Source organism: Harpegnathos saltator, unplaced genomic scaffold, assembly GCF_003227715.2.
Source record: "Harpegnathos saltator strain DR-91 unplaced genomic scaffold, Hsal_v8.6 scaffold573, whole genome shotgun sequence".
NCBI lineage: Eukaryota > Metazoa > Arthropoda > Insecta > Hymenoptera > Formicidae > Harpegnathos > Harpegnathos saltator.
This window is the reverse complement of record NW_020230397.1, coordinates 329,332-435,000: the sequence shown is the minus strand read 5'-3', so window position 1 is coordinate 435,000 and position 105,669 is coordinate 329,332. Positions and strand designations below refer to the sequence as shown.

At 36.7% G+C, this 105,669-nt stretch overlaps 10 protein-coding genes, 1 long non-coding RNA gene and 1 other non-coding gene across 24 annotated transcripts in view; 6 read left to right on the top strand and 6 right to left on the bottom strand.

Annotated features, from left to right (window-relative positions):
* The window catches only part of unk (RING finger protein unk), a 13,946-nt gene extending 12,453 nt beyond the window's left edge, over nt 1-1,493 (top strand). For 4 of the 5 annotated variants that reach the window (XM_011143265.3, XM_011143264.3, XM_011143267.3 and 1 more), the window contains one exon: nt 1,203-1,492. In XM_011143265.3, the coding sequence (XP_011141567.1) occupies nt 1,203-1,361 (159 nt within the window). In that variant the 3' untranslated portion in view covers nt 1,362-1,492. Of the gene's footprint in view, nt 1-1,202 lie in introns of all 5 variants that reach the window. The other variant, XM_011143263.3, reaches the window with a different exon arrangement.
* A 17,747-nt stretch (nt 1,494-19,240) lies between these two features.
* RpL3 (ribosomal protein L3) lies at nt 19,241-22,991 on the top strand. The gene is made up of 8 exons (XM_011143262.3): nt 19,241-19,295; nt 20,044-20,236; nt 20,698-20,866; nt 21,182-21,317; nt 21,402-21,588; nt 21,907-22,109; nt 22,361-22,516; nt 22,711-22,991. The coding sequence occupies exons 1-8, from the start codon at nt 19,293-19,295 to the stop codon at nt 22,909-22,911; spliced, it is 1,248 nt and encodes a 415-aa protein (XP_011141564.1). The 5' UTR covers nt 19,241-19,292; the 3' UTR covers nt 22,912-22,991.
* LOC112589662 (small nucleolar RNA U43) lies at nt 19,896-19,974 on the top strand. Its single transcript, XR_003113690.1, has one exon. It is a non-coding gene; the product is annotated as a small nucleolar RNA U43 (small nucleolar RNA).
* Nucleotides 22,992-23,186: 195 nt separating the features above from the next.
* LOC105184447 (uncharacterized) lies at nt 23,187-25,045 on the bottom strand. Of its 2 annotated transcripts, none has more exons than XR_003113689.1 (3): nt 24,555-25,045; nt 24,143-24,261; nt 23,187-23,951 (listed from the first exon to the last, which is right to left on the bottom strand). It is a non-coding gene; the product is annotated as an uncharacterized LOC105184447 (long non-coding RNA). The 2 variants fall into 2 exon arrangements; XR_002162815.2 differs by having other exon boundaries at nt 24,607-25,045.
* Nucleotides 25,046-27,305: 2,260 nt separating this feature from the next.
* On the top strand, nt 27,306-38,807 carry nudE (Nuclear distribution protein nudE). Of its 5 annotated transcripts, none has more exons than XM_025303773.1 (8): nt 27,306-27,903; nt 28,272-28,479; nt 28,705-28,995; nt 31,707-31,843; nt 31,917-32,096; nt 32,471-32,592; nt 35,218-35,288; nt 38,004-38,807. In XM_025303773.1, the coding sequence occupies exons 2-8, from the start codon at nt 28,394-28,396 to the stop codon at nt 38,059-38,061; spliced, it is 945 nt and encodes a 314-aa protein (XP_025159558.1). In that variant the 5' UTR covers nt 27,306-27,903; nt 28,272-28,393; the 3' UTR covers nt 38,062-38,807. The 5 variants fall into 5 exon arrangements, with proteins under 5 accessions (XP_025159558.1, XP_011141560.1, XP_011141559.1 ...); XM_011143258.3 differs by lacking the exon at nt 38,004-38,807 and adding an exon at nt 34,597-34,807; XM_011143257.3 differs by lacking the exons at nt 27,306-27,903; nt 38,004-38,807 and adding exons at nt 27,920-28,092; nt 34,597-34,807.
* Nucleotides 38,808-42,519: 3,712 nt separating this feature from the next.
* On the bottom strand, nt 42,520-45,268 carry LOC105184446 (histone H3.3). Its single transcript, XM_011143256.3, has 3 exons — nt 45,084-45,268; nt 44,203-44,338; nt 42,520-43,646 (listed from the first exon to the last, which is right to left on the bottom strand). Exons 2-3 carry the CDS (start codon nt 44,328-44,330, stop codon nt 43,364-43,366), a joined length of 411 nt encoding a protein of 136 aa, XP_011141558.1. The 5' UTR covers nt 44,331-44,338; nt 45,084-45,268; the 3' UTR covers nt 42,520-43,363.
* A 4,321-nt stretch (nt 45,269-49,589) lies between these two features.
* On the bottom strand, nt 49,590-52,249 carry LOC105184445 (histone H3.3). 2 transcript variants are annotated; one of them, XM_011143254.3, is made up of 3 exons: nt 52,060-52,249; nt 51,457-51,586; nt 49,590-51,056 (listed from the first exon to the last, which is right to left on the bottom strand). In XM_011143254.3, the coding sequence occupies exons 2-3, from the start codon at nt 51,582-51,584 to the stop codon at nt 50,774-50,776; spliced, it is 411 nt and encodes a 136-aa protein (XP_011141556.1). In that variant the 5' UTR covers nt 51,585-51,586; nt 52,060-52,249; the 3' UTR covers nt 49,590-50,773. The 2 variants fall into 2 exon arrangements, with proteins under 2 accessions (XP_011141556.1, XP_011141557.1); XM_011143255.3 differs by having other exon boundaries at nt 51,457-51,604; nt 52,060-52,235.
* A 1,159-nt stretch (nt 52,250-53,408) lies between these two features.
* Nucleotides 53,409-55,644, top strand: ND-PDSW (NADH dehydrogenase (ubiquinone) PDSW subunit). Of its 2 annotated transcripts, XR_849867.2 has the most exons (5): nt 53,409-53,629; nt 53,709-53,844; nt 54,029-54,168; nt 54,266-54,487; nt 54,559-55,644. XR_849867.2 is itself a non-coding variant. In XM_011143253.3 (4 exons), exons 1-4 carry the CDS (start codon nt 53,551-53,553, stop codon nt 54,388-54,390), a joined length of 480 nt encoding a protein of 159 aa, XP_011141555.1. In that variant the 5' UTR covers nt 53,409-53,550; the 3' UTR covers nt 54,391-54,535. The 2 variants fall into 2 exon arrangements, 1 of the variants encoding a protein (XP_011141555.1); XM_011143253.3 differs by lacking the exon at nt 54,559-55,644 and having other exon boundaries at nt 54,266-54,535.
* Nucleotides 55,119-73,537, bottom strand: Marf1 (meiosis regulator and mRNA stability factor 1-like protein). Of its 2 annotated transcripts, XM_011143250.3 has the most exons (25): nt 73,007-73,537; nt 72,268-72,628; nt 71,995-72,138; nt 71,640-71,924; nt 71,117-71,283; nt 70,210-70,301; nt 69,925-70,123; nt 69,526-69,688; nt 69,108-69,297; nt 68,943-69,025; nt 68,669-68,800; nt 68,430-68,582; nt 67,430-67,822; nt 67,001-67,179; nt 65,146-65,318; nt 64,842-65,053; nt 64,304-64,454; nt 64,066-64,241; nt 62,805-63,188; nt 60,912-61,115; nt 60,563-60,833; nt 60,087-60,460; nt 59,917-60,009; nt 58,040-58,370; nt 55,119-57,886 (listed from the first exon to the last, which is right to left on the bottom strand). In XM_011143250.3, exons 2-25 carry the CDS (start codon nt 72,595-72,597, stop codon nt 57,831-57,833), a joined length of 4,935 nt encoding a protein of 1,644 aa, XP_011141552.1. In that variant the 5' UTR covers nt 72,598-72,628; nt 73,007-73,537; the 3' UTR covers nt 55,119-57,830. The 2 variants fall into 2 exon arrangements, with proteins under 2 accessions (XP_011141552.1, XP_011141554.1); XM_011143252.3 differs by lacking the exons at nt 71,117-71,283; nt 71,640-71,924; nt 71,995-72,138; nt 72,268-72,628; nt 73,007-73,537 and adding an exon at nt 70,624-70,703.
* A 3,791-nt stretch (nt 73,538-77,328) lies between these two features.
* Nucleotides 77,329-94,415, bottom strand: LOC105184442 (fatty-acid amide hydrolase 2). Its single transcript, XM_011143248.3, has 10 exons — nt 94,289-94,415; nt 90,125-90,268; nt 89,460-89,630; nt 88,135-88,354; nt 87,382-87,599; nt 79,254-79,365; nt 78,522-78,820; nt 78,342-78,440; nt 77,893-78,243; nt 77,329-77,542 (listed from the first exon to the last, which is right to left on the bottom strand). Exons 3-10 carry the CDS (start codon nt 89,628-89,630, stop codon nt 77,438-77,440), a joined length of 1,575 nt encoding a protein of 524 aa, XP_011141550.1. The 5' UTR covers nt 90,125-90,268; nt 94,289-94,415; the 3' UTR covers nt 77,329-77,437.
* A 4,365-nt stretch (nt 94,416-98,780) lies between these two features.
* Nucleotides 98,781-102,719, bottom strand: LOC112589660 (uncharacterized). The gene is made up of 2 exons (XM_025303776.1): nt 102,206-102,719; nt 98,781-100,306 (listed from the first exon to the last, which is right to left on the bottom strand). The coding sequence occupies exons 1-2, from the start codon at nt 102,717-102,719 to the stop codon at nt 100,266-100,268; spliced, it is 555 nt and encodes a 184-aa protein (XP_025159561.1). The 3' UTR covers nt 98,781-100,265.
* A 1,484-nt stretch (nt 102,720-104,203) lies between these two features.
* On the top strand, nt 104,204-105,454 carry LOC105184441 (U3 small nucleolar ribonucleoprotein protein IMP4). The gene has a single exon (XM_011143247.3). It carries the CDS (start codon nt 104,428-104,430, stop codon nt 105,355-105,357), a length of 930 nt encoding a protein of 309 aa, XP_011141549.1. The 5' UTR covers nt 104,204-104,427; the 3' UTR covers nt 105,358-105,454.
* Nucleotides 105,455-105,669: the final 215 nt, after the last annotated feature.

Below are 105,669 nucleotides of genomic sequence, written 5' to 3'. Positions count from 1 at the left end.
TTGTATGATTTCAAAAAGGACGCGAAACATATATATCGTTTGCATCATTTATATATCATCTATATCATTTTGTTTACAGATGACACCACTTTCGAGATAATCACTTTTCAGATCATTACTTTTCTCAAATAGAAACCCCAATTTTTTATTATATTATCTTTTTCTACCAATTAATTTGAACAACTTTTGTCTGAAATATTTTTTTATTTGCCTAATATGTTTTTAAGGAAAACTTGACAGCTTTTTCAATATTTAACTCGATTTCTTCTCGTGGTTTGTCAGAAAAAAAGTAGTACTAGATTCTTTTATTCTATTTGGTCTCAAGAATATATATCGTTACAATAGCGCCCTGATTTTTGTTAATTTGATGATTTTGAAATTTCCAAAAGCCGATAAGTTAACGAAAGTTGGAGCACTATTTTAACAATATATTCTCGAGACTAAATAGAGTAAAAGAGTCTAGTACTATTTTTTCTTTTGACGTAGTTAGCGAAATATCGTAAATTGAATGTTGAAAAAGTTGCCAAGCTTCCCTTAAAGATGTCAGAAAATATTAGGCAAATAAAAAAATGTTTTAGACAAAAGTTGTTCACATTAATTGATAGAAAAAGATGACGTAATAAGAAATTGCTAATTCCTTTTAAGAAAAGTAATGATCAGTAAGTATCTCGAAAGTGGCGTCATCTGTAAACAAAATGATAGTTATTTCATGTCCCTCTTGAAACCTCTTTTGTCTAAAATGTTTCCTAGTATCTTTCATATTTTTCGAAATTTTTGCCTGGCTCATATTAACACGTTGACTGCCACGGAATTTTTCACGATTCCGGTCTAAAGAGCCAATTTGATTTAATCATGTTATATTATTAAAAACTTTAATAATAGTACATAGTAATAATCAAAAAGCTAGTAATAATAGTACATAGTAATAATCAAAAAGCTTAAAAATATTTTTTTATTTTTTTTAAACATTTTTTATTCTCTTTCCTAAGGCCATCTATTCATATTTACACTGTTATGCTACGAGTTTCCTCGTAGCTGTACAAATATGGCAAGTAATGAAGGGACGAGATAACTCGTAGTTAGGCGTCCTGGGCAAGTAAACAACCTACGAGATATCTCGTAGTTGGCAGTCAACGTGTTAAATAGGGCACCCTGTATTTCGTCAATAACGTCAATTTCACATTGTTCCGTTCGTTTTTCAGGTGCTGTATAGGGAAACAGCCACAAAATGTATGGTTTGCGAAGAACAGAATCGTACGGTTACCCTATCACCGTGTAATCATTATGTAGTCTGCTCGACGTGCGCTCCAAATCAACGCGAGTGCCCGTACTGCCAGACACCAGTCGTCTCGACAAGTTAGGTCCGAATTTTTTCTCTTAGAATCCCGTTACATTTCCGCTTCTTTCGTCATTTTAAAAGGGCAGTCTCTAAAAATATCATGTGAGTAGTATCACACAATTTCGCAAAGACATATATATATATATATATATATATATATATATATATATTTAGTATATTCTAAAAACCGAACATTTCTCTTATTACCGCGATTACATAAACTCAAATAAATCTTAAGAGTACGATTGAATGATCGCCAAAGTACGGAGTACGGAGTAGGAATTCAAGCGTAATCTCTCATTACGCGTCGTATATTACGTTGACATTTCCCTTCTAATATACACCGTTGTGTGTGTGAGTGACGTCACACTTTTTTAATCTAAATACGAGAAGCGAGTTATTGATCCTAAAAAAACAAGAAGATATTTTATTTTATACACGATTCGAAGGACACATTTAGCAAGGTGTTAACTATGGTACGGTTAGCATTTGAAACGCTCACGCGGTACGCGCGTGTTGCAGGACATTTAGCGCGGAAACAATATAATCGCAGTTGTGGACAAAGTTTTGGGACCTCGAGAATTATATAATTGTTTAAAGAAATTATACTAATAATATTAATAAACGCAACATAAGTCTCCCAATTTGCATTAATAGACACGGGAGCGTCATTTCTCGATGGTGAGCTGTGAAACGTATGTCACAGAAGATATTTCTATTTGTATTTAAATCTTATATATTTAATAGGATTTTCCAATTGATTCGCGCACGCTCGCGTACTAAATGTAATAATATAATAAGTATTAACAAATTTTATATTTTTCGTTGAAAACCTAATATTGAGGATATAGATATTATATATAAGAGTCATGTATATGTGTGTATATATAGGACATATATACATACATATATATATATATACACATATATAATTCTAGGTTTTTATATCAAATAACAAAGATTTCTCATAATTATATGTACACATATATATAAATATATGAACAAATATTAAATGTGTGTGTGTGTGTGTGTGTGTGTGTGTGTGTGTGTGTGTGTGTGTGTGTGTGCGCGTGTGTGTGAGTGTGTGTGAGTGTGTGTGTGTGTGTATGCGCGCGCGCGTGCGCGTGCGCGTATATACATACATATATATACATATGTCTATGCATATATATATATGTGTATATATATATATATATATATATATACACACAACACGCACGCACACACATAAATATAACAACGTACCATGGGAGTATGTAAAACAACCGAAATAAGTAGTACTAAATAATTTTATTACGTGAAAGGTATTATGTATATGAATATATACATTATTTATTTTTTACTCGCCCGCGTTACTACCGCGTATTTCCTTTCTATCTTTTGTTTCCGTTTCCTTACTCTTTGTCATTTTGGCTGAGTACAATAACGTTAGGATTGATTAGAATTTACAATTCGGATGCTTTGAAATTCTAGCAACGACAACAATAACAATATTAAACATTTTTAACGGTATTTATATAAATACACTCTTTCTCTCTCATTCTGTAACGCCGCTTTTGCTGCACATCCGTTCTAATACCTTTTGTGAGACAATTCACTTTTAGATTTTAAATATGCTTAATTGTGTGTATTAGTACTTGCGATGGAGTTATTAGACATTCAATTAAATAGCGTGTGATAGTAATAAAAAAAAAGATTAATCTTCAAACAATTATTCAATTAGATTACTAAACCAGTTATTCCCATTTCGTGTTGTCTTTTACAATTTAGATGTAAGGGATGTTAGAGATATTTAGGATTTTTCAATTTAATCAAAAAAAAAAAGGAGAAAGAATAACTCATGTATACACACGCATTCACGAATGTGTGGATGTGGATATGTGTATGTATGTGTATGCGTATATACATATGTATATGTATATAAATGAGGCAAGTCAAACGTGACATACGTGTTACAGTTCAACGCATGCTCGACAAGTGGTATGCGTACTTTTCCGACAAAGACGTCTAAGACACGTCTATATACCGGCTCTACGCGCATATTCATTTTAAAGATGTAGTTGTTAAATCTATGATAAAAAATGACTATATACTTACGGTGTGAGAAAATTATATATACACACACACACATACACACACACACACACACACACACACACACACACACACACACATATATACACGTATGCATATATATGCGCATGTATGTATGCATACATACATGTGTAAATATATATGTATGTATATACGTGTGTGTGTGTGTGTGTGTGTGTGTGTGTGTGTGTGTGTGTGTGTGTGTGTGTGTGTATTGCCTAAGATATATAAACGATTATAGGATAGATAGGACAGCTATCAAATTTTTTCCTTATAAGAAAATGAAATGTTACAATAATCAATTTAAAAGAAGGTTCGATTATTTAATATATATATATTTGCAATTATGGAGTTTAAATTCGAGTTTGATACCCCGCACAAAAGGGAAACGTGTCACAGCACTTTTACACGACACTCAAAGCCGTTTACTAGAGTTCGTAGAATTCAATAATCGGATAATCAATGGAGTTTCCTTTCGAATTGTGTTTTAACGCGTAAATTCTCTCCGATACGACGGGGTATTGTGTCAGACATCACTGTGCGGATTTTTTGTACGTACACAACAGACCTAGTTGTTATTCTTGGTTTGTCGCTTTTCTCCTTTCTCTCTCTCTCTCTCTCTCTCTCTCTCTCTCTCTCTCTCTCTCTCTCTCTCTCTCTCTCTCTCCCCCTCCCCCCCTTAATTACCTTCATAGTTTAGTGTCAAAAAGTGAGGCCAAAAAAGAAGCAAATGTTTTTATTACATCAGTTTTTTATATTACAGATTATTAAAATATTAAAATATAATAGATGTTATTGCAAAAGAAAAAAATTACGATTTCTCTATTATGGTATATATGGTCTAAAGATACCGTTTTAAAAAGACTAATGCTAAAGTAATAGGATAACGATTATTGAAATGTGACTTTCTTTAGCACATGCTTTGTACCGTTAATTACATTAATTGAGACATAAGAAGCGAACATAAAGACAAGGTCACTTTGATGATTACTTGCATCTTCTTCGACATTTCAATATAAAAGTCAAAAATGTATTCTTTGTTCATCCCTTCTCTTTCCCCCGTGGCCGTCTTCTTTTCCGATCGGCGCAAGATCTCGGTACACTTTAGATCGATGTTTTAATTTTCTCATAGAGGCCGCATATACCATAACATCATTTTTGAAGTACTATTTAGAACTTAAGAGATTGAAACATTATGATGAAGCATTTTTTGCGTTTATGCAGAGAGCATTCTTTATAAGTACGAGAAAATGTTCATTTCGCCAGCCGGCGCTCTTCCTGAATTGCAAATTTTTTCGTTACGCGTGTGATAAGCATTATCAGATTTGCCTTTTGTGAACAAAGAAAAAAAAAGGAAACTAGGACGCCACAAAAGCCAGTCAGGATCATACACTTCTCGACTCACCGAGTTGACGCGCGACAAGTGATAGAAGAAATTTTCGATTAGTATACAAAATTACAATAAACGACGAGACAAAGAGATCCTCGGAAAGGAGTACTTATAAAGAATGCGAATTTTCATGATATTCCGCGATCGAAATTTCTTCCTCGCATTTGTATCTGTAAGAGAACAAAACGTTCCAAACAATGGGATCATATCCGAAACGTAAACAAAGACGCTTATAACTCCTTTGTACCGTTATTATGGGAAAAAATCCGCGAGACGAAAAATTGCGTTTTCTAAAAATGATCGGAAGGAAGTTGCGATCGCGAAATTAGTTTAGAGGACGGGAGTTTAGAGATGATATTCCTCAATATAATAGGGTTATACGAATATTACAAACAATTATAATATTGTACTATTTTACTTCTAACAATAACACACACACACAATTAAAATATATATATTAAGAATATAAATTATTGTGAAAGCAACAAATTTAGCTACAAAATAGGATAATAGGAGAGTAACAAAATGAATGATTAGCTAATATTATATATCGTGTAACAGAGGGGAAAAAAGCATACAGTTAAATATTTATATACTGCTACCCGGTTGTTGGTTTCGATCGATATCTATGTCTGCTATACTTTCGAGAACAATTGAAGATATACGGACGCGTTAATGTGCGCTAATTAATTATTGTATGTGTAAAAGTCGAGTCGAGTACCGAGTCGATTTCTTTATGATCGCGCGCGCGCGGTGCGACATGTTAGTTTTTATTATAAATGCAAATTACTAAAGATGGATGTATTGTGTCGATATAAATGTATCTGTAGAACAACGTTATTCGAGCTCTATGCTGTTATTGATGTCTCGAGCGGGTACCGTAATAATGCTTTCCGATTAGTTTTATGAAATTGTAAAGGTCTCGTTGACAGTTATCGTGTACGCTTGCGAACGTGATTTCGGCTCTCGGCACACGTTCGACGCTTTCGTTTCCATTGTACAAAGAGAACCAACAATAGGGCGGATTAAATTGAACACTATATTTTTGACAAGTTACAATATATAATACGAATACAAACGTTACATGTTCTGTCTTGTGCGAATGATTCTTCCTCTCTTCTTCTTTTCTTCTTTTTCCTCCCCCTCCTTCTCTTCTGCTTTGCGATTTGTCACGGCCGAGAAGGTCGCGTCTCGATTTCGTTCGTTTACGCACTAGTTGAGAGATAATTGTCCGTTGTCGTTAATTTTCGTGACGTGCGCGGGAGGCGAGAGGGGAAACAGCAGTCTCGCGGATTTCGTAATTTGCCGAGGAAGAATTATCAGCACAACCGAAACATAAGAAAAAGCATACACATAATCACTAGAATATTGTATAATAACGAATTGCGTAAAATTGTAATATGTAACATCTAAACGAAATTTGCTGAACATTTATATCACGATTTATAACTAAAGATACTTGCTATAAACCTGTGTCGTCTTTAATCATTCGTAATTTTTTATATATATATAACGGTCGCTGCATTTGTTTTCATTTTCATTGTGACATGACTGAGATTGATCCTCGTTGTAACTTAAGTATCGCAAAATGACTTTGTCGTACGTTCGTAGCGAGACACATGTGTGTTATTGATTTGCAAAGACACTTGCTCAATGTTCGCAAAAAGGAAAAAAGAGAGCCCGGAACATTTCCTTCTCTCTTAATTTTCTTCTCTATTCTGCAACAACGTACACGTCTTACCTGTAAATACGGGTAAATACGGAATATTCGCTCTGTGACTTGCACTAATTGTGTAATTATTACACAAGATGTCCCACTTTAAATGGGCCAGCCAAGGATCTCGAAAAAATATGAAAGATGCTAGGAAACGTTTCAGACAAAAGTTATATGGTTTCAAAGGGGACATAAAACAACTGTATCATTTTGTTTACTTTCGCCACTTCCGAGATATTCACTGATCATTACTTAGAGAAAAACCCCATTTTTTTATCATATCATTTTTTTCTACCAATTTGAACAACTTTTGTTTGAAACATTTTTTCATTCACCAAATATCTTTTAAGATATTTAAGAAAAACTTGATAACTTTTTCAATATTTAACTTATGATGTCTCGCTAATTATTTGTCGGAAGAAAAAGTGGTACTAGACTTTTTTATTCTACTAGGTCTCAAGAATATATTGTTACAATAGTCCCCTGACTTTTGTTAATTTGATGATTTCGAAATTTGCAAAGGTCGAAATGTTAACAAAAGTTACAACACTTGTAACAATATATTCTTGAGACTAAGTAGAGTAAAAACATCTGGTGCGATTTTTTTCTTTCGACAATTAGTTGGCGAGATATCGCAAGTTAAATATTGAAAAAGTTATAATCTTTTGTTATAAACCAAGTTGAATATCTCAAAGAATATTAGGCAAATAAAAAAATGTTTCAGACAAAAATTGTCCAAATTATTTAATAGAAAAAGATTATATAAAAAAAATTATACTTTCCCATAAAATAATAATAAAACATTGGGATTTCCCATAAAATAATAATAAAAATTGGCATTCAAGAAAAGTAATGATCAGTGAATATCTCGAAAGTAGTGCCATCTATAAATGATATAGTTGTTTTGATCTCGCATCCCCCATATAGCGCAGGAAGTTGTTTTATGTCCTCTTTGAAACCATACAACTTTTGCCTGAAACGTTTCGTAGTATCTTTCATTTTTTTCAAGATTTTTGCCTGGCTTATTTAAAATAGAATACCCTGTATTACTTATCCTCAAAAAGTTACCGCTAAGATTGCGTTGTACTACCCGTCGAAAGTATCTCATGATTTTGCCGAGATCATAGCTCGTATTTCGCCATTATTTAAACTAAATTAGGCCATTTAGTCAATTGTGAAATATTATACTTGCGTACGATGTTACATTTGTTATAACCTGTCCATTGATGCGTAACACGATTAACGTCGATCGATCAGTGCGACCTTGTGGCTTACACGATCCGAGTTTGAGTACCTTTGTGATGAATGCGAGGTAACAAATGGATGTACGACGCCGTATTATTATAATTATACGCGATAACGCATTATCGCGCGCATTAGTACGTCATTCACTCATTTTTATTCGCATAATTTGCTTAGTGTTGAATTGAATGAATAGTTAATTCCGCGAATGAAAAAAACGTTTCTACGACATGTCGAGTCACATTAAAAGCAAGCTGTAGACGCAACAAAAATGCACACTCACAATCTTGCCGGTGAGAGTTTAAATCGGAAATTCTCCTGTGACTTTGAAACGTTGACGCATACGAAGCGATGTTTATTAATATTTTATAATACCGCAGATATTTGTACCTTATATTTAATCACGAATCATTCTCTGCAACGGAAAACAGCCGGAAGCGGTCGAGTCGCAAAAATTCGCCGATGTCTCGTCTCAGTCTGCAAATTGAGCCCTTTGCAGCAGGTGTGTGTCGTTTTGCGCATTAATTAACACACGACAAAATTTCGCGATAGGCGAGAGATACGTCATAGGATTCGCACGAAGGAGACGACGTGCACAGGCGGTACCATTTCCGACAGGACAGGTTTACGAAAGTAACAAAGCTGCGCTTTGCGAGAGGGAATGTGCGTGATCCGTTAATATGTCGCCGCTATCTATTAATTTTAATTAATTTCGTACTCTCGAACAATCTGCCGCACGCGGAAGTTCACATTCTCCTCTTCGACCCAAGAACTCGCGATCTCGCTTACGAGATTACACACAAGCAGGAGCATTCGCAAATCTCGCATACAGCGCAGAAAGTTGCAGCAACATTGCCGCAACGTGCAACAATGTTGCAATGTTGCAGAAATGTTGCCGCAATTTTCGTCCCATACAGCACACAAAGTTGCGGCAATGTTGCAACAATGTTGCAATATTGCAGCGATGTCGCAGCAATGTTGCTGCAACTTTCATCCCATACACCATACAACAGAAAGTTGCAGCAATATTGCCGCAACGTGCAACAATTCGTTGCAATATTTCAGCGATGTTGCTGCAACTTTTGGGGTCATATGGGGGATAGTCCTCGATAGTGCGGAATTGTATAGAAAAATGTTGTACACACACGTCTCCTCGATATATTTCACTATTTTTGCAATTTTGCAATATCGCGGTGGGAGCATCGTCTTCCGACACGATATAACCGTTTAAGCGTGAACCAAAATGCGGTGCGGAAAACAATTGGCGGTGGCGGCGGCGGCGGCGACGGCGCAAAAGCGATTTAACACAAACGCGTTTGAAAGGAAAAGAAAAAAAATTGTCACACGTAAGCTTCACACACACACACACATAGTACTGCTCTCTCTTTCTCTTTCCTTCGTTACTCTCCCCGCACCCTGCCTCCCCTCTCACACACGCGCACAATTCGGCGGAACAAGTACACACAGATACACGCTCTATGCAGAAATGATATCCGATATATTCGTATGTTGTGTAGCTTCTGATGTTAACGCGAGCGGTGTACTTATACGTTAAACGATTAAGGTACTAAGTATCTTGCGAGCCGCTGCGTGAAGGAATCGTGTAACATTCGGCACGCTCGAGTTGTGTTCGAAGGGCGTTCCTATACAGCACAGAAGTTGCAGCAACGTTTTTTTAACTTTGCGTGCCGTATGGGTTGTGACGCTGGAAGCTGTATGGAAAAAAAAGAAGGAAGGAAGAAGAAAACGATTGAAGATTCGTTCGCGCAGTGCAGCCGTTGCTTTCACAGGATGATGTTATTGACACGCGCCGCGTGGCGGTTTCTTTCTTCATCATGTACGCGAATTACAAACTCCTTACTGTGACGGAGAAAAATTGTATCACCGCGTTGTTTTGCCAAGAAGTCGCGGAGGAACGTTAAACGAGAAGCGGTAGAACGATATCGCGCAAGACTGCCGTATAATTTTATTGTGTTAAGTGTAGTCTCGAAAGTCTGATGGCCAAATTGCGATGGCACAAAAAAATTGTTCTCGCTATTGCTCCTTACGATCCTATTCGCTTCGAGGCGTGCGTAGAAAGTTGTGACGATATTCTCCGATTTTAACCGAATTATTTTAACAAAACAGTTGAGGGCTACTTCAACAATTGTTTTTGTTTCGTGCGGTCTTGTCAAAGCAGATAACGTTCACGATAAATAAATTCAGATTGGTATACTACATTTATATATATATGTGTGTGTGTGTGTGTGTGTATGCATGTGTGTGTGTGTGTGTGTGTGTGTGTGTGTGTGTGTGTGTGTGTGTGTGTGTGTGTGTGTGTGTGTGTGTGTGCATGTGTGTGTGTGTGTGTGTGTGTGTGTGTGTGTGTGTGCATGTGTGTGTGTGTGTGTGTGTGTGTGTGTGTGTGTGTGTGTGTGTGTGTGTAGGGTGTGTAAAAAGTACCGGGACGGCGAAATATCTCGAAAACTAAGCATTTTAGAAAGAAACAAATGTATGGTTTCAAAGGGGACATAAAAAACAACTGTATGATTTTATTCACAGATGCCACTTTCGAGATATTTATTGATCGTTGCTTTTCTTAAATGGAAACTCCAAGTTTCTATTATGTCATCTTTTTCTACCAATTAATTTGAACAACTTTTGTCTGAAATATTTTTTTATTTGTCTTATATTTTTTAAGGTAAACTTAATAGCTTCTTTAATATTTAACTTACGACATATCTCACTAACTATTTGTTGGGAGGAAAAGTGGTACTAGACTTTTTAACTCTGTTACTTTTTTGGACTCAAAAATATATTGTTACAACAGCGCTCTGACTTTTATTAATTTGATGATTTGGAAACTTCCTAAGTCGATTGGCAAAAGTTGGGGCACTATTGTAACAATATATTCTTGAGATCAAATAGAGTAAAAAAGTCTAGGACTATTTTTTCTTTCGACTAATATAGCGAATAAGCGAAATATCGTAAATTAAATGTTGAAAAATTTATCAAGTTTTCCTTAAATATTTCAAAAGATATTAGGCAAGTAAAAAAATGTTTCAGACAAAAATTATTAAAATTAATTGGTAGAAAGAGATGATATGATAAAAAATTGGGATTACCATTTAAGAACAGTAATGATGATCGGTGAATATCTCGAAAGAGGCGCCATCTGTAAACAAAATGATATAGTTGTTTTATCGCTCTTGTGAAACCATACAATTTTTGTCTGAAACATATTTTCCCAAAATGTTTAACTTTCGAGATATTTCACCGTTCCGATACTTTTGTACACCTTGTATATATATTGGCGCACATATATGCAGGGTTTTTAAAAAAAGGGACTCAGGATTTTAAAGGTAGATAGTATTCACAAAATGGAGGAAAAAATCTTAATAAACATGGGTTGGAAAATTAATATTGTTCAAGTTGTGAACAATTGTTCATTTTAATTAAGGCGAATGACTTTCTCTGATGCTTATAAAATTTACGGAAGATTCTCTATACGTCCCCTCCTATTTCTACACACGTTGCGGAGTGTTTTTCAAAAATTTTCGGCTCTGTTCTATTTGACATTTTGTATTCTTTCATGCAATTCGTCCGACGATTTCACAAGTTCTTCGGTGAAAAATGGGGTGGACGGGATGGACCAGTCTCATGGCTGCTTTCCTGATTAAAATCCCGTGGATTTTCTTATGGGGATTTGTTAAGAGCATAGCGTATTCTTCACTGATAATGGACGAATTATATCAGAGAATACAAAATGCCTGTCAAATAGTTTGAACGAAGCCGGAAATTTTTTAAAGAGTTCGCAATTCTGTGGTAAAAATAGGAGGAGGACATGTAGAAAATCTTTTGCAAACTTTGTAAGCGCGAGAAGCGAGTAGATCGTTTGCTTTAATTAAAACAAATAATTGTTTATAACTTGGACAATATTAATTTTTCGACCCATGTTTATTAAGACTTTTCCTCCACCTTGTGAATGGCATCTGCCCTTCACAAGTCCTGAAACTTTTTTCTTGAACACCATATACATATATGTATACATTTTTAATATATTGAGATTCCTTTCAAAAGTATACAACAAGACGTATACGAACTTCTTGCAAAGAGAAAAAGATATTTCTTGAAGACTCAGCAGTATATTTTAGCGAACAAAAGTCTTAGATGCTCGTAGTTGTCACTCGCGATCGTCCTGTGAAAGGAAACAATAGGTATCTAATTGTAAGTACTGCGAAATGCGATAAGGATAAAAGTAATAACGACTACAATAATAGATTACAAAATTGAGAATTTCCACGGTGGTGGCTGCCGTGGTTGCTTCTATGCATGTATGGCGCACTTTGCAGAACAATTCTCGATTGCCGATTTCTCATATCCCGCACTGATTTTCCCGTAGAATGTGGATTTTGTACGTTTTTTAAAAATTTCTCGCGCAAATATAACCGTCTCCGATATGTCGAGTACACATGCGTTCACAATATGAGGGATGATATTTTTGTCACAGAGATCTATTCCGCGAAAAGAATACGTCGCAACGCGAAAGGTAAACGGATCAAAGCGAAACTCAAACTTAACGTTAAGGCACGGCGATTACGCAGCAACGTCGGGCAAGGAATTTCTCCATGTGTGGGATCGTGTAAACGTAGCTGTCTCTAAATTCACATTCCAGGTCTGTTTATTGTGCGAACGTGTGAGGAAGAAAGTAACAAGAGGCGGGTAGATTAAAAGACATCGATACGCGTCTGTAAAATTGAATCTCTTTCATTTTCGCAGATTTCGCCATTATCGGTTTCTCTTAATTTGCCCGTTCCTCTTGCGAAGGATTTTGCGTGAAGGCTGTTTAAGACGCAAAATTTATTATTCGCTTGAATATCAGATATTAATGATACTACGGAAACTGCAGCAAGGTCATTTTCTTACTGTTAAATGTATCTCTCTCTCTCTCTCTCTGTCTCTGTCTCTGTCTCTGTCTCTGCCTCTGTCTCTGTAGCAAATTCTAATGGATATCAGTACAAATCTACAACCTGAATAAGAATTAATGAGGGGGATGCATCGCTCGGATGGACAAAAAAAAATTACAATATCGACGACACGTATTTTTGGCAATACAGATTTAAAGGATACCGAGTAGTCATAGTAGTAAAAATAGTTAGAGAACCAATAATAAAATAAATTTTGTTCGAATATTTTTTTGATGACTGAAAGTTTATATACTAAAAATGGGATATTAATAACAACAATAATAATTATTATTATGGTGTACGTAATTCGTAGGATGGATATTCGTTATTGCTTCTTATGCTATATTATTATAAATATAAGTAGTGTATTATAACAAAATAAATATTGTAATTCAATAAATTGAATCAATTTTATCTACTGTGTTCGCATCATTACCACGCTCTTGTTATTGCCTGTGGGACGTGCTATGCGCGTCAATATTCATTTGATTCGCGTGCGAAGTGAACTGTATATTTGCATATGCAAATATCGCTCGCGGGGGCTTGTTGAAGTAAAACTAAAAATATGATTGAAATAAATTTTTACAAAGTCACAATTGGTCATTGAGGCTCTTCGTATTTTTTCGTCACCAACTTATGATGTCAAACGGAAAACTGACACGCTGAAAATTCTTGTATCATTTTAAAATAAAAAAAATTATTTAAAAAATACTTTATACAAGGTGTCCCATCTTAAATGAATCGAGGAAAGATCTCGAAAAATATGAAAGATATGAAAGACTTTGTTAACTTATCGACCTTTGGAAATTTCAAAATCATCAAATTAACAAAAGTCAGGATGCTATTGTAACAATATATTCTTGAGTGTAAATAAAGTAAAAAAGTTTAGTACTATTTTTTTTCTTTCGGCTAAAGTAGCGAGATATCATAAATTAAATATTGAAAAAGTTACCAAGTTCCTCTTAAATATCTCAAAAAATATTAGGCAAATAAGTGTTCAGACAAAAGTCGTTAAAATTAATTGCTGGGAAAATATGATATAATAAAAAATTAGGATTTCCATTTATATTTCCAAAGTAATGATCAGTGAGTATCTCGAAAATAGTGCCATTTGTAAACAAAATGATATAGTTGTTTCGTGGTCCTTTTGGAACCATACCAACTTTTGTCTAAAACGTTTCTTAGTATCTCATATTTTTCGAGATTTTTGCCTGACTCGTTTAAAATAAGACACCCTATATATATCACTCGAGAGCATACTTATAAAACTGTTCTGGCTTTTTTATAGTCAATTTGTGACTGTTGATTGATGACTATCAAGAGAACAGAATAGTTTTCAAGTATTCTCTCATACAAATATATTTCTGGCGTTGCAATGCCATGTAAGAATTTTCAATGTGTCATTTCCCGTCTCTGATGTCATAATTTAATGATATGACTGCGGCGAATGCGCAGGAGCCTTGAGATGTGATATGTTTATTGATGAGCCGATTCAAACGCATAATAATCAAGAATTTCAATTATCGCGGTAAGTTACTTTTTCCTCAATTAACATCATTATTCTAATAAACATATTTTTATGCTATATGCCCTTATGAAAAAAAAACCCTCAATTTTGGGTGTAAACACTGAAATTTGGGTGTTTACCATGATAGTTGAGTGTTAATCGTCAACATTCGGTGTTAGTTGAATGTTGAGCATCAATGTTAAGTGTCGGTTGAGTATGACTATTAAATTTTCGATGTAACTTTGACGTAGATTCTCAATATTGAGTGTCAATTGGGTTTGACCATTAATATTCGTTATTATCTTAGTGTAGACACACAATATTGGATGTCGGTTGGGTGTAACCATCAATATTCGGTATATTATTAGTGTAGACACTGAATATTGAATGGTTAAGCATTGGGCATCAGTATTGGGTGTCGTCGGGTTAAATACGACCATTAATATTCGGTGTTAGTTTGATGTAGATATTTAATAATGTGTGTCAGTTAGAGCATCAATGGTGCAATAGTGCGCGCGTGCCAGTAGTTAAGAAACCTATATTTTGAATAAAATATAATGTTGAGTAATTGGTCTTTTATTCTTCATTTTTCAGAATATTTCAAGTTTGCAGTGGACGACAATATATACAAATGAAAGTATGTTTTCGTGAAACCCTTGCTTATTCATTGTATTCTCATTTAATAACTTGTAAATGAGGTATTAATTGAATAACTAAATAGGCTAAATATACTTTCATTTGACTGTTGCACATTCATTTTGATGGTGTTCCAACAATAACACCAACTGGGTGTAATACTCGAATAAAGATATATATATACTCACTATGCAAATAGTAAAAACGTTAGGTATTAAATACATAACATATATGTTTAATGTCGTAGTTTTTGAGTAGGACATTAAACATATATATTTAATACCTAATGTTTACTATTTGCACAATGGATGTGTATACCGAGTGTTTCAGACTACTCGGGTCATCCGATTTTCTCGTTAACGCGACATTTTAGAGAAAAATATTTCAGACAAAAATTGTAGGACTTCAAAGGATCTATTTACTGACGTTATGAATTTGACCTTGGAATAATCTTGAAAAGTCCAGTCAAGATCAATATAAAAATCTTAAACGGATATCCCAATTGTTTATTACATCATCTTTTTTTAACAATTAATTTGAACAACTTTTGTCTAAAATATTTTTTTATTTACCTAATATTTTTTGAAATATTTAAGGAAAACTTGGTATTTCTTCAATATTTAACTCACGATATCTCGCTAACTGTTTATCAGAAGAAAAAGTAGTACTAGACTTTTTTGCTCTATTTAGTCTCAAGAATGTATTGTTACAATAGTACACTGAATTTGGTTAATTTGATAATTTTGAAATTTCAGCAAGTTAACAAAAGTCAGGGCGCTATTGGAACAATATATTCTTGAGATTAAATGGAGCAAAAAAGTCTAGTACCATTTTTTTTCCTGACAAATAGCGAGATATATCGTGAGTTAAATATTGAAAAAGTTATCAAGTTTTCCTTAAATATCTCAAAACATATTAGGTAAATGAAAAAAGTTTCAGACAAAAGTGTTCAAATTAATTGCTAGAAATAGATGATGTAATAAAAAATTGGGGTACCCATTTAAGATTTTTATATTGATATTGACTGGGCTTTTCAAGGTTATCCCAAGGTCAAATTCACAGCGTCAGTAAATAGCCTTTGAAGCCCTACAACTTGTCTGAAATATTTTTCTCCAAAATGTCGCGTTAACGAAAAAATCCGGTGACTCGGGATCGGGTGATCTGAAACACCCGGTATATATCCTCATTCAAGTATTACATTTAATGGTTAACTCTACAATTATACTGAAAACAAACACCATCAAAATGGATATGATACAATTAAATAAAAGTATATTTAGCCTATTTATTTATTCGATCAATGGTTTTTTTTAAGTTCTTAAGTGAAAACAACAAATAAACAAAGATTTCACGAACATATGCTTTCATTTGTGTGTATTACAAAATTTGGGTGCATTTAATTCCAGGGTTTCCTTTTCAGGGTTTTATTTGGGTGTTATTTTGAGAGTTTTCGTTGAGCGTTAACCCTCATTTGAGTGTAACCTTCAATTGACAATCCGAAATCATATTCACTTTGAGTGTTTTTTCGGTGTATAACACCCAAAATTGAGCGTTTATTCGATGTATAATACTCAAAGTTGAGTATTTTTTTATCGGTGTTTAACACCCAAAGTTAAGCGCTTTTTTAGTGTTAACACTTAAAATTGAAGGTTCTTTTTCATAAGTGTGTAATAAACTATTGCGATTACTTTTTCATATACGTTAATTTGCTTGAATGTATATTCAATATTATAAACTGTACTATATAGATGAATTATGAATAAAATTATAACAGATAAAGCGTGACAGATAATTCAATCTTAATGATAATTTATTATAATCAATATTATTCAATTATAATTTAATGTTTAAATTACTGAGAAATATCTAACGATAATGCAAACATTGCAGATTTCAGTAATGTATTTACGTTACAATAATTATGATGTCGTTGTGTCTCTCACGGAAGATACATAGAAAATATTATAAAAAAAATTATGGACATTATGTACAAAGTTAACATTAAAGTTTAATTTATTATATCAGCATCTGTTGTAAGGATAAGGGAAAGTACAAAAAACTCCTTATTCCAACAGATTCTAACAGATATGAAATAATGCAAAATATTTTTCAATAAATAGATGTATAAAACTTCTTTTTAACATCTTTTCAACATATCTTTTCCCATGATTTTATCGCGTTAACTTTATAATTGTTTATTGGTTGTTAAGGCAAAATGTTCGCGCCATTTTAAAGATCTGCTCAAATCAATCGATTGATTACAAATGTTATTTTATGAATCTATTTTTCCATTGCATTTTATCTTGCAGAAATTTTGAATGTGCATTTTCTCTCATTAGACACCATCAATCAAAATATCCGTGACTAGTACAGTCAAGAGCTTTAAAACGTTAAAAAGATTCTAAAGATTTTCCGAAATCAGTTTCGGAAATTTTGATTTTAATTATAAGATTAGTAGGTTTTAAACTGACTCAGGTACATAATTGACTAGCTGATTAAGTTTAAACGTTTACAATCATGTACTATTTCTGTTTATTAACTTCATTTTAACTATTATAATTTTGTAATATTAGAAAAATGGATAGATCTTTTATTATATATACTTAATGACCGCATTCAAAGCAGAAAAGCTGCTTACTAAAAACCATCACACACACGTTTCATAACAATAAAGTTTCGATCAAGTACATTGCTTGATTCGGCCATCCATAACCGTAATCATTTGAAATGAGCAATGCGATTGATTGAAATTGTTAAGCCCCTTACACAATCCCAGGCAACAGGCAATAAGAATAAAAATAGTCCAATCACAATAGATTATTCTTGTAATAGTCGATTGTGATTGGTCTATTTTTATTCTTATTGCCTGTTGCTTGGCATTGTGCAAGGGGCCTTACGCCTTACCAAAAGGTGTGTGATGGCTTTAAGCGCTTAGTGGTTCTCGCTTCTGATTGGTTTGTTCTCCTAGATCCATTAAAGATTTAAAAAATACTCCAATCATAAATAATAATAATCATTAAGCGCTTAATACACAGCTTTTTCTAAACGCGGTCATTATCTATATAATTGATTGAATTATCAATTACGAAACATATCTAAGTTAGTTTAAGGCCTTAAGGCCTACCAACCGTATAACTAAAACCAAATTTTCCGAAACCGATTTCGAAACAGACCTATAGTATTTATTTAATGCTAAATTTAGTGAGATCCAATATACTAGAAACGCTTCATTCTGTGGTCTGTTCTTTTTAGCTGCACTACTGAAGTGGTGCAATAAGTTAAAGTGAGAAAAAATATAGTTGTCTCATTTTAACTTATTGCACTAGTTCCGCAGTGCAGCTAAAAAGAACAGACCACTAATTGACCTATTTCTAGAGTATTATTGGATCTCACTAGACTAAAACTAGACCAGCTCGAAACAAGCACCGTATGCCGTTGGCTTTAATTAGATATACTGATTGTTTTTCAGAAAAAGACAAAGTTGTCTCATTCGCTAAGTATTATCTTATGATTATCTATAAATATTATGCAGCCAACTAGAAGACTATATGTCTTATTAGAAAACGACTATTATTATTTATACATTATCGAAATTACCGAAATTAAAATAAGTTAATAAAAAATTTTTAGTTGACACTTGTATTAGGCTAATTTTTCATTTGTCGTACGATAAGTATCATCGGCTATATCAATTAGCTGTTCGATAGAATATTTTAACGTCCTTATATATAATATTTTTTTAGAGTACTCTAGAAATCGTTTATCCGACAGCCAATCAAAACATTCAACAAATTCATTGCACGACAAATAAAATCTTAGGCCGCGTTCCGTTTCATGCATATGCGCGCATTTATATATAGTTCATGTTACGTATACTGTAGAAAATGCGCGCATAATGCGTGAAACGGAACGCAGTCATAGACTAATGAAAGATTCACACCTGGCAAGGTACATATGATATTCTTTATCCAATGAGAGAACATTTTTTCGATGGAAAATTAAATCCTCCATCGGAAAGCTGTTCTTTCATTGGATGTCGGACGTCGTATGTCGAATGCTTTGCTTAGTGTGGGAGTCGAAGCTGCGTTCCGAAATTCACTACTATTGAAAATAACATAGTTTGTGTCACGTATATTATAAATTTTCAGTGCTGCCAATAGATCTCGAAATGCAGCCATTACACACGTCGTACGATAAATTTGTCGGACATTCCGATTGGCTGAATTTCTAAGCACCCTAGAAATTCTTTATTTAACAGCCAATCGAAATGTCCGACAAACTTACTGTACGATGCATGTAATATTAGCCTTAAACGATCAACATAAACTAGGTCTAGAAATCTTAAATCTCGATAGTTCATGCCAAGTGGGTATATAAGGAAGGCCTCTCAGCATCGTGCCCTCCATTTTCTTCGAAACAGCGTAATGGTGAGTGATCTTATGGTTCTTGTTTTGTAATCCGTTAATATCTACGGCATTTCTTGGCATCGCATTTTGTCTCGGTATAATTAAGATCTTTGATATTTCTTTTTATATATTTAAACTAATATTATCCGTTGAAGCCTTAATCAGTGCCGATATTTTATTTACGAATAAGGAGACGATTTTACATTAATTCACGTGGTAACTAATGGCCGCTCATACTTTACGATTTTACAATAAACATATAAACATGATGATTTAGATTGATAAAAATTTATAATTTTCAACTGAATAACCGTGAAGATATTCTAGGGCGGTCAATATCGATATTTTATTTGTGAGTAAAGAAATGATTTTACATTCATTCACGTGGTGACTCCAATGGCCGCTCATACTTTACGATTTTACAATAAACATATGAACATGATTTAGATTGATAAAAGTTTATAGTTTTCGACTGAATAACCGCGAAGATATTCTAAGGCGGTCAGTACCGATATTTTATTTGTGAATAAGGAAACGATTTTACATCATTCGTTCACGTGGTGACTAATGGCCGTTCGTTCGTACGCCATTTTACGATTCTGCGTTAAATATATTACGAACATGATGATTTAGATCAATAAAAGTTTATGGTTATAAACTGAATAACCGTGAAGATATTATTCTAGGGCGGTCTGATTTTTTTTTGTTGAAAGAAACTATCGAGATACACTTTTGCCACGTGGCTAATATTCCTTTTGTTACGGTACAGTCGCACAGGAAATTTAGCGCCCCTCGACATGGGTCGATGGGATTCTACCCGAAAAAGAGATCCCAAAGACACCGGGGAAAAGTAAAGGCTTTCCCCAAAGACGATCCTAGCAAACCAGTGCACTTAACTGCTTTTATTGGTTATAAAGCTGGTATGACGCACATCGTGAGGGAAGCTGATCGTCAAGGGTCAAGTGAGTAATTATATTATTGATTGTTTGATAAAAAAAACATCAGTAAATGATATAGCGACTCGAACGAGATATTTTGTGAGATTTAATTAGAATTTTCTTCAAAATTTTCTATTACAATTCATTAATGATGCATGAACTTGCGAAGTGTATATCCAGGGGTTGATCAATGCATTAGTGTGTTGATCCTCCTGGATTGCAGTAAGAAAGCTGCCCTCAATGCAGTATGTTCTCAACTGCCACATCGAAAAGCAACATCGTGCTCTGTGTTACACAGATTGCATGAAAGCAAGGTATATTCCATAAACTCGTTGTAGTCCATTGGGCAGTGACCACTGAGACAAGCCATACCTAGTACAATTCCCCCCAATTGTGCATCATTAAGATTCAGTGCATTACTCACTGTTTCATCATTCAAGTTTCGTACAAGCTGCTTTCATAATTATTGCTTATTTGCATTTTAGAGATAAATAAAAAGGAAATTGTGGAGGCAGTTACTATCCTTGAAACACCACCAATGATTGTGGTTGGCATCGTTGGATACATTGAAACTCCACATGGACTTAGAGCGCTTTCTACTGTCTGGGCGGAACATTTGTCAGAGGATTGCCGCAGACGTTTCTACAAGAACTGGTTAGTTGAGAAATAGTTATATGAATTTACAATGTAAATTTATAAAATAGAATGGATCGATACACACATTACAGGTTTATTTTTACATTAGAATTATGCTATTCTTATACACCTGATACTAAAATCAATATTACTTTAGCTCTCCGCTTGCACGATGAGAGTTTTCATTTGGATGTGGCCATTAAAGCCTTGAGTTTTAATATGGCTGGTCCAAGAAGTGTTCAGTCTTCGCTCATTACGATGAGACTGGCACGTTACAGGGTGCAATAAAGGGGATAGGATATATAGATGGACACTGCGATTGATTTTCTTTAGGTACAAGAGCAAAAAGAAGGCGTTCACCAAAGCATCGAAGAAATGGCAGGACGACATCGGTCGCAAGTCCATCGAAGCGGATCTGAAGAAGATCAAAAAGTACTGCAGCGTTGTTCGCATTATCACTCATACTCAGGTAATTGGACGGTACACTTAGTTATATTAATAGATATCTTCAAGTGGTAAAACAGTTTAATTGTATCCACGTGTTATTCATCAGATGAAGCTGCTGAGACAACGTCAGAAGAAAGCCCACATCATGGAAGTCCAGCTGAACGGCGGCACCATCGAGGACAAGGTGCAGTGGGCTCGTGAACACTTGGAAAAGCCTGTGCCTGTTAGCAGCGTGTTCGCTCGCGACGAGATGATCGACGTGATCGGAGTCACCAAGGGTAAAGGCTACAAAGGTACGTTTTCCCATTCTACATATGTTGGTGTGTGCTGCTCGAGACCCCCCTTTGTCATGGTACTGCGCTTGCGACCACTCTTTTACCCCCTCTCCCTACAGAGAAGCATGCTTCTAGGAAACTATACTTAGGACTGTATGATGAAACTAGCATGACGTGCAATTATCTGATTATCTTGAAGATAGTATCATGCTGCCTTCCTACTGAAGTCCTTAACCAGAGAAGACTAACGTGTTGAGATGAAGTTTAATCTGCTTTCCGTTCACCAGCATGCGCAATTGTTCGTTTCAAAAAATTGATATTCTTCCGCTCTTGCAGGTGTGACTTCCAGGTGGCACACGAAGAAATTGCCTCGCAAAACACACAAGGGTCTGCGTAAGGTAGCTTGTATCGGTGCGTGGCATCCGAGCCGTGTGTCGTTCACTGTCGCGCGTGCTGGTCAGAAAGGGTATCACCACCGTACTGAGATGAACAAGAAGATCTACAGGATCGGCCAAGGCATCCACACCAAGGACGGCAAGGTTGGTTGTCGCTGTAAATTCGAGTGACTCTTGCTCGTGCCTCTTTCCCCAATTCAATCTTTCCGAATGCGCATGAAGGTTGATTTGAAATCTCGACAAAGAGGCAGATCAAACTGACTTGTCCATAGTACCTAAAAAAGTGTAACTCCGGCTTTTTAGGCCTCTAAAGCAAGTTACAAAGTCAAATATCGCGAAGTCTTCTAAGTTACGTTCGTCATCGTTGTTATTCTTCATGTTATGATCTCTTCTAGATCGTGAAGAACAACGCCTCAACAGAGTACGATCTCACCGAGAAGACCATCACGCCCATGGGCGGTTTTCCGCACTATGGTGAAGTGAACAATGACTTCATCATGATCAAAGGATGCTGCATGGGTCCAAAGAAACGCGTGATTACGCTGAGAAAGGTAAGGACAGACGCACAATACATAAGAACTCGACTCTCTCCATACGTCGCTGTGTTTCTGTGATGAGATTACAACAGAGCCAAATAATATATTGATTACGATGATAATAATTATGATAGGCCTGATTTTATATATTCTATGTTGTAATGTTCACGAGCAACCAACGTTACATAACTTGAAAACGTCTTATACAGTCCTTGCTGGTGCACACCAAGAGGTCCGCCTTGGAGAAGATCAACCTGAAGTTCATCGACACCAGCTCCAAGTTCGGACACGGTCGCTTCCAGACCGCCGCGGACAAGGCCTCCTTCATGGGACAGCTCAAGAAGGATCGCATCCGCGAGGAACAAGCGCAAGCCTCCAGCTCCGCGCCGAGCGCTGCCGCGACTCAATAGGATCGTTCTATTCTGTATTCTGCACGATCTCTGAGAGAACAATAAATTTGAAAAGTTAACTTTTTCAAATATTTATTATACGTATTCGTGATTATAATTCGTGTCAAATATTTAATCTCACGTGCGAGTGACGACAACGGTATATCGTTGAGAAGCTTCTAGGTTAAATTACTGCACTATTGTACATAAATCTGTATATATATACATAAAGTTTGAGAGATGTGTAAATTCTCCAAAAATGTAAATAATTTAAAGGTAAAAAGTTCTGAGTCGTATTATTTATAAACCAACTCTCTGGTTTATTGGATGATTTATTGAATTCCATTTTTCCATCGAAGATAACAAGTTGTGATATAAGTAATTACGTTTCTTTCATTATATACAGAAAGTGGTTGAAAAAAGCGAATTTTGATCCACGCAATATATAAAGCATATTGTGAATAATTATTTGTTGCACCAGATAGAGATGAAAGAGAAGCATGAAAGAAATATGCAAGCAGCGGTTGTTCGTTGCGTTCATCCTAAACTGATCGTTGCCAAGAGACAATCGCACGGTCAGCCATTTTCTACGCAGTTAGCTGAAGCCTTCATATTGAAAATTTCTACGGATCACGTCGAAGTAAAAAGATATATCCATAAAGTAACGCATTCGATTGAACACATTTCCAAGCTGCTCGGGAAACTTTTCTCTTGTTCTGACAATCAGGCCAACGTGACAAAATCACGAGAAAAAGTGGTTAAAAAGGACAATGTGTGTGTGTCTGTGTGTATGTGTATATATATATATATCATCAGTTTCACGGTTATTGATTGTTGGAACGGAAGGAAAGTTTCTGGAGCAGTTTAGAAGTATGTGCAATCGATTGCGAGCGTCATTTCGCGAATGTCTTTTTATCTTGACGTAGTCCATAGGAATTTTTAACGTGAATTTCTTCGCTTCTGATGTCATCATCCAAGATGGCCGCGATGAGGAAACGAAAACCTTAAACCCATATCAGACTAGCCGTACTGCTTTCGTATTTTTCCAAATTGTTTTCAGCCTGTAAGAGAATAATAGTTACGATTACTGTTTTTCTACATTTTTTTACATTCTTTCTCTTCTAATTCTTTGGTCTTACGATTTTTAATAGAAAATCAAACTTATTTCTCTCGACATTCTGCACAAAAAAAGGACATCCATTTCTTTTTTAATTATATAATGATGAAATCTATGGCTTGAACCATTAATTACCTTAATTATTAATTTAACTAGGGTATTCTTTAAATCCTCCATCTAGAAGGAAAGTTACGACATTGTCAACATAATTTTTTACCGACCCTCCTGCTCCTCTTTCTTGTTCTGCCATTAATCTAACAATATTTAAAATATCTCCATCATTTGAAGATAAATTTTGGCAATACCCAATCAGCAGACAATATCTTTTTAACATTTTTCAAATATTTATTTTATATTTTTTTTACATTTCTTCCATTCATTGTACAAAAAGATTTAACGTTTATTTTACATTAATTCTTTATTTAAAATAATGATTGAGAACAAATATTTAACATTTAAATATGTTTTTTTAATATTTTTAAAAACATCTTTTTAATATTTTTTTTCTGATTGTAGTTTTCAATAAAATGTTCAATATTTTGCGTACCAATTACAATTGTGATTGACTTTTCCATTATTTTAATATCGCTTTTACATACCCTCTTTTTTTAAATAAGTTAGATTGCTCTTCTTCATGATCGTCGCTGATGTTACATTGCCACATTGTCTGTAATACTGCGTGATATTGCAAATGCATTCCAATGTTCATTGTTGCAACAATTTACTGATAATTTCGGAGCGACGGAAATACGCTGATTTCATCAGCAGCTCTGTCAGAATATTTTCAGTGAATTTCAAAAAATAACCGTTGTAGACCGGGCCTTAGTGCAGCGTGTAACGCACATACACCAATAGCAGAGCTGGCCACGATCTGCACATTTCGGGCGAAATTCAGTAGGTGACGCCTACCGTCCCCCTCGCACCGCTCCGCGCCGGGGCCGCTTAGCGGCCGGGGTGACGATCGCGGTACACTCAGGCCCGTCGCTATATAAGAAATCAGCTGAGGCGTCACATTATCATTAAAATTGTTTCCTCGTTTAATAATTAAAATCCTCGTTAAAATATATATGCTTACATGTTTAATACATACATATATATATATATATATATATATATACACGCATACATACATACATATATAACGCATAAATATATATATTTTAACGTGATTATTAAACACGAGGAAACAATTTTAATGATAATATGACGCCTCAGCTGATTTCTTATACAGCGACGGGCCTGAATGTACCGCGATCGTCACCCAGGCCGCTAAGCGCGGAGCGGTGCGAGGGGGACGGTAGGCGTCACTTACTGAATTTCGCCCGAAATGTGCAGATCGTGTCCAGCTCTGCCATATAGCAACGGTTCTCAACGTGGGGTACGCGGTAAAATTTTGGGGGTACACTTGTGCCTTGGCGGTACAATATTTGTTGACCTTTGGAGATTTTAGTCAAGTTAACAAAAGTTAGGGCACTATTTAGGGTAACAGCATATTTTTGAGGCCAAATAGAGTTAAAAGAGTCTAATATAGCTTCCACTTCCGACAAATAGTTACCGAGATATCGCTAAATATTGAGGTTAGCAAGAATCTCGAAAAATATTAAGCAAATAAAAAATGTTTCAAACAAAAATCGTTCAAATTAATTGGTAGAGAAAGATGATGTGATAAAAAATGGAGGTTTCGATTCAAAAAAATTCAAAGTATTCTTTCCGTAACTTTGATGACGTTCAAGGTCATACTGGTATTCCTGCATGATGCGTCACTTAGAACTCTAAAACTTGTGTATTTAACAATTTTTTTCTATCTTGCATATTTTCAAAGTTATCCAGGTGGCCTGTTTTAGATGCCTCACCTTATATATAATTATATATTTAATTTTATCTTTAATTATACAGAGTGCCTGGGATCTTTTGAAGAAGAAAATTTGTGAAGATTAATCAAATCAAACTGAGAAGAAAAGTCATGTACCATTTTGCAAAAACCGCAATAGTTACTAAGTTATTAATGATTGAAAATGACCACATTTATATAAAGGTTCTTTTAATTGATAACTTAAAAATCTGCATAGTTGTTTGCAAAACAGAAAAGGACTTTTTTGTTCAGAATGACCTAATCTACATTATATGGATTGTATATTGTGTATATTATATTTATATGGCTATTGTATCTAGCGATTGATTTTGAGAAGATTAGCAAAGACTTCTACACAAAGTTTGGCACAAATAAATTACTTAAATTGCAAACCTTGCGTAGGGGTCTTTGCTATTCTTTTCAGAATCTGTTATTTTAATATATCATAGACTCATTAATTTAATAAGGTGAAAGATTTAATTGCCAAACCTTGTGTAGGAGTCTTTACTAATCATTTCAGAATCTATAATTTTTATATATGGTAAATTCATCAATTTAGAAAGTGAAAAAAGTACCAAAACTTATGTATATAAAAACAAATGTATTGATAATTTGCTTTGATGGTTCTGAATACCATTCAAAAAATTTAAATTGGCAGTCATTGTTTATTACAAACAGTGAATACAAATTACGTTCATTTTGTTGAACTTCATTTTTGATAACTTTTTAACAAACGAGCACTGCTTGAAACCTTTTGCACATTACTCAAGGTGATGATCTTGACAACATATGTCAAAATCAAAGTCATTGAAGATGCATCCTCTATACTGCATAATTACCTATTGTATTGTAGTATTATTATACCACCACAACTATAGTATTTTAATCTATCTACACAAAAGGTGCACCAGTTAGAGCAGGTTGTTCCAATTCCTTGGTAAGTTAACTGACAATTAAATCATATGTCTGTCTTTGTCCAAGTTGAAGGAAAGACAAAGACAAATATATAATTTAACTACCAGTTAACTTACCAAGTTGGAACAACCGACCCTTACATACACATTTCCAGGGGATACGTGAAACGCAAAAGGTTGAGAACCACCGCCATGTAGGGAGCTGTAGTTTGCATTCCCGCTGCACGAGGCCGCCAGAGTCGAATCTTGATTCGACTCTCTTGGCTCCTGTAAACCCTCAAACCGCCAACTTTTAGCTGCAAATGCAGCGTTTATTCCATGTATGCATTTCAACATGAAGGACAGACCCGTTCTCCTCTGAGAGAATACAACTCAACGGCAGGTAGACGGATCCTTCATCTTCCAACAGCACGACCGAATAGCGGCTCCAATCTTGCGCTCGTATCCACCTCAAGATGATAGATATCTCCTCGATCGAACCTGTTGAATCACGTCACTGACGGACAGACGTTTTTAACGAAACTAACTTGAATGCTTCGACGTTCCTCAACAGCCCGCTCATATTTTCACTCCCGACGTCACGTTCCTCCTCCCGCGAGAACAACACTCGCCGGAAAGTCCGCGGCCGACTGCGTGAGTGAAACAAAAGCCGCTCTGCTGCGCGTCGTAAGTCGCAAGTCGCAATTTCGCGCGACGGGCCGCGCAGATTTTCGGAAACGCTCAACGACGCGACGCTTATCGCCGCGTCGCCGTCAAGTCGTCTCGTGCGCACGTCTCGTCCGTGCGCCTTCCAGCTGCTGCTCTCGCGAGGTGCTCGCAGTCGTGGTATGTCGTCGTGTAGCCTCGCTCCCTCTTCCGAACTCGCCGCCTTCAGCCACCATTTTGCACGATCGACACAGCCGTGAAAATCCGCGAGTGGCCGCCGATTCGCATGATCGGCTGTGATTCCTGGCAGCGACGACAAAATCCTGCCCGCCGCGAGTGCTCTGTCGGGGACTCTGCGATCCTGCTCATCTCGCGGAAGCCTACCTGCATCTACACCCACCGCCGCCAGCCACGGCGATTTGTTGCGCACTTGCCGCACTCGCCTCCTCGTCGCCTCGCCAGCCAGTGTGACTCATAATAAGACGGTAATGACATTTGCATTACGCGCGCGCGACAGAGAGAGAGACTACGTTCGCCTCGGCAGCAAGCGACGCTCGCCTCAAGGTCGACATCTGTCCGGGTCGTGTCGGAAGCACGTTCACGGCAAGCGCGCTTCGTACCTGCGACGACGAGATTCCCTTCTGTCCGCTTGCGACGCTCTCATTACGGATGAGGTATACAGTGAGATATGAATGTCCCTCACGTGCTCGAGAGTAACGTTCTATGCCGCGAGATACGTCATAGTGTTGGAAATACCTCGGATCACCCACGACGAAGCGTCTGTGCCTTTTTGTGTACGCCCCGACTTGTACCTTGCTACCTCGCCAGACTCCGTCACGTTTGTCTTTTGCAGGACTGCAGTGCGCAACACGTGAGAGACGGGGATTGGGACTTTTTTTTCGTAACTCACCCCTTTGGAAGGAAGATCGAAAATTAGCAAGATTGCATATATTTCTGTAACAGTCCACGAGTGCAATGATGGACGTAGATCCGCCGGAATTTCTGTCGAAGGATGACGAGATTCAGTATTGGATGGATCTGGCTCACCAGTTGCATCAGAGGTTAGTCGTGTGTCAAACTGCGCTTGTGTGAAACACAAGCAGTATCTAAGGTTTGTTCTCCTTCGAATGGCTTCCTGTGGTAAGTTGGAGTGAGACATGCTTTCTTTCACTGTCTGACAACTCGCCACACCAATGTGCACCAGTTGAAGAAGTTGCTCGAAGAAGAACAGACTGTTATATATTGAGGACAAGAAAACTGTAATCTCCCTCGTGCTGTTGCTGTAGGAAAGATGATGTGGAGCACGAGCTAGAAGAGTTCCAGGAAAATTCACAGATGTTGGAGAAAGAACTGGAGACTTCGTTGGAGCAAGCGGAAAAGACAAACAGAGAACTGAGACAGAGAAACACGAGACTAGCTACAGAGATTGAGCAGTTGAGGACACGATTGGATCAGCAGTCTACAGATTGCGCTATGTTTCAAGGGAAGGCGCAAGATCTACAGTTACAACACGAACATTTACTAAAGTACATTAGAGAACTTGAACAAAAAAATGACGACTTGGAAAGAGCACACAGGTATTTAATATCTCTGATTTTCAAATTGATAATTGTTGGCAATCAATAGTTAAGGAATGGATATCTAAGTGGGTGTTAAATTCCAAAAATATTGATAATGCAGACGATCATCAAAGCCATCTCAGATAAGCACTAATACAATCATGCTACTCTTTCTGTATCGTACACATATATATCCTACATAAATACATGCTGTTCTATTTTACCATATTTTAATGGAGAACATAACCGTGCACACACAAAAATCTTGCCGCAAACATCTCGTATATTTCTAAACTTGTAAATTCAGTTGTAAATGTACAGTAATGTTCTTCAAAATTTTATTTAGTGGAACTAACAGGCGTTTGATACATACAAACTACAGAACTTTATATTAGGCAAATACCTTAATTAACAGCTCAATATGTCAATTTCAAAACTTTTTTTATTTTTGTTACATATTGAACAATGTTGCTTCTCTATTGTTTTCTGCTTTCACTGTGTAAAAGCTTCTGTATAATCAGTACGATGCAAACTTAGCAAAAAAAAGTGCTTTGTTGGTAAAGCTTTCATTATGGCACTTTTTTAATGCAATAAATAATATAAGCGGTGATACACGTACACATATGTTTTATTTTATTGTGTATACAGAATGCCCGGAATCTTTTGGAAATGAAAAATTGTGAAGATCAATCAGATCAAATTGAGAAGAAAAGTTATGTACCATTTTTGTAAAATCACAATAATTATTAATGATTGGAAATGACCAAGAAACTCTTTTAATCGATAACTTGAAAATTTACGTAAAATTGCTTATTTGCAAAATGGTAAAGGACTTTTGTTCAGAATGACCTAACAATTATATGACAGCTATTATGTCTAACGATAGATATGAGTATATTGAACTTTGAACCTTGAATCTGTTGCTAGGCTCAATAAGCATCATATAATTGTAAATTAGGTCATTCTGAAGAAAAAAGTTTTTTTGTAAATAAGTACGTAAATTTTCAAGTTATCAATTAAAAGATGTGATAATTTTCAACCATTAATATCTTAATTAGTATTGTAACTTTTGCAAAATGGTACGTGACTTTTCTTCTCAATTTGATCTGATTAGTCTTCACAATTTTTCCTTTCCAAAAAATCCGGACACCCTGTATATATAAATATAAGATGGCCTCTGTAAATTTTTATAGCTTAATATCCCGAGGATTATGCAATCAATTTTAACCGTTTTAGTTTTATACTTTGCAGGTCCTAAAGGTCTTTAAATTTATGTTAAGTCTGGTCTCCATTTGTCCTCTCTTGGGAGTAAAACAGGAGAAACTTCAAAATTTCAAACGAGTATCTATATAAGATTAATTTTGTCTATAATCTACGTTAGAAAACAAATTTTTTGTGGAGCATTTTTCTCTTCAGATCATTTTGAAAATTGCAAACATTTAACATTTGAGCTGGCGAATAATTTGATTACAAGTCAGATTTATTCGAAGATAAAAGTAAAACGCAAGATAACGTATAATTCAATTTATTAAATGCTCATATGTTACTTTGTTTTTACATGTCCATTTATTTTCACATTTTTCATTTAATAATATAAGTTTTATTGTTATATAATACAGTAGAACTTTGTCTTGTTCACATCTCTCTTGTACAACGCATCTTTCACCAGCATTGTACATCAGGATGCAATTCATTTTTTAATTTATTGAGAATTACCCTAATAATTAGTTGCAATATGCTTTTTTATAGACAATTCCTTAAAAACAATACAATTCAATCACAAAACCAGCAATGATTCAACAATAAATGTTCAATGACTGTCGACACTAGTGGAAAGATATAAATCATATCCAATATGGATCTTCCAATAGTCAGTAATAAAAAATATAATGTAACCATTTACTTGCCCAGTGTTTGTAAATATAGCTTCGTCAAGGAAGCGAATTTTAGACAAAAATTAATTATTTCCTGTGGCAACATACATCCATTGATAAAATATTACATGATGCAATTATATATTTGATATTTCAAAAAACTCGTTAAATCGAAGAATGACTAAGAACTAATATCTAAAGTTTTGTTAGTTCACAGTATTATTGTCTTTTATTGAATTTACTTTTTGACAAATTTTCTCACGCGATTCACCATACTCGATTTCCTAAATTAAAAAAGGCGATTTTTTAATGTCAACGTCCGGAAGTCGTTAGTGATGCACATCGATCATTTTTTTTACCCTCATTCAAAATTAACAATATATATTCATGTCTTCATCAAAACAGGTTTCGAAAACGTTATTATCATAAACGCTAGCTGTAAACTAAATTTTGTATCAGACCTCATATTCATGAATTTATTTTTAAACACAACAAAATATGTTAAACGAATTAATAAGAACCTACGACGAGTGTTTGATCCAACAAATTCTTGAACAAGTCGAAAATTCAAATTCTTTGAAGAAGAAAAATTTCATACAAAAAGTAGTTTGTTTTTTAACGTGGAAATAATTGATTTCATATGGATACTCGTTTGAAGTTTTTAAGGCCCTCTGTTTTTTCTGCGGAAGAGACGAATGTGGGGGTCAATATTAACGTAGATTTAAAGACCCTTGGGAGTTATAAAGCATGAAACTAAAACGATTTGATCGCATAGTTCCCGCAGGACTGTAAAGACTTATATTGGCTGCCATAATTTGCGTGCACATGCATTATGTATGTATGTATGTATTGCAGAATAAATAGAGTCACAGAAGAGGAAATAGAAGCTAAGTTTAATTTAGCTATAGAAAAAAATGCCTTGCTTGAGTCGGAACTCGACGAGAAGGAAGGCCTGAAAGTTATAGTGCAAAGACTAATGGACGAAGTCAGAGGTTGGTGAGACTCTTACTCGACGCACAACGTGTATCTCGTGAGTACGATAGCCATTACCTCGCAATGTTTCAGATCTAAAACAGGAGATACAAGTGCACGAGAGGCATCATGCGGATAATAACAAGCCTTCTGACAGAGTTCGCAGCATCGTCGACAGCAATAAGCTGCAGGCCGAATTGGAGTCGAATTCACCTGCTGGCCAAATAGCCCCGCAAACCATACCTCCGAGTAATACAACTTCGCCGCTGAAAAGTAAGATACTTTCCCTGAAGCGAAGCGCATTCTTTTATTTCGGATTCGAGAAAAACGGCCAACAAATTGCGGACGGGGTGAAAATTGTTCAAAGTGGTTGAAAGAAAGACCGCCACGCACACAGACGATTGGGTTGTTTAAGACCCAATTGGGATGCATCAAGACGAAAAGGAAGCGAGGAATTGCTTGCAATATTATCGTGAAATCATTTCGCTAACAGTTTCTTTTCACCTCGTCGCTTTGAGCAATTTTTCACGCAATATTAAAACTGAGTCTGACAATACAGTTATTGAATTTACATCATTTATCGAGTAATCTTATCCACTCACGAGTGATATTATTGATGCATCACACCGATTCTTCTTTTATCCTAGTTGGACACGGGATGGTAGGGGGTGTAATCGGAAACAACAATAACAATATGAGCCAACCATTGCCACCCTGCACCAGAATACTGGCAATGAACATGATCGGTGACCTAATGCGGAAAGTAGGGGTAAGCATAGCAGCGAAACCATTCTCTTCCGTTACACACCCGTAATCTTGTAAGCTTCAGGCATGGCTTGTGTGTCTCCCCCTATTTTCGTACACAGCGGAAAGTTACATAGCTGCTGATACATGTACGTGCGTCTGATAGCACCGAGCTATCAGACGCACTACGTGCATCGACGTAAATTCCCCTGTTCGAGTTGTTTCTCTGTACGACATCTTTGACTGTATTTGCGGCCAAACATCGCCCATGAACCTGTTCATTTAGGGGCACTATATTAAATAAGCTGAAGAATGTAACTCTACGCGTGTCGTACAATATACGACAACACTGCAAATATCTAGAATTACTTTATACAGGGTAGACCATTTTATTTAATATACGCGAATGTCTCGGAAGGGACAAGTTTTTAAAAAAAAAATGTTTCAGACAAAAGTTTGGTGGCTCCGAGGGAGAAAGATATTATTAATTTTATCGTAGATGGCGCCACTTTAGAGATTTCATTATGGCGGCCATTTTTTTTAATGGAAGTCGATTTTTTCAAAATAAAAATTGTAGCTGACAATGGAACGAGTACAACGTTTTTCGTTGTTGTTCTTATCCGTTATCTGAGTTGATTTTGTTTGATAGCATACGCACACACAGAAAGGGAGTAGAGGGCGGGATAAATATACATAAAAGATAACACCTCCGATTTTTTCATCTTGGAATATGTTATAAAGAATCAAAAAGTTCTGAGTAACTTTTCGTAATACAATTATATGTTTTCATCACTTATAGTATTCAATATATATGACTTTGAAGTTTTAAAAGGTAAATATGTATAAATGATTACTCATCAATTTTGTTGAAATTGAATATACAGGGTGTCCAATTTTAATCTATCACCCCTCGTAACTTTACAGGGAGCAGTCGTAGAGAAAAATGTTTCAGACAAAAGTTATATGATTTACATAAAACAACTATATCATTTTGTTTACAGATGGCGCCAGTTTCGAGATAATCACTAATTATTTTACTTGAATGAAAATCCCAATTTTTTGTTATATCATCTTTTTCTACCAATTAATTTTACAACTTTTGTCTGAAACATTTTTCTCTACGACCGCTTCCTGCAAAGTTACGAGGGGTAATAGATTAAAATTGGATACCCTGTATCCATTATAGGAGTGATAGAAATTATTTGCAAAAAAACCTAACTTAATTCTACCTATATTAAAAATGAAAATTTTACGAAAATTAGCAAAGACTCCTACAATTACTTTAGCTAACTTTGCAGAAGTCTTTTCCAATCTGTGTAAAATTTCCATTTTTAGCTATACAGTAGACTCATCAATTTAGTAAAGTGAAAGATTTGTGCTAGTGTAAATCGTAAATATTTAGGACAAGATTATTTCACATTTGTAGTGCGATAAATTTCTACAAATAATTGCATTCAACATACAATTTTATAACCTTAAAGTCATATATCTCGAGAACTATAAGTGACCCTCATATAATTGTATTAAGGAAAATTACTCAGAATTTCATTCTTTGTGAGATATTTCAAGATGAAAGAAATCGGAGAGGTATTACCCTTTATGCATTATTTTACGAAGGTGGTTTGGAGTCACAAAACTCATACCTACACTATATGGAGGTGAAAGCTTTCTACTTAAATGATAAACTTTGGAACGCTGTAATTCATTGAAGAATGATCCAATTTCAAGAAACAGAAAACCGTTGAACTCGTTCCACTCAGCAACTTTTATTTCGAGAAGAAAATCGACTTTTATTTATAAAGATGTCCTCCACCACGATGAAATCTCTAAAAATGGCGCCATCTGCAATTAAATTGACAATATCATTATCTTTCCCCCTCAAAGCCATGAGACTTTCGTTTGAAACGTTTTTTTGAAAAACTTGTCTTTTTCAGGACGTTCACGTGTATTGAATAAAATGGCCTACCCTGTACAAGCGATTTTTATTCTGACGTTGGTAGTTAGTATCATGCGGTTGATGTTTTGGTAGCTTGACAGATGGGTCTGCGTAGGCTGTAGAAGAATAAAATGCGCTTGTCCGAGCGGACAAAAATCGAATGCCACGCCGTCTAACGATTTACCGACGGTCCAGACACACACATCTGTTCAGTGTATAAGGCAGCAACCTAGGCCGACCACGTGCCGATCTTCGTCATGACCTCTCGCCGTTAAATTATTTTGCACAACCCCCTAGGAAGCAGGTCTTTATTTGGTTCTCTCAGTTCTCGCAGCGCACGCATCCGCTTTTAGTCACCTGCGCACTCATCACGCCGAAATTTTGTTCCATCCGCATATCTATCTATTGGCAACAATTGGACACAATCTTGCGCTTTGCTATCGAAGCATCAACCGAACGCTCTAACAGCCTCCAGCACAGCGTTCTGCTCGTCATTGGATCACTTCGCGCGCAATATAATTCTGCACCTTAAAAGGAGCAGGACCAACGCATGTTTCCTCGCACGTCTTTCAGTCCTCACATCTTCAGAAATTGCTGATGCTTCCAAATTCAAACATGCCCGTGACTACGAGGACCAAAAAGCGCGTTGGCTCTTTCCTTTCCAAGGTGCTGTAATAGACATATTTTTAATCACGACTGTTCTTCCTCTTGCAGGCGCTGGAAAATAAGCTGAACACATGTCGAAATGCTTTTCGAGAAGATCAAGCGGTCCGTGATCTCTACAGGTAATACAGCAATCATACTTTAAACGTGATGTTGTGTCCGTTCCATCATGCATTGTGTATGCTTACAAGCGCACACAATATAGACGATACATATATACACATATATATGTGCGCGTGCGTGTATGTATGTGCGTGTGCGCCAGAATTAAATGTCATGTATCTCTGTATCTTGCGGCGCGCAACTTTATTTTTCCCTTTTCTTCTTCTTTTTTTTTTTCTTTTTTTTTTCCCCTCTTCTTCAAGCAGTTACTCGCAATCAATTGTAAAAACGTGTTTCCTGGTGGAGAAATCCCGGACAAAACTGTACAAGATGGTGGATGATATATGAGATACTCGAGGTCTGTTCTCTCTTCTTCGAAGAACTTTTGAAGCAGCATTAGTGTGCGATAAGTTGGAATGAGAGAAAGGGTATCTGTTTCACTCCAACCTATCGCATTAGTTGAAAAGTCCTTCAAGAAGGAGCAGACCTTTAATTGTACTTATTGCTAGTGTAATACATGTCTCGGTTATGTTTCCATTAATGATGCTTGTCGCCATTACTGCCAGCAGAAACCTCATGTTTGTTTACATTTAAGGCTTTTCATTTTACACAATGTTATGTAACACTGATCTTCAGACACTCACAAACGTTCAGTGGAAGTAAATCGTTTCCTTACAATTGAGCTAACTTGTTAGAACAGAAGGCAACAGCGCTTTTGATTTATCTTAATAAAAGTTGCACATTGAAATTTATCAGTTACGTCGTACTTGTTCTTATTTGCTCAGTGATACCATCAGGAGTAATTGTCGTTTCATAGATATGTAGCTCGTGTATTTGTGTGCATTTTAGATCGTTTCCGAATTAGGTGTAGAATAATGATGGATTAGTTGCGTAAATCTGCACGGAAGACAGACAATGCGCCAATTTAGTTTCTTCATCTCCTTCAGTACTTTTTTTAACATTCCCTAAACATGCTCGAGTATGTCCCAAGACAAATATGCGATCTCTTGTTGGAAAAGAATTACTTTCTTGAGTCTTCTTGATGCAGGCACATTTTCTCGAGCACGTATTCTGCACTCGTACAAATTTAGACGTGAAGCAACTTTAAAAAATTTTTGCGTACATTTGTGCATGAGTAGCATGAGGTCTCTCGAATCCGGATTTGTGTTGCAAAAATAGTGTTCCACAATGACTAATCGTTATCAACGTTTTTTCATGCACATGACTCAAAACTGTTTCGCAAGTAATGGGTTGAGCCACTAATCACCGGCGTACTATGAGAACTACACACCTGAATTCCGCGCGTGTGTAACGATTCGCTCGGGTACAAGAGGCATTTTGCATTTGTGACGAAACAATATTGATAAGTTACATTTAAATTATCGATAAGCGCACGTGTGTAAATAATGTACAGAAGCAATCGAGCATCACGGCAATGTGCAATTGCATCGAAGAGCTGCTTCCAATTCAACGATAAGAGTACTATACGATGTTATGTGATATCTAGATAGCTTCCAAGTTATGTAGTTAAGAGTATAGATTGTAAAGGACGTTCGACCCGCTGCCGTATGTTAGTTGGAGCGAGAAATTATTCGTGGCTCAATCTATGAGGAGAAGAGAGAATGCAAAAGAGATCATTAGTATCATAACAAAGCGCAAAGCTCATATGCCATCTCGTAGATGTTCTTTGCATGAAGTGACTTTTCTCATCATCACACGTCCTCATACGCACAATCTGATGTACAAATAGACATGTACAGGGTGTCTCATTTTAAATGAGCCAGGCAAAAATCTGGAAAAATATGGAAAGATACCGAGAAACGTTTTAGACAAAAGTTGTGATGGTTATGAACATAAAACAATTGTATCATTTTGTTTCCAGATAGCGGCGCCACTTTCGAGATATTCACTGATTATTATTTTTCTTAAACGGAAACCCCGATGTTTTTTATTATGTCATCTTTTTCTACCAATTAATTTGGACAACTTTTGTTTGAAACATTTTTTTATTTGTCTATTGTTTTTTGAGACTTAATTCAACTCGGTAACCTTTTCAATATTTAGCTTACGGTCTCTCGTTATCTATTTGTCAGAAGAAAAAGTAATACCAGACTTCTTTTACTCTATTTGGTCTTTTTTTTAGCGCTGTTGTAACAATATATTCTTGAGACTAAACAGAATAAAAAAGTTTATTTTTTCTTTGGATAAATAGTTAGCGAGATAATAGCGTAAAATAAATATTAGTAAAAAAAGGTTACCAAGTTTTAAATATCTCAAAAAATATTAGGCAAATAAAAAATTGTTCAGATTAATTGGTAAACAAAGACATAAAAATTGGGGTTCCCGTTTAAGAAAAGTAATGATCAGTAAATATCTCAAAAGCGGTGCCATCTGTAAACAAAATGATATAATTTTGTTTTATATCCCCCTTGAAACCATACAACTTTTGTCTTAGTATCTTTGATATTTTTTAAAATTTTTGCCTGGCTTATTTAAAATGGGATACCCTGTAGTATCGCACATTGTCATCTCATACACATAACGATAATAAAGAAACGCCGTTCTCGAGAAGCTTACATGAACGATGCGTCTTTAACGAATTCACGTATGATTGGTGTTGCTGAATGTTCACTAATGTTAGAGATAAGTCGGGTTCGTCTTTCTGCCGGCCCATTGATCCTCTTGCAACCAACTGAATAAGCGATAACAAAGGATTATTGCGTCTGTTCAATTAGGGCTAGGCGACAAGTCAGAAGCCCAGCCTCAGGAAACAACAACCACATTCGATTATAAACGAGGAGGTAATGTAACGCAGCGATCGTATGTTCGCGCACATCACGTTGTATGATATCGATGTAACCATTAGTTGGATTAGTTCGTCCGATGGTGATTTCTCGATTTAAGTTAGTCCGATGGAATTTACACAGGACAAAGAAAGCGCCGATCATGCTAGGCATGTAATCTTCTTTCTTGGCTGTAATTTTTGGCAATATAATACCGTCATTTGCGTTCGCCTTTATCTTCCGTTGTAATGCGAATAAGAGAGCGTATTTTATTATATAGAAGTCTACATGTGTAAGCCCTCGCCGCTAGAAATTAATTACAAAGATTTAATTATACCGAGATCGGAACTGTGGTTACAATTTCTCAGTGAGTCAAGTTTTCGACTCGCCAAATCGGTTTTTCTCACGCCCCGTCAATGACACGTCTCTCTTCCTCCGACGTTCCACCGCGATCAAACACGAACATCGTTTCCCCGGCATTGTTTCTGAGATTTGAGCTCGGCGGAATTGTAAACCGCTCCCCGTTGAAATTGTACCACTCGCGGGACGAATGCCTATCTGCATTCACATTACTACGGATAAACCTGTATCATCGTCACGCAAAAATGTATAACCGTTAAGAGAAAAAAAAATTGACAATTAATTAATTTTCATGTAAATAACAGATAAAAAGTAACAAAGTACTCATTATTTATGTATACATATGTACATATATATATATATATACACACCGTATGTATGTATATGTATAAATACACACACACACACATACACGGTTATATATGTATATGCGCATATATATGTATATACAGGGTGTCTCATTTTAAATGAGCCAGGCAAAAATCCCGAAAAATATGAAAAATACCAAGAAATGTTTCAGACAAAAGTTGTATGGTTTCAAAGAGGTAAGGTAGGAAGAGAGAGATAAAACAACTATATTATTTTGTTTGCAAATGTCATTTTCGAAATATTCACTAATCATTACTTTTCTTAGATGGGAATCCAAATTTTTTATCACATCATCTTTTTCTAGCAATTAATTTGAACAACTTTTATCCGAAACATTTTTTTTTATTCGCCTAATATCTTTTAAGGAAAACTTGATAGCTTTCTCAATATTTAACTTACGATACTCGCTAACTATTTGTCGGAGGAAAAAGTGGTACTAGACTTTTTTATTCTATTTAGCCTTGAAAATATATTGTTACAGTAGCGCCCTGATTTTTGTTAACTTGATGATTTTGAAATTTCCAAAGGTCATCAAGTTAATGAAAGTCAAGGGACTATTGTAACATTATATTCTTCAGAACAAATAGAATAATAATGTCTTTAGTACTTTTTCTTTCAACAAACAGCGAGATATCATAAGCTAAATATTGAAAAAGTTATCAAGTTGAATATCTCAAAAGATATTAGGCAAATGAAAAAATGTCTCAGACAAAAGTTGTTGAAATTAATTAGTGGAAAAAGGTGGTATGGTAAAAAAATTTGAATTTTCATTGAAAAAAATAATGATCAGTGAATATCTCGAAAGTGGCGCCATCTGTAAACAAAATGATATAGTCGTTTCATGTCCCCTTTGAAATCATACAACTCTTGTCTGAAACGTTTCTTGGTATCTTTCACATTTTTCCCTGGCTTATTTAAAATGGGACACCCTGTACACGCATACATATATACATAAATGTATGTGTATATATATATGTGTGTGTGTGTGTGTACATATAGGCGTGAGCAAAGTAGATATTTTTCTCCTCTGCACTCTAACGCTGCATCGATTATATATCGCACCTTTTTATAGTTCCCCCTCCCCCCCCCTCATGCCGCTCTACGACAACTGTCTGGAAAGCGTTTGGGTAGAATTTTGTAAATATTCGCGTGCTGGTGATGAGTTGGAGGCGATAACTCGTTAGATCGCATGACAAGTTTGGTTCATACCTCGGTTTTTGTCGAATCAATCACGGCCTCAGTAGTGTTAAGTCGCCAACTAGGGAATAAGCAAGAACGCTCTGCGAAACGGAATAACGACTTTTGCTTGCAACTTCCTTGTAATTTGCCTTTAGTAATTTGCTCGATCATTTGTCGTGACATGCGGCTTTTGCTACGTTATTGCCTCGAGCTCTCCCCATGTGTATCACGCATGAACAATTGCGGTAACGGAGTATCAAATTATTTATTTAGAGATGGAATATTTGTGACATTTATAGGTATAATTACGCAAACGAAATAAATAATTTATGAACTCTGATTTTTAACGGGTAGATTTAGTGTAATTTGTAATGGTATTTATTATCGTCCGATAACTAGTGTGTATACCTTTGTAAAAATATGTACTTTTAGCGCTTCACAAACATGTTTATACATACATAGTCTTTTTATTTTCTCTTTTCTTTTTTTTAATGTTTCGTACGAGTAAAATTTACTAATTGAGGCGATGCGATCACTCTCGGCGCTGCTGCAATTGGATTGTAATTCCAATAACTACACGCACTGTGTAATTAGAGGCATCGAAATCCGAACTAGCGAGAGAGCGTAATGTCGCGCCGACTTACATTGTTTACAAGTTTATTTCTCTTAAACTACATGTGCAAAAAAGATACCATTGTTAAACGGCAAAATTGTTATAAATGGAAGTTATAATCACGTTGTATCATTATAAGAAACGTCGAAAGCTCATTCAATAAAATCTGATTAATTTAAAAAAAAACATGGCGTATCTCTTCTCTTTATCACACTCGACCGTCGCAGCTGAAGGTTGCTGGACAACTTCCGGATGAAAGAAGAAAAAGAAGAAACGACGAAAGGTGAGTTGTGCGAATTTAGAAAACTTATTTACGAAACGTTTACCATCTTTACATACATTTTTACACAATGTTTATGTGACCAAAACGACATATCTGGGACTCGAGTATCAAATTATTTTTTTAGAGATGGGATTGTGACATTTGTAAATATAATTACGCAAACGAAATAAATAATTCATGAACTCTGATTTTTGACGGGTAAATTTAGTGTAATTGGTAATTGTATTTATTGTTGTCCAACAACTACTTCGTATATTTTGTAAAAATGTGTACTTTTAGCGCTTCACAAACATTTATACATACATAGTCTTTTTATTTTCTCTTTTCTTTTTTTTAATGTTTCGTACGAGTAAAATTGACTAATTGAGGCGGTGCGATCACTCTCGGCGCTGCTGCAATTGGATTGTAATTTCAATAACTGCACGCACTGTATAATTAGAGGCATCGAAATCTAAACTAGCGAGAGAAGAACGTAATGTTGCACTGACATTGTTTACAAGTTTATTTCTCTTAAACCACATGTGCAAAAAAGATACCATTCTTAAACTGTAAAATGTTATAATAAAATAAAAAAAAATAAAAATTTAAAATGATTTTTTCATAGTCTCATATTTTAAGCGAAGCCTTTTATAGGAACAGGTTCCTCTTTCGATGATTGCGATTAAACCATTCATCTAAAATTTATTAAATATTATTCTAATTATTTTCCTTTTATTTCAAGATTTCCTCTTATATCAATTAATTTTCCTCTTATATGAAGAGGAATATGTTGATTTAAATGTCGGCTTCTTCTAGTTAGTCTTTGCTCTACCTCCAGACATGAACCAAAAATTACGATATACTCATGAGTCAGAATATTTGGAATGCTTTTTAAAAAAGGTATGTGTGTGCTGTGACATATAACGAAGATAATTTATCCATATATTTGGTCAAATATAATTTATAATTTATTGCAAGAAGTTGAATAATATATTCTATCTTTTAATTATGTTTCATACAATTTTTTTATTTTGAACATTATTATGGTTATGATGAACATTTTTGTAGCTATGGAGTCCATAACAAAACTGATTGGAAATTTATTTGTTATGATAATTTTATTTCGTTCGTGCCTATTTATTATAGAATTGGATATATATATATATATATAGTAATATATATAGATATAGATATAGATTACTTTTCGCTATACATTATAACAATTTTTTCAAATTAACTAGTATAATCGGTAAGAATAAAGTACAGTAAGAATAAATAATCCTCTTAAAAAAAGATTAAATAATTTGTATATATAAGAGGAAATTTATATTAAAATCAACAAGATTTGCATTATACATGTAACATATAATCTCTCTATCTTTAAGAATAATGCTTATAATTTTTTCCTCTTAATTTTAGAGGAATCCTCTTGAGAGTCTTGAGGCCACATATAAGAATAAAATCCTTTAAAATTTAGATGATTCCGCTTGTTCTGAAATTAAATCTTTTTGGATGTAATCATGTTGTATCATTATAAGAAACGTCAAGAGCTCACATTCAATAAAATCTGATTAATTTAAAAAAAAACATGGCGTATCTCTCTCTTTATCACACTTGACCGTTGCAGCTGAAGGAACTGCTGGACGGACTTCCGGATGGAAAAAAAAAGAAGAAATGATGAAAGGTGAGTTGTGCGAATTTAGAAGATTTATTTACGAAACGTTTATCATCTTTACATAAATTTTTACACAATGTTTATGTGACCAAAACGACATACCTGGGACTCGAGTACAATCGAAAATAGTACGTTAAGCACGCTACATCGGGTCACTATATGAGAGTCTTATTCTAATGCACACTTTTTCCACGAGTACTAATAATGGACAATCGTTAATGCTTAATATTAATGACGATACGACAAGGGGCGCGGAAGGAAGGGGCTAGTGAAGATAGTGAAACAAAAGAAACGCCGCTTTTCTTCGCGAGAGAGTCGCCGCATATGCTTTGTCTCGACAAATTAACGACGCATCCCGCGGCACTTCGTCACGAAGGACGAACCCCCTTCGAACCCCTGACAATGCGCACGTGCGCGCGCACGGGAGACAATTATGAAACATGTCGGCGTTGATCTTCCTACGACTACGAATGAATGACATTAAACGGTGAATTCAGAACGATAGTGGTTAATGAAAACGAAAAAGTCAATTCTGAAACGACATCAAACACTCGAGAGTTACAAGAAGAGAAGAAACGAAAATGATGAATCGAATACATTCCGCTCGACGAGCGATCCGACAAGACAGTAAATCGCTTCTCTCGCGTTAATCCATGTTGTACCATTCGACACGGAACGGCCGATACACGTTACATATTTCGTATAATTCTATATGGATAAAAACATATGTAGAGCTTGGAATGAAAGTGCTTCATCCATGACAATTGCCAACGGCAATAATTAATAGTAATAATAATAATAATTAATAATAATAATAATCGTAACCGGTATGTATGAGAGTTAGATAGCATCTCTTAAGCACGCTCGCCGCGGATTCGCCGGGCCAGCTGAATATCCTTGGGCATGATCGTGACACGCTTGGCGTGGATCGCGCACAGGTTGGTGTCCTCGAAGAGACCGACGAGGTACGCCTCGGACGCTTCCTGCAGGGCGCCTATGGCGGCGCTCTGGAAGCGCAGGTCGGTCTTGAAATCCTGCGCGATCTCACGCACCAGCCGTTGGAAGGGCAACTTTCTGATCAGCAACTCTGTCGACTTCTGGTATCTTCTGATTTCTCGGAGAGCCACCGTACCAGGCCTGTTTCAACAAAACAAAAACTGAGTGAGAAGACTATCACCAAGATAATATTGAGTATCAAATTGTATTATGGAACCGAGACGTAGACACAATGGCCGATATTCATAGTCAGGTTTTATATTTAAGACTGTCTTAAGTTCACCTTCAGATACTCTATAGCCAATGAAATAATTTGTATAGCATCTGAAGATAAACTTAAGACGCTCTTAAATATAAGATCCAACTATGAGTACTGGCCAATGTCTCTTCATGTTTATTACATCCGTGGCTTATCTTATTGTGCAAGAGCTTACACAAATCTTGCGGTGGGAGAGCAGTAAGTAATTTTATCAAAATCAGTTCACCCTTATTCTACCAAGTAACCTCCCACCATTGTTTTCTATCATCTTCCCCATACAGACAGTTGCTGCAACTACCTGTGCTTTACGGCTAGTACGTTATGTCGTTACAAAACTGAACTAGCCATGACGTGCTCTGAGGAGCCCATAAAAGCTTGCGCACTTGCCCGGCATTGCTTTGCGTCTGTCAAACGTGTAACCAAACATTCCTCGCGTACCTGTAACGATGGGGCTTCTTGACTCCACCAGTGGACGGCGCGCTCTTGCGAGCTGCTTTCGTCGCGAGCTGCTTACGGGGAGCTTTTCCTCCCGTGGACTTACGGGCTGTCTGCTTAGTACGAGCCATGACTTAATCTGAAAAACGACAACATTCAATTCAATTAAACATTCAGCCAAACGTGCGTGCGCGCGCGCGCAGGTTCCCGCGATATCAGCTTCACTCGTCACTCGTCGAAACGTCTCAACCGGCGGTCGCAACTCTAAATATAACAATATCAATAACAATAACACAAATGCAACTCTATTTCTCTTCTCCCGCGGACCAGAGCGAACCGGAGAAAAGCTGTCGGCGAAATAGTGGGAAAGCAACACAACAGCACGACAGTGGTAGGGGGGGGGCGGCGACGGCGGCTGCAGTGGTGGGGGCTCGCGAGCCGCGAGGTGGGAGAGCGATCCGTTGCTGTTCGCGCGGAGGAGTCGCGCGCCGAGGAACGCTGTGCGTTGCGCAATGCACGAACTCGCGTAGCCTCCGCGTCGACGAGAGAGAGAGAGAAAGAGAGGGCGAAAAAACGCGCGCTGTCAGGCGAAAGATCGGCGTTCGTGGAAGCTCGCAGGAGGCACCCTCGGCGCGGTCCCGTCGCCGTTGAGGGTGCGCCGCGCGGAAAAGCGGATCGCGTCCGGGGCGTCGCGTCGCGTTCTCAGCGCGAGACGGCCAATCGCAAAATGGTGGCGACTCGCGAGAACGGCCTGCGCGAACGGACGCGTGAAGACGTCTCGGTGACTCCTCGTCGTGCCTCGACCTCTCCGACTCGCCAGCGCGATTCCGCACGACCGCAGCGTCCGCCACGCGCGATTCCGCAGCTCGCGATTCCCTACTCACCTCGGACGACAATCGTAGACGAGCGCACACGAGAGAGCTAGGCTACACCACTATCCGTTTCCTCGCGCACTCCGATGGCAGTGGACGCTACGCTCTCCCGAGCGAGTCACGACTCTCTCTCTCTCTCTCTCTCTCTTTCTCCCTCGCTCACTTGCTCTTGCTCGCTCGCTCGCTCGCTCGCGTCCCTACCCCCTCGCCCGGAAATTAAATCGCACGAGAGCACGTAGAGCCGTCGCTGCCGCCGGCCAATCGGGCGACAGGCCGTCGGCCGGCCGGCGTGCCGCATTGGTCGCCGGTGCATCGAGTGCGACGAGAGTGCCCTGTCAATCGCACTAAATCGTACTACGATACGCTCTCTCGAACGCGTGCCCCCCCCTCTCCGCCCGCGCCCCGCTGAGCGTCCCTTCGCCCCCGCCGCCGTGACTTCAGCTCGCTTCTACTCGGATCAGCGCGGAACGCGGATAATCGGCCGCCGCTGTCGCCGCCGAGAATTATCATCGGGGGATGGCGAGTACCGATGGATCGATCGACGCCGCGGGAGATTCCGATGAGCCTCGCTCGGCAAATCGCTCGCTCGCTAGCGCGCGCGCGCGCGCGCTGCGACGTATGTATACGTTAAGCGTTCCGAAATTCACTGCCAGTACTGAAAATACATAGTTTGTGTCACGTATACTATAGATTTTCAATGCTGTCAGTGAATATCGAAACGTAGCCTGTATTTCGTCCGGAAACGAACGCTCTCGCTCTCGCTCTCACACTCTCTCTCTCTCTCTCTCTCTCTTTTTCTTCCTCGCTCTTCCGTCGTCGTCGTCGTCGTCGTCGCGCAACTACGTTGCGCTTCTATATGCACGCATCCGCGACGTCCGCGTATCGGACAATAGCGAGCGAGTGAGGAGAAAGGTGGGGGGAAGGAGGGGGGACGCTAATAAAGCAAATAGCTCGCTATTCACATTCCACATGTCGAATGTCGAACACGCTCGTCTAATCGGGGATTTCATTCGCCGCATCAGAGGATCCTCTCTCTCTCTCTCTTTCTCTCGCCCCTCGCGCGCGCGCACGTGAGCGCGAAAAAGATATGGCCGCGCGCTGCCTTTGTCTCGAACCGAACAATTCGCTGTAATCGCGGCGGCGCGCTCACTGAAGGCGCGCGTCGCGCCTGCGATCCCCGGTCGGACGGAAGCGGAATCGCGAGGAAGAGTCGTCGTCCCGGGATGTGGGGCATCTTCCCGACAGCGCGCGATCGTCGCGTCGTTCTCGCGAGCGCGCCTCTCGAGAACCGCGATGGAGCGAGCCGTCGTCTACGCTACGAGGGGATATTTACGACTTGGTCGTCGCGCGCGCACCGTGTATGCACCTGGTCCGTCCGGGCCCAGCACGTATCTCTCTCGCATCCACGGAAGCGAGAGAGATAAAGAGATAGGGAGAAAGAGAGAGAGAGAGAGACCGCGACATAGGAATTACACTGACGCGTCACGACGCGACGCTACTGTTTATGCCGAGAGAAAGGCTATCGCGCGGCGATAATAACGCCCGACTGTTTCGCTCTATAGCGCCAGGGATATCGATCTGCGATTTCGTGACAGATCGATGCCCCGCGTGCGTCCATGTGTGCGTTTGCTCCCCCTATAGAGGCGTGCGCGTGAGTGTCATACGCCTCCCCCCTCTCTCACTTACTCTCTCTCTCTCTCTCTCCCCCGCCCCTCCCTCACGCACTTGCGCTACATCCTTGCGAGACGCTTGTGTGATGTGTGTTTAGTATTCTCTATATAAGGTGTTCAAAAAAGAGGGTTTGGGACTTAAGGGCAGAGAGTATTGATAAGATAAGGGTAAAAGGTCCGGATAAACATGGGTCAAAAAATTGATATTGTCAGAGTTATTAGAACAACTATTTATCCTAATTAAAGCGAGTGCACACACACTTGCTTGCGGTGCACGGTTCCTATATGTGGAATGCATTTCTGCCATTTCTTGGCTAGAACGTGATACGCTGATGTCAAAAGTGCGTTGCTTTTATGACTGGACATGCAGCATGAAATCCGAAACAACAGATTCGTAAAAATTCATTTAATTTGCAATCACAAATACGTAATTTGCGCATGTTTAGTATTCAATTATACAGCAGGGTGTATAAAAAATATTGGGACGACGAAGTATCTCGAAAAGTAAGCATTTTAGAAAAAAATGTTTCAGACAAAGGATAGTTTCAAGGGGGACATAAAACAACTATATCATTTTGTTTAGATGGCGCCACTTTCGAGATATTGACTAATCATTACTTTGGAAATGTAAATGGAAATCCCAATTTTTTGTTACATCATCTTTTTCTACCAATTAATTTTAACGACTTTTGTCTGAAACATTTTTATTACATAACATATTTGCCTAATATTTTTTTAGATATTTAGCGAAAACTTGATAACTTTTTCAACATTTAACTTACGATTTCTCGCTAACTATTTATCGAAAGAAAAAATGGTATTAGACTTTTTGTTAACTTATCGATCTTTGGAAATTTCAAAATCGTCAAATTAATAAAAGTCAGGGCGCTATTGTAACAATATTTTCTTGAGATCAAATAGAGCAAAAATCTCTAGTTCCACTTTTTTTCCGACAAATAGTTAGCGAGATATCGTAAGTTACATATTGAAGAAGTTATCAAGTTTTCCTTAAATATTTCAGAAAATGTTAGACAAATACAGAAATATTTCAGACAAAAGTTATTAAAATTAATTAGTAAATAAAGATAATATAGTAAAAAATTCCCATTCAGGAAAAGTAATAATCAATGAATATCTCAAAAGTGGCGACATCTGTAAACAAAATGATATAGTTGTTTTATGTCCCCCTATGAAACTATACAACTCGTGTTTGAAACATTTTTTTCTAAAATGCTTAGTTTTTGAGATATTTCGACCTCTCGGTATTTTTTATACACCCTGTATGATGCAACACACATTTACAGTAATATATTGTATTTATATATTATAGAATATATTTCTGTGAAAAAATCACATGTGATCATATATAGGGTGTTTGAAAAAAAGGTTCAGGGCTCAAGGATAGATAGTACTCATAAAATGGAAGAAAAAAAATTCTAGTAAACACGGGTCGAAAAATTAATATTGTCGAAGTTATGAACAATTATCTATTTCGATTAAAGCGCATGACTTACTTGTTTCTTATGCACGGCCATATATAAAACGCATTTCCGCCATTTCTTGATTAGAGTAATACGACGTCATTCTTACGTCATATTGTGAAAACTTTGTGATAGTTCTCCGCAACTGTTCATTATTCACGAAGATATGTGACTAACAATTGCTTGGCGAAGCGTGCATGGAAAGAAAATTGATATTTGTCTGTCTACATTCCAAGTAAAAACGAAAGACTTTTCAGGGGGTCCTTTAAAGCATGGTACTCTCTCTCTCTTCAGCGATAAACGGCATGGACAGGTTACGTCCAGAACATACAAAAGCAAGAATATAAGAAGCGAACGAGTCGCTTGCTCTGATTAAAATAAATAATTGTTTATAACTCTGACAATATTAATTTTTCGATTTCTCATCAAGACTTTTGTGGGCACTATCTGTCCCTAAAGTCCTCTCTTTCAAACACCCTGTAGAGGCACGCGCGAGTGTCATACACTCTTCCCTCCACACCTCCCCTCTCCCTCCCTCCCTCCCTCTCTCTCTCTCTCTCTCTCTCTCTCTCTCTCTCTCTCTCTCACGCACTTGCGCTAACTTTGCCAGACGCTCGTGCGCGTGTGTTAGGTTCTCTGGATCTGTTCTTGTTCGAAGAACCGCTGAACTGGCGCACACTAGTGCAGTAAGTTAGAGCGAGAGGAAGTATTATATATCCGTTCCGCTCCAACTTATTGCACCAGTTCTTCAAAAAAGACAACCTTCTATAGAGGCGCACACGCGCGCGTGTTGTACTCTCTCTCTCTCTCTCCCTCCCGCTCACCTACCTATCTCTATCTATCTATCTCTCTCTCTCTCTCTCTCTCTCTCTCGCGCGTGCACTGCGCTACATCTTTGCGAGACGCGACGACCAATGTGTGCCATGTAACGTGCATATAGAGCGCCGCGTACAATCGCTCTCGCGCTAGACACGGCGAATCGATAGCGCCGTGCGAGTGTGTTGCGCAGCGACGCATTGGCGCGGCTGATTGCACATGCACGGCCGCTCCGAGTCTCGTGTGCGATATGCTCTCTCCGTTCTCTCTCTCTTTCTTTCTCTCTGTCTTTCTCTGGCTCGAGCCAGAAGAGGATAAAGAATGAGAAACAAATGCGCAAGAATAATAAATAAGCGAATGCGTACAAGTATGAGGAAATGCGAGCTCATCTCGACACTCACCGGGCATCCGAGCGAGAGAAGCTGCCTCGTGAAAATCGTTCGAGAAGATTCTCCCCCGCTGAGACGTCGGAGGAAAAATGCCCGAGTTACTCGGCACGCGTACGCGAGGAGAGCGTCATACGGGTCGTCGAGTAGAACGAGTCGCTCGGATTTAGTTACATCAATTAGAAAATGTATTTCATTGTGCTGTGGTTACAGTTATTCGATAGACACTACTATAATCTGGTTTAAGAATTAAGATAATTGCAACAACCTAATATGTAAGGATATCGGCATGAAAAAAGCTGCTATAAATACTAGAGCTGCGGAGTTTTCTCGCGCTCTGTTAGGTATAAATTTCTCTCAAGTACAACAAAAATTTATCACATTACATCAAAAATATATTGTTGCTGATTCAAAAATAAAACAAAAATATATTGTTGCTGTTCTTCTCCTCCTCCCTCCCTCCCACTTTCTCTCTCTCTCAGGAAATAAATAATTGCGCACGTTAATCGTCAAAGGAAAAAGAAAGGTAATTTCCCACGGCACAGCAGATTTTTTCATGTCGAGTCTTCGAGAAGATATATGAGAAATCGTATCGTATTATATACCATCACTCCTGGAAAAGTTTGCAGAGACTCTAGAAAGTTGTTCCAAACTAAATGTGAATCAGAAAAGAAAAACGTTGTGTAGTTATACTGTGAAACTAAACTACTTCTACGGCGTTTTTTTTTAGCATTATATAGAGGAAATCCAGTCCCTTAACGCTCTACACATCTTACGAAAATTTATACGTCGATAAGTATGCTTCGTTTGTACGTAAAGAATTATGTACGAGTACAATGTGTGTATTTATTGCAAAGCAAGATTGCAGGTATCGGTCAATACTCCTAAAATAAAAGCACTAATTTTCGGATCCTTTCGACTCTCTACGAAAGTACGTGCAATGTATGTGTACCTGCAGCATCGCTCGTATGTTTACTCCTTTGTTTATACATTCGAGTATACAAAACTAATTGCTGATTCTGCCGTGATTTTTCCTTTCCTTGCTCAAGACAAATACATCACATATATAATATATATATTTTTTTCACCCATTTTTCTTTTTATATACTTTTATCGTCGTACGAATTGTGATTATGTTTCGTCGAATTATGAAATCTAATAAATGGAGACGAGGACGTTACATGCTCTATTCCCCTCTCAATATTTTTATAGTGTGATTGGCAGTGTGTTAATTATATAGTAAATATATACGGAAGGTCAAGAATAATTTTAGTTCGTTCGACAATACAATGTCCAAATGATAATAAAATAAAACAAATAATAAAGAGACTTGTGTGATTGTGAGTGAATTAAGCGCGCTCGCCGCGAATTCGTCGCGCTAACTGGATATCTTTTGGCATGATGGTAACACGCTTAGCATGGATGGCGCACAGATTAGTATCTTCAAAGAGACCAACGAGATATGCTTCCGATGCTTCCTGCAGGGCGCCGATAGCCGCGCTTTGGAAACGCAGGTCAGTTTTGAAGTCCTGAGCAATTTCACGAACCAAACGTTGGAATGGTAATTTTCTAATCAGCAACTCGGTGGATTTTTGGTATCTTCGGATTTCTCTCAAAGCTACAGTACCAGGCCTGAAAGCACAAGAAACTTGTATAAAACATATATTCCCGAAAACAATATCTTGCATAAACAACACGTTTAAATTGTAAAAAAATTTTGCAGACAAACAGATAATGTATCATCTTTTCGGTCATATCAGTTTATCGAGTTTCCGAATTCAAAAATTTTTAATTGCACATCATCTCTTTTTCTATTAATATAATTATAGATGATATAAATTTAATATAATTATAGGAAATATAAGTGTAATTATAAATAATATAAATTTTTCTCAAGTACAATTCAATCAAAGTCACGCTTTATAACTTTTTGCCATCACCTCCCGAACGTTTCACATTACTCCCGAGATAAAAGCACTCGTGTCGTGCGATAGCAAAGACGCAAAGCACTCTTTGTGATTGACGCGTGTACCTGTAACGATGCGGTTTCTTAACGCCTCCAGTGGACGGCGCGCTCTTGCGCGCAGCCTTCGTGGCGAGCTGCTTCCTGGGTGCCTTTCCACCGGTTGACTTACGAGCGGTTTGCTTCGTACGTGCCATGACTGCAAATATTCGTCGGGCTATAAGCAGCGGGAATCAACTGCTGCGCGCGAGTACACTAGGGGGTACACGAGGGGCGAAGGGCAAGGGGAAGGAACAATAAGACAGCACATCCGAGGGTAGGCGGGGGCCGATTACCGCCGCGGAAACGGCATTTCCAGGTTTTTCCCGCGGGACACGGCGTCCCAAGTCGTGTCGTTTAATCACAAGCACCGCGAAACGATCGTCATGATATATATATTCTACATTGCTTTCCCTCCAAAAGTGAACACAATAAACAAAATGGCCGCGCCAGCCGAATGCACTTTTCCGAGGCGCTTGAGAAGCTACGAAGACATGGTCGGAAAAACGACGATCCCGTCGCGAGCGTGTCGGCGATTTTCGCGTTCGCTTCGCGGCCGAACCACGCGCCGAAGCCGTGCGTTTTCGATCATATTCGCGTTTCGTATCGCGACAGAGGCGAGGAACGTCGTACCTGATTATTCCACGTTATTTCCTCAGCAACGCCTTTCTCGAACTCCTTCGATCAGGACCCAGCTTCTTGGCACTACCGTGCACACCAAACGAGAGGAAGTCGATGACTGCTTCACTGTTTACGGAAAGGACAGAGGGATACGTGCCTCTTTCCTCGCGATGGCGTCCGCCTCGAGCCGTACGATTGGTCGCTGCTTTTGTAAAGTCCGTCGCAATTAGCCAGCACTCTGCGAATGGTGTCTGTCGCATTGGTTTGTTTATCCGCGTTTTATGTAGATGTATTGTTCCGATATTCGACGCGTGTCGATATACTGCATCGCGGTGCATTCGGTGTCGCACCGTTGAGTGAGCGCTCGATAGCTTCTCGTATCTGATTGGCTCTCACGTTTGGGTCTCGATGAAATTTGAGAGAATGCACCAAGGACACGATCCATTAGCCCTGGTCTACAATAGATAATTTAAGCTTTAAACTATAAGAAATTAACCAACGGCAGTCGATTATTTTCCTCACATTCAACTGTAATTGGTTAATTTCTTATAGCTTAAAGCTTAAATCACCTATTGTAGACCAGGGCTTAGGCCGGGTCTACAATAGGTGTAGTAAGCTTTAAGCCTTAAGAAATTAACTAATCCTAGTCGACTTTTACAAGAATAATCGAATAAGGTTAGCCAACTTCTTAAGGCTTAAAGCTTACTACACCTATTGTAGACCTGGCCTAACACGCTGCAAACGCTACGAAGTACTCTACGGACCAATCACGGCTTTTCTTTGGGCGCTTCAAAATATTTGCAGCGTCTAGTGGATCGTACCCCATATAGATCGGAGAGTTCATTGAACGCATCATGTCGAGCGTTAAGCCAGTGGCACACGGTCTTGTTTTCGTGCTGGGTTACTTGCTTGGATGAAAATACTGCGTTCTGATTGAGACATTTCCGAAGATGGATGGAAATGCACCAATCAAAACGCAATATTTTCATCCAGCAAGCAATCCAGCACGAAAACAAGTATCGTGTGCCGCTGGCTTAAGACAAGTATAAATTTGTCTCACTTTAACTTATTGCACCAGTGCAGCGGTGCAGAAGAAAAGAACAGACCATATGGCTGCGTTCCGATATTCACTGCCAGTACTGAAAATATATAATTTATGTCACATATATTATAGATTTTCAGTGCTGGCAGTGAATATCGGAACGCAGTCTAAAGTCAGCGGCACACGGTGCTTGTTTTCGTGCTAGATTGCTTACTGGATGAAAATACTGCGTTCTGATTGGTGCATTTTCATCCATCTTTGGAAATATACCAATCAAAACGCAGTATTTTCATCCAGCAAGCAATCCAGCACGAAAACAAGCACTGTGTGCCGCTGGCTTTAAATGCGTGCTCTACAGTGTGCTGCATGGTGTCGTGAGAATTTCGTTATTATCACAACACGTAACAATTTTATAAAAGTAGTATTGTCGCCAACTATTTTATTTGATATATCATCAAACGATGGCAGCAGATAACGTTCTGATTAGATTTTTTAACACTGTTTTTAATGTGATCGACACACCGGCCGCTTACTTCCGAGGTATTATCTAATCATGTGTTTGGTTATGTTGCTTCAACCATTCGCAGTGTTAGAAATTAAATGGGCGTTTTGGTCGTAGAAAAAATCGTTCTGCCAAATCAGAAAAAATATCCATGGTATCATCAGAAATATCGCCGCGTGCCCAACATTGACGAATGTTACACCCATGATATAGTCTGTTATACGGAAGCAAATATTCAATTCAAGCGCGATAAGTAAATAAAGTTTTACGAATTATTAGAAATATTAAAAATTACTAGGATTATTACTAATAAGAATTATTAGAATTATATTAGAAATATAGACAAAGCAAACTTCTTTCTGTTTTTATCTATTATTATTATATTTACAAGGGATGAGGTATTCTTTAACTATTTTTATCTTTTCTTTCAACACCAGATTGGTAGATGATGAAATTTTATACATTTTGAGAAGTCGCTTTGAAGAATGTGCTTGGTATCATGGTTCGGATGATATGAATTTATGCGATGATATACGCAAAACTTATGAAGACGCATCTACAGCTTGGTTTATGAAATGTAAGTGACGTAACTGTAAAGAATCAAAAGTAAGCAGTTTAAGGTTGAAGAGACAAGAGAACATTGGTATATCTACTCAACATTCTCAAATATGCAGATGGCGATATGGGTGTAACTCTGAATGTCAAAGATGCGTATATGAAGCAAAAACATCGTATGATTTGGGAACGTCGTCATGGTCCAGTAGGTAGTGGAATGAAAGAAGACTATAAAAAGGCATAACAACTTGTACTGCTATTGTAGAAAGTTATTTAATGAAAAGTACATTCACATATTGTGAATATGTGAATGATAAATTTGCATCCAGTGTACAGATAATGTGAGTTGGAAGTGTGAGACTAATAAAAGTAACTTATCAAGGGTTCAATTCCACATCTTCTAATACTCCAGATACGCTTCGCCCCTTTGAACCATGAAAGAAGGAGGGCGTACTAGGTGGCGACGGGACGCTGTGCGTTCGGGACCTGCATCTTATTTTCGTTCCGAAGAGAGAAAAACATCGAGAGCGCGGTAGTCGCTAGACCGGGAATCGAGAACCCGTGCCTTTCGCTTGCCGGGCGACTGCTCTAGACTACTGAGCTACCTGACGTTCTACGCTCACGACACTCTCCTCTCCTTAGATAACGTTAAGAGATGTCGTTCGGAAGTGACATCTCTAATGCTATACCGAGCGCACGGCGACTACAGAGAGAGGCATTGTTACTTGTACCTAGTGGTACAAGGTGGTGGTCTCAAAGTCAAAGGTTGCTATCTTTTAAGACCTGCTGTCCATGTATGCCGGCCTCCACCGTTGCCCCTCCTTATCCGATGCAAATTATATAAATAAGCCCCGGGGTCGACGCCATATTTTGGCTATCCTCGGGCGCTTGGACACGTTTTGGCCCCTTTGACATATAACCATGGTGTACAACAACAATGCATAGCGCATCAGTAACGATTTAATCTCAATGTTGAATGAGCCAATTCTTTTTATTCCTTGCTTCATTGTACAATATATAAAAACATTATGCTTATTGTACATGTATACCAAATTAATTTAAGAAACACTCGTTTAGAAGATTCACCGTGATTTATATATTACAATATCTTTTCTTTGTTATTACGATAAAATTGTACACATTGATCGCATTTACAGTTTCCTCTATCTCTCGATATTGTGTTTGTATTAATTAAATTACTCATCCATTATTTGGAATGGCCAAAGTGAATTGGATACATATAAAATATTCATTATACAGTACTATTTATAATGCAAACAACTACTCGCGCGCGCGCGGGGGATGTCTTACGCGGTGGTACGGTTGGCACGACGTAAGAGATGCCCGCACGACTGAACAAATTAAAAATTCCTCTATAAGACACGTACAAAATCTTCCGGTGATATAAAATACATTAGGATTGATTCTTACACATGGGTAAACAACATGTAACAAAACGATTGCTTCTAATAGGAATAAATAAACAAAATGTTAAAAAGTGTCGCGAAATATTATGATCATGATAACCGTCTTTGATATACCGATCCTGACCATCACTAAACGTCTTGCGAATCTTCAGACAGCAAGTATGTTGTGCGTTACCTCAAATTTCCAGAAAAATTGCTAACGCGTTTCATCAATTTTCAATCTAGTGACAAATCGACAATTACTTCGCCGCAAAACTCGCAATAACTTTTAGCGATGATTCAATGATACGACCTAATAAACCATTTCATGCTGCAAAATCATTACATATCCATGTCACATCAACGAGATGAGCATGAGGTATAATAAGATTAAAAGTGAGATCGTAACACTTATTTCTGTACAATTCAGAGAACAACGAATCCAGATTGTGCAACCTACGTATCACGCATTCTGTGTATGTGTGTGTGTATACTCTAACAAAGTATAAAAAAAGCTCTGTATCGCGCAGTTGCGGTGACTCTCTTCGACTCGGAAGAAGAGCGGGACAAGAAATCGATGTGCGCGGTGATACACTGAGCGATACAGAGAGAGAGATATACCCAAGGTGCAAGCTTTACACTTTGTTTTGTCTCCTTTAAAATAAAATCGTGAGATACTTATCGCAATATTTTCAGCAGTTTCAATGAGTTTGTCCTCGCAATGATCTTTGTTAAAATTATTCCGCGTGTCGCACCATATCACTTTTACTATTCTTCAATTATACTTGCGCTATATACTGAACAATAGTACTAATTCATCAACATCGAAAATGTTTTCAACGATAAAATCATGTCTTTTCTTGCGTTTCTCTTTATCTGTACGACAACTTATAAATAGCATTGTATCCCGTAATATAATAATAATAATAATAATAATAATAATATCGCAATCCAATTTTGCATCTCATCAGATTCATAACACATTAGTTTCCGCAAGACATTTGCAAAGTAAAATTACACATTGCGCCGTAAAAAAAAATATGTCGATGTGGGAAATTTGTAAGGCGATTAAGATGAATAGCTGTACACGTGAAGGTGCATTGGTAGACAAATGATTTTCAGTTCACTTGGTTCTTGGTAGTTGGCAACAATTGTGCACAATAATTTGTTCTAGACATATGTCGTGTGTGAAAATGCAACTTTTTCTTCTTAAGCCCCTTCGGTCTCACTCTTTTTCTCCGGTAGTACAAGATTATAGGCAAATTAAAGTGGTCCAATAATTTATCCGTGAGGGAACATTAATGTACCGAATGTGAAATCTAGCTTGACCTCTTTTTAGCTTTATGCGAGGAATTATATAAAATTAAAAACAGGTGCAAATTATGCCGTGATATGTACTGTTAAGAGGAACAGTCGTAAAACAATCAAGTATAAGTCGATTGTAGTAAACACTATACAGGTAGACACATATAAGAGAAAGACTAAAGCGAGAGATAATATAAGATATCAAATACAAAAGGCAGCGCGTAAAGTAGGATGCGAGAGATAAATATAATTATATAATTTCATCTTAGAGATATAATTATATAATTATATAATTCAAAGTCAATTACATTGGGCCACGTGTCTACGTACGTATGCGATTTGCCTAAAGATAAATTATTGCCATTCCAAGCCTCCTCCCTGATGTACTATTACTATCATCTTGCTTGTTTTTATATCCTATATCACAGTACGAAAAATGCTTTACACGTTCTATATGCAATACCGTCAGCATATGTCACTTGCTATGAACGCCGCATGTTATGTTATGATCCTGACCTCACTCGACGACCTAACTCGACTTGTATATTTTCATACACTTTGAAAATAACTCACTTGACTCTCATCGCTTCTCTTTGTCGGTTTGCATACACATTTAATCTATACACAAATTTATTGTAAATTTCGAGTATAAATGAAGTGTGGTACCTACCATTCGTAGAACAGTATATAGGTATAATTTAACCCATCAAGTGTACGTATGTGCGCGTGTGTGTCAGTGTATGTGTGTGTGTGTGTATGTGTACATGTGTACGTGGTGATTTACCGAAACGTTGACTCAATCAGTTTTCCGATTTTGAACTCAACATGCCTATCGCCTTATCTCTCTCTCTCTCTCTTTCTCTCTCTCCCTCCGTCCCTCCCTTTCCCCTCACTATATATATATATGTGTATATATATGTACATATGTATATACATATATATATATGTGCGTACGTACGTGTGTATTCTTTGCTTATGACTCGATCGGTTGATTGAACTGAGCCGCCAGGCGTCTCTTCCCTTTCACTACTGAAATAAACGTAGTCACATTTGAAAATGCATAATTGCGGTGTAAAAGTGGAGTATAATGCAGTTAAAGGGTTTAAGAAATACAACGTAGGGAATACTTGAGCGTGGCTGTTTAGTTATCAATTAGTTTAGTTAGTCAATGCGGCTACTAACAAGGCTTGCCGGAGGTGCTGTGAGCGTCGCTGTTCTCATCGTCGTCGACGGTATTATTGTCGCTGTCAGAACTCGCGAGGCTGAGGTACGTCCTGGCGTTCTTCTTCTGATTGTCCGCCGACATCTTCTTGGGCGTCAGAGACAGAGAGGGAAGCGGCAGTTCCGACGGGTGCGGCGCGACGACTGTGTTACACTTGGTGTAGTAGGGAGAGGTATGCGGGTACAAGGGGTTCGCGGCAGCGGGCAGCAGATTTTTCGTCGGCGACAGCAGATCCGACGTATCATCGTTGGACGTGATTGGATTCCAGCTTGGCAGAGTTAACGGCGGAACCTGGAAGAATGTGCGAGAGGCGATGCAGGACCAGTTTTTCAATAATGGTTTAAACTTAGATCGAAGTTTCAACTCTGTTCAAAAGCATTAGACTGTTTTCCCAATGGATAGATCAGAATAAAACGTAATTTAAATTATAGTTTAACTAAACTGTGAATGATAACGTCGTTTAATGGATTAATAAATGTCATTGCAATATAGTGTCTCTATTATTATATTTAACATCATATTGTTAAATATTTATTACGATGTTTGATGACGAATATTATGAAGAGAGTAGTGAGGATGAGGATATTTTAAAATATATAAAACATATCAACGTGCGAAAAAATCGTGTTGTAAGGCGAAGACCATCATCATTTTGAAATTTGGGATAAAAAAGAATTTCTTCAAAGATTTCGCTTATCCAAAACTACAGTTTATATGTTAATAGAAAACATTCAAGACGCTGTTCAATCACCAACTGATAAGTATCAATATGCCATATAAATTAAATGACATATACAGGGTGTTTGATAGCTGATCATGCAGACGAAAGTTGGAGATAGATTGGGTGTAGCCGAGAAGAAAAGTCATGTACTATAATGTCAAATTGCCAATAGTTATCGAGTTATTAATTAAAACATGTGAGCCAACGAGCGCGTAGAGAGCGGAGGGCGACTGCAGTAAGCAGTAAGCACGTAGACATTTGATACAGGCGGAGTCAGTGAGTAACGGTAGGCAAGCGCGCGCGACGAGGGGCAACGTAAACAACAAGAGGCGAGCGCGCGCGACGAGGAGCGAGCGAGCGCGAACGACGAGGAGCAAGCGAGCGCAAGCGACAAAAGGCGAGCGAGCGCGACGAAGAGCGAGAGAGCGCGAACGACGAGTGAGCGAGCTATAAGGAAAAAGCTATAAAGAAAAAGCTCACTTAACTAGTTGTAAAATATGATGTTTACTAATAATGAATATTATACGAATAGTATAAAATTGATTTTTGTATTTTTTTTTTTTAGAAATCAGGCTCTTTCAATATATATGAAACGATATTTCCAACATTAAGATTTTGTGCTAGTGAATCTTTTTTGATAAGCGTAGGTGATTTTGTTGGTGTTCGTAAAAGTACAGCAAGTAAAGTAATTAATAATAATAAAAATAATAAAGTTTCAAGGACAATTGCTCAACTTAAACCTGCATATGTAAAATTTCCGAACATACAAGGAAATGTTCAAAGACCTCACGAAAAATTTTACAATATTGCAAGATTTCTACGTTGCACGGGTACTTTAGATTGCACTCATATTAGAATTAAATTTACACGTGTACATCTAAAAGTGACCCGCACAGCGATGACTTTTCGTTGCTAACTTAAGAATAACAAAGATTTATCTAAACTGTCTTCGACGTATGCTTGAAAAACACACAAGATGTAAAACTAGGTTTATGGATCAAGGAAGAAACAGATAATCTTCAATTTAAACCATTGAAAAACCGGCCCATATAGGGCCGGCACTTCATGTTGTCCTTCTGAGATGCAGACGGTAGAAATTGTAGAGAGAAAACGTACCTGCACATTCGTGGAATGTTCATCCTGCGGGTACGGAAACTTGCCTGGGGACATCCACAGTGAACACTTCCAATCTCCTTTCGGTAGAGTTTCCTGTAGGCAAAAAAATGGCCGATTAACCGACGACCAAGCGTCAACGATGAGTGTCAAGGTCGATGGGGACACGGTACCTCGGGCGGAGAATCAGGCTTAGGCGGGGGCAGTGGGAAGTTGTGACGCATAATTGGTGTGCGTATCAGGCTCCTCATGAGACTCTCGCTGCTGCTTTCCGATATCGGCCAATTGATCGAGTGATCTTCTATGCTCTGCAAGTTCTTCCAGTGCTTATCACAGTCTTTGGACCAGAAGCTCCTCTCCTCTTTGGCCTTCCACGAGTTGACGCTCGTCACGTGCTCAAACCATTTTTCGGGATCGTCTATCATGCTCGATGCGTTGGAGACATTCACGTGATAAGAGGAGTCGCTTTCGAACGAATCGTTACTAGAATCCGTATCGTGGTAGGAAGAGGCTGGCTTGTACGATGGCAGCAATACGTTAACCGCGGCTTGAAAAGTAGAAATCAGTTCAGATCAGACACTGTCCAACGTCGGTGGAGACACCGCCGAAGGCAGGATCACCCGCTGGTCGCCGTGCGGCCGTCACTTACCGATTAATTTCTTGTTTAAATAAATCATTCCCTTCTTCTTGCGCGTGTCTTTGATCGTTACGGTGCACGGTAACGCTTGCAACAGCGCGGTCAGCGTCGGGAAACCGTACTGCGCGGGCTTACAGGGTGTGCCTATGATGGTTGAATACGCTACGTCAAACTGGGACAGGTTTAATATGCCGCCGCAATTCATCATTACGCGACAAACGTCGCAGGCGAAGCGATGCAATGGTGTCAATTCGATAAACTGCTCGCCATTTACCATTATAAACTGCAAATATACGCACATTCTTACGTGATGTTAGCCAACCCGCAATACGCAGCTCACGCTGAGCTTTGAGATACACACCCGAAAGACATTGGCAAGGTCCCTTTTAAGCTCGTCTAGATTACATGGCTTTAGGTGATACTGCGAGTACTGCCGCAGAAATTCTCTCACGGGCATTCGATACTGTGGTTGATCCATCAAAATACGTCGGCACTGGAGAATGGTCTGTTGCAGGTGCGACTTGTCGATCGTGACGATGGCGGGTCCCGTCGCCAGATCGATGATCTGCGATAAAGTTGCGTTAAATAAGAAGAATCATCCTGACTTGTCAGGATTAACCCTTTGTGCGGCAGTGATGAATATACTTTCCCTTTTTCTCTTCCATCTTTATGATGTAATTTACAGTTTGATAAAAAATAAGCATAGTCTCACACTTTCCTGGTATATTATTACATATTCCACATGTTTCTTATGATCATTATACCTGATTGTTCATTATTTATTCTTATTGATCAATTGGATATAAAGTTATCAGAAAAAATAAAATGCATAGAACATTTAATAAAAATTTTCAATTTCTTGAAAAATTAAGATCAGAGCTGAGATTTCACTGAATATTCTTCGCATTCGAAATATAATACAAGTGTCCGGGATCTTTTGGAAACAAAAAGTTGTGAAGATTAATCAGATAAAACTGAGAAGAAGAGTCGAGTACAATTTTGCAAAAATCGCAATAGTTATTGATGATTATTAATGATTCCTTCATGAACTTTATAACATTTTCCTGGTATATTATTACATACTCTACATGTTTCTCATGATCATTATACCCGATTGTTCATTTTTATTTATTTGCAAGCGAATAAAGTTGAAAAGAGCGATTTAAAAAACATTTTTTTAATTTCTTGGAGAATATTTAAGATCAAGAGCTGAAAATTTCACAGAATATTCTTTGCATATCAAAATATAATACAAGTGTCCAGGATCTTTTGGAAACGAAAAATTGTGAAGATTAATCAGATCAAACTGAAAAGAGTCCAGTACAATTTTGCAAAAATCGCAATAATTATCGAGAATTATTAATGATTTAGTTATGAAATTATTAATGATTGAAATGATTGAAAATTACCACATCTAGAAACTCTTTTAATCGATGACTTGAAAATTTGCCTATTTATTTGCAAAATGGTAAAGGACTCTTTTGTTCGGAATGACCTAATCTGCAATTATCTTATGGCTATTGTGTCTAACGATAGATATATTAAACTTTGAATCCTGAATTTTAAACCTATCTACGCTAAGCACAATAGCCTATAATTGTAAGTTAGATCAGTCTGAACAAAAAAGTCCTTTACCATTTTACAAAGTACGCAAATTTTCAAATTATCAATTAAAAGAGCCTCTAGATGTTGTCATTTTCAATCATTAGTAACTTAATAACTATTGAACTTTGAACCCTGAATTTTGGACCTGTCGCTAGGCACAATAACCATTATACAATTACAGATTAGGTCATTCTGAAGAAAAAAGGCATTTCGCAAGTAAATACGCAAATTTTCAAGTTATCAATTAAAAGAGCTTTTAGATATGGTCATTTTCAATCATTAATAACTTAATAACTATTGCGATTTTTGCAAAATGATGATACTTGATTTTTCTTCTCAGTTTGATTAATCTTCATAACTTTTCGTTTGCAAAAGACACCCTGTACATATATTTTTTTCCGGAATTTTTCGTGTGCAATATTTCTCTTTTTATAAACAAATTACTTTACCGTTTAGCAGCCACATTGGACTTCTCTTGAAATCTGACCTTAAATTTGTAATCAGTGACCCAAACAACGTAGAAATGTAAGATTTCAGAGAAAGTCAAGTCAAGTAGAAAAAATGTGCCAGACGAAAGGTTAAACAATTTCAATATTGACTAAATCTTCGTCTCACTTTCAAGCGCATCTATCACATGTCAGTGTATTACCTTAATGGTATCTTCAAGTTTTTGCATGAGTTGCAACATCGAACTGCAGCCGAACAATTCTGGACGCAGGGAGTAGCCGAATTGATGAGAGAACATTTGCGCGATGCTCGAAATGCTAAGGCCACCTTTGGCGCGCATCACCAATTTTGATATTTGCTCAGCTAGGACTTTCAGGCCTTCCTTCTCGGTCAAGGATATCTGCCGCTCACCTCCGTTTACCTCCTCGATTTTCACGACATCCGGAATCGCTTCGAACAGCTCGATCAACTTAGTGAAGCCGTAGTCCGACACACGACACTGGTGGCCGAAATGATGATGGTAGGAAGGTACGAACTTGTTGAACAGCATTCTGCACTGAGGTGCGTGTTGCAGCAATTCGACAACCTGTCGATTTGCGGGAAATTAGTTCAAATCCAAACGATTCAAATCTAATTTATCAAATAAATCTAAATAATTTAATAAGTTATCTAATATATCTTAAGTAACTCATCTAGTAAATCCAAGTAATTTTCGAATGTACAATCAACTCAAAATAACTTTTGAGTGCAGTAGTTGTCTTCTTTATCGCAGGAAATTGATTCAAATCCAAACAACTCAAATATAATCTATCTAATCAAATAAATCTAAATAGCTTGATAACTTATCTAATATGTCTTAAATAATTTGTCCAGTAAATCTGACTAACTTAAATCCAAGTAACTTTTGACTGTACGATTAACTCAAAATAACTTTCGAATGCATAATTGAGTCTTCTTTCTCGCGGAAAATTGATTCAAATCCAAACGACAAATATAATCTATTAAATAAATCTAAATAATTTACTTTACTTAAATAAGTTACTTGGATTTAAGTTAGTTAGATTTACTGGACAAATTATTCAAGATGTATTAGATAAGTTATCAAGTCATTTAAATTTATTTGACTACATTTGAGTACATTTGGATTTAAAATAATTTCCCGCGAGAAAGAAGACTCAACTATGTACTCGAAAGTAATTTTTAGTTAACCGAACAATCGTAGATCGCTTGGATTTAAATCATTTAGATTTACTAAATAAGTTATTTAAGATATATTAAATAAGTTATCTAAATTAAAATTATTTAGATAACTTATTTAATACATTTTAAATAACTTATCTAGCAAGTCTAAATAACTTAAATCCAAGTAATCTTTGATTGTTCGATCAACTTAAAATAGTAGTTTTTGAGCGCATAGTCGATCTTCCTTTTTTATAAAAGTTTTAGCGGTTCACATGCGTTACCTCTTTGGCAAACAGTTTGGTGCGCTCCACTTCCTCCGCGGTCTGTTCGCGTTTGGGAATAGCTATCATTTTGTCACCGCTGTCGAGGGACGTTACAACGACCGTGTTTTCGGACACCTCCCCGAGGATATCATCGATGTCGCACACGCCGTAGTCCACAATGTCCCACGGTTTTGCTGCAAATGACGAGCGTAACGACGATTATCCCGCTACCAATCGCAAAGACGAATATATTTACCTATCACTCTGCTATAAACGGTTGGAAATTCCGAAAGTGCTACTTGCTTGCTCGCTTTGGACTTCAGCACTCGCAGCAGATCCGATGTGAAACGCCGCACTTGCGCGCGATGTGACAGAGTAACGATGCGTTTGTTGCCCTCGCCCATTACCTTGCGAAACAGACGATTACTCGCATCAAATAAGTAGCACGCCGAGAGTTGGATGTTTCTTTACAATTTATCGAATGTACTGCGCTCAATGTGTTCACTGTTAAATTCTATAAAACTGTAATATTCTGTGCTTATGTTAGTAACGCTCTTAGGAGTTTAACGTTATTCACTTATTAGCGACTTGTAGCGACTAGCGTTAGCTACACACCGCACACAACGATCGTCTAACACAGCCAGTACCAAAGCGATAAGAGAGATAAGCGTGCTTATTTCTCGCACCATTTTGTCTCTCCTCAAGCACTTGCTCTACCTTGACAGCTCTGGTAGAAATGGATCGTTCATTGTTCATCCACCGCTAAAAGCTCTCCAAGTGCCTAATTTACCTACCTGAACCGTGTGTGTAAGCGCTTCCAGCAAATCAATTAGTTTGGTGAATCCGTAATCAGCAACTCTACATTGCCGGCCGAAATGATGATGATACGCCGGTATAAATCGATTAAAGGGTAATTGGCAGTGCGGAGCAGTTTTCAGAAGATCAACCAATTCGCGACTGAAAAGGGCCAGCTGATTCGCGAGCGACGGACTCACACACTTGATTTCTGGAAGAAGCGACGTATTGTTAACCAAGTACAATTTTTATAAACGCCATAGATTATACCGTAGATACGAGGTTCACAAAAAGAGAAATCACCTTCGTGATTACTCTCGACATTTATATTTCCTATCCATACGATGTATTTCACGCTTCCGATGTCCTGTCTCAATTCCACCGACGATAAGCAGGATATCAAGTGCTCCAAAGGTACGCCACTATCTACAATCTCTAACGGTTCCTTGAACTCAGCCTCGAAACAATTCGGCAGGCTGAAATTCACAGATTTCAAAGATTGCGATTACAACCCACTCGTTATTCGTATCTAAAGAAGTGTCGCGCGGGTGTTAATTACTGTATCTAACGTATTTAATTATTGCTTATATACTTGGGCGAGAAAGTTCTACATCATTTTGCAAACATGATATTCATCGAGGTATCAATTATGAAAAATTGTCAGGCGACTGCACATGATGCAAAGAAACGAGCTGTCATTCAAGAAATCTGAAACTATCGACAATCTCTTGGTAATAGCGGGCGGTGCATAATGCTGGAATATAAAAAATGTGGTTTGTAGAATTGGATAGGAATGTATGTACAGAGTGTCCAGGATCTCTTGAAAATGAAAAATTGTGGAGATTAATCAGATAAAACTGAGAAGAAAAGTCATGCCATTTTGCAAAAATCGCAATAATTAGTTAGTAATGATTGATGTTTAATTATTAATGATTGAAAATGGCCACATATCTTTTAGTTGATAACTTGAGAATTTGCGTACTTATTTGCAAAATGGTAAGGGACTTTTTTGTTCAGAATGACCTAATCTATAATTATATAATAGCTATTATCTAGCAAGAGATATAAATATATTGAACTTTGAATCCTGAATCCTGAACCTGTCGCTAGGTGTAACAGTCACCATGTAATTGTAAATTAGGTTATTCTTATTGTAAATTAGGTTATTCTGAATAAAAAAAGTCTTTTACTATTTCGCAAACAAGTACGCAAATGATCAAGTTATTAGTTTAAAAAGCCTCTAGATATGGTCATTTTCAAACATTAATAACTTAATAACTATTGCGATTTTTGCAAAATGTACATGGACTTTTCTTCTCAGTGATTTGATTAATCTTCACAATTTTTCGTTTCCAAAAAATCCCGGACATCCTATATATAGAATGCTTTTCAGTAATTTTTAAAATATTCACATTTTCTACATTGGAATAAGGAATGTATCGTAAAACTCATATTGTGAGACACCCTATATGCAGTCAGTAGAAAAGTTGTTGCAACACTTTTCTTCTCTTCAATAAATTTTGCAGCACGTTTGTATCCGATAGGAAAATTTTTTTAATAACCCTTAGAATAAATTCTTTGAATAAATTCTCCTTGGAAAATAAATTCATCTAGATATCACATGCATTTTTAAAGCTTGTAGATACGAAATATGGAAGAGATTATGAAGCGATGAGTTGGATGAAGTAAAAGGCAAGGTATATTGAGGAAACTATGGGGAAAAAAGAGAATTGAGGAAGTACAAAGCAGCATTCATGGGAAGATAGTATGAGAGATAAGGCGAAGTGAAGAGAATAGGAAAACCAAAAGTGTAAGGTTGCAGCGTATCCTAAAAAGACTGATTAGACAAGGCTGTGAAATGCATGTGATAATGGGGATATTGGAGAGTAGAGAGACAAGATACATGTATAAGTATAGAAGAAGAAAGGAAGATGATATAAATTAACATAATAATGAAGGCAAATTTGGATTTATTTGTATAAAAATGATAGTTGAGAGAAAGTAAAGATAGATAACTCTTACAGAATAAATTCTGCTGGATACCACATGCACTTTTTAAAGGTAAAGTCCTGGAGGTAAAAGTACCGTGACTTTCCTTCGTTCAACTGAACCTGCTGATTATTCGCACAAGACCTATGTAAGCCAGAGTGAAACATACCTTGGCAGAGGTAGAATGCCGTTGTGCGACGCTAGCAATTGTTGCATACGGGTCTCGAGAATTTTCAAGGAAATCTTCACATTAGGTAAAGATGCCATTTCCTGTTCCGCCCAACCTTTGTCAGACGTCAACGGTTTCGAGATATGGATCGTGCAATACGGCAATTTGACTTGTCCCTCCTGCAAGTATCCCGTCTCTTTTAACTTTGCAAAATATTTAATTAGAATCTCCCGTCGTAAAAATACATTCATTCAGCACAAAACATTCACGCTTCACGGTGTGATCAAAGCTTCTCGACGACAAAGGGAACTCTAGCAGCTCTACCTCTACCGGAGAAGCTCAGCCTCGGCTTCTATCCATCATCTTGCGGAGTTGCGAGTAATCGGGAGTAATATTCATATAATGGCGCTACATATAATTCGCACGCACCTGTGTCGTGTTGCATGGCGACGGGGTATTCCTGTGATCCGGATTGAGCGAAACCATTCTGCCACTTGTATCCTCCGTAATTAGGCATACATCCTTCATTTTATATAATTCAGACACGCTAATGGAAATCATGAACCGGCTCTCGTACATCTCGCGGAATTTGAACAGTGGGAGCTTGTGCCCCGGTACCTCTTGCAAGAGCATCACGATTTGCGCACGAATGAGCTGCGGGTTCGGGCCACCAGTGTGAGCGTACGATATCAAAATGCGCTTGTAGCCTACTTTACGGCGATGCAACTGCGAGATTGCATATTGTGCGTCTGGCAACGAAGGTACTCTCACGCTAGCTGCAAAGTTGCCGTCCGACTGCATGAATATGGAAATATGTAATACCTGAAAGAGAGGGACTATTGGAAATACCTTCCGCAATCTTATACAAAGCAGCCGAACAACTTAGCAATAATTCTCTCTCTGAACTCTCGCGAATCAAAGGGATACCGGAGCGCCGCTAGAAGCTCGTGAACATTTCTGTTTCTTTACGTCATTCTGACTCGGAAGTCGATCGTTGCACGATCAAAGCACACATTCTGAGACACCATTATGATCTTTCCATCGGAAACGAAAAAAATTAAGTATAGAGTCTGAAGTTGTCTACCAAAGACACTATGTGAACTTCATATAAAAAAGGTTCTATGATCAACGCAAAAAGAAAAAAAATACCCCTTCTTGCAGGAAGGCCATCTTCAAAAATGTATGTTTAGAAGCTCGGAGAAAGTATTTTTGTCATAAAAATCGCGTATGAGTTTTCCAAAACAAAAAGCACTGTAGATGTGTACATAAGACAAAAATTATAAAGTTAAAATATTATTAACGTTACATCTTAGTATTTGTAAACTACTGTTACTACTACAGCACTCTTTTCAGTTCACGCTTTTCGACTTCTCAAAGCAGTCAGACGTGTTCCCTCGATAACCGCTCAAGCTGAATGCTGAAAACTTACTGTTACGTGTTCTGCAAATACAGACGAGAGGATCCGTTTCATGTCCTTCGTATCGATGTTCTGATCCAGATTCGTTACTTGTAACTCGATAGTTGTATTAGCGCCATTATTCGTGCCGGGTGCAGTGCGATTGTTTATGGGATTGAACAATTTCTGCGTACAGATATACAGAATGTTACAAAGAATCGTCGCAGATCAGAGACGCGCCGAGTTTGAATGAAAACAGCGAGAAACGATACCTCCACTTCCTCATTCTCCGCATCGCTCTGGTGCGAACGTGAGGTCTGATTGTGTTGTCCCGTTCCTTGCAATATGCTATTCTCGTAAGGTGATGGTGTTCTGTTGTTACGTGCAGAAATTTGTTGTTGATTCTGAAGACGAAAAGCAAAATGTTATCTCTGGTATTTCGACAAATATAACAGCTATGCTCGACGATATAAATATAAATTATACGTGAAAGATAAATAACGCAAAACGTGTGTGTGTATGTGTATATGTGTTACGCTCGTATACCTGACCGTTCCATACGTTCTTCTCTCTAATTTGTGCATCGTACAACGGAGACGGACTGCGCCGTTTGAAGGGATTTGTTTGTCCTGTAATTTAAGCAGCATGTTGATGACGATGCTATCGTAATGTGATCTTGATAAGAATATATGAGTACACTAAACTACAAACCACTGGTATTGTAATTAGGTGGAACAGCTAACTGTCGTCCTCCAATCCAGTCGGAAGTATGAACGAACGAATTATGTGTGCCTCTAACGCGTCTAAGGCCTTCGGGAGTACGAGAGATTGCATTACTAGAAATATTATTGTCTCGAACCTGCGAGACGTGAACTCGCTTGCCCAATTTCTGCTTCTCCATCTTTAAATTATTGTTCAGTTGCGTTATGTATTATTGCAAGAAATTACAAGAAATTTTACAATATGAATAACTGATGTATGATTATGTGTGAAATATGTATGATTATAAACTAATTTCACGACAGATTGAAAGTTGATAAATAACGCTGCATTTGCAAGCAAGAAGAGATTACAACAGATTGTATCTTAAATGTAAATGTGCGTGTGTGTTTATCCGCGTAAAACTAACTTTGTATTGTTCTTCCCACAACTGGCCATATGACTGAGGCCCTGGAACTTGCCAGATTAATGGCGACTGCACTCTACCAAGATCACTATATGTTCTATTAAAAGCCACATCGCTGCTATTCGGATATGATCTCCCGTAAAATATCGGAGGTTGCTGTATCACCCTGTAAACGCAGAATAAAAAAACCAAGGTCGTGTAATGCTGAACAAATAAGTTTGCTACACAAATATTATCTAATGTACTATCAGATAAGATCAAAGATTCGTTTCATAGCCCGAATCAGCAAGGATAAAAATCTACTCGCGACTCCAGAGCTCATGCTCGGATTGTCCATCATGTAGAAAATTTCCTACGTTATCAGCTTTGAAGGCGTAAGTCAAAGAGATGCGACAAATTTACCCTGATGTAGTATTGACAGATGCACAATGAGTGTTGAAAGTAGGATAAGCGCCTACTACAGGTGACGATGATTGATAATGCGAAAACTGTAGGGCCCTCGTCCCTGATACGGAGGCGCCCGCACCACCGTACATTTGCTTAGAGGAGTTAGCAACAATTTCTGACTCACTAACTGCTCGACTACGTGTTATAATACTTCCTGGAAGAAAGAATGCGATCAATTATGCGAAATTCAACGATACAATACCAGCTTATGTTACTCAAGAATTTTACCAACAAACATACCTTGGTTTTTGATTGTATTTCCTTTTTCTTTATAATGTCTTACAGATATTTTCGACGAAAGAACATATTCTCCGTCCATACGCTTCTGAGCCCTATCGGGAGGGAAAAAAAAGAAGAAAAGATCACATTGTGTTATTATATAATCTGTCGGAAGAGAAGCGAACAACTTCAATACACAGAACAAGCGCGCAATATCACTTATAAATGACCTTGCAGATGTGAGGAATAACAAAACCTAAACACAAGTTGATTTATATCGCACAGTGTATAATTATCGTCACAAAATCTTCCGAATAAAAATGTGTACCATGTACGAAATATAGATTTCTCGGTATTAAATACGCTAATGTTTATATAGCAATATATAAAGATGATAACGCGCGCGCGTGCGCGTATGTGTGTCGTGTAACTTACCCCAAGTGGAAGTAAAGCCATCACATCAAGTCAATACTCAGATATAACATTTAAAATAAAATAATAAATACGCTAACAATATATTATTTTCTATAAAAATAATCTCTTCGTAATAATTTCTAATATGTAACCTTCTTGCAATGGACCCTGAGATGTACTAACGGTAATAATGGCCAGCAAAATTATATGATGTTCTTAGGTACAGCTGTTCGTTACATTGTTGGCTGACATTTGAAATGTCTCTTATTTATGTTTTCATCCCTACTACGTCGACATATAATACTCCTTGTTTTCCTCTCTCTTTTTTTTATATACATATTGCTCCAATAATAGGATAGAAAATATGTAAGGCCGATTTACACGAAAAAAAGGCGGGCTATTTGAATAGAAATCGAACGCGTTCATATGCACGATCGTTTACGAGTAAATAAATAAAATTGACACGAATGTAAGTAGAAGAGAGTAAGTTCTAATATTAATAAAATATGTGTACCTGTCTGCAGAACTTTGCGATGTGAAGCGTACAATAGCTGTATTTGACTGGACATCCACCACACGACCACCACAGTTATCAGATAATTGCTTAAGACGACGTTTAATGACTACAACATCCTTTTCATCAGGAAGGTTACTAACTAGAAGGTCATAGGATTCAACACCCTGAAAGTGTTAAATAATTTTGATACATAAGTGAGGTCATTCAGGATAGATTAAGCATGCAAATACATATGTTATATATATATATATATATGTATGTATGTATATATATATTAGTTATGTAAATTAAACCGTGTACTAAAATAAACGCGATACATGTTGAACATATACAAACATAAAACAATGTACATGATTGGAAATTAAAAATAAGAAAATAATATTGCATATATACTCTCAATATATATAGTTTATTAAATTGATACAGAAAGATTAGCATATGATCTGTACCAGCAGTCTCAAATAAAAGTCCTATATTACAAATATTACATAATCTTCTGATATCAGTCATCTTTTCATACCTTTGCTGGAGTTCTGGACGGCAGTGGTTCCATGAGCTCCGTAAAATCATAGTGTTCATTAGCACATAATATTAATGCTTCTGAGGTATTTTTTTTATGCAGCAGTATCACATGAATTCTTTTCCTATGACGTAAATCACTGAGATCAGCGGCAAAATTAATATCGCCGGATATTAAGATTATAGCTGCTGGACTACCATGAATGTCAGCAAATCTCCTGATGGATTGCTTAAGTTTCTCATCAGCAGCATTCTTGCATGTAGCAGATACATGTATTAAATTAACCTGATAAATGATAAAAATAACAAGGATAATTATCTGTCATCAATGGAATAAGGTTGTACGTTTTTCTTACTTGAGCGTCGTTCAGTTCCTGTATGATTTGGTAATTTTCCTTTTGAACGTCACAAACTACAATAAATTCTGCTTCCCTATAACCACTAAAAAATTTATCCCTAATTACTTGCGTAACTGCTATGGCGGATCTGCCCTTAGGAACCTATAATACAATCAGAAAATATTGTAATATCATCTTAGTAATATCAAATTATATAAATTATAATGATATATAACTTCTTTATACATCACTAACATTGATCACCAATAGGAAAAGAATTTATGAACATACTTGGCAATTCTCAATGTCCCAAAATACACCAATAGGTGGAAGATAATTTGGTACAGTTGGCATATTAACTGGGCTGTCATGATGCATAAAAGAACAGTCATATCTATAATGACTGAACAATGGAGAAGCAGATGACTCTAATTCTACCTTAGAACCACTATTATTTCCTAATCTACTATTACACAATGATTGGCTCTTATTAGCTGTTGCATCTGGTGAAGATACTTTTTGTGCACTTAACAATTGCAACAGCCTTTCATTAAGACCTTCAATCTCATCGTTAATATCCGTACAAGGTGTACGGTAATTCAAAGATTCCTTGTCTGCCATATGTTTCACAAATTATTTTGCCAATGTTTGGCTGGAATTAAGCAAAAAATTAGTACACAGTCAAAATTTGCATGAATATTCTGGCACATAAGTATGGTTCGTAATACTTGTATATCATAAATATGCATGCATTGCTATGTTAAATGTAGCATTTTAATAAGATAAAATTGTATAACTTATATAAGAATTATATGAGTTCAGATTAAAAAACATTATTATTACAGAGAACAAAGAACGCGCAAGGCTCAAGAATGTTAAGTATCCTACAAACATCACTTAAACATCTCACCGATCAAGAGAACATACTTCCTATTTTGGTAAATTTTATTCCAGTAAAAACGGTTATGCACAAATATAGTCAAACTCAAATTTAGATAATAACATGATCTAAAAGCGTTTGCTTCATTACCTGAGAAATCAGCCATCGTATTTTTCACGATTTTCTATGCAATTTGCAGTGTCAGTAAACGTGATAACCAATTCTCGAATACGCACAACGTATGGATCAAAGTTACGGGCACACACATGCTCTGTAAAAGCCCATAACTGCATCTATATATACTCGAATCACAAAACGCGAGTTTGAGAAACGTGAGCCTGCGTTTCTGGGATTCTGCGTTTCCTTTTACCTCCTTTTTTCCCTCTTTTTGTCTCTCAACTCTCGTCTAATCGTGCAACGTGAAAATGCATTTTGAAGTCACGTTTACACCATGCGATTAAATGATGCTGCAGTGTACTTGCGATTCATATTCTTCTTGACAATGCACGTGAACTAAACAGAACGCTGGAATTAACCGATTACACCCATTGAGTTATTCCGTTCGACTCGCGGCACTTTTACAATGGTTTCAGCATCATGCACGCGTCCCGTAGTTACGAGCGTAATGCAGGATTCGCACGGCATCGACACGCCACACACGATGTCCGATATCCAATGGGAAAATTAGATTTCCAGAGACGAAAATATTAGGGAGTATTTGCAATAACGCTTTTCAAATACGGCGAAAGCTAAAGTTACGTTATTGGATCGAAAGGCAAAACTGCGCATGCACAGTTTCGTCTTTCGGTAATTATTCGGGATAAAGCCTACATCAAATTTTGATATTTTCGTTTGCAGATTTCTTAATAAAAATTTCTATCGTGACTCCCAACAGTGACAATCAATCGAGGGAGTCTAAAAAATATGTCATCTTCATATTTTTTAACTCAACCTAACCTAACCAATCTAATCTAACCTATTTAATTAAAATACACCTACATGTATTTGCATCACATCAATCCTTTTTATGGCTGCATAATATATAAAATCCGACGGAGCATCTTCCCTGCGTAAAGCCAGCGGCACACGGTGCTTGTTTTCGTGCTGGATTGCTTGCTGGATGAAAATACTGCGTTCTAATTGGTATATTTTCGAAGATGGATGGAAATGCACCAATCAGAACGTAATATTTTCATTCAGCAAGCAATCCAGCACGAAAACAAGCACCGTGTGCCTGGCTTTATATATCGGACAATAGTAATGCCGGCGGTTTTCAAATTTTAACAAAATTTTATGCCTGTTTCTACCAACTCTGATTGATTTAAACAGCTGGTTATTCTATCGGAATTGATCAACTGCAATTGCCAATTTTGATTAACGATAGATGTGATTGGTCAATTTCATTGAAATAACTAGCCGGTCAAATTGACCAAGATTTGTAGAAACGAACATTAGGCCAGTATTCATAGGCTGCGTTCTGATATTCATTGCCACTACTGAAAATATATAGTTTATGTCACCTATACTATAGATTTTCAGTGCTAGCAGTGGATATCGGAACGCAGTCAATTGGTCTGTTCTTTTTAGCTGCACTACTGAACTGCAATAAGTTAAAGTGAGAAAAAATATAGTTGTCTCATTCTAACTTATTGTACTAGTTCCGCAGTGCAGCTGAAAAGAACAGACCACATATGTCAGGTTTTATATTTAAGACTAAAGCTAAGACTCCATGCATGCGGTGAGCTCCGGCAAACGGCTGCGGTGACCAATCAGGAGACAGACGCATGCCGGAGCTTGCCGCAACCGGACTTGCGCCTCCCTCCTGATTGGTCACCGCAGCCGTTTGCCGGAGCTCACCGCATGCATGGAGTCTTAGCTTAAGGCCGGGTCTACAATAGGTGTAGTAAGCTTTAAGCCTTAAGAAATTGGCTAACCTTATTCGATTATTCTTGTAAAAATCGACTAGGATTGGTTAATTTCTTAAGGTTTAAAGCTTACTACACTTATTATAGACTCGGTTTTACATCCGTATTCATAGTTAGGCCTTATATTTGAGACTTTCTTAAGTTTATCTTCAGATGGTCTATAGCCAATAAAATAATTCGTGAAGCATCTAAAGATGGATATAAGGAGGCCTCAAATATAAGGCCTGACTATGAATACAGCTATTAAGTTCACTTTCAGATACCTTATAACCAATGAAACGATTTGTACAGCATCTGAAGATAAACTTAAGACGGTTTTAAATATAAGATTCGATTATGAGTACCGGCCTTCTTATTTCTTACTTTGTAACTCAGAAAATTCTGAAAGAAATTCAACTTATCTATAATGTTTTCAAAATATCTCGACGTCAACTATAAAAATCTACAATAAAAAATAGGGATTTATATTCAAAAGTTTTAATATGATCACGTGACCTTGGAATTATCTTGCTAATCTTTTTTAGTAGCCTTGTCTTATTTGTAGCTTTGTTTATAGTTTTTTCAAGCATAAACAAATACAAAATCGGCCCTTTTAAGAGCCATCTTATCTTATTTTTAACCTCAGCAGATCTAAAAAGCCATGTTGGAAAGAAATAGTTAAAAAAATATATAGATGACATATATTTCAGGCTTTCCCGATTGATTATCACTATTAAAATCAGAACGAAGATTTTTACCAAGAAAACTGCAGAAAAATATCAAAATTCGGGAAAGGCCTTCCCAGGTAGAAAACAACAAACAAAAAATCATAATAATATAATTATGATATAAAAGAAGTCATTTTAAGACAAATCAGGATGATGTCATTCGACATCATGTCATTCGATAATTTTCGTAATGGTTTAGTGATGTTTTTTTGATATTGAAATAATATTATGGTGACTTTTAGAACTGTACATTAAAATAGAAAGTCATAATAACATCAAATTGACGTCAAAATGACAAGAAAATGATCTAATCATGATTACAAAATGAATTTTTATAGTCTTTTGTTACTCATTTTGAAGTCATTGTGATTTTTTGTTTAAATGATAATATAGCTTATACCCATACATATACAATGTCCGAAAAACATTTTAGAGATATCATATTTCTTAAATGTTTTTTGGACATGTATATGGTATGTATTTGTGTATGTATTTATACATGTATTTGTGTATATATAGATAAGAAATATAGGTTAAAAAATGTGAATGTGAATATTTGGGTGTTATTTTGAGAGTTTTCTTGGGTGTTATTTTGAGGATTTTCGTTGAGCGTTAACCCTCATTTGGGTGTAACCTTCAATTGACAATATGCAGACTCTGCATATAATCAAACAAGTTGTGCAAGGCTTATCCCTCTACTTCAGAGCTCGGCAAAGTTTACAACTTTCGGCCCATTTTCGGAAGCTACGCCTTTTATCTCCTCTTACCGCGCAGCGGATCCAGCAACTGACGGTCGCGGCTCGCGACCTCAGGACCGTTGAGATCCTAAGGCGTATCTATGTGGTGTCTACTAAAGATGCGTTCGGGGAGAGCGTTAGCTTTCAAACCCTATAACTCGGAAAATACTTAATAAAATATAACTTATTTATAGTGTTTTAGAAAGCTCCCAAGATGAGTTACAAGAATATGCAATGAAAAATAGAGGGTTCCATTTAAAAAAACAAAGTTCTCCCTATGACCTTGGAACGTTCACTCAAGGTCAATCCAATGACACCATCTTATGTCCCCCCTCGAACCAAATAACTTTTGTCTGAAATATTTCTTTCTAAAATGCATAGTTTATGAAATATTCGACCGTTTCCAGACTTTTGGTACACCGTGCATATATGACATATATATTTCTATATATATATATATATATATTCATATATAGCTATATATATTTCAACTAATAAGGAGAGATCTTTTGCTTCTTGACTGTCGCTCTAAGATAAAGAGAGAAAGCAATTGAATCACAAAGCAACTTTTTTTTAGTTTCAAGTTTTACAACTGAATATTAAATCAAAGAGCTTGTTTGTTGAAAGTAATGCAATTTAATGACGAGTTAAATATCAAACATCAATTATTTTATGACTCAACAGTAAGTCAAAAGATTTTGTGTCCTATGAAAGTACTGTTTATTAGTTGTTGGGGAGAGAATATGGTATCGGTTCCCCCAACTCCCCCACTCCAGTCCAGTTGGTAAACATCCCAGGGAATTTTAGTCAGTAACAATTCGGCATAACCCTCGTTCCCCCAAGGAGGCGGTGGTATCCGTGAGAATTTCCCCCGGGAAAAAAAATTATTATTCATTGATTCGCTATTAAATTTTTTCAAATTATATCTATCAGTAGCAAGACAGAAGAATGTTCTATTATTAAATAGTGTCACTTTAGTTTAAAACTTTAATTTATTCTATTTATTAATTTATTTTATTCTTTAGATCTTTTAAGATATAAATAACATACTATATATAACACATAACAAAAAATAATATAAAATATTATTTTATATTCTTTCTCTCTAAATAAAATAAGATATTTACAAATACCAATGTACAAGCAATTCGATGCAGAGATATTTCCTTCATAAATCTTCACAAGACAAATTAAAAAATATCAATATTCGCTTCATTGATTTATTGATATTGAAGGTGGCACCCAACCACCAAAGGCTGTCTCCAACTCCTTTGCAGCTGCTAAACAAAGACGGTCTTGATGTGGTGCAGCAATTATCTGAAATATTTAATATATTATTCAGTAAATCTTTTATTTTCTATTATTTTTCAAATAACTTTCCTGACATATATTATTATCAAACAAACGTTTGAAAATTGTTTGTATTTCTTCTGACATTCTTTAATTATCAAATCTTTAAATGAAATATATATTTTCAGTATTATAAACTATATTTTCTTTTAACTCCAAGTTATCGAGAAATAATTAAAATTGTCAAATAAAGGACTCTCTGTAATGAAATCTATTCATCATTTTTATTTATTAAATAAAGATGAAAAGCTCATTCAGAAAGGGAATATTTAAGATGTTTTAAATTTCCTTAAATTCTACACTTATGGTTAATTTACCTGAACACCTATGGGCATTCCTTTCTTGTTGAGTCCCATTGGTACTTGCACCGCAGGAAAACCAAGAACATTAGCCAAAATAAGGTATGGTGTGTTATTTGCTACTTCACCAAGGATTAATTCTGGAAAAGGTACAGTAACTCGGACAGTTGGATAAATCAATAATCCATCTGTCCCCAACACCTTCTGCAGCTTTTGTTGAAACTCCTTAAACTCCTGCAAATAATCAAACGTCCTTCCTCTTGCAAATTGAAAAAATTCCTGCAGCAACATAAAATATAGCAGAGATATTGTATGATTTGATAGCCCGAACACAGCTTTTATCATTTCCAACATTGGATTCTTCTTGAGCTGAAAAGAATATGAGGTCAAATTATCGTTTTTGCAAATTACGTTTGCACGAAAGCAAATAAAATATCTTCAAAAATTCCGTTAATACACTGGGGTACCTTTGGATTTTTAATATCTATAAGTGCATCAATCTTCTTCATGTGCATGAATGGCGACATTATCATTTCAAGTAATGAGGCTGGCCATTCTATCGGTATCTGTGAAATCAATTAATGTTAAACACCTCATCCAGTATAGATATGTATTGAATGAAATAATGCCTGCCATGAAATACATGCCTTCTCCGTGTGAACATCGCGTTTGGAGAAATAATCAGCAGCTTTCAAAACGCATTGCTCGAGTTCCGGCGATATCGACAAAATGCCAAACGATTTACCTAGATTTTGCCGGTAATACACTTTTGTTTGCTTCCAGTCAACCAGCTCATCCAAGCGCAAATTACAATTGGTCTTTGTCGATACCAATTCCATAAATAAGCTGAGATCGTCTACGTATCTAGTCATCGGGCCGAAGGTCAGACAATTTCGAAAACCTTCGTCATCGTTCGATGGAAAATGATCTCTATTCGGAATGACATCTGAAATATGGGGATAAAAACATGATGATTAGTCCGAGACTTAATACGATAGTCTGCCAATTCTTTTGATTCAATTTCATCTCATTACAATTTTAATGACAGAATTTTAACTTTATGATTCGTTAGTAATCAGGGGTACGGGATATTCTGACGTTTTTTACATCTAGGCTTTTAGCGTTCGTTTTAGAGCCGAGATTTTGGTTTCACGTTAATCCTGCAAATTCGATCGAATCACTGTACGCGAAATATCGGTTCGCCCGTGGTAAGGGATGCTACTACCCAGACAACACAATGTCCAAAACTGGGACATATGTGCTGTCTGGGTAGTGGTTAAACTAAAATCTCAACGGAGAGTTTGGTGAAGGAAATCTTGAACAAATAAAAGATATTCAATTCAGATATTCAATTTGAACAAGAAGAAAATTCAATATACTCGGCGTGGGTTTTAGTCCGAAGACTCCGCAGAAGAATGCCGGCAGTCTGACAGAACCGGCTAAGTCTGAACCAATTCCGATCACAGAAGCTCCTGCTCCAAGTAACGCGGCCTGAAACAAACATTTTTCCATAAACAGCAAATAACAATAATATTATAATATTCTTCACTTAACAATACAGAGTGTCTTATAACTAATGTTATAACTAATGCAGAGCCCGTGGAGACATAGAGCGGGTTAAGACAAATATGAAAGTTCCATACCGTTTTGTGAGATTCACAATAATTATCGAGTTATTAATGACAGAAATCTCGGGAATGAGCACGCGCCGAAACGTTATGGGAGGAACATCAGCCATCAAGCCGCTCAAGGCTAGAATCGGCCTGCTCAATCGGCCTAGGAACTGTTGCCGGCGCGCGGCGAGAGGAAAGACAACGCGCCGATGCTCGTTGAATCGTGTCATTTGATTTATGTAGACATCATTTAACGTATCAAATGACGAGCAAGAAACGGCAAGAAGCGTGTAAAGAAAGCTTCAATCAATCACATACTTATACGTGTCAAAATAACATACTCGAATTTGCATCCTATCGCGATTATACCTAGAAATCAATTCTATGCCAAGTATCGTTGGTGACCATTGACAACGATGATCCTCCTTTCGCAATTATACGATAGAGAACTTTGAGTTTCTTCTGTTGTTAACCCCTTGACATACAATGACGAGTTAGGGTCGTCTATTCATTTCATGTGCCACTGTAGACTTTGACGAGTCTGACTCGTCAAAAGTTATTTTCAGCGGACGCCGTGCAGTATATCAATAAACTATGTTGCTTCACTCGTGCGTCGATAAATAAAATGTACTCTTTCTCACCTTCCACATCACTGTTCAGTTGAGCGAAATTAAATAATATTTTTCGGACGCATCAAGTTCCATTTTATTTGTATGTCAAGGGGTTAATACACCACTGATTACGACAACAATTTCTTCATGATACATAGTAAAAATGTTAGTTCATGATACAACTTGCAAATGAACTATATGAACGATACAGAGAAATACCGACTGATAATATTAACACTCAATTCATCAAGGTTTATGGTTAATTTAAACAAAATTGTGATATTTTCAGTCAACATTTCTTAATCGTTCTCTCTCTCTCTCTCTCTCTCTCTCTCTCTCTGTCTCTCTCTCTCTCCCTCATTTCACCAGAAAATTATAGTTTATTCAACCAAACATTTTTCTTCGTGTTCTAGACTTGAATAAAACGATAGGATACGATGAGTCTCTACGCGAATTCTATCATACTCTAACAATTAAATATTCTCCTAACGATATCATTTCTTTCGGATCCGATGCAGCGAAACGATAGATTGCGATAGAAAACAATAAGAATCTCTATAGATCTCATTTGTAGCTTTCTATCGCTTTCTCTTTTTCGATGTTTTCCTTGATCAAAGAACTCTTGAACCTTAAACTTTACAGTTCAATATAAGTTATCTGTAGTACCTCATAAAATAATCTCGTAATTGTAATCGCGAATATTTAGCGGCCATATCGGCGCGAGCTTAGACTTAGACGCGGTGCGGCGGGACGTAGGAGTGGCGAGATAAGAACGTGAGCATCAGCGCTTTATCCTCTCTTCCACCGCGCGTCGGCAACAGTTCCTTGGTCGACTGGGAAGCGTTGTAGCCTTGAGCGGCTTGATGCTCCTCCCATAATGTCTCAGTGTGCGCTCATTCCCCAGATTTCTGTCATTAATAATTCGTTAATTATTGCGAATCTCACAAAACAGTATGGGACTTTTATGTTTGTCTTAATCCGCTTTATGTCTTCACGAGCTCTGCAAGATTAGTTATAAGCAGGGTTGGAAAAGTTACTTCGTAAAAGTAACTAGTTATAGTTACAGTTTTCTTCACTGAGAAAGTAACTAGTTACAGTTACAAGTTACTGACTTTCAAAAGTAACATGTTACAGTTACTTAAAAAGTGACGAGTCATTACATTTCAGTTAGTTTTCTATAATAAATGTGCTATTATTTTAAATTTCGTAATTGTGTAAATTTCAAATTTATATTATACCTTAATTAATTATACTTTATTATGAATATAAAATGTTATACATTACAATGTTACTTTATTATAAATATATTGAATAATGAATAATACTTTGAATATTTCCGCATATGCTGGTCATGGCATTTTAAAATATTTTTCTAATGATTGCGACGCCTTATCCATTGCTTCAATTTTTAAATGACTAGAACCACGCAGTGTACTTCACGCTAAACACAGGTAATGTTAACGACTAAGGACTGGCGACACGCGACGGAAATATCCAATAGGAATATAAATCTTTCCATCTATTATATCTTGCAACATACTCCACCACTTACATTATTTTTTCCAAAATGTTGCAATTTTTTATAACAAGATAAAATTATTTTATTCTGAATCTAACCATATATAATAATATTATATACCGAAATATACACACGAACTTGTCGAAAATTAAGAGGAAATTCTACGCGCGCGTTACCAGCTCAATATTTCAATACACGACGCGTTCTCTTCTTTCTTGCAATAAGAGGTGACGATTAATACAGATATGTAGGATATGTAATCCTACTTAACACGTTTAGACGTAATACATTATTTGTTATTATTATTTTATTATTATTATTCTTTATATAAGAATAGCTAGCATATTCCTCCTATCGAAAAAAGTGCGTGTTATCGTGAATGTATTTCTTATCGAAGCGTTGAAGCCTCTTTTCCGCGATGTTGATTGGCCGTCTCGACTGTCTCGATCGTCTCGATCGGTCACGGCTGCATTCGTGTCGCTCGCAGCTGTCATCGCAGCGAATGACAGCTGAATGACAGTTTGTACGAAAGGAGTTATAATGGGGTTACATCAGGTTAACAATTTTATAACATAAAATAATAAGGTATAATATATTTTTTCTTCTTTATCGGGTAATGGTAATAAATATAACCAGAGAGAGAGAGAGAGAGAGAGAGAGAGGAGAGTGTAAGAGAGAGGTTGTGCGAGTGTGAGAGAGAAAGAGAGAGAGTGAGTGAGAGAGAGTGTGTGTGTGTGAGAGAGAGTAAGAGAAAGAGAGAGAGAGTGAGGGAGGGAAAGTGTAAGAGAGAGGGTGTGCGTGAGAAAGAGAGTATGAGAGAGAGATTGTGGGAGAGACATTGTGTGAGAGTGTGGGAGAGTATGTGAGAGAGAAAGAATGTGAGAGAGAAACAGTGTGTGAGAGAGAGTGCGAGGGAGGGAGAGTGAGAGAGAGGGAGAGAGAGAGAGAGAGAGAGAGAGTGGGAGTGAGAGAGAGTGAGAGAGAAAGGCAGAGAGGGTGAGAGAGGGAGAGAGAGTGTATGGGAGAGAAAGAGAGAAGGTGTGTGAGAGAGAGAGAGAGAGAGAGAGAGAGAGAGAGAGAGAGAGAGAGAGAGAGTGGAGAGAGTGTGAGAGAGAGAGAATGTGAGAGAGAGAGAATGAGATGGAGAGAGAGAGTGAGAGAGTGAGGGAGAGTGTGAGAGAGAATGTGAGAGAGGGAGTGTGTTACAGAGGGAGTGTGAGAGGGAGAGTGTATGAAGGACAGAGAGAGAGAGAGAGAGAGGGGGAGAGTGAGGGAGTGAGGGGGAGAAAGTGTGAGAGAAAGGATGGGAGAGAGAGAGAATCCGAGAAAAAGAGTGTGTGTGAGAGAATGTGAGAGAGAGAATGAGAGAGGGAAAAAGTGTGAGAGAAAGAATGAAAGTGGGAAAGAGCGTAGAAGAGAGAGAGAGAGAGAGAGAGAGAGAGAGAGAGAGAGAGAGAGAGAGAGAGAGAGAGAGAGAGAGAGAGAGAGAGAGAGAGAGAGAGAGAGAGATTGTGTGAGAGAGAGAAAGGATATGAGAGAAAGATTGTGTGAGAAAGTGTGAGAGAGGGAGTGAGTGGGACAGTGTAAGAAAGAGGAGAGTGTGAGAGAGGAGAGTGCGAGAGAGAGAGTGTGAGAGAATGGGGTGAGAGAGAGGGAGTGCGAGAGAGAGGGGATGAGAGGTGGAGGGAATGTGAGAGATTGTGTGAAAGAGAGAATGAGAAAGAAAAAGAGAGGGAGAGAGAGAGAGTGTGGGAGAGAAAGAGAGAGTGTGAGAGAAAGAATGAGAGAGAGAATGTGAGAGGGAGAGAGAGAAAGAGAAAGAGAGAGGGGGGAGGAGAGAGAGAGTGTGTATGAGAGTATGAGAGAGGGAGTGTGGGAGAACGATTGTGTGAGAGTGTGTGAGAGAGAGTGAGAGAGAGAGAGAGAGAGAGTGTGTGTGTGAGAGAGAGAGAGAGTGAGTGCGAGGGAAGAAGAGTGAGAGAGAAGGAGAGAGGGACAGAGAGAGGGAGTGAGAGAGAAAGTGGGAGAGAAAGGCAGGGGCCAGAGAGGACGAGAGAGGGTGTGGGAGACATAGAGAGAAATTGAGAGAGAGAGAGAGAGAGAGAGAGAGAGTGCACACGAGAGCCAGTGTGAGAGAGAGAGAGAATGTGAGAGAGAGAATGACATGGAGAGAGAGAGAGTGTGGGAGACAAAGAGAGAAAGTGAGAAAGAGAAAGTGCGCATGAGAGCCAGTGTGAGAGAGACAATGTGAGACAGAAAGAATGAGATGGAGAGAGAGAGAGAGTGAGAGAGTGAGGGAGAGTGTGAGAGAGAGAATGTGAGAGAGGGAGTATGAGAGGGAGAGTGTATGAAGGAGAGAGAGAGTGATGGAGGGAAAGTGTGAGAGAGAGAGGGTGTGTGTGAGGAAGAGAGTATGAGAGAGAGATTGTGGCAGAGACATTGTGTGAGAGTGTGAGAGAATGTGTGAGAGAGAGGATGGGAGAAAGAGACAGTGTGTGAAACAGAGTGCGAGGGAGGGGAGTGAGAGAGAGGAAGAGAGAGAGAGAGTGGGAGAGAAAGACAGAGGGGGCGAGAGAGGGAGAGAGAGAGTGTGGGAGAGAAAGAGAGAAAGTGAGAGAGAGAGAGAGAGAGAGAGAGAATGAGAGACAATTTGAATTTGGGAGAGTGAGAGTGTGAGAGAGAGAGAGTGTGTGTGCGAAAAAGAGAGGAAGACAGAGAGGGCAGGGTGGGAGAGGGAGATGAGGGGGAGAGAGGGAGAGAAGACAGTGTGTGGGGGAGAGAGAGAGGAAGTGTGTGTGTGTATGTGAGAGAGGAGACAGTATATGAGAGAGAGAGATTATGTAAGTGAGAGAAGGGGGGGAGAGTGTGTTGTGTGTGTGAGTGAGAGTGAGAGAGAGAGAGAGAGAGAGAGAGAGAGAGAGAGAGAGAGAGAGAATGTGAGAGATAGAGAGTGTGAGAGAGGGAGAGTGTGAGTGATAGTGTAGGAAAGAGGAGAATGTGAGGGAGAGGAGAGTGTGTGACAGTAGGAATGTTGGAGAGTGAGGGTGTGAGAGAGGGAGTATTAGAGAGAGGATGTACGAACGAGAGAGGAAGAAATTGACAGAGAGGGGGGAGTGGGGGAGGAGAGAGTGTGAGAGGGAGGGAGAATGTGTGTGTGGGAGAGAGAGTATGAAAGAGAGATTCTTTGAGAGAGGGAGAGAGAGAGAGAGAGAGGGAGGAAGAGTGAAAGAGAGGGAAAGATAGAGAGAGGGAGGGATACAGGAGGAGTGTGAGAGAGAATGTGAGAAAAAGAATGTGAGAGAGAGAGAGAGCGAGAGAGAGAGAGAGAGAGAGAGAGAGAGAGAGAGAGAGAGAGAGAGAGAGAGTGTGTGAGAGTGTGAGAGAAGGAGAGTGAGTGAGAGAGGGTAAAAGAGAGAGAGACTGAGAAAGACAGAGAGGGAAAGAGAGAGAGAGAGTGAGGGGGGAAGAGATAGAGCTTAGGATGGGCTTGAATAGAAATGTTGAACATCGAAATTTTGATTGGTTATACGGTTACGCGTTACTATCCAGAAAATATATGTCATGGAATATCAAACTGCATGCGCCTAATACATCGTATGTTGGAGTCGGATATTATCGAACTTATATTATACCCCAGGGATTATTTTTAATTTATAATATTTGTTCTGAACTTTAATATGAATAAGCTAAGATGGCGCGCGCTTGTAGTGTTCTAGTCATTATGCAAAAAGTATATGTACGCTGTCGTTACGTTGCTACGTCGGAAACGCGTCGTTACGTTGCTACGACGTCGAGAATGTCGGCGTTACAAAGCAGTAAACGGTTGCAGACAACGCGCGTACAGAGATATTTCCTCTCAATTTTCGGCAAATCCATATTTCGGAATATAATATTATTACACATGGTTGGGTTGAAAATAAAATAATCTTTTAGTTGCAATATCTTGAAGAAATATGTAAGTGGTGGGGGAATATTGCAAAATATAATAGATAAAAGAAATTTCGTATCGTTACAAAGCATATCTTATATCGTACAACTTTCGTTTCAAACAATTTTTCTTACATTTCATAATTTCGATGAAAGAAGAAAACCGATTTTTCAAAAAGGTGTCTTAACCCCCTACAAGTGCGTACGGGCACATATAAAAAAATATCCCTATTTTCCCCTAGAATTCCTACAAATCCCCTATTTTAGTCTAGATTTCAACATATTTCAAGGTCATCACGATCGAAGAAAGAACATATTTTTCCTTGTTAGAATGCATCCAGCAACACAGTAATGTGACATATAGAGTGTATAAAAAGTACTGGGACGGCGAACATCTCGAAAACAAAGCATTTAAAGAAAAAATGTTTCAGACAAAAGTTGTATAGTTTGAAAGGAAACATAAAACAACTATATCATTTTGTTTACAGATGGAACATTTTCGAGATATTCACTGATCATTGCTTTTCTTAAACAGACATTTTAATTTTATTATATCATCTTTCTCAGCCAATTAATTTTAACAATTTTTATCTGAAACCTTTTTCATTTGCCTAATATTTTTTGAGATATTTAAGGAGAACTTGATAATTTTTTCAATATTTGACTTACGATATCGTTAACTATTTGTCGGGAGAAAAAATAGTACAAGACTTCTTTGTTCTATTTGGTCTCAAGAATATATTGTTACAACAGCGCCTTGCTTTTTGTTAATTTGATGATTCCGAAATTTCTAGAGGTCGATAAGTTAACAAAAGTCAGGACACTATTGTAATAATACATTCCCAAAACTAAATAGAACAAAAAAATCTAGTACTGTTTTTTCTTTCGACAAATAGTTAGCGAGATATCGTAAGTTCAATCTTGGAAAGTTATAAAGTTTTTCTTAAATATTTCAAAAAATATTAGTCAAATAAAAAAACATTTCAGACAAAAGTTGTTACAATTAATTGGTAGAAAAAGATGATATAATAAAAAATTGAAATTTCCATTTAAGAAAAGTAACGATCAGTGAATCGATCAAAGACGAAAGTGGCGCCATCTGTAAAAAAAATGGTATAGTTGTCACATCCCCTTTGAAACCATACAACTTTTATTTGAAACGTTTCTTAATACCTTTCACATTTTTCGAGATTTTTGTTTGATTCATTTAAAATGGGATACCCCATATGTCTTAAATATGTAACAGTAGAGATCATGAAGTAACCAGTTATGAAATAATATACATGTGTGTTACATGTGCCACTAAATGTCAATAACAAAAATACTTTCATGATCTATTTAAGATACGTAACACAATGTTCTATTTATGATATATGTATATCCAACGCTACATTTCGAAATTCACTGCTATTACACGACATTGAAGTTTGGAGCGTTCTTCGAGCGAAAATTGAAAATAGCCTTTATTTAAAAAAAACCACTTAATATAAATGTAAATACATATAAAAGATAAATTTGTGTTAAATATGACATGATATTATAAGAAAGTTGTTCTTCTCGAAAATTACGCACATATAATCATTCATACAGATTATAATTACTTCCGGTACTCACAGCGCTCTGTGCTAAAAACTGACAATGTATTTTCACTCTCGGGCATGTGGGAAAAGAGAAAAAAAATAGTTTAATAACAATATCGCGAGAATTACCGGCGAATCTCTATTGAAAAGATAAATACTAGTCGTCCACAAATAAGTACTATCGAAAGGTACAAGAATCAATTAAGAGGTCAGAAAACATCCATCTGAAATATCGCGTTAATATAAAATCGGCTCACCTCACCGCCGGACGAGCCGCCACTTGTATATCTCGTATCGTAGGGGTTATACGAACGGCCATACAGGAAATTATAGCTGTCGTAACCGCCGCAAAATTCCGCGGTATTGGTGACGCATAGCGGAATTGCACCGGCGTCTCGTAATATCTTAACGACCTCGCCATCGCTGCTCGCTTTCCTTCCTTTGAGAGTCAAGGTGCATCCCGTATGGCTGAGACCTACAAATATCGTCGCATACTATAAAAAAACATTCTATCCACTCTATTCTCTCAAACGACTTCTGTCCTTTCATTTAATCTCGAGAGACTCATCGTTTAAATTAAAACATTCCTCAGAGGGAGCCCAGGCAGAACAGAAAATCACGATGACATCAAAATGACATCAAAATGTTAAAAAAATGACCGAATCATGATGAGAAATGAATTTTTCTCGTCATCTTGACGTCATTTTGATGTCATCATGATGTTATCTAATCGTCCTGTTCTGCCTGGGAGAGCCCAGTCAGAGCTACAACGTTGACTCAAGGTTGATTCGGCCATCGATGAGAGTCGAATTAACATTGATTTAACGACCCATCGATCATTCTAACGTCAAATCAATGTCTGATCGACGTCACGTTACGAGAGAAAGAAAGAGAGAGAGGTGTCAGTCATGTTCGATGTCTTTGTTAGTAACACAACAATCCCAAAGTTATCGTCAAACAATGATAATAGAAATGTAACGAAGAAAAAGGAAGGAAGTATGATTTCTTACCTTCAACGGGGCAAGATTCTTTAACGGTAAACGGCACGCCGTGGAGCGGCTTTTCTTTCTTCAACGTTGCGATGTCAATATTACTGGATCTTAACAACGCGTCACAATTTTTTGCCTCGGCCAAAGCTTCCTTGTATCGATCGTCGACGACGGCATTGACATAAGGATTTACTTCCTTGATTCGTTCAATGTATGCGCGCACCACATTATAGCTCGTGCACTAGAATTTTTTTATTCGTCAATTATTTATATTTCTATTATTTGTCATAGTTTAATTTATCAATATATAATTATTATATAGAGTGATCATTTAAGTTGATAATGTGAAATATCTCAGAAACGAAGCGTTGAAGAAAGAAATGTTTTAAATAAAAGTTGTATGGTTTAAAGGGGGGTATACAATAGTGTCTTTAATTTGACCTTGAAACGTGCATTTAAGGTCAGGTAAAGATCAACTTAATTTTTTCAGATAGATACCCCAATTTTTTATTATATCCTCTTTTTCTACCAATTAATTTTAATAATAATTATTATTATTAAAATATTATTAATATATTATTATTAAAATTTTATTTGAAACATTTTTTTATTTGCCTAATATTTTTTGAAATATTTATTTAAGAAAAACTTAGTAACTTTTTCAATATTTAACTTTCGATATCTCGCTAACTACTCGTCGGAAGAAAAAGTGGTACTAGATTTTTTTACTCCATTTGGTTTCAAAAATATATTATTACAATAGCGCCCTGCGACTTTTGTTAATTTGATGATTTTGAAATTTCCAAAAATCGATAAGTTAATAAAAGTTAGGACACTATTGTAACAATATATTTTTGAGATCAAGTAGAGTAAAAAAGTCTAGTACTACTTTTTCTTCCGACAGACAGTTAACGAGATATCGAAAGTTAAATATTGAAAAAGTTACCAAATTTTCTTTAAATATCTCAGAAAATATTAGACAATAAATAAAAGTTGTTTCAGACAAGAGTTGTTCAAATTAAGTAGTAGTAGAAAAAGATGATGTAATAAAAAATTGGGATTTCTGTCTGAAAAAATTAAGTTGACCTTCATCTAACTTTAAATACACATTTCAAGGTCAAACCATGAGCACCATTGTACGTCCCCCTTTAAACCATGCAACTTTTATTTAAAACATTTCTTTCTCCAATGCTCCGTTTTTGAGATATTTTGCATTATCAATTTAAATGGTCCACCCTGTATAATATTGTATAATATTTATATTAATTATTTAATTTTTATCTTTATCTATCTGAATATCTGTCGAAAAAAGAAAGATCGTCCTCGTCTCTTTCGTATATAATTACCTTTCTCTCCCTAATTTTCTCAGCAAGCTCAGTAGCACTTATCATTAATAAGGAATCTTTTATCGGCGGTATACTCGATGGTTTCTTGCACCGAATAAACGAAAATATCTGAACTAGCGTTACATATATAATATTATTGACGATGACCAACATACGTATTAAATAGTGCATCTGTAAAAATAAAGATTATTTGTTACAGACGGGCATCCTTCGCCCGTCTCGCGATGATCGGCATTAAAAATTGCGATGCTTACTTCGCTCAAACGACTGTTCATCTCTACGTAAGTGCAATTTGGAAAAATGAAAACAATGAAGAAACAAATTACTTGAGAAAAGCCGTCAATATCTCAAGCAGCGATTAATTACTCCACATTGCCACATTGCTCCATAATGCTCCACATTATACCACATTGATTACACACAGAAAATCACGATGACATCAAAATGACATTAAAATGTTGAAAAAATGACCGAATCATGATGAGAAATGAATTTTTCTCGTCATCTTGACGTCATTTTGATGTCATCATGATATTATCTAATCGTTCACATGATCGTGATTTGATTAATTAAGTAATTCATTGCATGTTTAGACAGGTGCATTTCAATAAAAGAATATAGTATTAAACGTGAGTACTGAATCTAAAAAGAAATTTGGGAATTACCTTGTACAGATCGCGTCGATTTACAAAGAACTGGAACGGGAACTCGAATGAACAGGTTGACTCGTGATACTTATATAACCTCCCTCTTCTAGTGATGCGTTTACATAAAATACGGTCTACCACCACTCCTACTCTTCGTTTCTTCTATTTAAAACGTAAATCAATAAGTAAGAGTAATTCAGAATAAAGTCAACAAAATATGCCAAATATAAAGCAGTATAAGTATAAATCTGGTAACATGTTATCTGTTTATGCACTAGTTGACAAAATAGTACAAAAATAGTATAAAATATTACAAAATAAAATAGTACAAAAAATAGTACAAAAAAATAATACAAATAAAAATTCAGATGCTCAAGAAGCCTTGCATAAACGAAGATTTACCTGGACAGTCACTTGAGATATCGCAAAATTTTAAATCGCTATCAATTTTTTTATTCTAATTAAGATCCCTTAAGAAATATAAATTAAGATTTAAGAATAATTTTGAAATTATTTAAGGATAATTTAAGAGTGATAAAGCATGATGATCTCATGATAAATGATTTATGATTTAAAAATGATGACTCTAACATCTCTTGAGAAATGAAAATTAAGATTTAAGAATGATGTAAGACAGGAATTGGCTCATCATATTTTAGAATAACATTCAATTATAGCAAGTGTAGATATAATAAATATAGTGTAATAAAAAATATTATAATCAGTAATCGGGCAGAAAAATACGACGAAAGCACAAAAAGAAGAGAAAAAAGAATACATAACAATGAACAGAAAAAGGTTCCATTAAATGAAACATAATATTCGATGAGAACGTTGTACGATAATCCAACTGTTTAATTATACAATGCTGGCAAAAAATTCCACAATAGTTGAAAATCTTGCAAAATATTGATTTCTTGGAAAAATGTTTCAAACAAAAGGAATAGGGCTTAAAAAATCTATTAGATGATGATATCTATCTGACCTTGGTATGATCTTGAACCACTTTTTCTTCCGACAAATAGTTAGCGAGATATCGTAAGTTAAATATTGAAAAAGTTATCAAATTTTCCTTAAATATCTAAGAAAATATCAAGCAAATAAAAAATGTTCCAGACAAAAGTTGTTCAAATTAATTGGTAGAAAAAGAGGGTGTAATAAAAAAATAGTTTTCGTTTAAGATTTTTATGTTGATCATAACTGAGCTTTTCAACATCACACCAAGGTCAGATAGATATCATCATCTAATAGATTTTTTAAAGCCCTATTCTTTTTGTTGGAAACATTTTTCTAAGAAATCAATATTTTCCAAGATTTTCAACCGTTGCGGAACTTTTTGCCAGCACTGTATATAAAATTAAAGATAAATATTAATGAGACACAAAAAGTATCAATCAAAAGAACAACAAGAAAGGAAGAGAGCTTTGTTTATAAAAAAAATTCTATTTAAATATTACAAATTTACAGAAGAATTGCGTAGACTTGAGAGGCGGGAGGTCTTTGTGACCTTGCAGACGATTTATTCTAATTTACTTGTTCTATTAAAAGAACTTTGAGATTACGTTTCTTCCTTATCCCAATTTTTATGATATCGAGCATATCACTGCTGACCGCGAAAATTTTGCCTAACTATACTAGTTTTTATGAAATCGAACGATCAAGAAAAACCGATCCGAACCCGTGATATTTAGTTGCGTAAAAATAAAACGATAAAAATTGACACATGCGTAGCTATAAAATGCAAATCGCTGCTAAGTGATGAAATGGAGAAATCTCTCACATTGGTCAGCAATGTATATTGAAAAAATTTTATAAGAATATCTGGTATCAAAAATAAAAGATGAACAAATAATAGTGGATAGAAATGGAATGCGGAATTCCTACTTCGATCCTTTTTTGTATTTAGTTATACTCTGCAATTATCTTCATATGTTTTTGGAAAATCGGTGTTATATAATAGAATAAATCTCACACATGATTTATCACTCTTCATCATACTCGAGTTTCATCGAGACAAAATTGACTAACATAATATAATGGAATTGAATGGTTATATAAATTATCGTAAAACGAATTTACACGCGCGGGCAGTAAATTCTTATTTTTTTTTATTATATATATTGAAACAAATGGGACAATTTTTTACCGAGGAAAACAAGATGTCTCTAAGAATTATAGAGTTGCTCGTGAAAGATGGTAACAGTAAATTACAAAGGCCAATACATTATTGATCAGAAATTTATTATCTTTTATAAACAAATAATTTTTATTTATTACTAGTAAAAAACTGCCAACCCGATACATGCATATTATATATATTATAGTATAGTATTGTAGTATAGTAATGAACTCTAGATATTAACCCTAGATATTCACATAAATGCGTCATATGATGATAATCTTGTTGACATAATTGTGACAAAATAAGATAAAAGAATGTAATTGCTGTCAAAACCTTATATCCTCTTTTTCTACCAATTAATTTTAATAATAATAATTATTATTAAAATATTATTAATATATTATTATTAAAATTTTATTTGAAACATTTTTTTATTTGCCTAATATTTTTTGAAATATTTATTTAAGAAAAACTTAGTAACTTTTTCAATATTTAACTTTCGATATCTCGAATTGAATATAACGAAAACCTTACGCAAACACGCCGAGGAATGTATTTCTAAACGTGGTTCTAAGGACGCATCAAACATAATTTTTTGTTTCTCATTTGCATCCTTTTGTATAAATTTGTATATGTTCACATACTGATGAGAGCCTATAGCAACGAAAACACTCATGAATATAAATTGTTAACTATATATCGTCTACAACAATTTGCAGATACTATACATACTGCAGATACTATACATAATACATAATTTTTCACTCGTTTGGTGCGTCACATTTATTGACATATTCGTAATCTTGACTGATGTTCCTTTATCCTGATGTAATTAAGATCACAACACATGTGATGTCTCTACATGTGCATACATTACATCTTTCTTATTTTCAAAATATACACAAGGACACGCGGAACACGTAGCAGAACAGGTGACACGTTTCGGAATATTTGGAATACCGACAGCGTCGCCAGTTATGCTAACATTCTTTTGTACAGGATGTTCCAAAACAATTGTGCCACCATTCATAAAGAAATGGATTGAGATAAACAAAAAAATTCCACTACACCGTTTTACGACACTGGGAATAATTATCGAATCGTTAATCTTTCGCTTTACAATTTTTTTTATGATCCAGTTGAGATCATCAGAACTGTCTAAATTATCAAGATTTCCAATTAACTTAAACAGAATACTGATATTTCCAATCAAAGTTGATTCATCATTCATACTTCACCAGAAAATCGGCTTATTCAACCAAATTTTTACCTTTCTCTTTGTAGACTTGAATAAAACGATAGGACATGATAAGCTTTTTTTTCTTTAATTCTAGTGTACTCCAATTGAAAAGGCTCCTAACAAGAAACAATAGAATGCGACAGAAAACGACGAAATTCTCCGTAAATCCCATCAAGTTCTATCGCTTTCTTTCTTTTGACTCTTTTTAGTACAGAATCTTTTTGGTTTCAAGCTGTATTTGCTATTTCATGAAGTGATCTCGTAATTCATCACGAATATGTAGCGGCCGACGCGATCTCGATTCGATTCTCAGAAAACCGATCTTCCTCCTCCGAAGATCAATGTTCTTAAATCGATTTTTTTTTGTTCAATTTTTGTCGAACAAATCGGCCCTTTCGATGGAGAATTGATTTCCGCGATCCGTTAATATATTTATTCATCGATGTTATTTGAATAAGATTAAAAATGGCTTCGCCTAATCAGCAAGATTGATCCATATACAATAAAAGAAGAAGATCAATGTTGTCTCGTTTAATAAAGAATTCATACTAACATCCGATACTGATATCAAAATATTATATTGATGTTATTTTATCTTCGTTGCTGATATTGTTTTATCTTCTTTATATATTTTAAAGAAAATAAAGAAGAAATTGACGGTAAAAAACTATCATGCAGAAGCAACTAGTACGCAACGGTAGGAAACACGTGGAAGTATCTCCCTCTCATTCTGATAAGCTTGAAATATGTTGTATCCTAGACCAGTGCTCGGAATTACTTTCACTCTTCAGGCGATTTTTGGGAGTTTCCTCTCACTTACTTCATTTTATTGCACCCGCACGCCCGCTAGCCGTAGATTTGAAGGTCCTTGCACAATATCAGGCAATAAAGAACAGACAATAAAAATAAGGAATAGTAACAAAGAATTCCAACATATTAGAAACCGTATATTAATGCAGAATGAACCATGATACAAGCAACAGACATAGAATTTCCGTCACGTTGGAAATTCTATTCTTATTCTATTTCTATTGCCTATTGCCAACCAATCACAGCGTTCGGATTATTAGGTTAAATTTATAAATTGCAGTGTACAATGATGAGGTTGACTATTTGTATTGTATAGAGAAATAACATCATGTTTTCGTCATCCATAGCTAATGACGAAGGATGTCAATGAAAATATTATTATACTAATAAAACCATATATCCTTATATACAGGGTGTCCTATTTTAAAAAACGCACCTCGATAATTCTTCAACGAAGCATTTTTAACAAAAATGTTTCGGACAAAAGTTGTATGATTTCAAGGAGGACATAAAACAACTATACTATTTTGTTTACAAATGACATCACTTTCAAAATATTCACTGATCATTACTTTTCTTAAATGGAAACTCTAATTTTTTATTACACCATCTTTCCTACCAATTAATTTAAACAACTTTTATCTGAAACATTTTTCTATTTGCCTAATATTTTTTTAGATATTTAAGGAAAACTTGATAATTCTTTCAATATTTAATTCACGATATCTCGCTAACTATTTGTCGGGAGAAAAAGTGTTTTATATATATATATAAATACATAAAAATGTTTCAAACAAAAGTTATTAAAATTAATTGGTAGAAAAAGATGATAAAAAATGGGGGTTTCTATAAAAAGAATAAGTTGACCTTGACCTGACCTTGGCAACGACACTCAAGGCCAAACTGATAAGATTAGTAAATACATCGTTTTGAGCCTTTTGTCTGAACTTTTGTCTGAAATATTTTTCTGTAAAACTTATATCTTTCGAGATTTTTAAGGGTTTCCATTTATTTTCCTCATCCTGTATATTTGGATTTATATGACTATTTTCTTTGTTATTTTCTTCATTCATCGGCTGCGTCATGTTGGATTGGAGATTGATCAGTAAAAGTAGCGACGAATATTTATGATGAGAAAAATGGCGACCGCTCACTCAACATGTCGTTCAGTAACATGTAGTTCAAGACGAAATCACTCAACAGTTGCAAATATTGAGTGTCGTGAACGCACCCAGTAACATCTAAGAAGCGCTTACCAATAGCTGTAAAATTAGCTGTAGTTACATACCCAATAAACACCAACTATAAGATCAACGTCATAATTTCCCATTCAACGATGTAACTGTTACATGGTACACGTGTTACACTGCATTCTTGAGTGAGAAATTATAAAATTGACGTTATGTTACTGATGGTTGGATGTTTACTGAATAATACGCCGATTAATGTTTTACTTATTGCAAAATGTATATATATTTCTCATTTTATTCCTCTTTAACTTTGTTGTTCTGCATTATCACCGTGGTACCACATCAGTACCAGTGTGAGGTCTGAACTAGAGCAGTGAGGCAGAGGATATCTAAGACTGACCGATTAATTTTTCGGCGTGTCCAATACGGTTTCGGTTATAAAGCAGATATATAAAACAGCAGATCTTATGAATAACTACGTGTGAACAACTAATGCTTTAATAAAGTACTATAAAGTACTATAACAACTAATGCTTTAATAAAGAATTCGATGTCAACTATAAATGTGCCGATAATGCTTACAGTTACCGCACAAAGTCTCGGTTATCGGACGACCGTTATCTTTTACGTTCCTGCTTTCCTTTGTTTGATGTTTTAATTATCAGAGATACACATCTTGTTCATACATAAATGTACAAATCAGCACATATGGCACTTTGACAATATTTGACTGATTTAACTTTTTCTCCAAATATGTATTTTATTTTTTATCCTAGCACCAATAACATTTTTTATCAGTTTCTTAAAGTTTTATTAGTTTCTTTAAATTTCTTTCTATTATCTTTACGATATGATTCTAATCCTTTTGGTTTGTCATTGAAGATATAATGCTGTGTCTATATCAAATGATGTAGCGACACATGCACATATATGGACGGCTCAAAAAACAGGTAACATTGTTATTCATTTTTCATGAAAAATCAAACAGATATAATCTAGAATGATACAATAAAAATAACATTTTTAAGAAATCTCTCTCAAATGATATTTTTCGTAATAGATGCCTCTGGTAAATTATGATTATTAGAGATATTTCGACATCATTTTCAAAATACTTAAATGTTTCCTTTTTTTAATTTCTTTTAAAATTTTCATTCTGAAAATGATTATTTTTTATACTGTTTTTTATGAGATTTTTGTTGGGCTTCTTATAAGAAACGGGGAAAGATAGTAATAAGTTTTTGTTAGAATTTTTACTCAATTTTTATTAAATATATTCTGATTATAGTTTTTATAAACTTATCATAAGCAACAGAAAATTTAAATATTGATTAATGTTTCAGAAAGCTACTAGTGCAAGAGTAGTATAGATGAAATAAATAAAATATAAATTTGAAAGGATTTAATAGGTACATACAGACACATATACATTTCTATATATATTTTACTCTACTTATTCTATCTTAACTTAATTTAATCCACGTAATTTATCCTAATCTTAACTTTACCTAACCTGCTTATTACTAATTACTTGCTATATACACATACATACACACATTATTTTTAATGTTAGAATTAGTCCTTTTCTTTCATGAAATTAACTATTTTGAACTTAAAAAAATTCAACACAATTTAATAAATATTGAATAACAGTGACATCATATCAAAATATTCCGCTTTAAAGCAAATTTTGAGCAAATGAACGAATTATTTTCTCATGTTTAAATTAACTAAATGTTAAGTTAATTGATTTTACTAATATTTTTTTAATTAACAAAAAATAATATAACTGTTTAATTAAAAAAGGAAAAACAAAATAAAAAATAAAAATAAAAAATTAATAATTCTATTAATTAAATCTTTTTTATTAACAATTATTTTTCCTCTGATGACTTTAATAAATTTTTACTATGAAATATTTTGTTACATTTCCTCATATATTCCTTTTCGCTCTCTCATATTGAATTTATACCCAGTAAACATTAAGTCACAACATTATATTATAACTTTCCATTCAACAACATAAATGTAATATGACATGTGTACATATCTTTCTTTTTTAATTTCCATCTCCGCCAAAATGGATCCTCCTCCCTCGCCCCTCGGAACCGTTTATGCGTATACAGAAAGAAATCCGAGGCTGTTCGTTTTCCTCGGCGACCCTCAATGTTTGTTTTTTTTTAATCGTCAAGGTTATTACTTGAAGAGGAAGAACTTAACAGCCTCCGCGATTGCCACCGCATTTCCGCTTTTTCTTTAGCCCCTAGGATGTTCTCTACAAAGCGGGAAGCTACGGACCATCCGTGTTGAGATTTAACCATTACTGAAGCCAACGTGGTCAGAGTTAGGTCCGTTAGTTGAGTTTCCTGAATTAAGAGAGCACGCTCTCGATTCCAAGCCATGCAGTGCCGTAATATATGGATGGAAGTGTCAATTGATAATCCGCAATGAGAACACATCATTTCGTCCGTCTTTCCGATACGATAGAGGAAGAAGTTAAAACATCCGTGACCCGTGAACATTTGGGTGAGCCTGGAGGTCATTATTCCGTGTTTCTGGTCCATCCAGTCGTCAAAAATAGGGAGTAAAGCCTCTCTAGTAATATTCCCTGCTAAATCCGAATCGCTCAAATATGCTATCCATTGTTGGCGGAGGAAAGTCTCTTCCGTCCTCCAAATGTCCTCTACGGCTTTAACCGAGAAGCTTCCGTTCTCCCATAATTTACGTATTCCAAAGAACACCCTCTTTTGCTTCGCCGCTAATAAGAAGAGTGGCGGGATCTGTGCCAATAATGTCGCCGCTTCGAACGAAACCGTTTTATATGCGTCAATTATTCTGTGAGCAATCGGTCTTTGCAGTCTTCTAAAAGGCTGTAATATTACTGACGACGTCCGCGCAGAATTCCAAACTGGGGCCCCATAAAGAGCCGTACTTATTAGAATATCAACATATAGCTTGCGTTTTGTTTCACTTGGACTTTGAAGGTTGGACATCAAACCGTCCAAAGTTTGTGTCAGTTCAAACACCTTCTTTTCGACATATTCCATATGAGATTCAAATGTCAATCTATAGTCTAGGTAAATACCCAAATATTTGATTGCTTTTTCGACCTTTATTTCACAGTCCTCAATTAAAATAGTAGGCTCCGTACTAGGCCATGTATGTTTCCCGGGGAAGAGGGCAGCTTTGGTCTTATGGATTGCCACTTCCAAACCTAACTCACGAATACGTGTGATAATTCGTCTGGCCTGAGAGCGGGCCTTTTGGATTGCTCCTGCTATATGATTGATTTGTGCAATGATTATGATGTCATCTGCGTAGCCAATGACACGGCACCCCCTGTTCCTTTGAATCCTAAGGATTTCGTCGAAAGTGATATTCCAAAGTAGAGGCCCCAATATAGAACCTTGCGGAATCCCTGCTGTGATTTTCCTTTTCCAGATTGAACCATCTCTGGTTTGACATTCGATGGATCGTGAAGACAGATAACTATCTATAATTTAGCGTATATATATAGGGAATCCCTGAACTTCCAAGGCCTTACTGATCATAGGCCAAGGGAGCGAGTTGAAAGCATTTGTAATATCAAGATTTACCAAAACTACAACATTCCCTTCCTGCCAGGCCTTTTGAATATAGTCTTTTACTTGCAATACAGCGTCGCATGTGGATCTATCTTCACGAAAGCCAAATTGGTTCGAGCTAAGAGTGGCTGCAGCGTGTTCGTCTATCCAGTTCTTGATCCGTACAGCCAGGACTCTCTCGAAAATTTTACCGGCCTCGTTGAGTAAACATATGGGCCAAATCCTCGGCCCACTCCGGTCGAGAGGGGTTTCTTCAAGAATCAAGATCAAGAATGCTCTCTTCCAGCGCTTCGGAAAAACACCTTCCTTCAGACAAGTGTTTATACAACTAGTAAATTGCAGCACCGTCATCTCCGGCATCTTTTTCCGTACGGAGGCGTGGATTCCGTCAGGACCCGGAGCGGAATTTCCGCTACTTTTGGCAATGGCCATTTTAACTTCAGAGGGTTGCACATCCCAAGCATTATCCCATGTTCCGACATTATGTGTCTCTTTGGAAGGGACATGTGAGACCTTGGTAGGAAAGAAAGACCTCAAAAGAGAATCGAGAACGTTCTTGTCTAAGCTCTCAGTAATATCCATACATCCTCTTCGTAGGTAGCAGCTCACATATAATTTTTTTTCATAAGGAAGATCCCAGGGGTCCGTTTTCACAGTGTTTAGTAGGTTTTGCCATGTCGCTTCCTTGGTTTGATAGATTGCTTCCTTATATTTCTTCTTAGCTGTTCTATAAAGCTCCTCTGTGTGCTCTCTCCTGGCCTGATTCGCACTCCTGTTTGCTCTTTTCCAAACCCGACGGGTATAGTTAGATTCAGCCCTCAACGTGTCAATTTCAGCACTCCACCAGCAGGATTGTTTGCTGTTAATTCTAGGGGCAGCAAGATTACATGCGTTGGTTATTACGCTCGAAATCCAGGTCACAAACTTCTCAGCCGATATCATATTCGGGATCATTGCAGTGTCGTGCCAGAGCATCCATTCCACTAGTAACGTGTAGTCCATAGCATGCATATCCCATCTAGGATATTTGGGTTTCTTAAATCTCAAATATCGCGCTGGTGAGCTGCCGATTCTGCAGGCTATGTCTAGGTGGTCTGACAGGGTTTCAATTCCCTGGACGACTTTCCAGTCCGTCACTAAGTCGGTTACCTTCGGGGAAGTCGACATCAAATCCATTACGGGTTTATCTTGTAGCCGGATACAAATCAGATGGTTACTCGCATTGACCAACCTCGTATTCAATGCCGTCGCTCGCTATATACATAATATCTACATTATTATATGGGAAGTTACAACATTGATATTATATTATTGTGACTTAATGTTTTTTGAGCAATTCTATGAATTCAATTCATGTGAGGGAATATAACAATATTTCATAGTAAAAATATTAGCAAAATTATAAGAGTAAAATTCATTATTAAGACTTAAATTAATAAAATTAATAAAATTAATAAAAGTTAAACTAAAAGATTGTTAATGAAGTTATTAGTAAAAATACTTATTAATAAAACAATTGCTCCAATTAATTATTAAGTGCTATATACCGTTAAAAAAAATAAAACTATAATTAATAACATATAAATCTTCAGTCCGATTGTATGAAATCTTTAGTCAAATTATCATTTCTGTCATTGAAGTATAAATTTTGAGAATTATGCAGCTCTAAGTGTCTCACATCTACATGAAAAGTATGACAATCTATATTTTTCTCTTGAAAAGATAATCGAAATTTGCATATAGCATCAATATTGTCAATTTTTACTCGATTCCTCTTTTTATCCTTTACATCTGTGATTATAGAATATATTCTCTCAGCTTCAGCATTTGAATATGGAAGTGAAAGTGCTGCTTGTACTAATTTTTCCAAATTTGGGAACATTGGTTGATTATTAAAATTTTTTGTTTCAAAAATTTTCTTCCACATGTCATCAATATCTAAGGTGATTAATATATTCTTATCCACATCACTAAATACAGTTGGTAATATTCTCCACTCAAAAGCTAAAATTGTGATGTCAAAAGTACCAAAATATGTGGCAATATCAGTCAAGTCTTTAATCACACTCCTTCCTTCATAACTCAGAGCTAATTTAGGATCTAAAAATTTTAAATTGCAAAGAAATATGTCATTAAACGGTAACAATTTTATCATATTTTCCATAGCTGATACGTAAAAATCCAAACATTTCAATTTTATTTCCTTTGCAAATTTTGATGTTTGATTTTGTAAGAATATTTCACATTCAGGACCAACATATAATTCATTTAAAGGTAAAAAATTCCGTGAGTGGATAATATCTAACGAAATATTTTGCAAACTTGTAGGCAATAAAAAATTTTGTCCTATTTGCTTTATTAATTGTTCACTACTTTCAGCCAGTTTATGAATTAATATTTTTTTAGATTGGAATAGTGCATTAAATTTATTAAAAAAATTCAAAGAGTATTTTAGAAACAACATATAAGCTTTAATGCTATTAGCATTCAAAATATTATAAATATCGTGAGCAGATTTATTATTATCTTCTAAAGCTTCCTGGTAGAAATATTGTTTTAAGTCTTCCCAGTTATCAAGAAGCCTAACAACAGATTTTTGTAGGACTAGCCATTTTGTACTTGATAACTTTAATATTTTACAGGATTCTATGCTGAAAAATTGTTGATATTCGCATAAAATAACAGATTCCTTTTCACGTTTGATAACAAACTTAGCAATTGCATGTAATACATATTCACAAGATTCTGGTAATTCTGAGCAAGCTTTGTTAGCAGCAAAAGTAGAAGAATGGCATATACATTTAAGCGATATAAGAGTCGGTACTTGGTCTTTTAATCTATTAATGAAAGAATCATGATTTTCTATCATCACAGATGTGTTGTTGCAAATCACTCCTACAATATTATTTAATAGAATTCCTTTACTTTCTAAACAATTTTTAAATGTTAAATAAATTTCATTAGCAGAACAATCTTTCATATCCAATTTCATTAATTGTAATAACTCTGTAATAGCTTTTTTACTTTTTCTATCAATATATTTAACAAATATAGAAAGGATTTTCTCATTTGTAATAATAAAACTGCTGTCAATCAAGACAGAAAATCTTTGTTGTTTTAAATTTTCAATTATATTTTCATTTTCGTATTTACCAATCACATTTTTTATAATTTGCGTGCATTTCCTTCGTGACAATGTAAGATCATTTATTATTTGTGGTTGTATGCAAAGATCTTGCAACAAAAAGACCATATGATTCAACGAATCCAGAGCTACATCATATTCCGCGTAAAATGTTGCTAATTTGTTTTCGGCTAGTTTTACTTTCTCTACATAGTCCACACTTTCTGTAGTAAACGATGAGACAGGTTTATCATTTACAAGTTTATTGAATAAATTACCGGACGTGTTATTACTAATTTTATCTAATTTTTGTCTACTAATATTAGATATATGAATCTTTCGAACTGCATGTTTAATCAATTCGGATTTACCACACGCAAGAATTTTACCACACGCAGTACAATAAGCCCTCGTACCGTCAGAGTGTAATATTAACCAATCTTTAAATTTCTCATTTTCTAACCATGATTGTTTAAATGCCTTAATTTTACGCTTTTTATATGATCCTTCGATTTTACTTGTCGATGGATTTCCATGCTCCATTTTCTGACAAAAAATAAGTTTGTTACATTATATTAATAAACACTAATAAAAACTACAGGTTACCTGTGATGGGAGCTGGAGGGACAAGAGAGATCTAAAGCCAGCGGCACACGGTGCTTGTTTTCGTGCTGGATTGCTTGCTGGATGAAAATACTGCGTTCTGATTGGTGCATTTCCATCCATCTTCGTGTTGATCTGTTCTTTTTAGCGACACTGAGGAACTAGTGCAATAAGTTAGAATGAGGCAACTATATTTTTTTCTCACTTTAACTTATTGTACCAGTTCAATAGTGTAGCTAAAAAGAACAGACCATATGCCGCTGGCTTTAACTTTATGGGCAAGAGCACAGGCTTTTGCATAATACATAATACATAACACATAAGAGAATAAAACAATCTGAGTTCTTTATTTCTGTCCTGAGGAGAGAAATGAAGAAAACTAATTGGCTTATTCTCTTATGTGTTAAGCCAGCGGCATATGGTGCTTGTTTTCGTGCTGGATTGCTTGCTGGATGAAAATATTGCATTCTGATTAGTGCATTTCCACCCATCTTCGAAAATATACCAATCAGAACGCAGTATTTGGTAATTATCCAGTTTAGGGGCTCCGCCTTAGAATTCGATAAAAATAGACTCAATCAACGCGTTTTTTAATAAGGAGCAACTTTTTCCTCTGCGAAAATTGTCGCTCTCCACTGCGAAACGAAATAAAAATAGTTAAAGTTGACTGGTATAATAGGTTAGGAAATCTGTCAAGATTCCGGATGGGTTTGCAACTTTTCACGCGCAACGAGGACGGGATGGGTGCGGGAGGGGGGGCCGAAGGCCCCCCCTCGCACCCCCCGTATGTGTGTGTGTGTGTGTGTACATATGTTTATATATTTGTGTGTGAACTCTAAATTACACATAAGTACAGAGAAGTTTTGATTTTAAATTAGTGCACTTTTTACATGCGCACGCAACCACTGAGCATGCGCACGTAACCACAGAGTGTACTCATGTCGCTATCTTTAGTCTGTATGACAGGTTTCCTAACCTATTATAGTCAACTTTAACTATTTTTTTTTTTGTTTCGCAGTGAAGAGCGACAATTTTCGCAGAGGAAAAAGTTGCTTCTTATTAAAAAACGCGTTGATTGAGTCTATTTTTATCGAATTCTAAGGCGGAGCCCCTAAATTGGATAATTACCCAGTATTTTCATCCAGCAAGCAATCCAGCTCCACGAAAACAGTACCGTGTGCCGCTGGCTTTATGTATTATGTGTTAAAGCGGCACACGGTGCTTGTTTCGTGCTAGATTGCTTGCTGGATGAAAATATTGCGTTGTGATTGGTACATTTCCGAAGATGGATGGAAATGCACCAATCAGAACGCAGTATTTTCATCCAGCAAGCAATAGGGCAAGCCCTATGACTGCGTTCCGAAATTCACTGCCAGTACTGAAAATACATAGTTTGTGTCACATATACTATAGAATTTCAGTACTGGCAGTGAATATTCGAACCCAGCCGCGGTGAATGAAGCAGGCACGTGTGACCAAACACAACCTATAATCGATAATCTATTATTGTGAATATAATGTTGAGGCACAAGAAATTTTGAGTGCATATTATAATAATTATAATAATCTCGATAAGAATACTCTCTCTGCAACAATTAACATTGACTACATAAAAGGCTTAGGTAGAACGTAATCATAAACGACGGAGATGTTGCGGCGACAAGCGCGATTACGTAGAGAATACCTCTACAGGAAGTCTGTGCAGGAGAAGTTGAAGGGAATCCAGGAGAAAAAAGACAAGCTGAAACGTTGTCTGGACGAGAACATACCCATTCATCCAGATCTGCGTAAAAATGCCTTGTATGTGCAGAGGAAGATAGAATGGGAAGATGCGGGGCCGGAAATGGCAGCAGCCACGGGAACAGAGATGGGTGGTGCTGTAGCTAACCACGAGGACGACGAGTATCGCTGGGCTGGTGTGGAGGACCCCAAGATCGTCATCACAACGTCGCGCGACCCCAGCTCCAGGTTGAAGATGTTTCTCAAAGAATTACGTCTAATTTTTCCCAATTCACAACGAATGAACCGTGGTGGTTATGATATGAAGGAGCTAATCGAAGCTTGCAGAGCGAACGACGTCACCGACTTCATTGTTGTACATGAGCACCGTGGTATGCCTGACAGCCTGGTGATATGCCACTTACCATATGGACCTACAGCCTATTTCACATTGTCCGATGTCATAATGAGGCATGATATACCTAATATTGGCACAATGTCGGAACAATACCCACACTTAATCTTTCACAACTTTAAGACTACACTAGGGCAGCGAACGATGAATATCCTGAAGTACCTGTTTCCTGTACCAAAGGAAGACAGCAAGAGAGTAATCACCTTTGCCAATCATGATGACTACATATGTTTCAGACATCACATATATAAGAAAACACAAAGCAAAGATGTTGAGTTGTCAGAAGTAGGGCCACGTTTTCAAATGAAGCTGTATGAAATTAAACTGGGTACTTTAGACATTGCAGCAACTGCTGATACAGAATGGGCCTTGAGGCCGTACATGAATACTAGCCACAAACGAAGATATTTATCTGATGATAATGGTTGGCAACAAGATATATAATTTTGCTGTAATGTGTTAGCTGACAGAATATTTATAAATAAATTTTTATATTATCATATATAAATATTTGTGCATAGCATAAGTACATACCAATATATAATGTACATGTTACAAATACTTCTATTTGTAATATTCTACACATATATTTGATATGTAATATAGATATTTATATCTTTATATGTATCAAATGCCTTTTGAGTTCAAGAGCAATAACATATAGTATGTAGGGTATAAACATGAATAGTTGATATTTCTATTGCAATGTCTATTATTTTGTACTTGAAGAAATATGTGAGGAAGGAAAGAGAGAAC

Bases quoted from the DNA above. Each gene is read 5' to 3' on its own strand.
- RpL3 (XM_011143262.3), top strand. The intron at 20,237-20,697 runs GTGAGTAATTAT...TTTGCATTTTAG, and splicing joins AGCTGATCGTCAAGGGTCAA to AGATAAATAAAAAGGAAATT. The intron at 22,110-22,360 runs GTTGGTTGTCGC...GATCTCTTCTAG, and splicing joins TCCACACCAAGGACGGCAAG to ATCGTGAAGAACAACGCCTC.
- nudE (XM_011143258.3), top strand. From the start codon at position 28,394: ATGATGGACGTAGATCCGCCGGAATTTCTGTCGAAGGATGACGAGATT. The intron at 32,097-32,470 runs GTAAGATACTTT...CTTTTATCCTAG, and splicing joins TACAACTTCGCCGCTGAAAA to TTGGACACGGGATGGTAGGG. The intron at 32,593-34,596 runs GTAAGCATAGCA...ATGTTTTGGTAG, and splicing joins ACCTAATGCGGAAAGTAGGG to CTTGACAGATGGGTCTGCGT.
- LOC105184446 (XM_011143256.3), bottom strand. From the start codon at position 44,330: ATGGCTCGTACTAAGCAGACAGCCCGTAAGTCCACGGGAGGAAAAGCT. The intron at 43,647-44,202 runs GTACGCGAGGAA...TTGTTGAAACAG, and splicing joins AAGAAGCCCCATCGTTACAG to GCCTGGTACGGTGGCTCTCC.
- LOC105184445 (XM_011143254.3), bottom strand. From the start codon at position 51,584: ATGGCACGTACGAAGCAAACCGCTCGTAAGTCAACCGGTGGAAAGGCA. The intron at 51,057-51,456 runs GTACACGCGTCA...TTGTGCTTTCAG, and splicing joins AAGAAACCGCATCGTTACAG to GCCTGGTACTGTAGCTTTGA.
- ND-PDSW (XM_011143253.3), top strand. From the start codon at position 53,551: ATGGCAGCAGATAACGTTCTGATTAGATTTTTTAACACTGTTTTTAAT. The intron at 53,845-54,028 runs GTAAATAAAGTT...TTTCAACACCAG, and splicing joins ATTCAATTCAAGCGCGATAA to ATTGGTAGATGATGAAATTT. The intron at 54,169-54,265 runs GTAAGTGACGTA...TCAAATATGCAG, and splicing joins TACAGCTTGGTTTATGAAAT to ATGGCGATATGGGTGTAACT.
- Marf1 (XM_011143250.3), bottom strand. From the start codon at position 72,597: ATGGCAGACAAGGAATCTTTGAATTACCGTACACCTTGTACGGATATT. The intron at 65,319-67,000 runs GTATGTTTCACT...TGTGAATTTCAG, and splicing joins GGCATTCTACCTCTGCCAAG to CCTGCCGAATTGTTTCGAGG. The intron at 58,371-59,916 runs GTACGTTTTCTC...ACATTCTTCCAG, and splicing joins AACATTCCACGAATGTGCAG to GTTCCGCCGTTAACTCTGCC.
- LOC105184442 (XM_011143248.3), bottom strand. From the start codon at position 89,630: ATGCACTATTTAATACGTATGTTGGTCATCGTCAATAATATTATATAT. The intron at 78,441-78,521 runs GCATGTATTTCA...TTGATTTCACAG, and splicing joins GCGATGTTCACACGGAGAAG to ATACCGATAGAATGGCCAGC. The intron at 77,543-77,892 runs GTAAATTAACCA...TAAATATTTCAG, and splicing joins GAATGCCCATAGGTGTTCAG to ATAATTGCTGCACCACATCA.
- LOC112589660 (XM_025303776.1), bottom strand. From the start codon at position 102,719: ATGGAGCATGGAAATCCATCGACAAGTAAAATCGAAGGATCATATAAA. The intron at 100,307-102,205 runs GTAAATACGAAA...TTATGTATATAG, and splicing joins AATTATAAAAAATGTGATTG to CGAGCGACGGCATTGAATAC.
- LOC105184441 (XM_011143247.3), top strand. From the start codon at position 104,428: ATGTTGCGGCGACAAGCGCGATTACGTAGAGAATACCTCTACAGGAAG.